The sequence below is a fragment of the Cibotium barometz genome, chromosome 22 (genome assembly GCF_041138505.1).
Source record: "Cibotium barometz isolate CiBa-2024 chromosome 22, ASM4113850v1, whole genome shotgun sequence".
NCBI classification, from domain to species: Eukaryota; Viridiplantae; Streptophyta; class Polypodiopsida; order Cyatheales; family Cibotiaceae; genus Cibotium; species Cibotium barometz.
In genome coordinates, this window is record NC_141067.1 from 1,645,001 (window position 1) to 1,763,916 (window position 118,916).

At 43.5% G+C, this 118,916-nt stretch overlaps 2 protein-coding genes and 1 pseudogene across 4 annotated transcripts in view; 1 reads left to right on the forward strand and 2 right to left on the reverse strand.

The window, feature by feature from the left end:
- The window catches only part of LOC147626153 (pyrophosphate-energized membrane proton pump 3-like), an 8,306-nt gene extending 1,774 nt beyond the window's left edge, over window positions 1–6,532 (reverse strand). Inside the window, exons 1-11 of one of the 2 annotated variants that reach the window (XM_086816261.1) lie at window positions 6,328–6,532; window positions 5,686–5,979; window positions 4,507–4,710; window positions 2,763–2,914; window positions 2,459–2,606; window positions 2,161–2,293; window positions 1,789–1,961; window positions 1,502–1,622; window positions 1,229–1,416; window positions 666–1,103; window positions 409–573 (exon numbers count right to left, since the gene is read on the reverse strand). In XM_086816261.1, coding sequence (XP_086672387.1) covers window positions 409–573; window positions 666–1,103; window positions 1,229–1,416; window positions 1,502–1,622; window positions 1,789–1,961; window positions 2,161–2,293; window positions 2,459–2,606; window positions 2,763–2,914; window positions 4,507–4,710; window positions 5,686–5,790 — 1,827 coding nt within the window. In that variant the 5' untranslated portion in view covers window positions 5,791–5,979; window positions 6,328–6,532. Of the gene's footprint in view, window positions 1–408; window positions 574–665; window positions 1,104–1,228; window positions 1,417–1,501; window positions 1,623–1,788; window positions 1,962–2,160; window positions 2,294–2,458; window positions 2,607–2,762; window positions 2,915–4,506; window positions 4,711–5,685; window positions 5,980–6,178 lie in introns of both variants that reach the window. The other variant, XM_086816260.1, reaches the window with a different exon arrangement.
- Window positions 6,533–31,678: 25,146 nt separating this feature from the next.
- LOC147626154 (DEA(D/H)-box RNA helicase family protein) lies at window positions 31,679–88,924 on the reverse strand. 2 transcript variants are annotated; one of them, XM_086816264.1, is made up of 9 exons: window positions 88,219–88,924; window positions 53,321–53,596; window positions 52,922–53,245; window positions 34,051–34,242; window positions 33,784–33,939; window positions 33,371–33,692; window positions 33,144–33,252; window positions 32,796–32,953; window positions 31,679–32,707 (listed from the first exon to the last, which is right to left on the reverse strand). In XM_086816264.1, exons 1-9 carry the CDS (start codon window positions 88,612–88,614, stop codon window positions 32,334–32,336), a joined length of 2,307 nt encoding a protein of 768 aa, XP_086672390.1. In that variant the 5' UTR covers window positions 88,615–88,924; the 3' UTR covers window positions 31,679–32,333. The 2 variants fall into 2 exon arrangements, with proteins under 2 accessions (XP_086672390.1, XP_086672389.1); XM_086816263.1 differs by having other exon boundaries at window positions 33,144–33,255.
- LOC147626155 (uncharacterized) lies at window positions 40,607–42,810 on the forward strand (annotated as a pseudogene).
- Window positions 88,925–118,916: the final 29,992 nt, after the last annotated feature.

Sequence of the window (118,916 nt, forward strand, 5' to 3'; positions counted from 1 at the left end):
ACTCAGGGTACAAGGGTTGACATGGACAATTGCAAATCCAACCTAGGATTAATCTTGAAATTCTAAACTTTAGCACTCAAGGATCATCACCTTCATTTGATTTTATTGTGTATCATGGCGAGGTGCATGTGATATATATAGTACTCTTTACTCTTCTGGTATTTAAAAAACTCTCCTGTACTCACACAAAAGATGGAAATGGACATTGGGAAGAAGAGGCTGGTGTTCCCTACAATGGCTCAGTGGGGAACTGCCAAGGGGTTCTCACACAAGACAGAGTGATCCCCCCTGGCATAAAAATAGAGATGTCTGTTTGACCAGATCCAACCATGCATTCTGCGGTGCTCCTCAACAAGGCCCTGCAGGTTCACAACGTAAGAGTAGCTTAATGTTGCACAAGGCAATTACCTGATTGAAGTTGACTCCAGCAAAGTGGGCCACCTCATCCATGTAAGCACTGAAGAGTAAAAATGACGCCAAAGCAGCAGAACCAATGGCGAAACCCTTGGTGGTAGCCTTTGTTGTGTTGCCCACTGCATCAAGAAGATCAGTGATCTCCCTCACATTGTCTGGCTGCATTGGCGTGCAAAAGGTTGGAGTTCAGCACAAACAAGAGCACTTCATGTATACAACTCATCATGCAAGCCTTGCAACTAAATACCTACCTGTTGGCTCATTTCTGCAATGCCACCTGCATTATCAGCTATAGGACCAAACATGTCCATAGTAAGAACATATGCTGCTGTACTCAGCATACCCATGGTGGCAACAGCAGTTCCAAAAAGGCCACCAGTTGATAATCCATCAGAGTCAACCAAACCAGAGGTTTTCCCTAACCAATATGTAGAAATTATTGCAACACTGATCACTAGAACGGGCATGGCTGTTGACTCAAGACCGAGGCCAACCCCTGCGATTACATTAGTTCCATGTCCAGTAGAGCTTGCCAATGCTATTGCACGAACAGGTTCATATTTGTAATCAGTGTAATATTGAGAAATCCAAACAAAGATGTAAGCCGTTATGATTCCAACCAGCCCACACAAGGCAAAGTGCAACCAAGCTGCTGGTGCCTGCTCTGTGTATAGTAGCCACCTTGTCGACTGTCAAATCAAGCAAAGTTTTCAAAGCTCTTGTCAGAAAAATCTGGAATTCCTACTACAATAAAATCTAGAAGATTGAAGTTTGTTTTTGATAGTTATACTAAGGTACATGTGAAACATCTTACTCCACAAAACGCAAGGACTGCCAGGACAAGAGTCACTGAATAACCCTTCTGCAAGATGGCCATTGGATCTTCAACCACTGCTTTAGAACTTGGATCACGGGTACCTCTGATTGAAAGAATTCCAATTGCAGAGACCACCAGATCAAAGGAATGTACCACCAGGGGGAAGAGGATAAAGCCCGAAGCATCTGCAAATGCATGCCAGTAACATCAGCATCCCTCCAACCAGGATAAATTGTCACTTTAATCTCTTGAAACTTTTCTTTTAGCTACCTTCAAGTCTACAACGCTTTGCCATACTTCCCCCCAGTATCATTGCACTTATGATTTCAGCAGCTATGCTTTCAAATAGATCCGCCCCACGAGCGGCACAATCACCAACATTATCACCAACCTAGAGAGAGAGAGAGAGAGAGCACCAACACAACCAGTAATCAGTTCATGTTTAAGTCCTTGTTTTTGCGAAGAAAAGAACCTTGTTATCTGTAAGTGGCAACAAACTCAACATGAAGCAAAGAATGAAATCTCTTCACATTGCTTGAACAAGACTTTAGACCCACCAGATCTGCAATAACTGCAGGATTCCTTGGATCATCTTCAGGGATTCCTTGCTCCACCTTCCCAACCAGATCCGCACCAACATCAGCTGCTTTTGTGTATATTCCACCACCAAGCTGAGCGAAAAGAGCCACAAATGATGCTCCGAAACCATAACCAACCAGAAGAAGAGGTACTGAATGGACATCAGAAAAACAGTTTATTAGATACTGTCTTTCACCTACTTAGAAAAACAGTTCATGATGCTATGATTCCATAACCAACCAGTACAGAAGGTACTGCATAGACATTGCCCACCCCCTTTTTGGACTAGAAATTTATGGGCTTCAAAGAATCCTATATTGCAAAGAGAGAGACTTCGTATTAAGACTTACATTCAGTCACATGCATTGAATTGTTGTCATCAACTCTCAAATAAACATATAACGAAGCATACAGTACAGCCACTCCCAGCACCGTCATGCCGACCACTATGAGAGCTGAAAGTCCACCAGCCCGTAGCGCAACCTACAAAATGGTTTAATGCCATGTAATCAGTATCATATCCCTAAGCTTGAGACTGGTTGAAGCAGTACAAGCAATGCGACAGCCTCAGATAAGATAGTTATCTTAAATATATTCACAAAAGCTAGTGCTGTTGATGCCAAAAAATGAACGAGATTAACAATTTACCTGCAAAGACTCACGTGCTGAGCGTCGAGCTGCACTTGTTACCCTAACATTTGCTCGAACTGAAACCCACATGCCAATATAACCAGCAATGCCTGAGCAGATGGCTCCAAACAAAAAGGCAAGTACAGTTACGTAGGCTGAAGTTGATCTGCAACAAAATTTTAGCTATGCAGTGAGGTTATACATAGCAAAGGTACCAAGACCCTACTAACTAGGTTATACATAGCAAAGGTACCAAGGCCCTGCTAACTAGGTAAGAAATGTCTGAGCTTTTGGAGTAGTTGATCAAAGAATAGCTCAGCACCTATCTAAGCCAGAAGCCTCCTGTTGAGGACTGGAGTTGCGAATAAGATAAATCCCAAGGATTGCAAAGGCTAACAGTACTGCCATTTTGGAGATTGTGCCATACTGTGTTCGAAAAAAACCCTCTGCACCATCTCGAATTGCATCTGAGATCTGAAACACCACAAACTTAAATTCAGGAGACTACACAGCAACACTATTTGATTTGAAACTGACTATGCAGCAGCTAGTGATAGCCATTAAAAGTAAATAATTAAATTCTGAAGTGGTCGTCTGCCTTAAGCAGCAGGCGACTGATCAGAGCTGTCAAAATCATGCTTAAATGAAGTAGGAAATGAAGAGGGTGCATGTAACAGAAATTGGAGCCGTAGTGGTTCAACACACTATAAAATTTCCAATCCCTGGAAAGAAGGAAGTAAAAGGCATCTCAATGGTGTCTTCCCATTGTGCAAGATCATGGTGGGTCAAACACTAAACACAACCCATTCGCAAATAATAAGAATTCAGCTTAATCGCAAATGGGCAAGAAGATAGACACAACACATCAAATCATATTGCTAATCATACACTCCTGAAAATGAGAGCTCCCAAATACATCCTTATATAGCTCAATGGGCTTAATTGCACTGATGTTCCTTCTTTGGATCTAGACACACTCCATACGACTAGCACAACCCATGTGACCCAAAGCACTATCCATGTGGAAGCTCACAAAGAGACACAACAAGGTCACAAACCTACTAATTCAAAAGTGAGAAATTAGTCAATCATACTTAATAAGTTAATCATACTTATTACTTAAGACAAGTCACATTGTCACAAGTGAGTCGTCCATAGATGGTGGGCTAAGGCTCTGAGAGAGAGAGAGAGAGAGAGAGAGAGAGAGTTATGTTGCTAGGGTGGGTGAGTTATATTGCCAGCCGTACTAGGCGCCAGTGGTGGCAAACAGAGAGGGCGGCTTCGCACAGAGGCGCGAAGCGAACAGGGGCGGTGAGGCCAGGCGAACTGAGGCAGCGGTGAGCAGGGAGCGGCTCAGGGAGAAGGCGGCGGTGACAGTAGCGAAGAGAGAGAGAGAGAGAGAGAGAGTGCAACTGTAGAGGAGAGAGAGCATGGCAGCTGGCCCTTACCAGAAGGTTGAGGTCGTACGGCCTCCAGAGTCCAGACGCAAGACGCAGGCGCGCCGCAGGGGGAGGGGGGGGACGTATGGATCGATCCGTACGTACGGAAAATCGTATGGTACGGATGTACGGTACGGAATGGATCCGTACGTATGTTTTGATCCTACCTTGGGTCTTTGTATGTACTATAGACTCATTCTAGCAAGGAGCATGTCAGGTTCAGCTCGGGTCCTATGGATGTAGAGCTCCCACAGATCATCTCTGATAACTCTGTTATGCTCCTGTTTGGTCCATCCACTTGCAAAGGCAGTGATACCTCCATAGAAAGCCCTTGAAATGTTATAGTTCATGCATTCCAACGTCAGTATCTACTATCACCATGAGCAGCTAAAGGAACATAGTAGGCAAACCATGGTAGTATCTGCCTTCCCTCAGCTGTCTCTCCCATGTGATGGACTCTCTGAATGTGTGTAATGCATTTCATGATCAGCAGCCTCTCTATCTGGCTCCCATTCTAGCCCTGTAGCCTACAACCGCACACCATACAATGCAGCTGGGCCTAGAAAGGATTCGAGATCCGTACTACATTAGCAACTTAGTGAACATTAAAAATAAACAGAAAAGTACCTGGCTCATTTCTGGAGGACCCTCATCCTTGGCAAGAACCCAACTTGTGAGATATGCTGCAAAGAGCATGCTGATTGTGCAGACTACTAGCACAAAGATGATGATCGGTGAGGTGCATAAGGCAACATAGAAAATTGCTCCAAATGTCAAGAGAGCAAGCAAGTAATAAACCCGCTTATTCAGACCACACAGCACTTTCACAAGCTGCATTTGATCAAACAAGAGCACTGCATTAGACCCCTCTGGTCTTTTGTAAGACATTAATAATCTCTCTCTCTCTCTCTCTCTCTCTCTCTCTCTCGTACATGAACTTTGAATCTTACAAGCACTTTGAGAAGAACACCTTTCATAAAGTTTGGTTCGAATTTACCCACCCATTAGAAGATGCATCCACTTTTGACATCACCAAAACAAAATAAGGTTAATACATGAAGGTACCCTGTATGAGATGTTGGTCCCTGAACAAACAACCAGGTCTTGCATCACAAAAGCATATGACTAAACTGTCAGAGCTACTGCATGCTGTGGTTCAAAAGCTATTCTGTACAGCATGCTATGGTTTGGCAAAGGACCAGTTTACCAGCAAAGTGCTTACATTCCTGTGCAGCAAAGTAGCTTGGGCAATCAAGTAAAGAAAATGCAAATGATTTCTAAAGCAAGGCTCTAAACTAGGCAAGTGGGATCAGGGCTGGATTGCAATCAGAGGCAAATAGAGATGCTGGAAAAGAGGCTGGGGCTGTATATCAGGAGCTTAGGGGAAACATTAGGCAGCAGAGAAAACATGGTAGGATGGTGGAATCTGCCTCGTAAGATCCCAAGGGTTCTAGCAGAGCTAGCCTTGTGCCTAACTTCTCGAGGTTGAAACAAAACTATATGCAGCACGGATGACTGCTGGCGGAATAGATCCCCCTTGCCCATCCTCTAAGGCTGAATGGACACTATTTACAAATTCTTTGCTTAAGAAGTTGGCAGTAAGAAAGTGGTCAGGTACCATGGAATTATTCTTGTTCCCCAACAAAACAAGGTGTTACAAACATAAGACATGAGCAGCATACTTGTTTGCAAAAAGAACCCCTATTTTCCATGCATGCATAAAGAAACTTTCAGGTAGTAAAGTGCATTCGGAAAGTTTAACAAATAAGGTTTTCAATGACTGACCAAAAAAAATGCGTTGCTTACCCAAGGTAGTTGAGATTTATTGCGCAAAGCTGGGAATGTCTTTGTCTTTTCCTGATAAGGACCCATGAGGGCTACCTCCACATCCACACGGCTGGGATCCATCATATTTGATGTTGTTCTACGGGCAACAATAGGGTTCAGGGTATGATCCAAGTCCGTCCCAGATCCAAGCCGCTGAATTTTGACAGATTGGAAGTTGAGAAGAATGCGGCACGATGGGTGCCACACTCCTCTCTGCCTATCTCTCTTCTGTCGGCTCGGCTCTGCCACAAAAAGGGGTGGACAAGACTATGCCTGCAGTGGGAGGGATGGAAAAAATCATAGAGTTTGGCATGTCAGAACATGAAGATGAATGCAGGCCATGTGATTGAAAAAGACAATGGATGTCACAGAAAAAGAATAACATGTGATGGACTGAGATCACAACGGGATGCAGGGCAACATCAAAAACAAGGAATTGAAGTGAATAGAAGCAAGGGATCCATCCTCAGACCTTGGAAGACTTCAGACGACAAGCAAGAGGCAAGCAGATGCAGCACAGATTTCGTCTCTCTTTCTGTGAAATGATGCGGCCTTCCAGCAAAGCGACCCTTGCAAGCGTGATAGCAAAACCCTTCGAGAAAATGCACAGATCTTAAGTACCTGATCGGCGATCTCACTGCTCGAGGTCGGCGGGGCTCTTCAGCCTACGACTCCAAGAATTTCTTCATTGCTTTGATCCCGATAAAGTCTGCTGACAATTACGAATATATTTTCTATTATTCCACATATATATATATGTCTTTTTTTTCCTTGTTGTATATACTAGGATTAGCCTGCCATTCCTTTTCCTCGTGTTATTTCCAATAGAAAATGTTCAATATCAAATATATATATATATGGTGCCAAATTCTTTTGGCCAATTAATTAATTAGTGAGGGGCTCGAACCTTTGATTAAGGTTTTTTTTACGCTCTCGATTAAGGTTGCATAAGCGACAGTTGGAGGGCGGTGAGTCGACGATTTGTCTAGCGCATTCTGGAGACTTCCAATGCAGGCTATAAAAGCTTGGTGTGTCTCATTCTCTGGCTGGGCACTAGCCCCATGTGCACAAGAGACAGAGAAGGATAGATTGCGCACAGAGAGAGAGAGAGAGAGAGAGAGAGAGAGAGAGAGAGAGAGAGAGAATGTGATGTGGTTACGTTTGAAAGAGAGAGAGAGAGAGAGAGAGAGAATGTGATGTGGTTACGTATGAAAGAGAGAGAGAGAGAGAGAGGAAGGAAGACGTATCGTGCGATCTTTGATCTAAAAGCAGAGAGAGAGGATGTTTGTGTTACGTTTTGAGAGAGGAGGGCAACACGCTATGCACAAGAGAGAGGAAGACGTATCGTGCTGAGGATTGGGAAAAAAATATGTATTTTTTTAAACCTTAGCACTATTTTAAACCTTAGTCCTTGATTAATATATTAATGCCCGCAGGGCACTAATATATTAATAGTCTCGACCTGAATATGTGACTCTTGATAAAACTAACAGCTCTATAAGCTTTGAGCTTTATATGTATTGAAAGCTTTAAACCTTATAAAAAGGTGTTTTTCTCAAAATACAACTGCTTGCTTGGCCCCCTAGCCTTGCACCACTGAGCGAGAGAGAGAGAGAGAGAGAGAGAGAGAGAGAGAGAGAGAGAGAGAGAGAGAGAGCATGTCACACCTGTTTAAGCCAAAAATTAAATAAGGCTATTTTCACAATTTCTTTAGAATTTCTCAACATACTTATAGCTTACACAAATTACTTACTTACAGCTTACACAAATTATGTAAGTTTAGATTAAGAATACTCACACTTGCAATGTAAAAATTAAATAAGGCTATTTTCACAATTTCTTTAGAATTTCTCAACATACTTACAGCTTACACAAATTATGTAAGTGCATATAAAGAATCCTCACACTTGTTAGTAAAATATGAGAATTGTCTAGTCCACTTTTCTATTAAATAAAATAAATATACCCCCCAACCACATCATAATGAACTTTTTTAATGTCAAGTTGTTTCAAATCATTGTCTCCATAACTCCCTACTCAATGTCTAGTTAATGCCCATGGAATATAGTGTGGTATTTAGACATTCATTCATCTTATAACATGCTCCATTCTTCTTTTTTTTGTTTTACACAAGTGGTTGTCTACACCATTGATTACTTTTGGCATGAATGTTAGGGCACACTCTAAACATTCACACCTATCAATAGATGCTTTACATATTATTAATATATGTAACAGTAGAATGTGCTATCTATCAAGTAGCTTTAGCAATCCCATGAACTTGTTTCTCTCTGACCAACCAAAATAAAACTTCATGATAAAATTTGCACCTATCTTGTCAAGTCAAATATCATCATCATTTGTTTAACTACATTGTGTGTCATATTCATGCCATGACTTACTCTTCATAATGATTTATATCTTAGATAATACATGTACTTTACTTTACCACAAAGCAAGGGAAAAGAATTTTAAAAAGAATTAGGTATCGATGGAAGTCTTCTTCAAAATTATGGATCACAATAATAACTCCCATTGCTTTAGAAATAAGCAGAGTAATGGACGTACTATCAATTATACAAAATCAAAAAAAAAAGATTAAGCACTTTCACATTGAGAGTGTGCAAATGACTAAAGCATTCACATCAAAAGTGTGCAACATCCACATTCTATGTTATAGTCATTGAGATGTGTGTAGATGACAAAAGTGTTCACATCGAAAGTATGCAACATCCACATTCTATATTGTAGACATTGTTACATTCAAAAGGATTGATAATACCTTGTTAAATGAGGTAGTTTAAAGGCAGCTTCACATCCTTCTCACACCTCCTTATACCACATGGGTTAATACTAACCATAAGATCAAATTGATAATGGTGAGAAGCATATTCCCTTGATAAAGTTCTATCCACCATCACAATTTTTTGTTTCTCCTTTATTGAAATATGATTTTTATGGTTTTAAAAAAGTCCTGAATTAGCAAGACTTGCCATACCTTTCCATCTTGGGTTTGCATTTTGATCAAATACTCTTAGTTGTGCTCGATTTACACTTGCTTTGCTTTTGCAAATCATTTCTATGGGGCAATTTATACAAGGATCCCCTCACAGAAGATAATTTCTCAAGCAAAATAATTATTTGGCCATTTAACTTCAGCTATACAAATTTCTTAAGCAAAATAATTATTTAGCCATTTAACTTAAGCTATACAAATTTAACATAAACCAAGCTTTCAAAATTAATACATGAAAACACTTAGCTCTTGTATGACATAAACATTGGGTGCAATCTTTCCCCCTTACATGTGTGGCCTATTCCCCATTTGTAAGCATTTAATTACCAAAATAAGCCATAGCCTCCAAAAATACAAAGATGTGCTTTTTCTTGCATGGTGCTCTCTTTACCCAAAATAGAGAGCTCTTAAATATTAAATTCCTTGGGGCTAGGGGAAAGCTTTTATATTTTACAAAATAACTATTTGCAAGTCTTTGCTTCAAGTCTAAGCTTATAAAAATAAATAAATGGATGTGCGCACAAGCTAGCACATATATACAAATCTTGTCCAAAATAATGAATGCCTTCCATAAATAATAACTTGTGTGCTAAGCTGGTAAACAATTATTCCATAGGCATACAAACCATCACCACACACATGTTCTTCAAGCGTAAGTACTCTAGAAATCACCCTTCTATACAAACCAATTGCAACAATCAAAGGAATCCACAAGCATCCATCAATATATTAATATTTGAAATGGCATATTAACATAATTTGGCATGATGCAAAAATAATCTAGACGTCCACGAATTATCTAAGAGGGTAGAATAATATCTTTAAGAGGGCTTAAAATACATTCTCATAATTGCAGTTCTATTCTTTACATTGTAAATTACAACAAATAAACAACTTTGGTTGGCACACATGGTATATAGGTTACTAGTGTTATAAATTCTCAAGAACTCGACAAACTCACACCATCCATTACAAATAGGACTTGTCCCTTTTTTACACAATACTTTAAAAGACTTATGTATCACAAGGGATCAATGATGCAACTACCACTATCCCATTTAGTGAAGGTGTTTCCTAAAAAGAGGCCACTCATTTCAACTCTCTTGTGGCATCTTATAATGGTGGTGGTGGTGTGTGTGTGTGTGTGTGTGTGTGTGTGTGTGTGTGTGTGTGTGTGTGTGTGTGTGTGTGTTTTGAAGTGCACTTAAACTTCAAATTTCCCTATTTTTATTATAAAAATAAGGGTGGTGATTTATGTTTCTACCCTCTCACAAATGAACCAACTTGCCATTCTAATTATATAACATAAGGTGGGCTATAAGGAAGTTTATGTAAACCTCACAAGGTTAACACAATGAGACAAAAATGCATGTAACACAAGGAAATCATCACTTGGCACCCTAATTTCTTGACAAAAAAAAAGCTTTTTTCATCCAACTAATCCTCTCAAACACAACCCCGAATTCCAACCACTATTAAGCTACCCAAGTAGACGAATAAAGAAATAGCCAAGTTTTGAGCAGTTTGTAAAGAAGATAAGAATGCAATTACCATGAGGGTAGAGCCCTCATTGAGGATTTTCCCAATCCCAGAATCAAATCACAACTATATACCTTTGAATGTATTTCTTGATTGCCTTGCATCAAATATTTTAGATTGATAGTCATGCAAGAACGAACACATGCATGAAGTGCATCAAATATTTTAGATTGATAGTCATGCAAGAACGAACACATGCATGAAGTGCATCAAATATTTTAGATTGATAGTCATGCAAGAACGAACACATGCATGAAGTGCAATCATCAACCATCCGATCGTGGAACAATTCGCCATCGTATGACCGATCTCGGTTGTATGAGCAAGTACATAATTCCAATCATCAACTAGGCCAATCCTATAATCATGGTGGGCACATACTAGTCATTAGTATGACCGATCGTGTATGAGTAGTCACTATATACGACCAATCGCTAAGAGGTCTAATCACTAGTTGTCTAATGTGCGATCATCGAGACGACGATTGGTGAGTTCAATCATTGTCCAATCCAATCATCAAAAATTGTAATCATCACAAGGAGTTCAAATGCATGATTGAACTAGTCTAATCATCTAATTGGAGATTCCATGGAGAAGAGAGTTTCCAGAGACTGATATTCATAGTTTCCCAGACCGATGCAAAAATTGTTGTCAAATTCGATCATTAGAAAGTGTAATCACAAGGAGTTCAATCACCCGATCGAACTAGTCCAATAGTCCGATTGGAGATTCCATGGATAAGATTTCTAGATTTTCCAGAGACTGATATTCACAGTTTCCAAGATCAGTATGCAACCCAAGGACCTCCGAAAGACCAATCATTTCTTAAAACGCAAGGACCTCTAGAGGAGCAGTCTACCCACGAAAATCGTTATACTTCTTCTTCTTTTTCTTTTGAAGCAACAGAAACCGCCCTCTCTAAGAAGACCTCTAGTATAACATCCAAAGAGGTGGATTAGGCCTATCATCATCCCAAATGAGGAAAATCTCCCAAAAGGGGAAAAATCCCTGGTCAGCTTAGAGGAAAGGCAAATATAGCCTTGTCATCATTCCTTAAAACACATAAAAACTTGAAAAACTTGGAAAAATCCCTGGTCAACTTAGAGGAAAAGCAAATACAGCCCTCTCGTCATTCCTTAAAACACATAAAAATTTGAAAAACACCAAAAAATCCAAGGACCTCTGAAAGACCAGTCATTCCTTAAAATGCATAAAAACTTGAAAAACCCCCAAAAAACCATAAAAAGTATAAAATTTCAAAAACTTAAAAATATCAAAAACCCAAGAAAAAGTGTAAAAAGATTCCCCGTAAGTGATCCTGGCCTTGGACCAAGTGCTTATGTATTTGCGTTTGGCCAAATCATTGCAATCTCATTCTCAAACCCAACATTTGAGCACAAAATGTTATTATACGTGCCAATACTAGGGAGTGGGATAGGACCAAGAGTCGATCTAACCACCCTCGTAGAGAATCCTTCACAATGGAGGAACCCAAACCAGGAGTGTGCGGCTTATGCCCAATAGAGCTTCCATCTGTAGGAATGGCCAAACAAGAGCGTTGAGTGTTCATAGGAGAGTTGTCAAAAGGAGTCGAAAGGCCCCATGCCATAAGACCCAATGGGGGAGAGAAGTGACATAAGGGGACTTATATGGACAAGATATTGACATAGTGTGGCTAGGGGAACCTATGTGTCACAACGCTACGGTTATCATGAAAGTGCTAATTTTCTAGTATACATTGATGCAAATGGGACACTCTTAGAGCGATGTATATTAACAACATTGCGCATAAATGAATTAGCAATCTTAGACAACTCGATAGTTAGTGATGTTCCAAAATGACCAGGAATTCTATATAGATGTCCAAGGAGCTATGTATATTCCTTTTAGGTACCTTGAGAGCTTGCTAGCAATGGTGGCTGAAGTTGAAAGACCCCTAATGGTGCAAGAGGCTATAAGAACTCAAATTGAGCTGATTAAAAATCAACCCCCTAGCGACATGGGTAGCTTCTTTTTGAGGAGAGTCACAAATAACATGAGAGAAACAACGCAATATGAGAACGCCCCGAGTAACCTCTATAGCATGATAAGTACACATAGGGATTTGGACAGTTCCATAAGGTCCCCCAGTTTTGCATTACCATCAAGCCACGACCAAACCATATACTTTGACGAAGATGGTAACACTTATCACCAAAAAACTATCAAGGAGGCAAGTGATACATAAAGGTCTAGGTAGGGAGAGTCTTCTCGCCCACCGCCGACCAAGAAGCTATGAGAGCTAATGAAGGAAGGATCTCCCATGCAAAGAGACCTTCAAAACCTGGTAGTCTAGAGACTATGTTCCAATCCAATTAAGATCCAATCCAGTGGCTATATGTGACTCCACATTCCAGTCCAAAGAAGAACCAATATAAAAACAAGAAGATGAGGTATGACTTCCTTCCATTGTAGACCCAATTGAAGTGGAGCATCAAGTTTCATTAGAGGCCAAATCCACACAAGGGGAATCAATGCCTCGTAAGAGAACCATAAGTGCTACACTTGTAGAATCCATTATATGTATTCACCCAAAATAAGGAGCAAATAGATCAGTATTCACCCAAAATAAGGAGCAAATAGACTAGTGGGATACTATTCTATGGATACTCTTGACTAGCAGGAAGATTAAAAACATTGCAAATTTGAAGGCTGGGACTGGTGGATGCAAGCGAAGAATTCAGGAAGCAAGGCTAGTTTATAATTTTTCATTTTTTATACTAAAAAATGCTCTCAAATTACTATATCTATTTTGTCCATTAACGCAAAACAGGATTGGAAGTGTTGAATAATATAGGCATATTGTGTTGTTACTATAGGAAACTATTGGAGCCTGCAAAAGAAAATATGGATCCCAACCTTCTTCCAGTTAAACAAATGAAAGGATTGCTTTCTTGTGGTGTAGCAAAAGGTTTGATTGAAGAAAAAAAATACAAAACAATCAAACGCAATGTTGTAGAGGACTTTATATCCAATAATCAAGTTGATGGTACTACAATCCAAGAGGCTCTTGATGTTAGTGGAGTTAGCAGGAAGGGATATAGTTCGATTTTCCATGCGATATCCTCAACTTTGAGAGATCAAAGGATTAAACGAGTTTTACTGCCAAATCCAGCAACCGTGTGGAAGATAAGAGGTCATTTGAATGAAAGTATAGATGAGTTTATTGGACAATATATCCATATTGAAGAAATATTTCATGGTGGTAAAGGAACCACTGTGTATGATCCTTGGAACAATATATTTGTAGATCTACAACAACTTCAAAGAAGAATGGTCGAGTTTTATGGAATAACATTTGAAGAGTGCAAAGGCATTTTGAAATTTGCTATCAAACTGGATGAGTGTGAGGTTGTAAAGGAAAAGAAAATGGAAAGGATTACTATTACATTGATGAATGGAGCACTTGATACATCATTGACTGAAGCGAGTTTGAAGTATTTTAGTGTGCAGTCGGAAAAACACATATGGTGGTTAGGCTCGTTCCAGGTATGATCATTTTTTGTTTCGTACTTGATTTTAGTCAATGTTTTCAAATCTTTTATAGTAAGACTTTTGTTTTGTATAATCACAGGTGAAGACAAAAGACCATGAAACACTAGATTGGGTGTTTCACCACACGGAAATACCAAGAATAATTAAAAGACAAGTGCAAGGAGAGAATCTCCATGTTACAGGAAAAGGTGATTTTCAAGTAGAGTGGCACATGGCAGGGGATCTTAAAACACTTAAGTGCATGTATAACGTTAGTAAAGGAGGTAACTCAAAGTCTCCTTGTCTTTACTGCAAAGAATCATCTCAAGTAATGGATTCCAAATGGTGGAAGAGAGCACCTAATAGAGATAAAGTTGACCCTGACTTCAAGGCCATTCTTGACATTCCACTATGTAATGTTTAGAAAGGATGCTCTTCATGCATTGGAAAAAGTGTTATCCGATATAGGTATGCATGGAGGTGATGTTCATATCACAAAGGATTTTAAAAAGTCTACCAATGGCAAGGAGGTACCAATCAAGCCCTCTATTGGTGGTGTTAAGGCAAGAAGATTCTTGTCTCGACCCAAACACAGTAGTAAGCAAGTAAGGCAAGGTAGAACAGTTTCAAGGATTAGTTATGGATTGTGGAAGCAAGTCCATAATGCCATGAAAGATCATGAGGCAGATGGGGAAGCACGAAATGTGAAGGCAGAGGTGTGGAGGTCTCTTGATCAACTCTTCATGTTCTGTGACAATGTAACATGGACAAAGAGTGATTACAAGAACTTTGAAGAGGCAATTAAACATTTTGGGAAGTCAATGAAAGACGCGTGGACAGCCTGCAATATAACTCACTACATGGTAAAGTGATGTCTTCTTCTTTTACTTAAGTGTGATCCTCTTTTCTTTTATAACTTACTATGCATTCTTATGTCTCTGTGAAAACAGCATATCATCTACAACCACCTTCCCTATTTTGTCAAAAAGTATGGATGCCCAGCAATTTGGTCTACCCAAGGCATGGAGAAGTCTCACTACATGGCACGTAATGCATTTTTCAGACACACACAACACTATGGAGGGAGTCAAAAGGCAAATAGTCTGAAGGAAGTCTTCCAATGGTTTTACCGAGGCATTCTACAAAGGCTGCATGCTAAAAGAAAAGTTGCTAGTTCCAAAGTCAACCTTGCTTTTATTCTAGCCCAAAAGCAAAGACGAAGACAAACTTTGGACAATTCAATGGCAGCAGAGAGACATAGACAATGGAGGGATTCGAAGATATTTAGAAACCATAAATGGACAAGTAAACATGAATAGCAGTTTGTAACTTATTGGTGTTATGTCCAAATGTTTTCAAACTCAATCAATAGATTTTTATTATGTGGAACAAGTGACTCTTGGTGTTATGCCTATATGTTTTGAGACTCCATCAAAAGTATTTCTTTTGTGAAACATGTGATCTATATTAACAAGCATCAATACATCCATGAGCTACACACACAAAATTCAATCAATACTACTTAATTATGCTAGACACACTATTGATCCTTACCAATAAGGTACTGAGTGTCAAACGCTTTTAGAAGCTACTGAGTGTGGGAAGAGTACTGAAGTGTCGTACGGTGATGGGATAAATGCAAAAGGGTACTGATCGTCCGTACGGACAAGGAACTGATGAGGATCAAAGACTTTGTACAAATCAGTTCAACTTCAACATAATGTTTGTGCTATATTTGATGACTAAATCCTATTACTCCCAAGGCCTGCCAGTCGGAACTCTCTTTTTGAACTTGATTGGACTCTTTTTCTTCCTTGTTGGCTTGATGTCGACTGTCTGTTTATCAATGCTTGCCTCTATTGCTTGTCTGAGAGGGGTATCCTTGTCTTCAGCTATCTCCACGTGTTCTTCTTCTTGGATTGTGTGGCCTAATGCAATCATGGGTGGCTCTCGAAACCTTATGAGCTTGTGTTTTCCATAGCCCTCTAGACATTTGGGCTCCTTAACACCACATGCTAATGCATAAGAAGTGTAAGACAAAAAGTAAGAGGCCCTAGAGGCCTGCTTATTCACATAATCCCCAAATATATCTATGGCGGACAACCTCTCTATTAAAATGATCTTTTCCTTTTGCCATGGAAGATCATGTCCACCTAAAACCCTAGACAAACATTTAAAGAAGTAAACAATGGCTTCTCCATTGTTGCTCAACTGCCTATGGTAAATCAAGATCTTAGCTGCCTAGATCATGAATATAATGAGCTAGGCTTGACATTTTGCCAAACCCAGCCGGCCTGCTTCCACTTGTTCTCTGGAGGAATGTGTCATCCTCAATTTGTAGTGCCACGTATCAAAAGATTGGAGTGAGACAATAATACATAACTACAAAACATTTAAACACAAGATAAAGTATTTGATTTGAAGTAATAAGATCATACCTTCTCATTTTCATCAGCAACAAGAAGTTCATCTTTCCAAAGATTTATTCCTCTCCCCTCCAGTCCAGCCTCTTCTTTAAGCTTTTCCTTATGAAGTGCTGAGAGATTCATAGCTTCCTGGGTGAGTTGGAAGGCAGCTTCATCTGGCTCTTGAAAATTTTCAGCCTCTTTGAAACAAATAGTAAGGGCCTCTGCAGGATCAAAAGTTGTTTCCAAAGCCAGTAGTAGTGAATGGTCATCCTCTATGCCAACCTCCTTGTCAAGCCTTGACGCCTGGGCAATAAGAGAAACGGCATAGTCCTCCCTCAAATTGAACATACACTCTATATCATGGAGGAAAACATAATCTTTACCACCAATCAAGACACCTGGAAGCATGGGCACTGCATAGTTGCTGCTATGAACATCAAAATCTTCAACTGGCTGTGCTGCCCTAAGAGTTTCAGTCCTCAGTTGAACAAGGTCAAGAGCAGCCACTTGCAGCCCCTCATCCTCGAGGTTGATATCTTCTTCTTGCTCTGCCATATCTGTTGCCACAGGAATATCCTCTTTTACCTCCGCTACAGATATATCTTCTTCTTCAGCCTCCTGCCCCCTTGCTCTTCTAGAGATTGCTGATGGAAAATAATGTACATAAGGAATGCCATGGTTTCCTTAAGCACTCTACACTTTTTGGTGTGCAAGCTACAGCTGAATTTATATTCCTCATGCAGGCTGTCAAATCTTCTATTCACATGGTACCTCAGCCTGTCAATGGAGACAATATGATTTATATGCACAAAAACCTTTTCACCTTCCACGATTCTTCCTGCCTCTGTCAGTTGTTTGAAGGTATCCCAATGGTCTGAAAGAAAATCTCTGTGATGCTCCAAACAGAGCTCATAGTGAACTCCCTGTTGAAAATACTGTGGTATATGTGGAAGTTCCTCTGAGCCTTGCACTTGTGAAGAAAGTCAAATAGGAGCAAATCTGGAGATTTGTCCTCTTTTGATTCCCTTTGTTTTGAAAGGGAAGACTCACCTTTCTGCTCCAGTCTCTTGCTTTTTCCTGAACAAAAATTTATATATCATGAATTCTATATGCTGACATATGCAATCAGGGAATGTATAGGATATCACCAAACAACTCTCTTCATGAGCACACATGAATCACCTGGTGATTGATGTGGTCTGAGTATAGCAGCAGAAAAGTCCAGCTTCCTCTTGAAAGGAGGGGCTTGAGAATTAACTGTTCCAAAGCAAAAACTTTTCTCATCATCAAGAAAGAAATCCCCAGGGACATAGAAAGCAAAACAATGAGGAAGAAGTGAAAACCAAAAGGGACACAAGAATTTGCAAGAAAACGTGATGCAGGGCCATTTGGAAAATGTCAAGTACTCTCCTCGCATTTTGTTGCAAATTCTCCATTTCTATTGACATCTATCTCCAATCAAATGCTAGGAACATCTTACAATGTTCTGGACAGTAAATGATACTAGGTGGATTCCCCAGGGCAAAAGAGAGCAAAACAAAGAGGAAGAAATGAAAACTAAAACTAATATAAGAATTTGTAGGAAAACGCGATTTGGACCATTTGGAAAATGTAAAGCACTCTCCTCGCATTTTGTTGCAAACTTCTAAGTCCTATTCATATCCATCTCTAATCAAATCCTAGGGTGATGTACCAGATTCCTAGGCAGTAAGATTCAAGAATTCTATAGATGGAAGAAATATATATCAGAAAACATTGAAAAGAATATAGATCTCTGACCTTTCTCCTCCTCTTCCATACTGTTGGAGTTGCCCTGGTGATTCTCTTGCTCTCTTCCAAACTTGAGCTACAGCCTAGGTAACCTAGAGATCTGGCAGTGGTAATAGTCTTCAGACAGGTTGCAGAGTGGATGGAGTGTGCTGGGTAGGAAGTGATCAGAGGGAGAAGGAAAAGGATGATGGGAGGGTGCTTGCAGGGATGGAAGACGGGGAGGGAAGAGTGTTAATGGATCCAATTATGAAATCATGATTGGCACAATTTTCAAGGCAAAAAGTGACTTTCACACGTGTCAAATTTTAAATTCCAAAAGATCTAGGTGGGACCCACACGTGTGAAAAAACGACTACATTCCACACGTGTGGTATTTATTAGCTACTTTATTTGTATTTTGCAATAATCTATTCACTCCTGTTTAATCTCTCCTAACTCAGCTCTCTTGCCTCTCTACCTCCCTACTCTACACCATCAGCATCCTGACCAGCAGCACAGGTTCATCCCCAGCACAGCACACCTACAGATAGCTTCCAGGTCAGTAAGACACTCTATTTCCTTTTCTTCTTGTTTAATAGTATATTAGGGTAAGGTACTGATTGATGTGATGTAGCTTAGATATTATGATAAATTTTATATGCATTCCTTAGCTTTTTCCACTGTAAGGAGAAGCAAGAAGACTTTTGAATTGCGCTTGTTGAGTGAGAGCTTAATCACTTCTTGCCTTCTATAGACTCAATCCATCTTGCACTAAGTTGTAAACACACTGAAATGACTGAAGGCATGCTCCAGCATGCTGCCTCAAGAATTTGCAGTAAAACGCGAGGAGGGGGCTTTAGGAATCTCAAACAGTCCAAATCGCATTTTGTTGCAAATTTGAAACTGCTGCTTCATCCACACCTATCATTGTGATTTTGTGTCTTTCTAGGCTATTCAAAGCTGTATACTCCTTACATAAACTCAATTCATATTGTTTGTAGTTGTAAAGACAGAGAATTCACTGTAGGAATGTAATAGCATGTTGTTTCAAGTATTTGCAGGAAAACGCGATGGTGAGCTGTTAGGAATTTCAAATTATCAAAATCGCGTTTTGTTACAAATTATTAAATGTTGCTTTATCCACCTTGTCATTGTCTTCTTGTATTATTCCATGTTCTCCATGGTTGTAATCTTTTTCCATTGCTTTGTATGCAGCTTTTCAGAGTGATGGCAAGAACCAAGGCAACTGCAAGGAGGGCTGGCAGGGCCAGGGCTTGCAGTAGCAGTAGCTGGGCAGATATCAAGGAACCTAGTGTGCCTCCACCAAAGGGAAGAGTTGCACATGGCAGGAAGGGGAAGCCAATGAGCATGCTCCAGCAAAAGTCCAAAGGGAAGAGTTGCACATGGCAGGAAGGGGAAGCCAATGAGCATGCTCCAGCAAAAGTCCAAGAGATTAAAACATTCTGTAGGTGTGCTAAAGGAGATCAGGAAGCAATAAAAAGCTATAGGCTTTGCAATCCCCAAGGCACCTTTTCAGAGACTAGTGAGAGAAATATGTGATAGTTGGCACCTTGGTTTCAGGTGGAATAGGACTGCCATTCTTTCCTTACAGGAAATGGTAGAGGATTACTTGGAGAAATACTTTGAAGATGCAATGCTTGTATAGCAGCCCATGCTCACAGGGTAACTCTGATGGCCAAAGACTTCAACACTTTGTTGTCCAGAGTGAGATGGAGGTATGACAAGCTGGTCCATCCTGTGGAATGGCAGGACATAAAAATGAGAGACATATTATTAATTCCACCTACAAGGAAATTGAAGGTAGATAAGGTGAAGGTTGTTGAAGTAACCCACTCACAAAGAGCACCAGAGGGAAAGCTGCTTATGAGGAGTCACTGAAACAGCAAATAGAAGAATCCAAATCTGCTACTATAGATGTGGAGACTGTACAGATGGAGCTGCAGATACAGAGAAGGTTGCAGGAGCTGGGCCCTAACATAGTTGTCCATATTGAAGATGAAACTTCAGAGAATAATTTTGACTTGACAAAACCATGCTTGGCAGCATTGGCTCATAAGAATGAGTATTGCTCAGATACTATCATTCTTGCAATTCTCTAGTAAGTGTCTTTTATTTTACATTTGTTTGCAAAATAATCCTTATTGTACCTCCTCCTTTACACCTTACCCTAATTATTGTTTTGTCCAATGTAGCATGATGAGAAGCTAGCTGAACCATGCTGTACAGCATACAGTTCATATTATTGATCTTGCAATTTCCTTCAAGTTAAGAGATCCAAAGGAAACTCCCATGGATATTTCCAATTGGTTCAGACACTGTGATTTTGATCATGTCGATATTTTGCTACTTCCATACCATAACAAGTATGTGGGTGACTGCTTCTTTTGGGATTTTTCTTCAAGATTGAGAACTCTTGTAGCCTTTGATTTCTTAATGCTTTTTTCCTTATTGCTTTGCTTCTATTGACATCCAGTAGAAGCAATGCTTTTTATTCAACTCTCTTAGAAACACACACAGAGAGGTGAAATTGTAAGTGGTTTGTGTGCTATTTTTAACTTTAAACTTCATTATTTGGATTTAATGCACACTAACTCAATTATATGTATTGCAGTTGTATTAGAAGGCTTCTAGATGCATTGGATCACTGTCCTCCTAATGTCAATCTTTTGGATTCAATAGAGCCAATAGATTTAGAGGTAGAAAGTCGTTCCCTCTAACTGATGTCTATTTCATGCTATGCCTTTGAACTTATTGAATAATTTTATTTTGTTCAGATATTAACAGTTTCTAACATATCTTTCCAACTATCCAGACACCACAACAAGATGATTCAAGTAGCTGCGGGGTTGGAGAGTGCTGATTAGTGCCAAATATATACTTTCAAGCTATTTTGAGATAGGACAGCCAGAGCTTGTAAGAAAAAATAATTTTCATTTAGCTTCAAAAAATTTGATATTGGTACAAAGTGTTCTAAATCATCATATCTCATGGCAGATGAGAGAAGATAGCTTTAGCTCAAACTATGTATATAGTTTCAGAGCTGATATAATTTGAAAGTTTTTGAAGTATGTCTCCCCCAAACCTATTGTACCAGCTACTGTTGAGTTGGGTGAGAGCTCTAAAGTCCGAGAAGGTGTCATACACCTATGATGCGGATGTGGTGTCACAGGAACAAGGACCTAGTGCTGATGAGGAGAAGCCACAAGAACAAGGACCTGTGCTGCTGCTGATGTTATTGAGGAGATGATGGAGCAGCAGCAAACAGATGCTCCAGGGGCAGTAGAGGAGACAATGGAGCAGCACCAAGAGACTGTACACGACAGGATGGAGCAGTAGAAAATAGATTCTCCAAATAAAGATGATACGGTGAGCTTGGACCATGTAGAGCAGCCTCTAGATCAGCCTGTAGATAAATAGAAAATTGTTGTCAAGAATATGTTCTACATATATAATTAAACACTTCTGTACAGAATTTTACTTTATTGAATATAATACCTTTGTTTATGGAGTCTGTGTTATCTCAATTTTCAAATTTTCAATGTCTTTGCATTTTATTGAACTCTCTCTTCTTTTGAGCACCTGCAAAAAAGCAATATGAAACAATAGGGTAAAGTAAACTAATAGCAGTGCTTAATGAGACTAGGATAAGTCACATGGTATACCTTCTTATTGTTGTAGATAAATAAAAAGTCCTTTGAAATAGAACCTTCTGTCTCAAATAGAATGTCATTGCGCAATTGAGCTAGGGAGCAACATTGTCTTAATGAGATATTGACTAGCACATCACCATTCTCAACAACATCAATATCAAGAAGCTTATTTTCTGCACCAAAAGAATCTTCATCTTGATCCATTGGGACTAGTTTTGTACCTAGCATTCGACTGCGCTTATAATAAAAAGAAAAAATGAAATTTTGTGATGCAACCATGTACTTCAGTTGCATAGAAGGTTGGACAACCTCACAAAACAATGAACTACATGTCTTCTTATCCCAACCTTTATCCAAAAATTGTGGCATGCATGCCAGACTTGTTGCTTTAACTGTGAACATTGTTTTTGAAACCTTCACTGGAAAGGTATTAAACAAGTCTACAAAAACTGTGAGAGGCATGCATAAAGAAATTTTTATTATCCTTGTGGCAAGATTGGGCCTCAGAGCTTTCTGTACTTCTTTGAAAAGCTTGGCCCTATATGCCTCTGTGTAACACTAAAATGTGGGAGAGGCCAATCCACTGAATTCCATGCCGGAAGTCTTGTTTTCTTAACACACCATGTGTATTTTGCATTGTCCAGCAGCAACTGATAAAAATGATCAGTAAAAAATATACCGGATTGAGCTAGCTCTGTTGCACATCGACCTTGGTATTGTTGTTCTCCTATCGATCCATGCAAAACATCTATAAATCCCAGAATACAATCGATGTTTTGCCATGTCTCATACGATGAAGGGTATAAATCTGAAATAAAATAACACAAGAATGTCAATAAGCAAAGAAAGAAAGCTTTATCTTAAAAATCCATACACCTCATAAAGAACAAAACCACAATAGAAAAATATACAATTAGGCCTGTATTGCGGAAGATCATTTGGATAGTCTCGCAAGACAAGTTCTTTATGCATGTACACATGCTGAATCAAAACTTCTTTCACCGATATCTTCCCTCTGGTGATTTTAAAATCTCGTACTCTTCCCTTCCATGATGCCAAGAAAATGTTTTTTGTCTAGGGTCTCTTTCTTTTGCTAGGTTGCATGAGCACCCATGCTCCTTTTTTCGAAACACTAAACCTTTCCCAAGTTCCTTCCGTTTTGACTGTACTTGAATTCTCTACTGAAGAAATAGAAGAAGCAGGTCGACGGGGTAAGGATGTGTGGTATAATTCTGCCTTCATAGCATTATCATCCACCACAAAGTGTCTTCCACAAGAATGGCCATAGTTTTTATTCACCATGGAGACCTTGTGAATCTGTAACCACAGCAAAGTAATGTAAACAAGATAACAAAGTGAAGTTTCAAGAAAGAGAAAGTGGGCAGACAGACAGTTGACAAGAAACATCTTACTCTAAGCCAAACAGGATCAAGGGAGCAGTATTGGAAAAGAAGAGGCTGCTGCACAATGAGGCAGTGGTGTAGAATGATAGACCTTTCGAAGGAAAGGCAGCACAACATTTCAAAGTTCAAAGGAAGGTGGAAGCGGGAAGGCCCTTGTCAGAGAAAATGTCAGACTAGATTCTATCTTCATGTCCAAAGATCTTGTGAGAATAAAAAACCAATCTCCATATTAATGTAGCACGCTTGTACCTACATAAAATATTGTTTCTTTTATCTATTTTCTCTTATTTTTGTGAATTTCCAACGTTACGTTGGCCCTCTGTTCATTGGTTGAGAGCTTATTTTTCCAAACCGTAAAAGGCCCCAAAATGAGCTCCCTTTTTTCCTAATGTCTATTCGATTCTATTCTATGAGTACGACTATGGACTATTGGGGATAATCATCCTATGGGAATAATCATTCTATGGGGATAATCATTCTTAGAGTATGACTAGTCTATTGTCAGTCTATTCTATTCTATGAGTACGACTATGGGGATAATCATTCTAGTGGGATAATCATCCTATGGGGATAATTATTCTTAGAGTACGACTAGTCTATTGTCAGTCTATTCTATTCTATGAGTACGACTATGGGATATAGAATCATCCTGTGCACTATTACCGCCTAGAATCGAACCATGGCTATTAACTACTATGACTCTTGAACCTATCATTGTACCAATAAAAGAGAGTGCTCAAGCTCATATTCTTGATGAGGAAGCAAGAAGAGTTACAGACACCATTCTAATGGGGGTTGAACCACCAAGAGTAATGAGATTGGAATATGAACATGACCATTCAAGGATAAGAGCCTCAAAGAAAAATCTCAAGGGAGACAAAGCTGGCATCAACCATGGGAATGGAGGTTCGAGAAGAGAATGGAAATAACATGAATCTAGGAAAAGTCTTCAAATGAAGCCAATAGCACCAATCCAAGGCTTCAGTGCAGGCCTAGAGCCTGTAGCACTTTTGAAAGTGAGGAAAATGAGGAGGAAGAGGTCAAACTTATTTAATCAGTGTACGTTGTTTCTCTTTAAGGATTAAACCACAATCTCATAAGAAGATCTTCCCAAGTTAATATTTCACCCTCATTGCACCTTTCTGTTTAAGGATTAAACCACAAGATCATGATAAGATCTTCCCAAAAGTTAATATGCACCCTCATTATACTTTCCTCATATAGGGTTGTATTAAATAGAAACTAAAGTATGGAAACTAAATGACTTGTAGGTGGTCTAGGAGTTGGGACTGGGAAGCCAAAGTGAAGGACTTCAAAAAATCCACAAAACATCAATATAACTTTTTCTTTCATGCCCTTGCCTCCTCAATCATGGCTTGAAGAGTAAATATATGATCTAGAGTACACTAATTCCTCTTGAAGGATGCCTAGCTAATGACTAAGATGTAGTTCCATTTATAAATCATAAGAAGTATTATAAGAGATTTATAACTACTACCAAAGGTGCCTTGGAAAAAAGCACAAGGCTTGACATCATTGTAGTTTATGGACATCGATGTGTCTATGAGGTGGGTTATAAGTAATAATGGCAAGAGTCCCCTCACTAAGGAGCTTTCCTCAATATCATGGGTAAATTCATGTGGTTTTACTTACACTTTATTTACAGAGAGCACCAATACATCTAAAAACATTTGACCAATTCACAAAAACACAAGCCAACCATCACCATGGTAACCTAATCATGTCAAACACTCATTGATGCCTAACATGGTAGGTGGAAATATATTAGCTTTTAAAATTGTATCAAGTTCCAGTAGCCTTCATTTACTCCCATAAGCCGGATAAATGAAAAGGCAAGCATATGGCGAGCTTGCCATTTCTTCTTATTATTGTGATGACACAGAACATTAATTTAGCTTATTGATTTTTTTAAATTATGTATTACACATTGTATCAAAGAATATAGTAGAAAAAAATGTTAATAGTAGTTAAATAAAGCATTAAAATATTATAGAAGAAACTTCATTACTAACTTTGATGTATATCAAATGAGTAGTCAAATTGGTTTCACATTCATCCAACAGTATTTATAACTTTGTTCATAAGAAATGGTCCAGTAGGGCCAAATACTCACAAACCTAGGCACCTATAGTGGGAAGTGAGCACTAGCATCAAAATCTCCATCAAAATCTCTAAGGGTGGACACATCACTTTTACTTTAGGAAGAGGAAAGACATGTCTAAATAGGTAGGAACAACATTAACAAGAATCATGGTGTTGATAGTGTGCACACAATAATTTGCATAAGGTCATCTAGGTGACACTTAAAAGAAGGAGGAACGAGTCAATCTAGCACTCGATAGAACACATTATGCATTATTAAGTCTCGCCTTAGCACTGTAGATGCATGGCCATGTGGCTATCGACCACATGGGTAGTGACTGCAAACCATGGGAAAGATATTTGTGTGCCCATAATGACCATGCTAACAGATTTATTGTTGTTTCTAGTGAATTGCATGCCATCCTATGTCAGAGGTCACTCAAGTACCATATTACATCTCTAGAAGGAGCAAAATAACCTAATAAGAGGAAAGAATCCACACATGAAACAAAAAACTAGACAAAAGTGAAAAAACATGATAAGTGAGCAATTAGCCTATTTTTTGCTACAATATGCATGAAGTTGAGATCTACTAGTGCTACTTAGCTCCACAAAATACCCAAAGAAAACTCGGAGCTGTTAAGTATAACAAAAGTAAAATAAGAAAAAGTGGGCCCACCAAGACCACGTTTAGAAAGTCCACTAAATAAATCACTAAGTGATGTATCACTTAGAGATAACCCCACATTGGATGGTTGTTTCTAATGGGCACTTGTGGATCCATACTATTGGAGTACACAAGTAGAATCTATAAGTACAAAGTCAACTCAAGAATGTGAATGAATTTTACTCAACTTGTACAGTTTTAATCTTAATCCCTTTGATTAGGGATAGGTGTGTGACATAGTTAACAAGATCTAGGTAAAAATAAGGCATGTTTAATGTAAAGATTTTAAAAGAAGAGTTGACGAAAGAATAATCAACTTGGAAATGTTAAATCCCTTCACTTTTGTAACTCCTGATATGAGAGTGCTTACTCAAAGTTGCATCAAACTCAAGTTCAAAAAGAAATAAGAGCAGATATAAGTACATTCATATCACTTTATGAAACCAAATATTGGTGGATTATTGCAACTAGAAAAAATAGTCACTTGTGTATTTTAATGAAAACATCATAGCAAACTAGAAGACACAAACCTACATAGAACAAATGCCAAAATGGAGGTATGATTGTGAAGAATTGGTAAATGAGGTCGAAGTTTAAAAAAAAAACAATAAGCAAGAATAGATGAAGGGTTACCATGTAATCTTGCCATCAAAGAATAGATGAAGGGTTACCATGTAATATTGCCATCAAAGAATAAATTGTAACAAACTTAGAGGCAAATTTATATAATGAAGTTCCAAAACTTTGGAGCCAGCATATGAGTGATGCTACATGCAAATAAGATTGAGTACATGAAATGAGAAACATATTTCAAAATTAGAAATAAATATATGTGAATTGTAGAATGATTTACTTAGAATGTAGTTGAGTGGCTTCTATACTCTTCCTACAAATATTGTGCTTCCTTCAATCTTTAGGAATCAATAAGAGATGTCTGATTGTGGAATGATATCAATCTTGAAGTTAATATCTCTAAACCACTAATTGGAGTATGAAACATTCTCTCATGATTCATTTTGACGTAACTATATTTTGATGCAACTATTTAGAGGATAATAACATTGGAACACCAATATGATGTAAGTATGAAACATTCTCTCATGATACATTTTTATGTAACTATATTTTTTTGCAATTATTTAGAGGATAATAACATTAGAACACCAACATGATGTAAGTTTGAAGAATTCTCTCATGATACATTTTGATGTAACTATATTTTGATGTATGCAACTAAGATGACACATTTTGATGTTTGTGATTGTGCCTGCGATAGTATCTATCTCTGTCAACAAGAAGCATGGAATGAACTCTTATATGATGAGGATGAATTATTATAGTGTCCTTGTTTGCCTTTTGCAGCTCGCATGCAAGTGATGAACCTTGTGTGTATGACTTTACTATGCACTTTAGCATATGTACTTGGTGTGTGGAGCTAGAAGGGGAGGTGTCATTATAGCATCTTGCCACCTCTTTAACTCTTCCTTTTAATAACAACCCGATTGTGCTCGCCGATGTTCCAATTATAATCATGCTCCTTGCATTGCTTGTAACTCTTCTTTCTTGATTGTGAGTGTGGAAGTGCCAAGCAATTGTATATCCATGTTTTGTCAATTTTGGGGATATTTGGATAAGAAGTTCTATTTTCAATCCATAACAACATGGCATATAACATTTGTAAAGTGGAGAGGGTAATTATGCAAAGTGGAGAGGGTAATTATGCACTCTAGCTCTCATGTAACTCTTCATTATTGATTGACTGTGGAAGTGTCAAGCATTTGTATATTCATGTTTTGTCAAATTTGGGGATCTTTGGATGAAAAGTTATATTTTTCAATCCATAAAAACATAGCATATAACATTTGCAAAGTGGAGAGGGTAATTAAGCAAAGTGGAGAGAGTAATTATAACATTTACAAAGTGGAGAGGGTAATTATGCACTCTAGCTCTTGTTGTGTGTACTTGGCATGGAGGTAGAAGAGGAGGTGTCATTACAACCTCTTGCCACCTCTTTACCTCTTCCTTTTAACAACCTGATTGTGCTATCATCCAATTGTAATCATGCATTGCTTGTAACTCTTCTTTGTTAATTGCAAAAGTGGCAAGAAGTGGTATATCAGTGTTATGTCAAATTTGGGGATCTTTCGATGAGAAGTTCTATTTTCAATACATAACAACATGGGCATATAACATTTGAGAACATTTGCAAAGTGGAGAGGGTAATTATGGTGATAGAAAGATTAAGCATAGATTACCTCTCCATTATCTCATATATTCTCATTTGTATAATCATGGATGTCCCATTTTCCATAATTACACTCGATCACGTCATAAGTGACCTTTCTTTGAGTCCTCTTCCATAACAAGAATTTTCACTTTGCTTTCAAGTGTAACGACCAAGCAACAAGCAAAAGCTCAAAGCCTTCTCAATGACTCGATGGAAAAAACAAAAGACCATGGCAAACAAATTGAGCATCATATATCATTGAAGGCAAAAACATAATCCTCAAATCCTTCTTAGTGACTCAATGACAATACCAAATGTATAAAAGTAAATTATATACACAAAATGATATTGTCAAGTACCATCCAAGGAAGAAAGTACTTAAATGCCTCATTTAGCGACTCAATGACAAAATTGTTTAACTATTTATACCAACTTACTAACTTTATGGTAGCGCCATATATTATGGAGGACAAGATAGAGAGCATAAACTCTAACCAAATTACAAAACCGACATAAATGAGGGGATGATGAGTAGTTGTGGAAACCACCCATTTAGTTTTTCAAGAAAACATACTTGCATAAGTTTTTGACCAACAACAAAGTATTTAGCTAATCTCTCAAAGTGATACATACCTCTAAATACAGGATCATCAAAATTGGGACCCCTCACCTCCCCCGAGATATTCATGTAGAGCTAATAGCAACACCAAGCTAAAGTGGTTTCTAGTCATTGATGTGGGTTAGAGACTTAGGATGGTACAAGGGTTTGAAGATGAGCCTCAGCTAAGGCCTTCAAAAAGTATTGGAATATTAATTGATATGCATAAATTATGTGGAAAAATCACGTTTAGTGGATTTTTGGGGTGAACTATATTTAATATGAGGCTACGAGGACCACCCAAGACTTTGCATTAGGGAGTGGATGGAATTTCATTGGACTAGATCTACCTTAGAAGAGTTAGACAAGAAGCTAGCTCCATAGGAGATGCAACTTTATTAAAAAGTTGGGAACTTGGAAAGCTAAAGTCCATCCAACTGGGTAAGTGGTGGAGGGACAATGGCAAAATAGAAGTAAAGATTTCTTCATGTGTTGTAAAGCATCATCTCCAATACCATAATCAATCTTGGCTCAAGATGGGGGTGGGGGGGGAGGATGCGTGTTAAATACACCCCCCCCGGCCCCCCTCCCCCCAAAAAAAGAAGAATGCTTGTTGATAGGCCTCAAACAAAGCTTGAAGGCGTCCCCAATGATTTGACTTTGAGATTGAATGAAAGATGGGGTACCATTTGGCAAAGTTGAAAATGGGAAAAAAAACACAGAATTTTAGTTTTCTTCGTTGACTCCCAAGATTTTTTTCAAATGTCTTGTAGTGCATTAAGGTCTTTGGTTCAAAACTAGAGCTAAGAAATGGACTATTGATTCCCTAGTTTGCATCTTTTCCAAACTTAATATATTCTTAGTCCATTTAAAAATGCAGGGAAATTGAAAATTTTATTAGTTGGTTGATCAAAGCGTGCAAAGGCATCTAAGAATTTTTGGATCCTCTTGGGAATTCCTAATTCATTCCCAAGGAGACTCTCTAACAAATCAAACTTGGGTCTTGCAAGGTTTAGTGTTTCATAATTTAAGGTATTTATTGGATGTTACTTCTTTTTTTATTCAGGAAATCAAAAGTCTATTGTATTTAACATCTTTGCTATAATTATAATACAAAAAGTTGGTCTCTTCCATTTCTAATTTAATTGGGTACTCTTTAGGTTTCCCCAATGGTCGTTGGCCTTCTATCAACATCATATACCACCTCCGTGATTTCTACAAGAGAATTAACCAGGGTCGAGTTTGCTAAACATGCTTAGGAGTTCAAATTTATCATAATTCTCAAAGGCTGCTGTGCATGCTGTGATAATTCTCAAAGGCTGCTGTGCATGATGACATGGGGGATGATTGGGATTAGCATGCTAGAGAACCTTACTCTTGCATTCAAGTTATGGTGGTGGACGAGTTTATTGGAGAAAGAACTTCTTTTGTTCATTTTTTACCTGTGAACGGCTTCTTACATTGGAGAAGATAAGAGTCTATAAATGAGGATTGTATTTCAAGGCCCTTTAATCAATTTTTGAAGGGTTGGTACACATTGACTTATTTGTTGTTGTCTAGAATTTTATCCATTAGTTTTCATTTCTAAACAATGTAGCTTGTACTCTACCAAGTGTTCACAACTAGATGAAATTCATAGCATCCCATTCTAACTGTGGGCTTTACCAAACACCTATGAAATCGTGTATATCTATTAAACTTTTTCATCTAGGATTACTATTTCATTGTCGAGTTAAAAAAGCTAGATTTACACATTTTTATATGCAAGCTAACCACATTATTCACTTCACAAGCTAACCATATACTCATTTTCTCATTTCAAGCAATAGGTTATGTCTCTAGGTAGTTCAAGGCATTAAGTACTCACCATAGAGGCCTAACCACCGTATGCGTAAAGTAGCAAAATGAAAACACAAGGGAAATTCAATCACGAGAGACTAAGAAATCTCTAGTATTGGCTATAAAAACGAGAAGAGTTTGCTTTACACAATCTTGTAAATAGGTGGTCCTCCTTTTTTTAAAGCATATATTCAAACTGAAAGCACCATACAAAAGTCAAAGCCTTAGTATCTGGCGATAAGGTATAGTTGGGCCCAAATTATAAGAAATACATATGACAACCAACCAAAAAGTACAAGACCTAAACAAAAAAAGGGTGCAATACTTAAAGGCCGAATTTAGAACCTCCCAATATTTCTTGGGTAAGTCTAGCTTGAAATGCCCTAAATGGCCATCAAAGCCTGAAAGACTTGCTTCACAATGTCATCTAATGCTGCCAATTTAGTTTCCCAATCTTCAAGGTTTGCCAACTCCTATAGGAAGTTCCTAGCCCCATGGGGTGATCATCAAAAATCACACCTTGAAAAGACATCATGGTTAATGCCTTATCCAACCAGTCCTGCATAGTATCTGAAAGATCATATGCACATTGTAGCTATCATCCATGTTCTGATAAGTATACAAAATATATACTCCACCCAAACTTCAATCTTCCTATCCACCTATTTTAGGATGACATTCCTTTGTATATAACAGCTTGGAACCAAAGCTTTTAGAAAAGGTTAATATTAGATCTACTTGGCAATCCACATTTCAAACTATTTTCTATGAATTGGAGGCACCATTGTACATGCATATTTGATAGTAAAAAATCTAATTTACTTGTTGGATAAGTTCTAAAGTTGAGGTCTTTTTGTCCGGTCTTCTACCCATAGGACAGTATCTGATCTCACGACCAAACCTCCCGAGGGGAGCCCATTAGGTTTACCTTGTCGACATGTTGACTTTATTACAAGGAAAAGTGATCATGTGCTATACTCCGATGATCATTTGCCGATCAAGGCATGCAAAGGCCCATCATGTCCCAAATCACATTCCGGTTCATTCTTCGCCAACAGAGCGCTAACACGTGGTTAAACACAACGCTTTTAAACAATATTTGGAGCCATATGCAAGGCACTACACCAAATTTGTTTGAGGTAAGGGCTGTACTTATTGAAGGTCATGTAATTATTTACAACATAAACAAGGGTTCACCAAAGATGATTCAACATAGCATGAAAGTTGAACAAAACAGGGTTTTCTAAGTGCAAAAAATTTGCATATAAGTGAAAATATCTTTAAGTTTGGTCAAGAAGAGTAAGACAACAGAAAGAGGTCAGAGTTGTCACTCGAGGTGATATGTTCCCTTAGTAATATCAGTCATCACTCATATCCAGCGAGTAAGACAACAAAAAGAGGTCAACCAAAATAAATGTGAATTCACGTGAGCCTACCCCTTGATGATGCGTGAGCATTCATTACTTGTGTCTCAGCACCTTGCTTGCAACCCTTTCATGTCTTAATTAAGGAAAAAGGGTCGGCTGCTCGACTTCCAAGCCTTAAAGAGTCTTCTCCATTAACGCTACAAAAATTCCTTTTCTTGCACTTGCTGCCAAAGTTCTCGTGACCACAATCCCACAATCTTGCTACAAAACTTTTCTAAGTTGATATCCATATAACATGGCTAGGTTATTGGAACAAGGGATTTCAGGTGAAAAGCATAATACTATAAAACTCTTCAGATTCCTTTCTTTGGCCCTGCTCATGAAAACCTTCCATTCAGGCTGGTACAACCCTCACTGCGAAACACTTCTTAGTACAAAAGCCCTCAGAATCAAAAGCTTCAATTCCGGTAACTAACTCAAGAAAATATTACTATTTTCTAGATCAAACACTGTTTTTGGGAAAAAGCTTAGTCTCTTGACTTCAACATACTGAGGGCAACTGACTCTTGCATAGACAAAGATAGGTTGCCTAGCTCTGAATAAGCCCCTCTTTCTTCTTCCCATTTGTTTCCGCCTTCAGATTCATCTGAGCTATCATTGCTGAAATATTTCTTTAATGGTAAAATCTTGACTTTCTGAGTCTCACCCTCAGGATCATCATCCTCAGCTGACAATCCATTCCCCTCATTATCAGTCTGCCTCCCTCTTTGTTTCTTCTTGTTTCTTTTATCGCGAAGCCTTTGCTTCTCAAGCAGCTTGTCCTCCTTGTCCCTTTTCTGCATTTCCTGTTTCACCTTCTTATAGCGCTCTTGAGCAGCATCCTTGAGTAACTTTTGTGGATCTAGATAAAACAAAGAAATTGATTTTAGCCAGAAAACAATGCATACAGTAGACATGAGAGAGAGACAGAGAGAGTCCATATAACCTACCGCCTGTAGTGTTCTCATCTTGATCTGGACTCCCTTCTTTAGCAAAAGCTGCTAAAGGCGGTACCGCATTTCCCTCCTCATCAAAGACAAATCTCTTTCCTGCTGGTCTGTTTGGATTTATTTTCAACTTCTTCTTCTTGTTCAACCGTGTTCCAAGACTGCAAAAGTAACACCAACGGCATCAGAACCAACATGACTAGAACATGTTGAAAGAGAGCAGACCAGTGATTCCAAGAACTCACATAAGGCCACTAAGCAAATCACCACAGCTACAGGTAGGAAAAGCAGAACTGGGTCTGTGCAATGTGAAAGAATAACATCAATCCCTAAGAAAAGAAATATACAAACCTGTCTTCGCCCTTTGTTGCTGACACATCCTGCTCATCCCTTGCTCTCTTCCTAGTTAGAAGCTTGTCACCAGGTAAATCTACAATGGCCTTCATATCACCAGCCTGTTCTGCTACATCATAGCAGCACAAATCCTCATCAGAAAAAGCAAGCGCATAAGCATCCTTATTGACAAATTGATCAATTTTCCTTTTTCTTTAAACAAAAGTCTGGAGTAAAAACTGTACCCTGGACCTCAGAGACAATCACTCTCTCAAGCCCTTCAATATCATCACTGCCTGCTCTTTCATTATGAGCAACATCTTCAATACTTGTCTTCTTTGTGCCTTTTTTCAAAAAACGAATCCGGGGTGTGGTTGGTAGACCTAACGACACAGCATACTCTTCCAGAGGAAGCTTTGTTACATCAAATATCTCCTTGTCCCCACGGATATGAATCGACCTTACATAGGTGACAAAAGCACGCTGAGCCATGTACTTTAGGTCTGGATCCTTTGATAGAAGGCCAGCCAATGGCCCCGACACTCCTTGAACTTTGGCATGATTCGCCTAGCAATTGACCCAGTTACTCTTTACTCTGACACCAAACAAAAGCATGACTCATGAACAATACATATCACAATTCATTAAGATTACTCACCTTTATAACTTTAATTGGTATCTTAGCGGCCTGTAATTTTGCTATCATTTTTGACTCAGATGGGGAGAGAAAGATCACAGAGCGACCTCCTGATGTATATCGTGCAGTCCGTCCAACCCGATGAATATACGAAGGCACATCTTCTGGACAGTCCACCTGTGCAAACAAATAATGACAAGGAAGCCATCTCAAAAACTGAGGTTTGTTGCATCCTAGAAAAATATCAGACATGAATGCAAAAATCCCTTCGACAAACAGACCTGCTACCTGAACAACCCAGTCTACTGCTGGAAAGTCAAGACCTCTCGCTGCAATATCAGTGGCAAAAAGGATAGAGTGCTTTTCTTCACAAAACTTGAAAAAGACCACCATTCTTTGAGTTTGTTTCATGCGCCCATGCAAGCACTTCAATGGCACACCTGGGCGAAGCCTTTTGAAGCTCTCATACACAAACTTGACCTGTAATTCATAAAGCACACACTTTTACCAGCGTTTTCTGATTACCTCCACTCTGTGCAGTTCAATGACAAGGTCACACATGAGGACACTATAGTATTCAAGGCAGACAAGTTGAGCTGAACAACTACAGTAATATGCAATACTCTGGAGGAAATGAGGAGCCGGAACCTGTACAGTGTACATACTCTTTACAACTACTCTCCCCCCCCACCCCCCAAAAGCCTTTCTCCCTTTTCCCCAGGCATTTAATACGAATAAGGAGACTAACACTGACAATGCTTGGAGACAAGCCGCAACAAATAAAAAAATAGTTGAGCTCTCGCTGGAGTCCCCCGACCCCCCACCCCCACCCCCACCCCCACTCCCCCTCTCCAACTTCCCCTTTCCGTCGTGCTGCTGCTCACCTGCGCTTGCCTCGCGCTCACCCTCTGCTTCCCCTCCCTCCTCGCCTCAGCTCCCGCCTCTGCCTCCGCCTCTTCCTCTGCCTCCGCCTCCCTCCTCAGCCTCAGCCCCCCTGCCTCTCTTCGCCCCTTTTGCCCCCCTGTGCAGCTCCTAGCCTTGGGGCCGCCACCTGTCCTTTCCTTCGCGCTCCTGCTGCCTCTTCTTTCCTTTTGGATTTTCGCCCTCCCCATCCCTTGCACTGCCCGCCAGTGCCTCTTTCACCATCCATCCCTTTTCAGTTTCCCCCTTTATCCTTGGCTTTGGTGCTTCTGGGTTGTTCTTCATCAGCAAGAGTAAGCACCTCCAGGTCTTCACCTTCTAGGGGGACTCCATGGCAGCCCCCTCCGTCATCCCCGACCGTGGCCGCCATCCCATGCCTTTTTCAGAGGCGCACCTCCAGCTTTTAGCTATGAAAGTTTCCTTCCTCGCAGCCTCTTCTTTGGTTTGCAAGATCGTAGGGAGCCATCCTGCGCACAGACATATCTGGAACTTGCTCCATTATCGACGAACCTGGAAAAATCACCGGCATTCATTTTCTCGGGTTTGGCTACTCTCAGGTGGAGTTTGATTCACCCACAGCGGCTGACAGGGTGATGTAGCAGAGCCCCGTCACGATACGTGGCTCTCAGGCGTTCTTCATGAGATAGGTGCCTCAGGTCTTCGCCTTCTAGGAGAACTCCATGGCAGCCCCCTCCATCATCCCCGACTGAGGCCATCGTCCCATGCCTTTTTCAGAGGCGGACCTCCAGCTTTTAGCTACAAAAGTTTCCTTCCTCACGGCCTTTTCTTTGGTTGGCAAGATCATAGGGAGCCATCTTACATGCAGACATATTTGGAACTTGCTCCACGCAGCCCTTATTGACGAGCCCGGAAAAATCACCGGCATTCATTTTCTCAGGTTTGGCTACTCTCAGGTGAAGTTTGATTCACCCACATTGGCTGACAGGGTGATGCAGCAGAGTCCCGTCGCGATATGTATAGCTCACGCGTTCTTCGCGAGACGGCACCATGGCTTCGACCCTGCATTCGACCCCTTGGCTAGTGTGTCTGGCTTCCCTGATGGTTTGCTTCCCCAACATCCGAAAGCAATACCACCCTCTGATTCGATTGATGAACGGTCGACAGAGCAGGTCTTGGAGGCCCCGCAGACGGCCGCTTCAGTGGTGGCCAGGGCAGCGGGCATCTCATTCATCAGAGTTTGCATTGCCCCCCTGCGTAGGTCATCACGCTCCCCCGTCTCTAGGGTGATCCAATTCTTCGGCGGATAGAGTACGCCGGTCTCCCCAGCTAGTGCTTCAATTGCAAGCAGAGGGGCCAGATGATGTGGCAACCCCTCATGTTGTCCAGGAGATCCCTGCTGATTTTGGCTCGTCTTCCGAGATCCCATAGCCGGTGCCCCCCCTCGCCAGGCCTGCGTTTCTTTCTCCCTTCTTCAGCCTCCTCGGATTATTACCGGCACCCCCTCGCTACTCCCGGCCCCCTTTAGAGCCCAGCCAAGCAACGGATTCATCAGTTTTCAGATCCTGTGGAGATGACCATTGCAACAACACTAAAGTAGTAAGAAGCTAAAACTTGTCATTGTCACTTAGTGGATGGAGTTGCTCAAATTTAGGGCAATTTTGAGAAATGGCTTAAAATTGGGGCTAATTCCATAATTGGGAAAACTTAGGGTTTGCAAACTAGGAGAAATTGGAGATTTCAATTTTCAGCTGAGAATGATATGGGGATGAAGAGGAAGAATAGTAGAGAAGGAGAAGAAGATGAAGAAAGAAAGGAGAAGAAAAAGGGGAAGAAAAAGGGGAAGAGAAAGAAGAAGAAGAGGAAGAAGAAGAAAAAGAAGGAAGAAGAGGGAGGAAAGGAGAAGAAGGAAGAAGAAAGAAGAAGAAGAAGAAGAAGAAGTGTGCACGCACGCTAGAGAGAGAGAGAGAGAGAGAGAGAGAGAGAGAACGCGGCACACAGAGAGAGTGAGCAGGGGATTGAAAATGTCAAAACGTTAAAACTTTTTCTAAGGCTAAAGTCAAAAAAAAAAAACCTTACCTCACGTTTTTTATGAAAGAAACATTTCTTATTGTAAGAAACGTCCCGTGCATTTCTTTTCGAAAGAAACACGTTTCTTTGCTGCTATGGCTGCTATGTCATGGATACCTACATGCTGAAAATGCTTTTGGGCATTTGTCACCGACAATTCCACCTAAAGCTAATTTGTACTTGCAAATTACGATAAATTCATTGGTAAGAGCTTTTATGAGTTCTTTCAAGCTACTCTACATCTGCATGCTCAATCATTAAGGTCTCCTATGTGTAGACCTGCCACACACATGTATGGATGCCAATGAAGCATAGTTGCTTGTGGTAAGTCATTGGGGATTGGGGAGTGAGGTTCTAAGCAACAAAAGCTTTGGAATTGACTCTGGCTTCGATGAAACATGTTGCCAATGTGTTTTCATTGAATGCATGTCATTGGAAATCAGGCATGTGATGCCCATGAAGCTTGTATATCTTGAGGAATCCTTGATAATGCACAAGGAGTGGTACTAGAAGAATATGTATCACTGTCATGTGTCGTGTCTTTGCTCTTTTTTGAGATGAAGACTTGCCCTTGGTCTTGTCCTTCTTCTTGGACAAACAATCCTTGGACAGATGTCCTCTCTTCCCACAAGAGAAGCAACGACTCCGACCTTTCTTCTGAACTGTGGAAAGTGCCTAGTCAGAACTGTTGAGTGACACCTTCAACTTCCCTGTGAAACGAGGACAGACTCTTCCTCCAAGAGTAGGGAGCTAAGATCATCAAAATCCAACTGAGTGGATGTGACCTGGCATCGCAAAGATCGAGAAGCCACATCATAGTTCAGGGGAAGCTTGGTGAGGATAAGTGCAGCCGGCTGAGCAGAGGACGCCATTGCCAGTAATAACTGATCATGGATAACCTTGGTCTTCATGAGAAAAGAGTGCATGGAACTGCTTGCAGGAAATAACAAACCGTAGAGTTGCCCTTGCAAGGTAACTGTCCTCATCGAAGAATCTCGAGCAAAGAGATCCTCCAATTTAGACCATACCTGATGAGCACTGGTGAGAGTTTGCACGGCCAATAAGACCACCTCTGTGATGGTCCGCACAAGCACTGAATGTGCCTTCGAATCCCGATTCTCCCAGTCTTGTAATTCTGCAACGAATTCATCCTCTTGATCTTGAGTCCACCTCCTAGAGTTCTGAGGACGCCCGGGCTTCTTCTCAGTGACTAAACTATATCCCACAAACCCTTGTGGATGAACCACATCCGCATTTGAAGCTTCCAATGGGCATAGTTGGGTCCTTTCAACTTGTCATCCTTGTTCGTACAAGAGGAAGCCATATCCACAGCAACAAAGAACACAAATCTCAACTCCCCTCAAGTGCTTTCCAACGAAGCGAGACTCCAGAACCAATCAGCCCCCTCTCAAACCTGAGAGAGACGGAGGCTGGCAAGCAGCAAAACAATCCAAGAACCACTGGGAACCTCCTACTGGAAGGGCAGGGACTCGTGGAGGAAGAAGAAAAAATAGTGCCACTTGCCTAGCAACACCATATGCCAGAGAACTCACCAACAACCGTCCCCGGAGCAAAAAACACAACCAAAACTCCAACGCTTGCCTCTATAGAAGAAAACGCAGCCAAGATCCTTCACAGCATGCCTCTGGAGAAGAAAACGCAGCCAAGAAGACTGGCCGACAGCAAACAGAGGGCTGGCTGGACCAAAAAACACAGCAAAGTAGTGAAACGCAGCTACTATTAGGGACTGATCTGCAGCCAGGAGTTGTTATGGAAGAAAACACAAGGCACCAGAAAGAGATGGCGGGCAGATTTGCAGAATAGTGGAGCAGCCTGAACCTAAGAGAGTGAAACCATGTTAGAGAATCACAGGGGGAAACGGGTACGGCAGGGCGGACGAAGTGGAGGCGGAAAAGAAGGTGAGGGGGGGAGCAGATAAGCACAAAGGGGAGCGGAGAAAAAAGTAGGGGGGGCGCAAACAAGTGTGGAGGGGGAGGGCGCATGACGCAGGCAAAAACGGGGAAAGAAGCTCAGAGATCGCCAAACTTGAATCCATACGCACATTTTTCTATGGCCAAGCATCAAGCAAAACAACCAAAAGCACGAAAAACAGTTATCAAAGGAATATTCCCGTCTTCCAAAGCTTTGTACCACTTTCAAATGAGAAAGTCCATCTTATGACTCAGTTACAGTGAATGGCAAAGCTGAAGTCAAATCAAAATCTTGGTCTAGCCGCACACTATGAGCTATGACCAAGCCATCTCCTAGCCTAGGTGCCCATGGCACATGTTGGTTGAGGAGAAAGATTTAGCCCATCTACGTCACGTGCAATGACATCAACTCCAGGGATGTGTTCTGACATAGATGGTGACAACAACCGGCAAAGTGATGGGAGATTCTCATAGAAACCGATCGAGAACAACAAGGTTTAAAGCCAAGTATGAGGAAAACCTTCAATGCCTTTGGAGGTGTTTGGTGGAGAGTCTTCAAGAAAATTGGCACGTTCTTCAACACTCGTGTTAGCCAATGTGTGTTCACCACAATCAGAAGAAGATTATATTGCACAAGCTAGTAGAAGAATGCCTGCAATTTTAACTTCTTTTCATCAAGCTTTATTTTACTTATGTATGTTCCACAAGTGAGTCAATAGGATATCTGTGCATCACCGACGTGCTCACCCATCTCTGGCCCTTGGCTCGGATGGAATTGGGACTCAGGCCATAGAGATCATGACAAGGAGGTGGTGTCCTCTAGCTTGGAGGTGCTTCATATCTCAATTGCAATACCCCTCCCCCCCTCTTATAGATACTTTCATTGTGATTGATCGAGTTCAGAGTCTGCCTACTCTCGCGCTCAAACAGAGTGGCGACACATGGAGGACAGAATCCATGCCCACCTGGCGCGCCTTCACCCCTAGATTGATTGTGATTACTACCCGTTGAAACCCACGCAAAAGACTCTTCGAGTGGAGGGCAGTTCCAATAGTTCTGCCTCCCACAGATATTGATATGCGGATAGCCTCATGGAACATTCATGATTTGGGAGGGCCTCAATGCTTGCAAAGGCTACAGTCATAGTTTTTTTCCCACGCGTCCACCTCGAATTCTGGACATCCGCCCACACCCCCGTCTGCCAACGTATGGAATGGTGAACCGTACGGTGCCCTAAAAATTGGGGGTTTCGAAAAAACCTTTGGTGCCGTGCCGATTTGATGTGCCGCATGCATGGCTTTCCGTGCTGTTGCTGTGCAACTGTACGCGACTGTGATGAGGCCCCCAAGCAAAGAAAACTTGACAATCGAAGCTGACTCGTGAGCTGGGTAAGTACTACTAACTTTTAGCCTTTTTTCCCCACGGGCCACGAGTCACGACTGTGCACTGGTGTAGTGTGTACAGTGTCACGACTCACTGGCCGTCGGCTAGCCTAGGCCCGCCACCTTGCAGCCACCAACGTGCCTTTTTCTGCCTCCGCCCCCCTTAGGCTTTCTGCTTGCGCCCCCCTTTACAACGACCAGCCTGCGTCCCTTGCATTTTCTGCCTGTGCCCCCCCCCCCCCCCCCCCCCAAGTTCCCCCTCTCGGGAGACTCGAGAATCTTGATGAGTCTTTTGGGCAATGGGCATCTTCAAGTTTTCAACAGTGTCTTAAGAGCTACATCATTCATGTATAAAAGCAAGCAGATTGGTGTGCACTGTGTTTCAATACAGTTCTTGTATACGCTCTTTGGCATTGCGTGTGCCCACTGCCCACTGCCTTCCCCTTGAGCCCTCGTCATAGTACATACTATCATAGTACATACTATCATAGTACATACTTCAAGAGTCAACACTCATCACTGAAGTTTGTTGAACGTTCAATTTTCTGTCCAATGTCAGCCTCTTCAACCTCTAACAAAGTTATGTCTAAATCGCCCCTTTTACAGGTGGGCCAATCCAAGCGTCCGGAGTGGCAATATGTGACCTCAGTGAAGGCCCTTGGGAAAGGGCAATTCACCTGTAAATGCAATTATTGCCCTCATCAATCGGATGGAGACCCGCTACGCATTCGGGCACACATGTTGGGCTTGGTTGGCCATGGTGTGGGGCCTTGCACAAATGTATCAGAAGAAGTTAAAGATGTTTGCAAGAGATTGCATGCAGACAGTCGTAGCAGTGTTCATGATCGAGAGGCTTTTGTGGATGCTTTGGTGGACGATTTGGGTGGAGATGTATCTCAGGGTGCAGGGTCCGCATCAATGGGCACACAGGGGAAGTACACAAGTCAGCGGTAGTGCAAATGTTGGGTCATCATGCAAGAAGAGAAAGATGTCTAAAGGGAAGGGAGTTTTGGCCAAATCCATGGAATGTACAAGCACGAAAGCAAGCAACCATTGCAATGCGCATATTTTTTTATGCAGAGGACATTCCCCATTGGAAAGTGAGGTGTGCTTACTTTTTGGAGATGGTGAAGGCAATTGGACATGCCGGTCCTTCTTATGTGCCTCCATCTTACCATTGCTTGCGCACCACTGAGTTAGTGGATAAGGTCAAATGCATTGATCATGAGATCATGGGTGTGCGCGAGAAATGGAAAAAATATGGACGCACAATTGTTTCTAATGGATGGTCAGACACTAGGCGCACGCCTATCACAAATTTTCTTGCATGCTCCATTCATGGCACTGTATTCTTGAAATCTGTGGACACATCTGGGAGTTCAAGTCTAGGGAGTTTATTTTCCAGCATTTAGAGCAAATTATCATTGAGGTTGGCCTAGCAAATGTTATGCAAGTATGCATGGATAACGCATCGAATTGCGTTCGAGCTGGGCAATTGGTTGAACAAGAGTGGCCGACCATTTTCTACACTAGATGTGCATGCCATTGCTTGGACCTCTTGTTTGAGGACATTGGCAAAATTTCTTGGGTTGCAAAAGTGCTAAACCAAGCAACTCAAGCTGTCACATTTGTCACAAGGAAGTCCACAGTGTTGGCATTGTTTAGAAAACTCAGCAAGAAGGACTTGGTGAAGCCTTCTGCAACTCAGTTTGCATACATTTTTATTATGTTGGTTCCTCTCTTGGATGAGAGATGTATGCAGGGTGTGCGCAAGCTAATGATTGATGATAAATTTGTAAAAATGAAGGCATCAAAGACCCCTCAGGCAATTGAGGTGTCAAACATTGCGGTCTTTGCATCTTTTTGGCAAGAGGCAAGAACCATTGTCAAGATATGTGCTCCCATTTTGAAGATTCTCCGCTTGGCTAACAGGGAAGGAGCCACCATGGGCCTCATGTATGAGCTTACAAATCGTATGGTAGAGCAAGTGCAAAACATGCAAGGCATTAAGGCCAATTAGATGAAAGAGATCAAAGATCTATGCATTGGTAGATGGGGAATGATGCACACACCATTGCATGTTGTGGGCTATATCTTGCACCCTATATGGAAAGGAAAAGAGCAAGATAGTGACTGAGAGATGCATGATGGATGGATGACATTGTTGGAAAAATACACTAAGGGTGATTTGGCCTTGCAAGGAGATCTCATTGATGAGCTGGACAAGTATAAGCGAGAAAGCGGCACATTTACTTCCAATTGCAAAAGATGAAAAAAGAATGCAAGAGGGTGTGAAATGGTGGGAGACATTTGGGACTTGCACACCCAAATTACAAGCTCTTGCACTTAGGGTGCTTTCACAAGGCACATGTGCCTCCCCATGTGAAAGAAATTGGAGCACATTTTTCCTCATTCATACTAAGAGAAGAAAAAGGCTTCTTCCTTCTCATGTAGAGAAGCTTGTTTTCATACACACAAATTTGAGGCTCATCTCCAAGATCAAAGAAAGAGGCTATGAGAGAATGGAGATCGCACTGGATATGCTTAACAAAGAAAAAGATGAGGAGCGCTTGATTGCCTTACAAGATTTGCAAGAGGCTATTGCAGAGGCAGATAAGGCTTTGGAGCCTCTTTCGATTGCTCCACCCTCTACAGATGGCCAACCATCCTCAAGCCATGTTGGGACATCATGCTCAGTTGCTTCCGAGGCTTATGAGTTTGATGATGAGGAGGAGGAAGAGGAGGAGTTTGCAGATGAGGATGAGGGGAGCTTTGATGAGGCTTAGGGTTACTTAGTATTCTTCCACTCTCTACTTATGTTTTGTCCACTTCCTACTTATGTCTTTCCTCACTGCTCAGGAGTCAATCTATAGGTTTTGTGGCTTGCCCACTGAGCAGTGAGCACTCCATCATCCATGTTTTTGCTCACTTCCACTCATGTTTTATTTAGTTTCTTGAGGCTTGGACCTCCTCGTGTTTGTCCCCCCACGCTCCCTACTTATGTAACATGTTACATGATACATCATTGATCATACATGTATGATGTAAACAGTAATATAAAGTCCCGAGTTTGGATTTTGGCTCTACATCATTTATGTTTTTTCTAATCCCAAAATCTTTGTAGTTTCAAGTTTCTTTGGTTTTCTGTGTCATATATAGCATGTTTTTCCTTAAATTTAGGGTGTTGTATGGTATCCAACATATGGAATTTCTTGGGGGTGTGAACCGTACTTTTTCCGTACTTCCATACCCGTATGCGTTTGCCGTATGGAAAAACTATGGCTACAGTTGGGCGACCCATCGACATTCTCTTTCTCCAAGAGCACATCTTTCCGAGGGACGTACCCATCCCTTTGGGAAGATTTTATCAAGCAGGAGTCACACCTTTTGGTCTCCCTCTTTCAGCCCCTCCGGAACGCAGGGAGGAGTTTGTATTTCGATCAATGAGCAGTTCTTGCCGGCAGTGGTTGGCTCAGGTGTCAATAGTCACTAGGTGAGCGCAATGGATTACCATTAGGATTCGAGAGGACTATGTGGGCTTCCTCAATGTTTATGCCCCGAACGTCGCAACAGGTAGAGCCACCTTCTGGAGTACAGTCCGTCAAGCCCTTCCTGAGACTGACTTTTGGTGCATGGGTAGGAGATATACCTAGATGAATCCAGAAACATGCCCAAATTGACCTTATAAGAAAGTGCAATTTATAACCTCATGGTAATCATCCTTTGGGTCAGCAGAGGACAGACTCGAAGGAGGAATGGCTACAGTCTCAAGTGCAGAGTACTCTGCATGGGAGGAGTTGCTCCTGGCACTCAAGGGAGAGGACCTTTGACATCTGCCAGAGTTTGGGAGCAACCCCGGAAGCCTGTGCTTTTTGTGGTCCGATAGGAGGAGCACCCGCCCCAACCTCTCTCGACTTGATAGATTCTATGTGGATGAGTGGGCTTACAGTCGTGGGGGCATGATTGGCCTCTTGGTGAGCACCACTTTCACTCATCATGCTCCAGTTATCCTATCCTTGGAGGACCCCGGGAGGCAAGACAAGCATGCAAGCACTAGCATTCCGGACAGCCTCATATAGGATCCTAAGATCTGCATCACAAAAGGCATGTGAGCACTAGGATTCCGGATAGCCTCGTACCATGGTCACATGGGACGCATTGGAGATCCGACAGTGGAGACCCATCACCCTCCTTGGGACCGCCTACAAGATTTTGGCCAAGGCCATCAGCCGGAGACTTCAGCCTTTCCTCCCTAACTTGATCCATGACACTCAGACAGGTTTTGTTCACAATCGGAGCATTTTAGACAACATCTTCACTTTCTGGGAGAAGTGAAACTCACCACGGTTGCGTAACAAACTATTAACTACTAATCACACTTAGCCAGCTTTAATCAATGCTGAATTACCACTCCGAATTTTCAGCAATCACTTGAGAAAGAAAGAAAGAAAGAAAGAAAGAAAGATAGATAGATTTTATTAACGTCTTCCAAAAGACCGAACTCGGCCTATGAGACAAATCAGTGTACTTGTATGGAGTATCCTCTGTCATCCCAACAAAATGAAAAAGTACTGAACTAAAAAGCTGAATCTAAGTGTGCAATAAGTACAATGAGTGGTGGAGGGGATGGAGCTCTACTACTAGGAGAATGCAGATATGCAACCTAGCTAGCTCCATCCTGTCTAGGAGGTATAAAATGGTATACATCAATGAAGGGGGTGTCCACAGCTCCCTGAAGAACATGCCTGGGTGTGCTCTGAAGCGAGCCAGTCGCTCCGCACCCTCTCTGTGAAACTGAGCTCTGATCTCTGTCATCTCTCTCTCGTATAGGCGTGGTGTCTGAAAGCCAGGTGTCCTCTGTCTCTTGCGGGCTCTGAGTGTCTCTGCTCTCTGGAGAGTAATTCCCTGCCATGTAGGGGCTGGGAGTGGGATGGATCTCTGAAAAAATGTAGTAATCTGTGTCTGTTGTCCCCCCTCTAGAGCTGTCTAAGCCTGTAATGATGTCTCTCTGTGGCGATGTATGTCTAGAATGAATCTCCCCAGTATGCGCCGGTCTGCTGCCTCAAAGATCTGGCGTAGGGAATGTGGCTCTCCGAATAAAATGGGATATCTCTCTCTGATGGCTGTATATGCTCTGCATCTGCATACATAATGCTCCTCACTCTCCACCTCCTCTCTGCACAATCTGCATACCCTCTCCTCTCGGGGGATCCGTGTTGCTCTGCCGGTCTCAATCTCCAATCGGTGTGATGAAACTCTAAGCTGACCAATAGCCACTCGAGAGCCGTGTGGTAAAAAGCCCTCCATGTATCTAGGCCTCTCTATAAATCCATCATCAGTGATACTCATGAAGTGAGCTCTGTAGTATAGCATCTTCGGTGGAAGAGGCTGTGTAGGCGATATCCATGTCTCTCGTGTATAGAGCTGCCATAGATCCTGTCTCAATATTCTGTTCCTCTCACTATGAGAGAGACGGATATGTGGTGCATCCCTGTCATACTGGAATGGTGGTAGATGATCCATGTCTAGGCCATGCTGGGAGAACCAATGTGTGACCTGTGCATACCATGATCCTCTGTCTCCTGCCTCAGCCAGCTGTCTAGATGCCTCAAAAGCTCTGTATGACAATCTGTCCTGTGGCATCTCTTTGAATCAATCTAGCAGGCATATAGTCTGAAATATGGCCTCTACCATTATAGGAGGCGCAACAAACTCTGCTCGGATAATGTCATGAGGTACTGACGGTTTGTTGCGTATCATGCGTGCCATCATGAGGGCCTGTGGTCTCTCTATCTGTGTCCACCAATGGGTAGCAAGGCCTGGCGCCCATACCGCTGCTCCATACATCAATGCCGGTGTGACTAATGTGTCAAATAGCCACCCCTTCGTCCGGGGCTCCTGAAAATGCGCTTGGTGGCACTGTCTCTCTAGCATAGCCAATGCTGCATATCCCCGTGTCAATCTAGCTCTGGCTGATGAACCCATGGTGAAGCGTGTGGCTGCTGCAGAGAAGGTAACCCCTAGGTACACGTATGATGTCACCACCTCCACCTGGCGTCCTGCGAGAGTGAATGTCAGCTGACTCTTGCCCTGTCTCGATGTATGAAAGACCATAACCTTGGTTTTCCCAAGGTTCACAGTAAGACCCCTCTGTGTGCAAAAATCATCGAGTGCATGTAGATGCTGCTGTAGACCACCTGGAGACTCAGACACTAATACAATATCATCAGCATAAAGCATAATATGTACTGAGGTACCTGCTAAATCAACTCCATCTCCGCCTCCCCGTGTAATGAAGTCAGCCACCTCATCAATGTATAACCTAAATAGCGTGGGGGAAAGTGGGCATCCTTGCTTCACACCAATGGTGCTAGCAATAGTCTCGGACATACCTCTTGGACATCTGACTCGCCCAAAAACCTGCTCATATAATGCATAGATGCCCCATGTCATATCTGCTGGTATGCCAAGAGACTGCAGGCGCTGAAAGAGCCTCTCTCGTGGTACTGTGTCAAATGCCTTGCGGAAATCCACAAAGCAGCAATAGAGCTTTCTCTTCCTCACTCTAGCCTGATCAATCATACATCTCAAAGTGAATACATGGTCAATGGTGGTCTTTTTAGCTTGAATATGGGATCCTTTTACATATCTCTATGTCATAGTGGTGTTTGTTGAAATTTTAGCAATACAAACTTAGTATAGCTTGAATTCGGAACTCCCATAGTTGTGTTGTAATGAAAAGTTGTAGTATCGCTAGCTTTTGATGCATATTTGTCCAATGTAGACCATTTATATTTTGGTTTAGCACAACGTGATATCAAGATTCACCATAGAGTTTGGCCACCACGTGGCCAACAATAACCGTCCTGTAGTTGCTCGGATCGAGCATATCCCCTGTTTTGTGAATCAGCACAATGGTGTGCATCGTCCACTCCGCAGGTAAACCCTCTGCTAGTGCCCTGTTAAACAGGTGTGCAAGAAAAGGAGCCAAAGAATCTACTGCATATATGAGATGCTCACCCTGCAGGCCCATATGGTCGGTGGCCCGTCCATGCTGTAGGCGGCGGATAGCTTCATGTACCATCGAGTGGGTAAAGAAGCTAGCTGTGGTAGGTCGAGGCTCCTGTGGGCTGAGGTATAGGTGGCTGCTGTGGGGCGTGGTATAGGCCCTCTGCATATGTGTGCCATGTCTGTGGGTCTGCAATAGGTGTCAGTGTCCGGGGCTCTCTGAAGTGCCGCCATGAGACAGGGCTATCTCTACTCATGAAGAAATGAAAGATCTCTAGCTCCTGTATCTCTACGAAGGCCCGCCTTTTGCGGCGAGTAAGTCTCCTCATCTCTCTCCTCGACTCCTGCTCTGTGATGGCTCCCAAGGCTCTCTGTATGCGGAGCCGTGAGTATAGGGCTCTGCACTCGTCATCATACCATCTGTTCTGGGGCATAGTCCCAAATCTCGCAGGCTCTCCTAAGTGGACACGATGTGGGAAGCTCTGTAATGCAGCCGTGTGTAGGAGTGATGCCAGCTGGGCTGTAATGGTATCCATAGGTGCCAGGGGATCCATGAGTAGGAGCCCATCCTCTACTCTGCCATGTCATGTGTGAAGTAGATGGTAGTGTGTGGCGTCGGTATGTGAGGGGCTGGTGATACTGGTGATCCGGCTAGTGAAAATGCCAAGTATGTATGATCTGCCCCAATAGGACGAGGTGGAATGGAGAATGAGGTGACAAGCTGTGATGCCTCCAAAGATCCCATAATGTAGTCTACCACCGCGCCTCCGGTCCGTGTATGACCCCCATGTGGGAAGCATGTCAGCCCTCTGATCCCGGCCACTCTAGCATCCCGTTATAAATAACAAGATGATGCCTGGCTCCCAACTCTAGTAAGTGGTCCCCATATGTCCAGTGTCCTCTGATGCCCGACTAGCCCCTATCTCCTCTGGATCCACAGGGTGGAGGATCTCCATGTCATCATAGTCATACACCTCACACTGTCTGCTCTGTGTGTGGGCATTGAAGTCGCCCGTAAGAAATACTTCCTCTAGTGTAGAATAATGCATAATCTCCTCTGACAGACAAGTGTATGGCGAGGCTCCTGTCTCCTCCTCCTGTGGCATGTCCTCTGTAATGACATAGGAGGATCCTGATGGAGAAAAGTAACATAGAGCTATGTATATAACCCTGTCCTGTGAAAGCTGTAAGCTGATCCACATGTATCTGGCCTCTGGATCCTGTGCTACCACTCTTAGTCTCCCCTGTAGCTCTCGTCTGAATGTATAGAGAGAAAGCTGACACAGCATAGACCTGGAACGGCCAGGCCCCTTCACAAGAATATAGATTATTCCTCCAAAAATTTTACAAAGGGTATTGGCTGATTAAATTCAGCATGGTATCACCATCAAACAAGATTGAAAAACAAATGTTTTGGAATCTCTTAATTTGTACGTGGTGGCTTACCATACAACAACAAGAGTTGGAGAAACTCCCCCGTCTGTGTGCCACCCCAATGGCCTTCCAATGGGTCACACAACCGATTGTCTTCTCTTGTGTTTTAGATGCTCACAAGAGTGCAGTACTTCGAAGAAGAATTCAGCTAGCTTTTCTTCAAGGGCTTTGAAACACTTTCCCGCGTACACTTGGGTAGCACCTCCGCCACAAAGTGATGGTCTTCTCTTTTGCAAAAGAATCTCCACACTTGATAGGGTAGCTTTAGCCTCCTTGTCTTCTTGCTCTCAAGCTCTAAGTGTTGTCTCTATCTCACACAAAATGATTATGAAGTTCTTGCCTCTCCTCTCACGTGTATAATGAGGATAGCTAGCCTCTTTTTATAGTGAAGTTCTTTCCCCTTTTCAAAAATAGAAAGAGATAGTTAAACAGTGCATCTCCCTCTTGAAAACAAGAAGAGATGGTTTCTAAAAGTGCAAAAATAGAAAGAGATAGTCTAAAAGTGCATCTCCCTCTTGAAAATAGAAACAGTTGGTTTCTAAGAGTGCATCTCCTTTTTGAAAATAGAATGAGTGTGCGTGAGAAACTTTCTTAATAATTCTCTCCTCAAAATAGAAAGAGATAGTTTACTCTTCTTTTTTAAAATAGAAAGTCATGATTCTTCACAAGTAACTTTCCCCCTTCAAGAAATAGAAAGAGATGTTGATAACTAAACTTCTAAAACGAGTTTGCATGTTCAGCTAAAGGAAAAGTTGCTGAGCTGGCTCGGGCGAGTAGATGCCATGTCATCAATATTTTATTTTTTTGCCTTGGGGGTTTTCAACCATTTTGAGTCTAATTCCACCCTCTGTTTTTCCAAAAGATGAAGGGAAATCCCTTAAATCAGATTTCAATCCTAAAAAGTTCATATATCTTTAAAATTTGTTGAAATTCAGGTGATAAGAATGCTTAACCTCTTGCAAAATACAAGCAACTAGATCAACAACCAGTAACATGCAAGCATTTGATGCTTAAGGATGAATGCCTACGTGTTCACGCATTCCCAAAACAATACTCAATGCAAGTTCATCAAGCAACTTAATGTGCATGTGCCTAAGGTGAATACCATCCATTCAATACACTTTGTATCCATCTATACTCTCCCCCTTAAAGGTAAGAGTGCATAATCCATCATGCTATATAAAGCATGTCTAATCACACTTCCCCACTTAGGGATGGAAGTATGTCCATGGCCAATCATACTTCCCCTCTCATGGATGGAAGCATGTCCAATCATTACTTCCCAACTTATGGATGGAAGCATGTCCATTCATGGGTTCCTCCCAAATAAGAACTCATGTCTAATCATGAAGCCTGCCGTACTAAGTCAAACAACATGTCCAAGTTATATTTTTCTTCAAGATTCTTGATGCAAGACTTCACGTACATGGTTAGACCTCATTGTGCTCCTCCTGGACTTTGAGAAAGCTTATGATAGAGTTGACTAGAGCTTTTCTGGAGGGCACGATGTACCGGATGGGGTTCCCAATGGAGTGGATCCGTGGTGTTTCTTCAGGACTCTACTTAGCCTCTCACAGTTAGGTTCTTATTCAAGGAGCCCGAGGTGACACATTCCCCCTTTCTTGCTCGGTCTGACAAGGCTGTCCACTCGCACCTAGCTTGCATCTCCCCATCCATACTCAGGAGGAGCTCCTGGACTCAAAATTTACAGATGACACGGCAACATACCTGTTCGGAGATGTGGGGAATCTCCAGAGATTCGCAGAGGCGATTGAGATCTTTTGTCATGCATCGGGAGCACAGATCAAATGGAACAAATCGTGTGGTTTTTGGGTAGGCTCTACACCCGCCCTGACTTGGTATCCAGCCAATGGATCCCAAGGGGCACTCCAGTCCACTATCTGGGATGCTAGGTGGGCATCGATATCTCCCTGGAGCAACAACTCGCCCCTCTTCTTCTAAGCATTCGGAAGAAGCTTTTGTATTGGAGTTCTGCGAGGCCCTCCTTAGTGGTGGTGGCCAACTAGGTCGTCCTTGCCACCATGTGGTACATTACTTCTTGTTGGGCCTTCTCCCAAGCATGCATTGGTAAGGTACAACATTTGATCCGGAACTTCTTGCGGGCCAGCAATGATGGGGGACCTGCCCAAACCAAGGTGACCTAAAGAGTGATCATTCAGTCGCGACACAGAGGGGGCCTAGGCATCATTGACCCCGCCATTCAAAGCTGCACCCTGCTAGGCAAGCTGATTGTTAGAGGACTCCTTCTAGATGATGAGCCTTGGAAGGACTTCCTCTTTACCAAGATTTCAGCCCGTACTCCGAGCCTGGGACCCCCCTGGCCGCAAAGCACCAAATGAATATTCACTAAGATGCGGGGTAGGGGATTTAGCCCAACTTTTGAAGACAGATTTGCAGCCAGCCTACTCCAAGCTTGGGATCACCTCAGGCCGGCCCTTTAGCAGTTAGCTCCGATAGCCTCGGAGGAGTGTCTTCAACAGCCCCTGATCTGAAACCCATTGATCCGTTTACCCAATGGCCATATGTTGGGGACCTGACCTCGTGCATCTTGGGGAGTGTTGAGCATAGGACCTGCCAAGTCCCTTGGAGATTGGCTTGCATTCAGACAACTTCCCCAGAGGCTCAACGGAGAGGCCTGGCTGGGATCTGGGGTAGAGACAGGCTCAACCTCAACATCGACTCTACTATTCCCCAGGAGTGGCTATCCCCTATCCTAGACCCGACCCCCCTGCAGTGGGGGCACATGTTTACTAGGCACGATATTCTCTTGGCAATCCATGGCACGGATGAGAGTTGTGCTTTGCTCACTTTTTCTATTGGACCCCATGGCAAATTAGAGAGATCAAAGCCCCCTCTGGATGATTTCACTGGTTGCACCTAGCAAATGGTGAGGGTGATTTCAGGCACATGAGTGGCACATTGACCTCCCGCTGACCAAGGTGGCCAGGGAGACTCTAGCGGTTATGGATTTGCGAGAGCCGTCCCCACGCGCCTCTAGTGGGACCCGGGGGAGTGGACTTGGCTTGATCCTGCTGACCAAGAGGAGACTTTGGATACCCCATTCTTTGCATACACTGCGCGGCTAGGCCGCAAGATTCAGATGCCCAAGGTTGAGGACACCCGGGCAACAGTAGTACACTGGTGGTCATAGGGCCTCTCACAGCGGTTTCTCTCAAATTTTTGGAAGAGGCTTTGGGATAGTTTTCGGCCTCGAAAGATCACCCTCTTTTTTTGGTTGCTTGCACATAGGAGGAGCTTGGCGGTTGGCACGTGGTTGGCCATTAGCGGCGGTCGACCAGCAACTTGTCCGAGGTGTGGCCACCCTCAAGAGTATCAGCAACATGGCCTTTGGGATTGCCTGAAGGCTGAGCAGGTGTGGCAGCAGATTCTTCGCATTTTCACGATGGACAGGACCTCGACCCGTATCATTTAATGAGGCACTGTCGCTTGGGCCACAGAGACTGAGGTTGTCATGGCTTCTGAGGAGGAAAGTGGGAGGCTGGCCCTTCAGGCCTCTCACCTTCGCATTTCGGCAGCCCCAGTCCCTGATCATTGGATTCCGGGCTCGTGCCAGAGATGGGAGATTTGTAGCAGCATTGCAGCCTGACACATATGGAGAGCTCATTGCAGCGAAGCCATCGACGGCACCCACACTCCGCTTGCGGAGTCCATCAGGAGCATTTGGCTCGACATCATTTATACCCTCCGCGGTCAGTGGGGGAAGCTACAGGGTGGCTTTGACCGTATGCGAAAGCAGCAGGAAGCTTTCTTGAGGCTCCAGCAGCCTAGCCCTTTCCTGACAAATAGAGGTGGTGATCCCACTTGGCATTACAAACGACCTGTGTGGCTATTCCCTCCCCCTCCCCCTGTATGAGATAGCCTGCTCCTCATAGGGCAGCCAGCCTGAGGAGAAGTGCATCTTTCTCCACCTTTTGATTCTTTGATCCCCACCCTATACATAGTTTGTATCTAGCCCTTTGTGGTTGTATTTAACCCTTGGAGGCTGGTTTTTTTGTTAACTAATACAAGGATCTTTTTCCTGGGGAAAAAAAAAGTGAGTCAGTAGGGTGAACCGACCATCTGAGGTCAACATGAACTTGGTGGATGTTGGTGATCTAGGATCCATAGCCAACGGAATGCAGGTTCCAGACAGGTGTTCAGCAATGCAGCCTCTCCATTTATGGCATTTTCCAGACCATCAGGAAGCTATACAGCTGAGGACAACTGTGGTCTTAGCAAGGGAGAACGTGTCAAAGGGATATAATTCTCCAGCCCTACCTTTTCATGTACCATACGGACAGATTGAGCAAGCTACTCCATCTCAAAAACTGGTCTTCTCTAAGTAATACATTCTTTATGGTTCAGCCACGCAAATTTGGTGATGAGCATTTCTGCACGATTTTGTGCCAAAAGAAATGGAAATGGCAGCAATACCTGCTTGCAGCTGGACAGAAAGATGAGTGTCTTGGATTGAAGATGAGTTTTGATAAAACTCCAAAGCATGTCAATCTTTTTGTCAAGAGGAACAACCATGGCTGTTTGCTGCAACCGAGCAGGAGTTGCCGCAGCAGACTCGGCATGCACCGCAAGGTACTCTGGATCCTTTAAGCTAAGCCTTGCAAGATCATTCACTGACCTAGTCTGTGTCGCAGAAAATAATAAAGTTTGCCTCTGTTTTGGTAGCTGAGCAACTATTGCATTCAAAGTGTTTGCAAAGCCCATGTCCAAGATCCGGTCAGCTTCATCAAGAACCAACACCTAACACAGTAATTTTTGTTAGTTTGAAACTGCGAAGCCAAGCGCAATCAAATTTTTCATTGCTTGAGTTCTCACCTGAAGTTGAGAACAGTCAAAATTGGGAGTCTCATCCATGTGCTGCAGAAGGCGGCCTGGTGTACACACCAGTATATTTAGTCTATTGACGCGTTCCTTTTCTGAATCCACATCTTTGCGGCCCCCTATAAGCAGCCCACCGCTAAGACCATGGTGTTTTCCAACTTTGCGAAGCTCATCAAAAATCTGAACAGCCAGCTCTCGGGTTGGGGAGATAATTATGGCTCCAACACCATCCATAGCACCCCATTGCATACGAAACAACTTTTCCACAACCTGCACAAACAAGCTATTCAGCCCTTGCTCACACAAAAACATAAATCCTTATTCTAAATTCTCTCATAGATGAAAAAAAGAAATCAACCATAAAACTAATTCAACAAAAGTTTCTACTAATCAAGTATAAGCATGCCACAACATGCTTGGCAATAAATCAGCAGTGTAAGACTCTTAGGCTATGCCAAAACTTGAAGCCAATGGACTCTCTAAGCTGAAGAAAAATTGTTTGACAGCTTTGATCTTCTCACTAAATTTAACTTAGGATAACGTGATGTGCCTTCGGCTTGGAAGCAACAAGATTTAAACTAAAAATGCCTTTTGATCTTGTCCCTTGTGAAGTTTGAAAGATAAACTTGCATGATGGCGCAGTAGTAAACAGTATGAATGCATTGAGGTTCCCCAATAGCCATGCATCTCCCACCAACACACTACATCACATCTTTGAGATGCCCCCCCCCCCCCCCCCAAAATCGCGAGTGCTGTTTCTATCTCACCCATGTCTAATTTCATCATGACTTGGATCCCATATTCACTAGTCATATAGACAGCCATATAGCCGACCTAGACCTCTCATTGCCTCTACCAACTCTCACCTAATTGGAAATGGGCCTCGAAACATTCTCTCCAAGCAAGCAAGGGTGGCATATCCCTGTGCCCACTGCCAACCGTGCCTAGGCAGCTGGATTCCTTCTAAAAGTGATCCTCGGGTATATATATACCTAGATGAATCCAAGAACATGCCCAAATTCACCTTTGAGGAACGTGCATGTTATATACTCATGGTAGTCAACCCACAAGACTATATAACTATCATCTCCATTATGCATAGTATGGACTAGATACTACAACATCCCCACTAACGTCATCAGTGCCCAATAGTGTGTGTAGAACACTGTATCAAGATATGCTCTCACACATGCTGTCATGACCCTGTGAAATTGGTACAGCATAAGTGTGAGCATGGTGGTCGGTGAGCAGGATAAATATTTAAAGGTTCATATTTGGGGCTAAGGTTTATTGACCCATGTGTGGACAACCCCAAGTGTGAAAGGGGACCAAGGAATTAAAGTTCATAAGGTTTTATAACCTTGGGTGGCCCCTAGGAAAGTTTTAAAACTTTAAGTGGCCCCTAGGATATTTATGGGGGGGGGCTACTCTACTTTTGGAGTACACGCCTCCCTCTCTCTCTCTCTATCTCATGCTTTTTGGAAAAGAGTGCTGAGGCACAACGTGGAGTTGGGATTTTCTGAGAAAAACACATACAGGCAGGCTGCAGGCTGCACTTCACTTACTCTTGCCTTTGGAGGGACTGTAGCACTGATTGCAGGCGTGGAAAAACAGCTACTGGAAATTCTGCATTGCTGGTCATAGGTGGCTTTTTGGAAGGGCTGCAGGCGGGCTGTACTGCTGAGGCTACAGGGGCAGCCTAACACTCCTCTACGCATGCTGTTAAGAGATTGAAGCTGGCTGCTGTGCTGCGCTACAGGGCAGAGACACATGCCATATTATCTCTCTCTTTCTTTGGTCTTTGGAGGATAACCGGCTGTTGTGCTGTAGAGAAAAACAGACACCTACAGAAGCTTCTTCTCTCTCCTTTGCTTTTGGCAAGAAGCTGTTTGTTAGCTGAGAAGCATGGACTGTAAGAGGGGAACACAAGGCTGGACAGCAGGTTCTCTCACTAGTTTTCTCTCTCTCGGCTGCAAGACAAGAGGGCAGGACAGAACCGGGCTTTTTTTCCTCGCGTCTTTTCTCTCTGGTGAAAAGCGACATAAAGACTGTAAGTTTCTCTCTCTCTTTGTGAGCAAGTGGGACTGCAGGTGGTGTCTTATGGAGTCTCTCTTTTCACTGGCTCGTGACTCTTCTGCAGTTGTTCTCTCTGGCTCTTTGTGAGAGGAAGGGTTTGGCAGTTCAGAGGGTAGATAAGAGCAAGTAGACTGCAGAAAATAAACAGCACAAGAAACACAGAGAGATAGGTGTGTAAACTCTTCTCTATACACAAGATCCCAAGAAAACTGAATGAGGAAGTGGTGGGGGCAAGGGGCCTATATATACAACTCTGGAAAAGCAGTCGGCCAGCATCTGAAGTGCCCACGACTGCTGAAAATGGTCCCACGACTGCATAATTGCAGTCGGCCAGCAGATGAATACCCACGACTGATAAACATGCAGTCGGCCAGCAGCCCAGTAGCCCACGACTGATAAACATGCAGTCGGCCAGCACTGGAGTGCTCCTGGCATCCTCTAGCAACCCTCCCACCACTAGAAAAAATGGGAAAAAATGGGAAAAAATAGGGAAAAATACGGGGAGTGTGGAAAAATGATAAAACACCTTATACAAGGCGGGCACACCCACAACAGAGGCCCTGGTGTATGAATATAGACAAGAGATGACTTCTAACACCCCCTCTCAGCTCCTGGCTGTGAAACCAACCCAAGGGAGCTGGAGTGCCGCCTGAGCGTAGCCTGAGGTAGAGACTTCGTGAAGAGGTCCGCCGCATTGTCCTCCGTCGAACAATAAAGTAGCAAGATGTCACCAGCCAAGATCTTTTCACGTACAAAGTGATACTGTATCTCTATATGCTTGGTCCGGGCATGGAAAACCGGGTTCCGAGCAATAGCTATACAACTCTGGTTATCGCACTGGATGACTGTGGGCTCCCTCTGTGGAAACCCAATCTCGCCTAGTAGCCTCCGCAGCCATACAACCTCACAAGCAGCACCACAAGCAGCCCGATACTCTGCCTCTGTCGAAGAAAGGGCAGTTCTCCATCCCAAAGGCCTCAAGCAACTCATGAACATACCGCTGCTGAGAGACGAAAAACCCCCTCTGGGTCTGCCAGATCTCCAATCCCAAGAAGAAATGGAGTAAGCCTAAGTCGATCATCTCAAACTCCTTTGACAAGGCAGCCTTCGTCACTCCAATGTGCTCCACATGACCGCCGGTGAGAATGAGATCATCCACATAAAGGATGATAAGCGTGACCATGCCGCGTTCCCGAAAGAGATTCAGGTTAGGATCTGCAACCGATCTCTGAAATCCAGTCCGAATAAAGAAGGAATCAATCTTCTGATTCCAAGCCCTGGGAGCCTGCTTAAGACCATACAAGGCCTTATGTAACCTATAAACCATCCCTTCCGATCCTGGAACAATAAAGCCTGGAGGCTGCTCAACGTACACCTCCTCCTGCAGGTCACCATTTAGGAACGCAGATTTTACATCCATCTCATACACGGGCCACCTCTGAGAAGAAGCAAGGGCAAGAACAGTCCGAATCGTGGACATCCGCGCTGTCGGTGCAAAGGTATCCTCGTAGTCGATGCCTGGCCGCTGAGCATAACCTTTAGCCACAAGCCTGGCTTTGTGTTTGTCCACCGACCCATCAGACGCGTATTTGGTCTTAAAGACCCATTTGACACCAATGACTGACCGCTTCGACGGCCTCGGAACCAACTCCGAAGTGTTGTTCTTCTCGATGGCATCAAGTTCCACCTGCATGGCTTTCCTCCAAGTATCCTGTGAAAGGGCTTCCTTTACGAAAGTGGGCTCTTTATCCCGCATGATACGAGACATCAAAGCATAATTCACCTGAAGAAGCTCCGTCGTGTTGCTTTTATCTTGGACTCGATGTGATCCTCGAGGGCCGTCCTCTGTGGTCCACTCGGAGGGTAGCTCCATGACACCTGACTCTCGAAGGGTGTCTAACAACCACCTAGGTACTCGAACAGATCGTGGAGCCTCCTGTGATGACTGAGGTGGATCAACTGGAATAAAAGACTGGGAATCATCATCAGACTCCTCTGGATCTCCAAGAAGTGGCGGCTTCTCGACAGTGGATGCTGGAACATGCTCGTCAAAGACCACATCCCGGCTGACAACAATCTCATTCCTCTCTGGATCATACAACCTGTATCCCTTGGAAAGAGAGTTATACCCCACAAATACCAGCTTGCGGGACTTGGAGTCAAGCTTCCCCCTCTGCTTCTTCGGAATATGTACATACGCGTCACTCCCAAAGACACGGAAGTGCGAGACATCGGGTTTCCTGCCAAAATATGCCTCAAATGGAGTCATATGGGGTACAGAAGTCGTCGGAGAGCGGTTAATGGTATGGACAGCCGTTGCCACAGCCTCACCCCAAAGCGGACGAGGAAGATCACGATAAGATCACGATGCTCCAGCATGGTCCTCGCCATCTCCACCACAGTCCTGTTCTTTTGTTCAACAACTCCATTCTCCGAAGGCGATCCGGTATTGGCCAATTCCCTTTTGATGCCATGATCTGCACAAAACCTGAAAAATACAGTGGAGGAGAATTCACCTCCTTTATCAGCCCTGAGAGTCTTCACCTGATATCCAGACTCTTTCTCCACCATCACATGCCAATCCTTGAACCGAGCAAAAGCCTGGTCCTTCTGGGAAAGAAAGTAGACCCACGTGAATCTGGTACAATCATCAACAAGCAGCATGAAGTAGAGAGATCCTCCCAAGGATGGTATCTGTTGTGGTCCACACAAGTCAGTGTGAATCAACTCCAATGGTTTCGAAGCCCGCCTGGAAGCCTGCTTCAGAAAGGATTCCCTGTGCTGCTTACCACGTATGCAAGAACTGCAGCGTCCTTGCCTACTACCAACATCTGGCAAGCCAACCACCATCTGGTCCCGGAAGGCACGCCGCAAAGCATCCACATTTAAGTGGCCAAAACGAAAGTGCCACAAATCTCCGACCTAAGAGCCTGTCAATGAGGAGAGTGCAGAGAGCTTGTAGATGCCATTCTCCACACCGCCTTCCCAAACAACTTTGCCTGTCTCACGGTCCCTTAGAGCAACTGAATGCTCCTCAAATTCCACCCGAAAGCCAATCTTGCATACCTCATGCACTGACAGAAGATGAAAACCCAGAGCAGGGACATAAAGAACACGGGAAGCATGGTTGCCCCCCTTGCCATCGGGAATAATCTCCATCCGGCCCTCACTATGTATCGGAATAGTGGAGTTATCGCCAATAAAGATACGACCTGACTGCCGTTTCAGATCTAGAAAGAAGTCACGGGATGGAGTCATGTGCCTCGAAGCACCACTGTCGAGAATCCATTCCCGGGTATCCTTCGCGGTGAAGCCAACTGCCTCCTCGCTCGAAGATGATGAAGCATCGGAGTTCACCATCTCTAAGTGCACAAATGCCGGAGTCTTTGCAGCTGAGGCTGAGGAATCAGCACTCTTCCCTGTCCGCTTAGGGCACTTCCTCCAGTAGTGGCCTTTCTCGCCACAATCATTACAAGATCTTTCGGCCTTCAGCTTCTCTCGTTCTGGATCAGGCTTCTTCTCAGAAGACTTCTCCGATGAAGCCTTCCCTTTGCCCTTGTTGGTATTCCGACCTTTCGACCGTTGGCCAGTTAAGGCCTCCGAACCTCCGCCGTGAGGAGGGTTCGTGAAACGTTCCTCCTGGTCCAAGACCATTGGCACAAGCTCCTCCCAAGTAATGGTGCTGAGCCTGCCACTCGTGATCAACGAGGAATAGAAAGCAGAATACTGACCAGGTAAGTGGGAAAGCAAAGTGATAGCCATATCTTCACATGATATCTCTTTCCCAGCTTGTAGGACTTCCTGCTGAAGGGCCTGCAGCTTGTTAATGTGTTCCCGCATCGTCGAAGACTTTGCAGGGTTCATAACCCACATCTGCACTTCCAAGGAGATCCGTTTCATGGGTGACACCCTGTTATACAAAGAAGCCAAGTGCTCCCATATGCCTCTCGCCAGCGTCATGTGCTTCACATGATTGATCACTTGTGGTGTGCAATTGAGGAAAATAAACGACCGGACCCTGGCGTTGACACGATCCCACATGTGTGCCTGTGCCTCTCGGTCCTTCCTCGTCGATAATAACTCCCCTTCCTCAGCTTCCGGCCGTGGCACCCCGATGATAATAAAATCAGCAAGGTCATATGACTCCAGAACCGACTCCATCATGACCTTCCAGATGCCGTAATTGGACCCGTCCAACTGACGATCCACTGGGAACGTGGGGAGAGTCGGAATCTTCACGTGCTTCTCAGCCATCTCTAGTAAATCTGCCATCGCAAAGAGTAACCTGAAAGGGTGGGTTGGTGGGGAAAAAAATCTGAAAACCTGCAAGTGGCTGTCCAGCATCTTCGCCCGCCTTCCTCTTGCACCTTCTCTTCCCGTTCAGCCCAAAACAGTCCACCAATCAGCAGCCTAACGCTCCCCCTCTTGCTCAGAAAAACGCCCAAGATCTGTCTAGAGCCTAGGGCTCTGATACCATGTCAGAATATGCAGCGGAAATGATAACCAAACTTGGGTAGACAAGAGCAAGTAGACTGCAGAAAATAAACAGCACAAGAAACACAGAGAGATAGGTGTGTAGACTCTTCTCTATACACAAGATTCCAAGAAAACTGAATGACGAAGTGGTGGGGGCAAGGGGCCTATATATACAACTCTGGAAGAGCAGTCGGCCAGCAGATGAATACCCACGACTGATAAACATGCAGTCGGCCAGCAGCCCAGTAGCCCACGACTGATAAACATGCAGTCGGCCAACACTGGAGTGCTCCTGGCATCCTCTGGCAACCCTCCCACCACTAGAAAAAATGGGAAAAAATAGGGAAAAATACGGGGAGTGTGGAAAAATGATAAAAACACCTTATACAGGGCGGGCACACCCACAACAGAGGCCCTGGTGTATGAATATAGACAGGAGATGACTTCTAACAAAAACAGGACAAGATTGTGCACCAATTTGGAAGAGTTTTGTGGACTGTTTTCAAGGCTGAGTTTGTGGCTATGTGCATGGTTCAGTCAGATGCATATTCAAGACCTCATGGATGTAGATTAGAGGAGATAACAGTGTGGTGTTCTTGGGACACAAAGCTGTGTAACTTCTATGCTAAGAGGTCCTGAGGATTGGTAGATTGGACTTGCAGACATACAAGCCATGAATGGCCATGTTGTAATCATTTAAAACTTTTCCATTGAAATTGAATAAAGAAATACCAAAAGGGGCACCAAGCTTCGGGGCCAACAGGTGTCGTTCTCTTTCTTGTGTTGGAGCACTCTAGCTCCTGTTTATTTGTTTATTGGCTGGACTACAATTGGATTGGGTGACTGCTACTCTACCACACTTTGGTTCCTACCAAAGGCCGGTTTCACAAGCACTCCACACCAGGTGCTGTAGATACATCTACAGTAGAATCTGATTCAAATGTGGCTCCTCCACATGCACCACCAATACCTCCCACTGCTGCTCAAACGAGATGCTCAAACGAGATAGGATGGAAGAGATGCACAAGCACATGCATTGCTTGCACTTTCTGTGAAGCGAAACATTATTCCTCATATTCGGTCATGTAAGACTTCAAAACAGGCATGGGATACACTTGTTGCATTTTACCAGGTGCGCAATGAAGCACGTGTTGCATATATGCACAAACAGTTGGAGTCTGAGCACATGAATGAGGGAGACTCAATGGACAGCTTCTCGACCAAGATCAAAGATTTTAAGAAGCAGCTTGCTAGTATGGATGAGATATATCCTGATAGTACATTGGTACCCACAGTTCTCAATGCATTGCCGGATTCTTATCCGAGTTTTATCTCTACCCTTAGACTCATGATGAAGGGAAATCCAAATGCCCTTACATTTGATGAGTTGGTTTCAGTACTCTTGCAAGAAGAGCAGTCTAGGCAAAACAAATATGTTATGCGAGTTGGTGACCAAGCTTTTGTTACCAATCAAAAAGGCAAAGGTAAAGTTTCTTTGCATGGTGGCTATAAGCCAAAATCAAAATCCTCAAGTAAGGATGCAAAGAAAGAAGGTGATAAGCCTAAAAGGAAAGACAAGTGTCACTATTGCAGGAAACCAAGGCACTACATAAATGAATGCAAAAGGCTAGAGAAGGAGAAAAAGAAAGAATCGGGCATGGCTGTGGCTGATGCATTTGCACCAAGTGCAGAGAATAAGGAATCTGCAAGTTTTGCTCAAGATGATTGGGCATGGACAATACATTGCAGTTATGACCCTTCTGTTCATGATATATGCATGTCAGTGGCAGAATCAAATACTTGGTACTTTGACATTGGTGCTAGTAAGCACATTACTTCACAAAAAAATTTGTTCTCATCTCTGGAATCTATCCTAAGTGCAGGAACCGTCACATGTGCAAATGGTTCCTCGTATCCTATTAAAGGAGTTGGTAGAGTTGTGCTCACTACTCCAAATGGGGGCGCATTTACACTTTCTAAAGTTTTATATGTGCCAGACATTAAGAAGAACTTGTTGTCAGTTTCAGACTTAGCCTTGTCAGGCTTGATGGTGAAATTTGTGGATGACAGATGTCACCATTTGGCCACCCAATTGGTCCACCCGTGCTTTCTTATCATGTATGTACATTGGACTCGTGTCCATGGCAATTGTATTTGCCGGGGATTGATGCCACTCATGTGATACTATGGACTTGGCTTTCCGTTGGGACTTGTGCCTCCGTGTACATGCCCGGAAATGCTTGGTGGATTGGTGTTCCATTGGGTCTGGTACCTCGTGTACTTGCTTGGAGCACGTCTATTTTGGTATAGTCTCATGAACGGGGATTGTCCATACCAATGCTGCATTGCATAGCATCTTTATGTGCTTGCTTGCTTGCAATTCAAATTGCATGCTGTTTTCATGGTTGCACCAATGTGTAGTTCCGGGTAAGGGGACGCCCGCCCACAAACCGTGTGTGTGAAACTGTCTGCTGACATGGTTATGTGGCATGTGACAAGTGGTAAGTATTGGTCATAAACCTAGCCTTAGGAGTTAGCACTAATTTATAAGTGAGTGTGTACACACTTCATTAAGTTTTGGGCGACCAAAACTCACTTATAAATTATGACCAGCCCAGTGTTCACACACTCTGATATCCCAAGGTGGACATAACCCAATGTCCACCGCCCAAACCTTATCCCCTTTGTACAAAGGGTTTGTACAAAGGGAGTAACCAGCCATGTGTCCACTCTAGCTTGCTCCACAAAGCACCTGCCTGCTACCTACACTGGACAACTCACCACCTCACTCTTCCTCCTCTCTCTAGAGATGGGGCCTCCTTCATGAGAACTGTCGGGCTGCACTTTCTGCACTTTCTCCTTCCTAACTCCATTTCCAAGCTTGCTAAGGTGTTTCTCAAGCTTCAAGAGTGATTCGGGATGCTAATCACTCTCCTACATACTCCCAATGACTGAAATTCAGCAAAACAGCTCTCTTTATTGCTGTAATTTCTGGTCTTTTTGCTGAAAACCCTAATTTCAGCCCTCCTTTCTCAAGTTGAACCATAGGGGAAGCTTTCCCAAGGTTCCCTTCATCCTCTTGAAGACTTTTGTCGTCGCGAAGAAATGCGACAAATCGAAGATCTCAACACTCCAAGGACTTCCATCGCAAAGACTTCCGCTGTCATCGACTCTACTTACTATTGGTAAGCTTTTATGCTTAAATATAGGAGCAAGTAGCAGGAGGGAGGAAAGGGATTACAAGATCACATACCCTGTGTAGTGTTCTCTTGTCCTACGTGCTCTCTTGCAGATTGTTGCTACTATGTGTTGGTGGAACAATAGAGAGCAGATGGTAGGGAACATGGGCACTTGAGAGGGTAGCGTGGATTGCAAGTCTACATCGGCAATCACTTGTTTGCAATACTGTATTCATATGCATCCATATGGAAATCTGGTCAAAAATGCCCATGACACTATGTACTTGATTCTCCCAAGATCAATATACTTTATTTGAGGGAGGGGTCGACAGTTCCGGCTCATTGTGTATCCCTTGTCAATTCAGCAAATTACTTCTTGTATTTGAGCAAGTGTCCATCAAATCTTAGTGTATTTAAGTATATTGATTAGCATTGTGTTCAACCAAGTTACAACAGATGTATAGTTCAGGATAGAAATGATGGTTATTCTATCATTGCCTCAGATTCCTTGTTTCATAGCCTATACAAGATGGATGTATTTGAGAAGTTGCAGCATGATGCTTGCTATATCTCTTTGACTCGTGCTATGAGTGATGCAAAATTATGGCATGCACGATTTGGCCATCTGAATTATGGCAATCTCTTACGCCTTCAAAGGCATGATATGGTGTCTGAGTTGCCAACTCTTGAGACCCCTACTAGACATGTATGTGAGGGGTGTATTCTTGGTAAAATGCATCAGGCATCATTTCCAAAGGATGGATCTGTGAGAGCTGTTAAGAAATTACAACATATACATAGTGATGTATGTGGTCCTATGAGGACACCATCTATTGGGAGATATCTCTACTTCATCACTTTTATTGATGATTACTCTAGATATAGCTGTTAGAAGTCATCTCCTGTCTAGTTTTATACACCAGGGCCTTTGTTGTGGGTGTGCCCGCCCTTATGAGGTGTTTTCCCATTTTTCCCCACACTCCGTATTTTTCCCCTATTTTTTTCCATTTTTCTGAGGCTTGGGAGGGCTGCCAGGTGATGCCAGGAGCACTCTGAAGCTGGCCGACTGGATCTACATCAGTCGTGGGCTATCAGAATGCTGGCCGACTTGTTCTGTCTAGGCGGAGGCATCTGTAGCTGGCCGACTGCTATTTTCAGCAGTCGTGGACATTTTTCTCAGTCGTGGGCTTTCCTAATGCTGGCCGACTGCCCTCTAGGGGAGTATATATAGGTCCTCAGCCCCCATACCTCATTTGTATCATTATTCGGGATCTTCTTGTGTATATAGAGCAGAGTTACACGCCTACATCTCTCTCTCTCTTGTGCTGTTTTTCTGCCTGCGTTTTTGCTCTCGTGTTCCCAGATTTGGTCATCATCTACGCTGCATATACTGACATGGTAACAGAGCCCTAGGCTCTAGATAGGTCTTGGGATTTGTGTGAGCAAGAGGGGACTGTTTTGTGGCTGATCGGTGGACTGTTTTGGACTGTTCGGGAAGAGGAGAAGCAAGAGGAAGGCGGGCTGATTTGCTGGACAGCCACTTGCAGGTTTTAGTTCTTCTTTGTTCCCACCCACCCACCCTTTTCAGAGGACATCCCCGCTATGGCAGATCTGTATGAGATGGCCGAGAGGCATGTGAAGAGGTGGACCGTCAGTTGGACGGGAGCAACTACGGCATATGGAAGGTGATGATGGAATCCGTTTTGGAGTCTTACGACCTCGCCGATTTCGTCGTTGTTGGTGTTCCACGGCCGGAAGTAGAGGAAGGGGAGTTACCGTCAACCCGAAAGGACCGGGAGGCCCAGACGCAGATGTGGGATCGCATCAACGCCAGGGTCCGTTCGTTTATTTTCCTCAACTGCACACCGCAGGTAATCAATCATGTAAAGCACATGACGTTGGCCAGAGGTATATGGCAGCATTTGGCCTCACTTTACAACAGGGTATCGCCCATGAAGAGGATTTCCTTGGAAGTACAGATGCGGGTTATGAGCCCTGCAAAGTTGTCGACGATGCGGGAGCATATTAACAAGCTGCAGGCTCTTCAGCAGGAAGTTCTCCAGGCTGGGAAGGAGATATCATCAGAGGACATGGCCATAACGTTGCTGTCACATTTGCCCTCTTCGTACTCAGCATTCTACTCGTCGTTGATTACCAGTGGCAGGCTCAGCACCATCACGTGGGAGGAGCTTGTGCCCATGGTCTTGGACTAGGAGGAACGATTCACGAACCCTCCTCAGGGTGGAGGTTCGGAGGCCTTTACTGGCCAACGGTCGAAAGGCCGTAACTCGGGCAAGGGGAAGGCTTCATCGGAGAAGTCTTCTGAGAAGATGTCCGACGCTGACCGCGAGAAACTTAAGGCAGAGAGGACCTGTAATGATTGTGGCGAGAAAGGCCACTACTGGAGGCAGTGTCCCAAGCGGAAGACCGAGAAGGGTGAAGACTCCTCAGCAATCATGAAGACTCCGGCTTTTGTGCACCTGGAGGTGATGGACACCAATGCTTCATTTTCTTCAGGCAGGGAGGAGATTGGAGGACTCTCCGCAACGGATACTCGGGAGTGGATTCTCGATAGTGGTGCTTCCAGGCACATGACTCCTTCCCGTTCCGGTTTACAGGATCTCTGCAGGGTTTCTGGTCATATTCTTACTGGGGATACGTCCACTATCCCAGTTTACAGTGAGGGCAGGATGGAGATAGTTCCCGATGGCAGAGGGGAGAAGCATTCCTCCCAGGTGTTGTATGTTCCGGCACTTGGTTTTCATCTGTTGTCAGTGCATCAGGTTTGCAAGACTGGCGTACGGGTGGAGTTTGATGAGCACTTTGTTGCTCTCCGGGACAAAGCAACAGGCCAAGTGGTTTGGGAAGGTGGAGTGGAGAATGGAGTCTACAGGCTTTCAGGATGTTCTTTCCACGGGGACCTTTCGGAAAGCCAGGCAGGTGACAGGTGATTACTTGCAGAAGGAGGTGGTTACTCCAGGCTTTGTGGTTCCGGATTCAGAGGGGGTGGTTGACAGGTTTCATCAGGTTTCCAGGACTTGTTTGTGCACCGTAACAGGTGTTGATCCTTGTGAGCAGTGTGATGTCTCTGTGACTCAGAAGCTGTATGGTTCATTGATCTGGTTGATGGACACCAGATTGGACGGGAGCTTCCTGATGAGGCGGTTGAGCTCTTGGTTGCAGATATCTCTTTGTGAGGCAGGATTGCGTTTCCTGTGGTTTCTGCAGCATGCGAAGGATCATGGACTCTTGTACACAGGAGGGGGATTGTTGGATGGAGTCTGACTCCGCGGTTGGAGTGACTCGGTTTGGGGAAGAGATTCGGACACGAGGGGATCTACTTATGGCCCAGGAGCAGTTTTACGGAGCAGGAGGAGGTTACATTGCAGGTTTGGGCTTCCACTGGAGGAACCCATGGTCATCCAGAGGCACTTTGTTCGTGAACAGATCGTTGCTGATGACATCTTGCTGGAGTTCTGTTCGACGGAGGACAGTACGGTGGACCTCTTCACGAAGTCGCTCTCAGGATTTGCTCAGGCAGCACCCCAGCTCCCAGTGGTTGGTCACACAGCCAGGAGCTGAGAAGGGGTGTTAGAAGTCATCTCCTGTCTAGTTTTATACACCAGGGCCTTTGTTGTGGGTGTGCCCGCCCTTATGAGGTGTTTTCCCATTTTTCCCCACACTCCGTATTTTTCCCCTATTTTTTTCCATTTTTCTGAGGCTTGGGAGGGCTGCCAGGTGATGCCAGGAGCACTCTGAAGCTGGCCGACTGGATCTACATCAGTCGTGGGCTGTCAGAGTGCTGGCCGACTTGTTCTGTCTAGGCGGAGGCATCTGTAGCTGGCCGATTGCTATTTTCAGCAGTGATGGACATTTTTCTCAGTCGTGGGCTTTCCTGATGCTGGCCGACTGCCCTCTAGGGGAGTATATATAGGTCCTCAGCCCCCATACCTCATTTGTATCATTATTCGGGATCTTCTTGTGTATATAGAGCAGAGTTACACGCCTACATCTCTCTCTCTCTTGTGCTGTTTTTCTGCCTGCGTTTTTGCTCTTGTGTTCCCAGATTTGGTCATCATCTCCGCTGCATATTCTGACAATAGCTGGGTGTATCCATTAAAGAAGAAGTTAGAGGTTTTTATGTGCTTTAGGCACTTCGTATCCATGGTTGAAAATGTATGTGAATGTAAAGTTGGCACCCTTCGTTCAGATCGGGGGGAGGGGGGGGGAGTATATGTCCAAGGAATTTCATGCATGTATGGTTGAAAAAGGCATAAGGCATCAATGTACAGTGCCATACACACCTCAGAAAAATGGTGTGGCTGAGAGGAAGAACATGTCTCTCATGGAGATGGCACGATGTATGGTGAAAGCCCAAGATTTACCTCATGGTTTTTGGTTAGAGGAAACTATGTGCGCAAACTATGTGTTGAACAAATGTCCTACCAAGGCCTTGCAGTCTAAAACTCCTAATGACACTTAGCATGGCAGGAAGCCTTCTGTGGCTCATTTGCGTGTTTTTGGTTGTCTTGCTTATGCTCTTGTGCCTGAGCAACAACGCAATAAGCTTGATAATAAGGCAATTAAATGCATATTTGTGGAATACAGTTCAGAAAGCAAGGGATATAGACTCTACCATCCGGCCTCAAAGCGGATCTTGGTAAGTAGAGATGATGTTTTTGTCAAAAACTCAGTTCAGCCCATGCTTTCATGCAAAAAATAGCAGAATATATACGCACAGGACATGTTTGATTCGCTCCTACCTTTGTTTAATGGAGGGCAGCCATATGTAGAGCAATTGAATGCTCAACCAAGTGCTGAAATTCAACCTTTGCAGGTGCAAAATCAGCCTGCAATTCAACCTTTTGATGAGGCAATTATTGAGAATGTAGTGGATGAGGAGAGAGCAGCCATAGAAGAATCTAGGCGTATGCCAAAATGGCTTGTGCAGACGTTGAGGGATAGCAAGTTAGCAACTCCTTTACATAGCAGAACTCGTGCAGGTTCTCATCATGCAGATTATTCTCATGTGGATCATGTTCTTTATGTAATGAGGAGGAACCTGTTTCCTTTGAGGAAGCACAGGATGATGATCATTGGATGCATGCTATGCAGGATGAGTATAACTCTATACTCAAGAATGACACTTGGTATTTGATAGATCTACCTCATGGCAAGAAGGATATTGGTACTAAGTGGGTTTACAAGTTAAAACGCAAAGCAAATGATAGCATTGATCGCTACAAGACCAGACTTGTTGCAAAGGAAAATGCCCAACAAAAGGACATTGATTATGATGAGACCTTTGCACCCACATCTCGTATGACTACCATTAGGTGTCTCATTGCTTTGGCAGCACATCATGGGTGGAAGTACATCAGTTAGACATTAAGACTGCATTCTTGAATGGTGATTTACATGAGGAGGTGTATGTATCGTAGCCTCCTGGTTTTGTTGTGAAAGGAGAAGAGTCTAAAGTATGCAGGTTGAAAAAGGCTCTTTATGGCCTTTTGCAGGCTTCTAGAGCATGGTATGAGAAGATTCATACATACTTGGTTGCAAATGATTTTTGCAACAGTCCAACAGAGAGTACCCTCTATGTGAAGAGGAGTAAGGACACATTTTTGGTCATCGTTCTATACGTTGATGACATGCTGCTCATGGGACCCGATATAGATCAGATTTCAGCCTTTAAGGCTGATTTGCAGTCATCGTTTGAGATGTCAGATTTGGGGCCGTTGCATTACTATTTGGAGATTCAGTTTATGCAATGCAATGATGGCATTGTTATGCTACAGTCTAAATATATACAGAGGCTATTGAAGAGGTTTAATCTTGAAGACTGTAAACCTGTGGTACACCTATGGAGACAGATACTCGACTTAGTCTTCAAGATGCAGGAGACTCTTTTGATGCTAGTTTGTATCAACAGGCTATTGGATCCCTTCTTTATGTATGCAACACGAGACCAGATATACAGTATGTGGTCTCACAATTGAGCAGATTTATGCATAGTCCAGGTGCGAAGCATTGTGTCACGATTGTGACGTATGTATGTATCAGATCCTCTCTTCATTGCCGATTCCTGTTGCAGATGCAAAGAGTAACCAGCCAAGGGAACCCCTACCCTCGACTGGTTGCGACTCTTCGCCAAAGGATGTACCTCTTCATCGAATAGCCACATCCCTTCGACGAATGGTTGTATCCCTTGATGAATGGTTGTGCCTCTACATCGAATAGACACATCCCTTAGCCTAAAGTTGTATCTTTTCGTCTATGGTCATGTCCTTTCATCAAAGGACATGCCTCTTCAAATGTCTCTTCATCTCCTATATAAGAGACCTATTGTACTCAGTTTAATCAATTCAATTCAATCTTCTCTCAAGTGTTCTCCTAAAGTCTCTTGTTCTCTAAGTTAAGTACTTAAGTAGTAATTAGTACACAATATGAGGGATTAACAACATAATCCTCACAGTGGTATCAGAGCTAAAACCTTTCCTACTCGTGGGTTGTGAAGCCCTCACCCTCTCCGCGGCACTCCCTCGTCCACCCCTCTTCTCAGTGTTGTATGGAAGCAGCGGAGCGATGGTGGACTTGGCGTAAAGCTTTGCCCATGGTGATGTATAAAAAATAAAAAAAATCCACACCCATACACACGTACCTTGTGTGTCTGAGAGAGGGAACCCTTTCTGCATACCTGGATTACCCCCTCCTTGCTACCGGTGGTGGTAGCCGTTCTCTGCATGTCTGGAAACCCCCCCCCCCTCTCTGCTGAGTATGGAGCACCCCCCCCCTCCTCGCTTCGTTCGCTGCAGGCCATGAGCCCCTCTTCGCATCGTGCAGATGCAGCTGGCGGCGCCTTTTCGAAGAGGCGCACCCCCTCTTCTGGTCGGGTACGTGACGATTCCAGGCCACCGTCACCCTTAAGCCATAAACAAAAAAATAATAATAATAATAATTGGGCACGCTACGTGGCATTTGGGCCTCTAATCAATTTATAAAAAAAAGGTGTGCACGAGTGTGAAGCCCCCGCCCGGCAGCGGCTATCAGGATGCCGCCAACTGCACTTTCGCCTTCATCCTCTCTCCCGGCTCTGCCCACGTCACACTGTGTATGCGCTCTTGCCATCCACGTGCATGCTTCATGGACAATTTTCCGAAGGAGCACCTGAGTTACATCGACGAGATCCCCGAGGCTCTCCTTCCCGAACACAGTCCTCTTCGTGCCCCCACTCCGGAACCGGTGCCACTTTCCGCCGATGCTGGGTGGATTCCAAGTCTCCCAGACTCTCCTATCCCAGTAGCCCCGGCCTCACAGGTGTACCGCATACATGTCAGCAGCCCGCATGTAACCGAACCCGACACTTGGGCGATCTGGACTATTTTCCTCACCTACGAGCCACTACACCTTGCTCATTTCGAGTACTTCCTGTCACGGTACCCTCAGTTGGCACACTTTCTTCCAGAGTCCAGTGTGGATGGCCTCCGCAATATCTCCTCCACGCGCCCTCCTGTGACATTCTACTACGAGATCTTCGTCCCTGATTATACTCCATTATCTCTGAATGGGAGAATTAGGGTTTCATGTGGGAGACATACACACAGAGAAGAAGGGAGAGAGAGAGTTGTGGGGATAAGTCAACTCATTGGAATGAGAGTGTGACTCCCCTATCACACATGTATATTGCACTAGTACACATAGTGCACTTAGTACATTAAAAGTACTAAGTGTACTATGTACCAAGTGTATATTGCACTAGTACACATAGTACACTTAGTACATTAAAAGTACTAAGTGTACTATGTACTATAACTTATGGACTTGTACACACTATAAGGGTGGGCATAATGCCTTTACCCCAACAACCTCCCACTTAAAGCCAAAGTGCCCTTAAATGAAGGAAAAGAAAAAATCAGCATGTACATGATAATATACAAGGCCATATCAAAGCTGAAACTGGCCTCATCCAATGCCCATCAAGTGTCTGCAATGAGCAAACCGCTCCGGAGGCAAACTCTTTGTCAACAGATCAGCCGGGTTGTCATCCGTATGAATCTTAACAAGCTGAATTTGCTTGTTCTCTATCACCTCTCTAATGAAGTGATACTTCACATCCACATGCTTCGTCTTTGCATGAAAGACAGGGTTCTTTGCCAACTGGATGGCACTCTGACTGTCACAATGCAACAATGGAATATCCCCTGTATAACCCAAATCAACCACTAACCGAGATAGCCATAATGCCTCCTTGCAAGCCTCTGTGGCTGCAATATACTCGGCCTCTGTAGTAGATAAGGCAGTGCACTTCTGCATCCTGGATATCCATGACACAGCACCTCCTGTGAATGTAAACACATAACCGGTAGTAGACTTCCGGTTATCTGGATGACCGGCATAATCCGAATCCGTGTAACCATGCACTAATGCATCCTGGTTGCCAAAGCAAATGCACATATCCTGTGTGCCCTTCAGGTATCTCATGACACCTTTCACTGCTTCCCAATGCTTCTTGCTAGGTTTGGCCATGTATCTAGAAACCACTCCCACTGCAAATGCAATGTCCGGCCTAGTAGCAACCATGGCATACATGAGACTGCCACAAGCTGAAGCATACGGAATCTTGGCCATATCAGCCCTGTCTCTATCTGACTGTGGGCTGTCCATAGCACTGAGTTTCACATATGGAGGCAAAGGAGTACTAGTCTTCTTCCCCCCGTCCATATTGAACCTCTACAAAACTTTGCCAATGTATTCCTTCTGAGACAAATACAACACATGCTGATTTCTGTCCCGAAGTATCCGCATACCCAAAATGTGATTTGCATCACCCAAATCCTTCATATCAAAGGTGTGATGCAGCCTCTTCTTCAAGGCATCCATCTCTTTACGAGATTTCCCGGCAATCAACATATCATCAACATACAAGATGAGGATCAATAGACTGCCATCCAAAGCTTTCTTGGTGTATAAGCAATGATCTATGTCACTTCTCCTGAAATTCTGGGATTTCATGAATGTATCAAATTTATGATACCATTCCCTTGGTGCCTGTTTGAGCCCATAAAGACTCTTTTTCAGCTTGCATACAAGCTTCTCCTTTCCATTTACTGCATAACCCTCTGGCTGTTGCATATATATCTCCTCATGGAGGTCACCGTGAAGAAAAGCAGTCTTCACATCCATCTGAATCAAGTCCAGATCATCATGAGCAACCAAAGCTAATACAGCTCTAAGTGTGGTCATTTTGACCAATGGAGAGAAGATCTCATCAAAGTCCACACCATATTCCTGCTTGAAGCCCTTAGCCACTAACCTGGCTTTGTATCTTGGCTTTGCATCTGGTGCAACTTTGAGCCTGTAAACCCACTTGCAAGGCAAAACCTTCTTGCCTATAGGCAAATGCACCAACTTCCATGTTCCATTTTTGTGCAGAGAATCCATCTCTGACTTCATGGCACACTCCCAAAGAGCCTTGTCTGCCCTCTGTAAAGCCTCCTTATAACATGAGGGCTCCCCACAGTCAGTGAGCATCAAGTAGTCAACCCCTGGAACAAACCTGTCAGGGGCTCTGGAGGGTCTTGTGGACCTCCGTACCCAATGACCATCATTTGCAGGTTGCTGTCCAGCCTGCATATCACCTATTGGTGGCTCCTGTTCCATGCCATAAGGCTGAAATATCATGCCCGGTATTTCCTCTAACTGTGGGATATCCATAGGGATATCTTCTGCCGTCTCTGGCTGTCCATTTGGACCATTTTCAGCACCATTTAAGGGCTGGTTTTGCTGCTGTAATGGCTGATTTACAGCCCTTGGTTGTTGTCCATGATGTCCATCATCATCAAAGATGACTCTGCCAGGCTCCTGTTGCCTTGCAGGCTCCTTATACATGCATGTTTCATCAAAAATGACATCATTGCTGCGTATAATCTTTCTATTCACTGGATCCCAAAGTCTATACCCCATTTCACCTCTGTCACCATATCCTAGGAATATGCATTTGTGAGACTTAGGATCAAGTTTGGTGCGCATTTCCCTACGTATGTGCACGTACGCAACGCAACCAAACACTCTCAAGTGCTTGTAGGACGGAGGCTTCCCTGTCCATACTTCTTCTGGCACTTTCCCACCAAGCCTCATGTTAGGTGACCTGTTTATAAGATGAACGGCTGTCATAACAGCTTCAACCCAAAAACCATGAGGTAATGCAGCATGTGACAACATAGAACGGACCTTCTCCTGAATGGTCCTGTTCATCCTCTCTGTTGTCCCGTTTTGTGGAGGATCATAAGGAGTAGAGGGCTCCCTCTTGATGCCTTTAGCATCACAAAAGTCCTGAAACTGCTTGGACATATACTCTCCACCATTGTCGGAACGCAAAGCTTTCAGTGTTTTGCCAGTTTGATTCTCAACAAGAGCAACAAACTTCTGAAACACTGAGAATGTATCACTCTTCAAACGAAGAGAATAAACCCACACCTTGCGTGTGGCATCATCAATAAAGGACACAAAATATTTTGCCCCTCCCAAAGAAAGCTGAGGCATCTCACATACATCTGTATGCACAAGCTCTAACTGAGCATCTTTCTGTCCAAGAGCTTTCTTGTGGGGGCACTGGAGTTGCCTGCCATATATACAATGCTCACAAAACTGAAAACTTGAAAACTTTAGGGAAGGCAAGTAACCCAAACGAGACAATTGCTCCATTCCTTTGACACTCGTGTGTCCCAACCGGCTATGCCACATAGAGATTTCCGGCAGCTCGGTTGCATTTACATTAGCATGGTGACAAACACCTACATGCATGAAGTAAAGAGTGTCCACCTTAGAGCCTCTGGCAACAACCAGTGAGCCCTTACTAATCTTCCACTTTCCACTACCAAATGTGGTAACATAATCAGCATCATCAAGCTGTCCAGTAGAAAGCAGGTTCTTCTTGATCTCAGGCACATGCCTGACATCATGGAGCATAAGCTGTGAGCCATCTGAAAACACAAGCCTCACATCACCTCTGCCAAGAATCTTGCATGGATGGTTGTCACCCAAATAAACTACTCCTTCATTGCCAGCAGTATACCTGACAAACAAGTCTCTGCAACCTGTGACATGAAAGGAGGCACCTGAATCAATGATCCATGAGTGCATACCATGACCATCTCCTGTAAGAAGTGAATGGACATCAAGTGAAGACGTGAATAGGACCTCATCCTCACTGTCACCTGCATGTGACACGTTGATTTCTTCAATCTTGACTCCACTTTTGCCCTTTGGCTTTGCATCTTTGGCTTCATCTTTGTCTCTATCTTTTCCTTTGCCCTTTTCCTTTTGATCATTCTTCCATTTGTAGCATTGCTTTTTGATGTGTCCCTTCTTGCCACAATAATGGCATTCCAAGTCCTTTTTGGAGCGGGACTTGCTCCTTCCCCGTTCTTGGCTTTTACCCCTTTGCTGGGATCTCCCACGTGCATTCATTGCAATGGACTTTCCAACAGAGTTGTTTTTCCTGTTCATCTCCTCTTGAAGAAGAGCACCCTCAACATCTGCATATGACAGCATAGCATTCGAATTGCTAGTGGCTGTCCTGAATGTGTCCCAACTCTCTGGCAAAGTGCATAAGAGAAAAGTGGCTTTGAACTCATCGTCCATTGCCAACTTTTGATTAATGACCTGGTTGACAATACCATTAAACTCATTTAGATGGGCTGTCATAGACGCCCCTTCCTTCATCTGAAGACCTATGAGTTTCTTAAACCAATACACTTTGCTTGAGGCACTTTGCTGGGCATACAAGTCCTGCAATCTTTGCCACATTCCCCAAGCTGTCTTCTCTTCACGAATGCTGAAAAGTAAAGAGTCTGACACAGACAACATGACAATAGATCTTGCCAGCTCATCCATATCTTCCCACTCTTCAGCAGTAAGAGAAGCGGGCTTTACACCCCTTTCTTTGATGGGCTTGTGCTGCTTCTTCTGGAGCAACACATTACAGCACTGGGTTTGCCAAATGTCATAGTTATGTGAGCCTTCAAGCTTCTTGATGTGAAGCAATGAAGAGCTCTCACCTGTGGTTGCCATAGCAATATGCAACCTGTCAATGCCTGACTCCCTCCAAAATGTGCAAACACTGCACCAAAAGCACACAAAGTGCTCACAGTTGTTCTCCCAAAGTTTATCTCCCACTGCGGAAGCACAAATGCAACTCTACTCCCACCGTATGTGATGAAATCACCAAAATCTGGTTGCTGCAGATTTAGGACAGCACCTTAAATGTGCTCTGTTGCCCTTCCAAAGTACTGTACAACAGTACCAAGTGCTCACCAATGATGTACCAAATCTGTACCGGCAAGTACAGCAGCTGAAAATGAACCTTTTCCTCACTCAAATCAATGTGCAGCCATGCCAAAACTTGCACAATCTGTACCGGCAAGTACAATAGCAATAAATGCTCTCCTGGCTGTCCAAATGAGTGAAAATCAGACTTTTACAGTACCGACCACTGCATACAACAGTCCCGAACAGAAATTGGGCAAAAGCCCCTTGACTGCAAGCTGATTTCTGAGGATTCAAGGCATAAAAGTCTTGCCTGTTGCTTTGCCAAGCTCAACAAGCATAAAATCTTGAAAAGCCCCTTGATTTAAGATCAATTTTTGATCATACATGGTACATTAATGCACATGAAGGCATCCAGAGTCTTCACAGTGCTTCCCCCTGGCCACATATACATCCAGTACATAAAAGCCCCTTGATTTATAGGCACATTGAGTGCTTGACAGGCATCAACACATTGCCCAAAGCATCAAATGCGAGTGCCTACATGCAAATCAACCCAATCAGCACAAAAGCCCTTTATGCACTCCAATTTACTGCAATTTTGCCCGAATGTGAAATTTCTCACATCATACAGCATGTATGAATGCTTAATTGCACAATTACATCAAAAGCCCCAAATTTCGACATCCAATTTCCTGCAAATTGATCCTGATTGTGACCAATGTCACCCGATTTTGCCAATTTTGCTCAAAATTTGAGCAATTTGGCACCTGTACCTGCTCAATTGATGATTGTATCTGCTCAATTGCAAATCCCAAAAAAAAAATTTGAAGCATGTACCTCTGAATTTTTGATTTCTATTGCAAGAAAAAAAGGGGGGTGTCAAATTTGATGCTGCTGTGCAGACCCGTGCTGAAGCTGTATTCGTGCTGCTGCCTGTGGCTCTTGTAGCAAACCTTTGTAGTCGGGCAGGTGCAGGCGTACTTCGACTTTCTTGAATCGCTAGTCGGGCAGGTGCAGGCGTGTAGGCGGCCAGGTAAAGTTGCCTCAGCAAGCAGCGATGGCCGATAAACAGTGCAGATCAAAACGCGTAGCTCTCCTCGTGTAGCGATGGCCACTAGGCGCACAGACAGCGCCCAGCACACGAGGACCAGCACACAAACCAGCTCGCGGGTGAATTTGCCCGTCACTTCAATCCAGCGCGCAGTCCGGCAAATTGTCTACGCGCAGCTCCGCTGATAACTGCTGCGTTTGCCTCACAGAAGGGCGACGATGGAACGGAGCCTCTGCCGACTCCTCCAGCTGCGCGTAAAACTCCTCGCTCGCCTGCCCTCCCCTTCACGCTACGAGTGCTCTCCACGTTCTTGTTGCCGCCGACTTCGCCTAGTAGCCAGCCGTCTAGCGTCCAACGCTTGAAAGCTGCAAGCGCACGAGCGGTGAATTCCAGCCTCGCTTCTTTGTTACGCCTTGTGGCCACCAGCGCCTTGCTTTGCTCGCACTGCCTACGATTGGTTCAACACACGCAGCAAACAAGTCCGTACAGCACACGCAGGGAGCACAAACAGGCGGCACCACACGCAGCTCTTCTACAGTTGATTTCCAACGATGCAGCACTTGAGAACAAAACCCTAAAACCAGGGCTCTAATACCAGTTGAATGGAAGAACTAGGGTTTCATGTGGGAGACATACACACAGAGAAGAAGGGAGAGAGAGAGAGTTGTGGGGATAAGTCAACTCATTGGAATGAGTGTGTGACTCCCCTATCACACATGTATATTGCACTAGTACACATAGTGCACTTAGTACATTAAAAGTACTAAGTGTACTATGTACTATAACTTATGGGCTTGTACACACTATAAGGGTGGGCATAATGCCTTTACCCCAACAATCTCCGGTGCCAAAAATGAGTATTTGACTGATAGAGATTTTGGAGATGCGTTCCATGCTCTCAAATCCTCTAATCCCAGTCTTGCAGAAATGAACATGTTTGTAGCCTACACCATCATAGATGAATTGCTGTTCTTTTCTCATCGCATTTGTGTGCCTCACAATACTTCATTGCGGAAGATTCTCATTCAAGAGAATCATGAAGTTCCTTATGCTGCTTATCCTGGTATCAACAAGACATATCGGCTTTTGTCTGCTACATACTTCTGGCCTCAGATGCAGCAAGATGTTATCAAATTTGTCAAAGCTTGTCATTCGTGTCAGATAATGAAAGCCTCTCAACAACTTCCTCAAGGGTTACTTCAACCGTTGCCAGTTCCCAATGAGAGATGGAAAAGTATCAGTATGGATTTTATTACCACTTTGCCTCGCTCATCCCAAGGCAATGCTCAGATTCTTGTGGTGGTTGATCGATTTTCCAAAATGGCGCATTTCATTCCTTGCAAGAAAGCTGCTTCAGCCCCAGATGTGGCGTCATTGTTCGTACAACATGTCTTCAAATTGCATGGTTTGCCGCGAAGACCATCATCTCTGACAGAGATCCAAAGTTCACTGGACATTTTTGGACGTCTTTGTTCAAACCTCTTGGCACGAATTTGTTGTTCAGTTCAGCCTATCATCCTCAAAACAGATGGACAGACTGAAAGAGTCAATCGGATTTTGGAAGAAATGATTCGACATTACATTCAATCCCGTTTGGCATCATGGGAAGATTATTTGCCACTCGTGGAATTTGCTTATAATAATTCCCATCATTCAGCAATTGGATTAACTCCATTTCAAGCAGCATATGGACATACTCCTCTTGTGCCTACAAACTTTGTTTTACAACACAAAGTGGCGTTGGCATATCAGTTGGCTCAGGAGATGCAAGATGTGCTTGTGCAAGTTCGAGATAAATTGGTCCATGTGCAACAAAAATATCAAAAACAGGCCAACAAGCATCGTCGACATGCAAATTTTCAAGGAGGAGATTTGGTCTTGTTGTATGTGGCACCTCACCGCTACAAAACAGTGAAGTCAGTTTTTCCAAAGTTGCGAAAGATTCTTGTGAAAAATTTAGTTGTTATCCGACTTTTAACATTTCTTGGCTCAAACAATATGTTCAAGGAGATTTGCCTGTTCTTCCAAACTTATCTTCATATGTACTAGAAATTGAAGATGACCATATTATCCTTGTTCCAGAAGTAATTCTTGACGTGCGACAGAAGGAAACAAGAAGAAAGTTGACTACCAAATTTCTTGTGAAATGGATGGATTTGGATGAGTCTGATTCCACTTGGCAAACAAATGAAGACATGCAGCAATACCCTAATCTTCTTCAGGAATTCTTTGACAAACGGATGTCTATCATTTGACAGATGGGTTTTATTTTAAATGGGAGGGAATGTCACGATTGTGACGTATGTATGTCTCAGATCCTCTCTTCATTGCCGATTTCTGTTGCAAATGCAAAGAGTAACCAGCCAAGGGAACCCCTACCCTCGACTGGTTGCGACTCTTCGCCAAAGGATGTACCTCTTCATCGAATAGCCACATCCCTTCAACGAATGGTTGTATCCCTTGATGAATGGTTGTGCCTCTACATCGAATAGACACATCCCTTAGCCTAAAGTTGTATCCTTTCGTCTATGGTCACGTCCTTTCGTCAAAGGACATGCCTCTTCAAATGTGTCTCTTCATCTCCTATATAAGAGACCTATTGTACTCAGTTTAATCAATTCAACTCAATCTTCTCTCAAGTGTTCTCCTGAAGTCTCTTGTTCTCTAAGTTAAGTACTTAAGTAGTAATTAGTACACAATATGAGGAATTAACAACATAATCCTCACACATTGGCAAGCTGTCAAGCAGGTTTTCCGCTATTTACAGGGCACTCAGTATTTTGGATTGTTTTATCCAAAAGGAGATGAGTCACAGTTGCATGCTTTTAGTGATTCAGATTGGGCTGGATGTCATGACACACGAGTTTTGCTTTCGCCTTGGTGATTCATGTATATCATGGCTCAGCAAGAAGCAGCCTACAGTGGCCACTTCCAGCTGTGAAGCTGAGCACAGGGTAGCTTTACAGTTGAGTGTGTGTGGCTTAGATGCCTTATGGCTAATGTCACCAATTGGCCGACCATTTGGTCCATCTCCAGTTTTGTGTCTCGTTCACTTGAGTCCAGGCCGGTGTCTCATGTGAAGAGGCCAGTATTTTTGCTTAACATGGACGGGAGCCAGACTGGTGCCACCCGTGTGTTAGCGGATGGTGTCATATGGACGGGAGCCAGACTGGTGCCACCCGTGTATGACCTGGACTGTGTTCTATCCATGGGATTGTCACGCCATGGAAGAATCAGTATTTGTGCCGCCTATGGGACTGTCACTCCATAGGGAGGCTCGTGCCTGGAACTGTGTTTTACCTATGGGACTGTCACTCCATAGGAAGACCAAGATTTATGTTTTATGTCGTGCCATTTTTATGCTCGACAGATGTTTTGTACTTGTTCCATGAACGGGAGATATGTCCATGATACTATTTGCACATGCACTCATGTTTTGCATGTTTGAAACTGTTTTCACATGACTTGTACTCTTGTGTTTGCCTGCTTGACGTGCCACTTACGGAGCGGGGACGCCTGCCAGTGAGTCGTGAAGTTTGCTCTGTCTTCTGACGAGTTTTGTTGCGTGTGAACAGGTGGTAAGTGTATTGCACTTGTTGGTTTAATAGTTTTATTTCTAACCTTTAATGTTATAAGGTTGTAAGTTCACATTCATTTAAAAGTGGGCACCCATTATGGGCACCACTTGTGGGCCAAGGTGGGGAGGAAAACCCCACACTTAACCCCTTAAGTGTGTGGGGGTGGGTGCATGGCCACCTACCCACACCACACCATGAAGCTGGCCGCCCCCATGCAAACGTGGGGAGCCGGCCAGCTGTGATCGTTTAACTCCCCTCCAACATCTACAAAAAAAGCGACCACCCTTCTGCTCACACACACATGATCGTGCGCCTCCATCTCCTCAAGCTGCTCCTCCACCCATACATGCGATTGTGCGCCTCCTCACCCTCCACGCCTCTTCCTCTTCAGGCTGCGCCACCTCCTTCTCTCCAGCAGGCGGCTGTACCTATTTTCCATCAGCGGCTCCTCCTCCACGCCTCTTCCTCTACAGGCTGCAACCAGGCGGTTTCAGCATCACAGCAGGCGGCTGTGGCTTCTGTATGTGGCTGCGTTTGTTCTCCAGCAGGTTGACCTCTACACTACAGGTGGCGCAAGCTGCAACCAGGTGTTTCCTTTCCAAAGGCGGCTGCTCCTTCTGCCATCTTCTCTGCAGGCGGCTCTAGCAAGCGGCTGCAGCTAGGTGGCCTCTCTCTGCAGGCGGTTACACCTTCCCTCCATAGGCGGTTACAGGTGGCTTTGCACCTCCTAGGTGGCTACACCTTCTACACAGGCGGCAGCTCCTCTTCCTCGACAGGCTGCTGTGCCCTGGTGTCCCTCTCAAGTAGCTGCACACAGACACCTCGGGTATTTGTAGCTAACACCCGTTCGGTGCCGGGTAGTCCAAGCTTTTGGAGAGCCACGGTCCAAAGGTGCCGAGATCGGGAGAGCCAGGCGTTAGTACGGGAGCGCCTGTTTGTGCGTGGTCCTGGAACACCAGTGGGGCGCTCCCCGCAGAGTCCAGTGAAGGCACAGGACCGTAGAGATTGGACCACTCAAGTGGTCGCTCTCCTTCGAACATCTACTTCGAGCCTCTTGTTTGGTACTGTATTCATTTGTACATGGACATCATCTGGTTCATTGAACCCATGGAGCATTGTATTTGTTAAATACTCCCAATAATATATCATATATTGAGGGGGGAGTCGGCCCGTTCCAACCCCAGTGCTGGTGTCCATCTATCAACAATTCATTTCATTTCAATTTTCAGTTGTTATTAAGTTGTTCATTTCAAATTGTGATATTAAGTTGTGCTATTACGCGTGTGGGTGTCCAACGGAGTCTATTTCCACTTGACGGGATCGGTTTCAGTTGATTTGGGTGTTGGACAGTCGTCTAGCACTACGATTTTCATTGACAGACAGAGCGCATTAGCAGTTGCGAGGAACCCAATGTTTCATGCTCGCACTAAGCACATTGAGGTGCATTACCACTTTGTCAGGGAAAGACTCTCTGGAGGAGAGATCAGCTTGGTCTATGTGCCTACACATGACAACATGGTAGATTTATTCACGAAGGCTCTTCCTCGTGTGAAAAGTTCAAAGCTTTTCGTAAAGCTTTGGACTTACTGCCTTTTCAGGATTGATCGGCCATACCCTTTACATGTTTACATCATCACTCCAGGGGAAATTTGTAGCATTATATGGTAATGATGTGTGAACACACTTAGGACAGTCGGGACACCTTTTTCCTCACTAGGAGGTTTTTTCCCCTATGCGTATGTACACCCTCTTATCTACTCATTTTGGGGTGTGTACTTATCTTTTGTATCTGGCACACATTTGTTGATTCTAATCTAGTGAGTTTGTGTGCTCTCAAGCTTCTCTATCTTGTGTGTGTGCATTGTTGCAACCCTAACCCTAATTCCAACGGAGGTGATCACTACTTGGACACCGTCTCATAGATAATTAACAAACACTTGTGAAATGGAAACACCACAAGACAAAGACAATGCTGAAAATGAACACCACATTGGGGCCGAAACCAGGCCAACCCACCCCCACCCCTTCAATACCAAGTATACTATTGGAGTATTTTATTTTGTACAATGTTCCACAGGCTCTTTACAACACATTTGCCATGAACAAAAAAAATGAATGCATGTACCAAACAAGATTGTTTATCGGGGAAGAATTCTGTCACCTCTCACTAGCGCGCGAAGCAACCATGAAAGTGGTGTCATGGGTGCACACACGACACTAGTGTGCCCATACTAGCACCTACGTTGCAATCTCACGATGGAGAATATGCTGAAAATGGAAAACTAGCATCGGAGGACACTCCCAAGCACAAATCCAAGCAACAACAAAGTATATCACTGAAGTTGAGACGCAACCGGTCCGTCATAGGCACCGCCCGCGAGCACAAACAAGCTCGTAGAAGGCCCGAAACAGCTCCAAACAAAAAAACGCAGCCACGGGTGCTCTCCAAGAACAACTGCCTATCAACAGGGGTTTGTGGGAGTTGGCCGTGCAACGTAAGGCTGGCGGCTTGATGATGTGGCACCCGTACATGTAAGGTCCCAATGCTTTTATAAGATATTAACCCTATAATTACTTATAACTATGCCTCCACTTATAAGCCTCTTCCCACATTAGGGATATCTCCCCACTAAGCACCCCCCATGTCTAGCCTCCAGCCTCACCACGCGCTAGTGTGCACCTATCTTGGACATAACAATATAGGTGGTTCAGGAGGGCAACGAAATGGAAAGCAACCAACACATGGAGAGGACGCTCTTGAGATGAGATCACAGATATGCATACGGAATTGCAATCGAGTGAGAGAAGCACCTGTTATGAAGCAAAACAATGGAGAGCAGTGTGTTGAAGAGATGGTGACCAAGCTTGCAGGGAGAGGAGGAGTCATGCATGGGAATTTAGGTGCCCACACCGCATGGGATTTCAAGTGCCCACACCTACCCTTTGCCACATGGGTGGTCACCCCTCGCTTATGGGGTGTCCAGCCCACACAGCATGGCCAATAGGGTGCCCAAACAAGGTGCCCACATGGTTTCGACCTCCCACACTTAAACAAAATGTCTACCCATGTTTTAAAAGAGTACACACAATGTGTAACTATTTGGCCTTCCTAGCTCTATTTCACATGATGAAATCCATGCCCGGACACCAGACAGATGGAAGAAGACACGGGGACAGGGTCCATAAAGTTTGATTAAGAAAAAAGCACCATTCTTGATCAAAAAGCAAGAAAAATCAAAAAGTCAAACAGGGTTGACCGCGAGCCGAGGGCACCATTGGAAAGAGGAGACTGAGTCGGACCAAAAAGCTAAAAGGCGCTTTCTCAAAAAGCAGCTCTCCAAGGCCGAAAAGCAAGGCCTTAGAGCCAGAAAAGCAAAGCACCAAAAGTTGAGTAATATTTTACTAATAAAAAAAGCAAAGTGTAAAAAGGCAAAGTAAAAGCATGAAGGCTTTTTGGCAAAAAGTAGGTCTCTTACAAGTATAAAAAGGATTGGACTTCTCTTGTAGTACCATGAACAAGATCATTGAAGATTGAAGGAGATCGTGGAGTATGTGGGGACATCATAATGATCATGAAGAGCTTCTTCTTCGCCATCAACACCTTCTCCAACATGCTTTTCAGCTGTACGGTCAGCCCTAGACTTGTATGGGCATATGCATGGGCTATTACGGACGCATGTACGGACAGAAATTTCAAAAACCCTAAAAATTTTCAGAAACCCTAAAATTGCTCCAAAAACCCTAAAAATTGCTTTTTGGATGTTTTTATCGCCCAAAAACCATTAAAACAAGTTTTATATCAATTTTCTTGCGAGAAAGAGCTTTTCCATGGTTTTCTTCATGGACAAGGCTATAGGAGTTGTGGATATTACTCGTGGGATGAGCGAGTGTTTCTTGGACTTGAACATGGAGAACTTGGACATAGAGCTTGGACATGGAACATGAAGCTTGGACATAAACATGGAACTTAGACATATAGGTTGGGCATGAAGCTTGGACATGAACATGGAACTTGGTTATGGAACTTAGACTTGGATTTGGACTTGGACTTGGATCTGGACTTGCACTTGGACTTGGACTTCGAGTTTGACTTGGATTTGGATTTGGATTTCGATTTGGATTCATTGGACTTAGATTCATTGGATTTAGATTTGGATATTTGGATTTGGTACTAGCCCGGTGAGAGATACTTGTGGGTCATCCCCGTGGTGTGCTCGACATCAGAGATCTTGTACGTCGACATCGACATCGACATCAACTTGGATATCCTACATCGGCATATTTGTTTGTTTTGTATTCATTGATGGTATTGATCGTGGCCAGCGTGCCCGTGGATTGTTCTTGAATAAATTCCTGAAAGGGGGCGGAGCTTGTTCCCCGCTCAATGTGGTGTACTGTGCAAGATCCCCATTCCCTTTTCTCTCATTTTCAACTTGTTTGAATTGTGTCAATTGTTTAAGTGTAAGGCAAGATTGTGCTCAACCCCAAATAGGGGAGTCTCATGATGTACACAATCAACATGCAATCCATGATACTCATGCCTTAGAGTATTCTCATGAGCAAGGAGATATGAACCCATGTATGCAGGAAGGCAACGGTTTTACCAAGGCCACCTACTCGGAGTGCACATGCATCATATCACACCGATGATGAGCTCAATGTCCTAAGGGTTGCTTCATTGAAAAGGGGAAAGGAAAAACATGAAGGGAAAAGCATCATGCCAAAAAGTAACATGAATTCAAGGCCGGTGACAAGTTAGTCAAATTTGAAACACACCATGGTGAGAACGATGCAAGCAAGGCATTGGCTTTAATTGCTCAATTTGATATTACCTTTAGTGATGAAAACTTCACAGAGAAGTCTAAGATCCACCATGCAAGTATGTAGAATTCTACACATTGGTGGATTTGGAGAAGCTCTCCTCTTATCCAATCAGCACTTGGAAGAGTTTAAAGAGAGGTTCTATGTGCAATTCTTGCCCCCAAGTGGGAAAGAATAATAGATCAAAAGGACAATGAACCAGTACATGCCTATGCTACAAAGTTTTGGAAGATCAGGTTGAAGCTCTCACCATTTATGCACATTAGTAAGCCCGAAGAAAGGAGAAAATTAGAATCCGGACTGTAACCCATCTACCAAACATGCATAGATATGCAAAAAAACCAAACTTTGCAAGAGCTTATTGCTTCAGTCCTTGCCACTGAGCTTTGGTGCTTTTTCTGGTATTAGTGATTCTCTCTCTCTCTCTCTCTCTCTCTCTCTCTCTCTCTCTCTCTCTCTCTCTCTCTCTCTCTCTCTCACACACACACACACACATCTTCACACCATTTCACTTATGGAGTCCGGCAAGGATGCATATGCTAAAAAAGGGCAAAAAAAAGGTATGTCCAAAACTTGCAAAAAGGTGGACAGCCACCAAGAGGACACTTAAAAGATGTTAAAGGAGGTTGGAAAGCTGAAATTACTTCATCTAAAGACAACTCCAAGAAGAGGCACAAGTTTGGTCTCACCCTGGAGCAAAGAGGGAAAGTGTTGTGCATGTGGAAGCAAAGATCACATGTTTAGGGGATGCCCCCAATGTAGAAAGAATGAGAATGACAAGCAGCCTAGAGTGAATGTACATGTTGTTCCAATGTACCAAGGGGATTCAAGTCATGAGGGTAATGAGAGAGTGGTATGCAAAGCTTGGGGGCAAATTAAAGATCGACCCGCTCTCTTCATGTTTGATGATTGTGCAACGGATAATTTCTTCTTTGTGCGAATGACCACCGCTTTGGGCATTGAGGTAGGCGACTTGGGACGCCAAATTGAAGAAGAAGCCTCTTTTGTGGGTAAAGCGGTGCAAGTTACACCTATCATAGGCAAGTTGCATGTGCACATTCAAGGCTTTTTGGATCATCAAAACTTTTTGGTTGCCCCTCTCGATGGCTTTGATGTATTGCTAGGCAAGCTTTGGCACAATCATCTTAGGAGGCGACGATGCACCAACAAGATCTCATTATGCTCCTACTAGATTTTGAGAGAGCCTACGATCAAGTTGATTGGGACTTTCTAGACGGGAAGATGTGCTGGATGGGATTTCCGGAGGAGTGGATCCATGGTGTTTCCGGACTTTACTCGGCCTCTCACAATCAGGTTCTCATTCACGGAGCCAGAGGTGAGAGATTTCCTCTTTCTCGCTCGGTTCGGCAAGGCTGCCCCCTTGCACCATATCTCTTTCTTTTTGTTGCCAAGGCCATGAGCATTTTTCTCTCAGCTCAGGAGATTGGGCTTTAGGGATTGCGTCTCCCCATCCGTGTGCACAGGAGGAGCTGCAAGACTCACAGTTCGCAGATGACACAGCAGCATGCCTATCAAGAGACGTGGGGAATCTTAAGAGATTTGATGAGGCGAGATCTTTTCTAACACATTAGGAGTGCAGATCAACTTGCACAAGTCACGTGGATTTTGGGTTGGCTCTCCGCCCACCCAGACTTGGCGTCCAATTGAGGCTTTCCAATGGATCTTGAGGGGCACTCCAATTTATTATCTTGGATGCAAGGTGGGCATCGATATCTCCCCAGTGCAGTAGTTAGGCCCTCTTCTTCTGAGCATTCGCAAGAAGCTTCTATATTGGAGTTCAACGAGGCTTTCCTTAGCCGGCCGGTGGCCAACCGTGTTCTTCTTGGCACCGTGTGGTATATTACTTCTCGCTGGGCCTTCTGACGGGCCTGCATTGGTTAGGTTCAACGGTTGATCCGCAACTTTCTGTGGGCTGGCAACAACAGGAGGCCTGCCCAGGCCAAGGTGGCCTAGAGAGCGATCATTCAGCCATCTTATGTTTAGCAAACCCTCCATCCCACATCACATCATTCTAGAGAAGTTTGCAACCCAATTTCTGCACGTAGATGCATCATTTCAGCATGTCAAGTACATGAACATGGTACAGCGAATTGGGCACACGACAAAAGGCAAGCCTTGTCTTCATCCATGCTCCTAGCATCAAAGGGGGTAGATAGCTGCTGGCATGCCAAGACAACAAGAGACAACAAGATGGATGACGATGCACAGCCTCCCCATGGATGCATTGCCACCTTTACAATACCCTGGTCAACCCCATGCAATACCAAGGCAAGAACTAAATGAACTTATTAGAGAATATTTGGCAAATCTATATTCACAGGACATGGATAAGGTCAGACCACTCCCCTCTATAATCTCACAATAACTGCACATTGAATAATCTAGACACCAAGATATTTGGGAATTCATGTCACATGCACTCAAGATTTTCATGGGCCAAATCATGATGTCGTCACACAAACTTCAAATTGAGACAAAGAGAGGGGTAGGTGGCACCCAACAAATACGTAGGGAGTGTGTCATGCATGAGAATGAGATTGAGAAGCACGCTATGCTTCAATGGCCAACACACTACGAAACAGAGGAAGGCTTTCCAGTGTTTATTCAGAGAGGGTTTAGCCCTCTTCACAGTCATGTAATATATGGATCCAAAGATGTGTGGCACTTTTCTTGCGAGGGACACACAAACTCACAACCAAACTCATGAGGGAGCAAAAAAGGCTTAAGTATCATGGCAATGCCAAGATAATGAGGAGGCGCAAGTGCACACAACTAGCACACGCATTGAGAGACTTCCACCCTAGGGAATCCTCATCACAACCTCAAGACAGTTAACTACTTCTAGATGCCCTTGGGACATCTCAGAGAACCACAGCATTCAAAGACCTGCATCCACTACCCATAGAAGATCACTCACAGTCTAGATGCCCTTAGGACATCTCAGAGAACCACAGCATTTAAAGACCTGCATCCACTACCCATAGAAGAGTGCAGAGATTTTGGGCTTGATCCACAGCATTCAAAGACCTGCATCCACTACGCATAGAAGATCACTCACAGAGCAGAGGGGGATTTGGGCTTGATCCACGGAAACATGGAGGGCTCACCATCTCATCCCTCCAGAAGATGGAGTTCTCAATTACCTTTGTAAACCCATTGCCTTGACAGAGAGTAAGCTGGCAGCACTAGCAGAGGCACACGTGGGCAGAGCCCACTAGTGCTTTCGTTGTTGTTGTTCTTGGAGATGCTCTCAACGTTAATAATCTCTCTCTCTCTCTCTCTCTCTCTCTCTCTCTCAGATTCACAAGACAAATCCTCAGCTCTAAACTATATTCTGTCCATTAAAAATCTAATCAGCCAATCAGTACAAATAATACAATCACCACAAATGAGAGATAAGAGATAAATATAGAGAGATACTGGAATAAGGAAAGCGAGCGTCTTTCCAGATCCTGTTTTCGCTGCGCCAAGGACGTCCCGGCAACAGAGCGCATGAGGCAGGGCTGCTCGCTGGATGGCAGTCATCTGCGTGAACTTAGCGTCGGCGAGGCCACGCTTAGTTCGGTCGGAGATGGGGAGGTGCTGGAATAGCTTGGCCCCGGCGTAAGGAACAGCGTCTTTCTCCTGCTGCTGCTGCTCGGAAGGGAGAGAAGAGGCGAGGGGGTTGGAGCCCGCACGCGGAGCCCCGGCCTGGATGCGGGCTTCCAAAGCGGCGATTTCGTCAGCCTCCGCCATCCTGGCATCCTTTCTCTTGCGGAAGGGGAGCCTCCGCACCTGCTTCCGCTTCGCATCCGTGCCCATCTTCTCTACCACCATCTCACTCTCACGTATACGCCTTGAGATGACTGGAAGCAGAATTTCAAATGCTGCGCGTGTCTTTAGGGTTTGTCATGTAAAGGTTGCAGCAGCTTATGAGGCCTGTTACTTGGTCGATAACCCTTCACTGTTTTTGGTATAGTGGACTTCTTTCATGTAGAAGAAATAGGTGACCTAAGTTTTTGCTTGTATGCATATGTGCATACATATGTATGTGTGCATGTATGCATCTATGCATGTGCATGTGTATGTGTGTGCAGGTGTGTATGAGTGAGTGTGTGTTTTTATATATGCTTGTATGTATTTGTACGTGTATGCATGTGTCTATGGGCGACTCTCTCACATAGACACATATATGCGTCTCTCTCTCTGTCTGTGTCACATGCACACACACAACCCTATCTCTCTCAAACACACACAGACACATGCACATGCACACTTTCTCTTCTCACAATTGTATCGCATATACACTCTCACATACATAGAATCTCTCTCTCTCTCTCTCTCTCTCTCTCTCTCTCACACACACACACACTTCACATGCACATGTGACTATACGCGTATGTATGTGTGAATGTGTTTTTATATAATAGTAGTACTATAATATTATTATATATTTACCGTATGTATATTGATTTATATATCATTATTATATCACATGCGAGCGAGAGAGACACATATATGTGTCTCTCTCTTGTATGCATTCTCTCTATGTCTGTGTCACATGCACACACACAACCTTATCTCTCTCATACACATGCACACTCTCTCTTCTCAACCGTATCCCATATACACTCTCACACACATAGAAACTCTCTCTCTCTCTCTCTCTCTCTCTCTCACACACACACACACTTCACATGCACGTGTGACTGTGTACGCGTATGTATGTGTGTGAATGTGTTTATATATAATAGTAGTACTATAATATTATTATATATTTACCATATATATATATATATATATTGATTTATATATCATTATTATATATTTATACATTATTACATATTTACTATGCATATTTTTAAATTTTTTAGATTTTTTTATTTATTTATTAATGAAATATTTATATTATATTATTATGTATATTTATATTAAATTATCATATATATATATAACATTATACTATAATATATTAGTATAGATTTAATAAATATATTTATTTAATATCCCTACTTATTGTATGTTTACATATTGTTATTATATATATTTGTATTCTATATATTTTATACTTATTTTTTATATATCTTTATATTTTATATTATATAATTTATTTAGTTTTTTTCTCTCAATAAACCCCTACACTCCTCTCTCTCTCACCCTATTCCTCTTCTCTCTCTTCCCCTATTTTTCTCTCTCTTCCCTTCCCCAATATGTGGCCTCCACTCCTCCACTCTCTCTCTCTCTCTCTCTCTCTCTCTCTCTCTCTCTCTCTCTCTCTCTCTCTCTCTCTCTCTCTCTCTCTCTCTCTCTCTCTCTCTCGCGTGCACTACCCTTCTGCACCCCAATGTGGGGCAGAAGTGGCTAGTGCAAGGGCCCTTAAGTTGGCATGGATCCACCTGGGTTCGAGTCCAACTTCGTCGGATAGTCCTTCTAGGGCTCTTGGCATAGTTGCTACAAATAGTTGCTACAACGTAAAAAACCTCTCTTGGGCAGTGCAAGGGCTCTTAAGTTGGCATGGATCCACCTGGGTTTGAGTCCAACCTTGTCGGATAGTCCTTCTAGGGCTCTTGGCATAGTTGCTATAACGTAAAAAAACCTCTCTCTCTTGGGTAGGTGTGTATGTAATAAAAAGGGACCCTCGCACTACCCTTTTGCACCCCGACGTGGGGCAGAATTGGCTAGTGCAAGGGCCCTTAAGTTGGCATGGATCCACCTGGGTTCAAGTCCAACTTCGTTGGATAGTCCTTCTAGGGCTCTTGGCATAGTTGCTACGACGTAAAAACCTCTCTCTCTCTCTCTCTCTCTCTCTCTCTCTCTCTCTCTCTCTCTCTCTCTCTCTCTCTCTCAGCCACGACTATATTGTACCTAAGCCACGGCCATACCGTACCAACCTAAGTGTACGGATGTACCATTCTTTTTATAAAAAATTTTAAAAATTTTTAAATTTCCAAATCTATAGTGGTGCTTATGGTCTACCTCCTTGACTCACTAGGGTCATTTTTAAATGCATAAAACGCCTCAAAAGACCACTTTTAACCTTAAGGGTGAGTTCACGCACAAGGCAAAAGTAAGCTGAAACTTCTATTTCGGGCCCGCGCACGCATCGTTCGCACGCATCGTTAAAGTTTTTCTAAGCTTCCTTGCACACCATGGACACCTTTCGGTTATGGTTGCATGCCCTCAATGCCTCCATTCCATTCGGTGGTGGTACAATGGCCTTAGTTGCACATTTACATGTGGTCGCCAAGCCACACATGTTTGGCCGTGATGAAACAAATTTTGAAGAGCCTTCATCTAGTGGGGCCCCATACATGCACCCTAGCGTGGATAGAAGCCCCGTGCACACTCACGTACCTTCTTCTCTATCCACCACCACGGATCTATTCCCAACCCCCCACCCTTGCACCACCTCCCCTTGCACCACAACTTCACATTCCGAGCTTAGCAGCACAAGCTCTAGGAAGGGGAGTGTCACAACACTTGTACCCACAAAATCTTACATACAAAAACTATGTGGGCGAAAATTTTCAAACTTTTACTGAAATTCCATGGAGTTGAAGACCCCATATACCACATCGAGGTCTTTGACCAAATCTGTCAGGCAGTTGAAATTTTTGATGATGCAACCAAAGTCCATCTCCTTAGACTCAGCCTTAAAGGCAAGGTGGTGCAATGGTTCCAATCCTTAGATCCTTGCACAAAGGCATTTTCAAAGCAATGAGAGAGGCCTTCATTCTTGTCTTTGCACCCTACGGGCCCAAATGGAGCCCCATCATCCAATTGTTCCACTTGGAACAAAAACCCGAGTAAACATTACCAGACTACATCGCACACATCAAGTACCTTGATTCGCGTTGTGAAGAGAGGGAAAAATTGAGTGACAAGAACTTAATGGATCATTTCTTCTTGGGGTTGCACAATCCAAGACTACACGACCATATGTTGGTCAAGGACCCCTCCACCTTTGATCAGGCCTGCAAATGGACGATCTTTCTCAATGACAACATACAAGAAAGCTATTCCACGCAATTGGCCACCATGCTAATGACAACCTAAAGCTCATTTGTAACATTACCTTCCTCTCCTCCCAGGCCCCAAGCCTTATTGGTGGCACCACCCCTCACTAACCACTCACACACAGTGCCCCATGACCTTCTTTGGTACCAATCTTTCCATTCCAACTGTTGCCTCTCTCTCCACGCAAATCCTATTGCTCATGGAAAGATTCAAACCAAGTCCATTGCTAAACCTCTAGAGTCCATGCGCTCTGTCATCCCTGAGGCACCCCTAACACCTCATCTCCCTTTGCTTTGCCAGTGCCTCACATGGACCCTAAACCAATTGTGCACACTATAGGTGCACCCACAAGGAAACCACCTATTATGTGTTTCCTCGGACCCCATGGAGTGGCTGAATGCCCTCAAAAGAAATGCCTGCCAAAGTGACACCACAATGTCACCGTGGCTATGGAATTGACCATTACTATAAGGATTTCCCTTTGCAATCAATTTCTCACTCCACAGTTGAAGGCATGCCATCCCTCAACGTGTTGAGCGTTTAACATGGGAAGATTTCAACTGTCCCACATTAAATGTCGTCACACGATTACAGGCCAAGCTAAAGAAGGCCACATCCCAAAAGAAACAACGCTCTAAGCATGTTGGCCATGGAGAAGATCGAGTTAGCATCCACACCTGGCTCAACAAAGACCACGTCATCCTCCTTCGGGAATGATAATCATGCCAAACTGCCACTTCCCCATGCAGCCCACCAAAAACTCACCAAACAAGAAAATGCTCAAGGCCGAGGACGATCCGTTTGCCAACATGATGTTGACAAATGACGATTTTTCCCCTCATGCGTCTCCTCATTCTCTAGTGCCTATTCCACAAATGGCCAAGCCCAAATCCCACGTTCACATTGAACAACTCAATGAGAACAGTGACTCACGAGGTCCACACACCAAATTTGTTGAGGTATTTTACCCTTGTACAGCAACCAAATCTCGACCTCCACACTTGTCAAATAAGGACCAAATTGAACTTCCATATACTATTGTTGATCCACCCTATGATCAAGGCCCCACCCCTTAAGAAGCTCCTACTCATCAACGCGACCTGCCGGCCGACGGCCACTCTGCCTTCCTTTCCTCCCAAATCCAAATGCTTTCCTTTCCTCCCGAATGCCCATTGGCACCATGTTAAAAGGTAGCCCAATTTATGGAATAACCTTCGGGATTGGATGGAAAGAAAACTACAAGCTTCTATGGAGGAGGTAGCTAACTCAGATTCCTCGGATGAATCTGAGCCCCATTATCTAGTCTTACTCCATCACCACAACCCACAACCCATCACCACAACCCACAACCCAAAGGCACACCCACAATTCGAGTAAATGCGCGATGGGCCACTACTTTGAAGGTGATGACACAAACGCAGCCCTCCCCATTCCCTATAACGGACATGTGGTCAAAGGCATCTTAGATGGAGGTGCTGGCATAAGCATCCTCACACAAACCTGCTAGGAAAATTGGGGCCAACCTTGATCCCACCACATTGGTGATCAAGGTTGCAAATGGGAAATCTTCAAAACCCTTGGGGCATAGCTCGTAACCTCAAGGTAAAAATCTGTGACATGACATTCCATCTCACATTTGTGGTCATGGACTTCGTAATGCCACCTATAACAACATTTTGGGTAGACCCTTCATGCGCCAAACAGAACTGATTCATGTTTATGTCTACCTCCGCAAAGGGTCTCAACGATGAAGGTCAGTTTATATACCTTGGCACTCACATCCCATGGCCAAAGTTCCCTTTGTTGAAGACTCCCTAACCACCACCAGGAGCAATGATCTCTTGGTTTGTGATGCATGTGCGTCATCAAGCCCTTGATGACGCACGGGTGCCATGCACAGTCGCTTCTGTCAATAGTGTGACGACGTGAACCCACGATTGGCTTAAAATGCTTGCTACACTTGACACCCACACAATTCGTGCTCCCAAATTACCAGACCCTTCATGAACCCTACATAGCCATTGTCTCGCTTAACACCCTCACTGTAAGTGTACCGTCCCCAACTTGAAACAACCACCCTTAGGGTTTGGATAGATTTTCCCTTTGGCAAAAACATGCAACAAAAGTGTGCCTTGATGTCACCCACAGCTATCCACGATCTTTTGCCATGGGAAACATGGGTCTCTTTAGGCAAACCATCTCTTAAAACTAACCATGCCAAAATTCAGTTGCCTAGTGGAAACCGTATACAAAGCCTTCGGTTCTTTACATAAACTATACATACTGTATCTAACCCATTGGCTTGTAAGTTCTATGTGGTTCCCACATGTGAGATACAAGAAGCAGTCATCCTCGAAGGAAGTTGGGCCCAGAACGATACAAGTACAATCAACCCAACTGACAACATAGCTTCCCCAATGCAAGGTAACAATGATCCTCTGGGACGGGGTGTGCCTCGAATTTGATTCTCTGCCCCACCAACTTTTTCCACAAAGGGTATTCTCACATCCCCCACAATGCTTGGTAAGTCTTCCACTGCCATTGAACTACCACCAGAACTCAACCCACCAAGAATATGGATTGGAATCCGACCAAAAATGGTCTACAATGGTGGCAAGCCCATATATATCCTATGGTCCACACCAATCTCATATTGGAAAGCTCTTGGAAAAGCCACACTAACAAAAGAACACATTTATATTCAAATTTCACATGAAATACGTTTAATGAGTGTTGGGTATTTCATTCCTAAAATTTCTATTGGAAATAACCAGTTGGAGTGCAGATTTCATGTTATAGATGTAGGAGTACTTCAAGGCTGGATTATCATTAGAAAATAGTGGATTGATGCCACTCACTACCAAATCAGTTTGTTGGCGCGACAAAACGGTCACCATAGAAATCAACGGCAAAAAGGCCACAGTCCTCTTGTGTCCCTAAGAGAATATCATACACACACTCTCGCCCCCAACTGTCCTTCCCCCTCACATCCCATTCTCATCACCGGTAGTCTCCCCTGTGCCCACACCCCATGCCTCACCAAAGCCGACTAATCGGGCACAATCGACATCATTCGCCAATGACAATCAAGCCTCGTCATCCACATTGCCTCAACTCTACAACCTCGACCACCCACACGGCAAGCACCCCGACCGCATATCTTTATCATGACAATCAATGGTGGGTGCCCAAGAATCTTCTTGCCGCTTCAGGGATTCTACGATGTCTATATAGAACAATGGATCCCGAGACGGCCATCTCTAAAACCCAACTGCAAAATGCAAACTAAGCCAACAAAAACCAACCCTAAGCCAAAGCTTCAAAGTTGGCTTGTCCCCAACTGCTTGCTCTACGAGCACTACTATAAAGGTAACACTCGCCTCTAGCTACCCAAACATGCCGCCTGTATCATTCCCCACCGCAACTCCCCAAGAAGCCGTGATAAAAGGCCCCATGGCCGCCGATTAGGCAACCCCAAGCATAGCAAAGCCAACAACGTTGGGTGCCTACCAATGTGCTTAAATCTCAAGGCTTCCATGAAGGCAACATGCACACACCTCTAGCTCCCAAAGCCAAGATAAAAAGCCTATCCTCTACGTCGACAACCAAATCATAGCTCAAAGCCTCGTTGACAAAATAGCCGGAAGCCTCGGCAATCGGGGACCATCACGGTAACGTTGGGCGCCCAAATGTCTCCTAGAAGCCCAATGCTTCCATGATGGCAATTCTATCATTTGGCCCCCAAGGCATACCCCTTAGTAGTTCGCCCAAACCCCATCCACCATGCCAGTACTTGTCCAATCAACAAAGATGGTTTGGCAACCAACAGGCAGGCAAGTCCCCTCCTCCTCTCGACAAAGTCCTGTGGAGTTGCCCACACCCAACCCATGGGCACTCAAAAGCTTGATTTGCCCAACCCTTTCAACCCACAAAGCCTTGTTCATAAACCTCCACCTGCCCCTCAACTTCACCACCGACCCAAGGGGAAGTGCTACAAATGGTTATGCTTATCCAACCACTCAAAGATAAACTAAAGGTAAGCTCACACATCTCACAAGATGGGCCACTCAGTACAAAACCCTCTTTAGGGGTGCTGATTTTTATTTATTTTTTGAAGTCTCTAGGTGATTAGGACCACAAGCACACCTTTTGCCCTCGCCCATGCACAACACCTGCAAATCGCACATTGGGCGCTCTGTCCTATGTGCACACACCACACAAAGCTTCATTCTCGATAGCCATTCACGTACATCTCTGGATGGGGGGGGACCATGGTGGGTGTAAGCTTGGTCAATGGTACGACCCATCGCCTGGATCTTCTTAATCACCCTCGCTTCACCCGAATAACTATGCTTTATGCCTAGTCAGTCCTACCCTTAACTTCTTCTTTGGCTCCTCATGTATGGATCCTTTCCATCAACTAACACTCCTATCAACAGAGCATCCCAAAGCTTCAATGACAAAAGAAGACAACGGACCAAAAGAAAAAGGGAACACCGTAACCTGCTGACTCAACATCCATGGGAGTTAAGATATACCCATCATGGTGTCTTGACAAAGGCGCTAGAGCTTCATATACATTGCCATTGATATACATCATCTCGGAGTGCAAGAAGTCTTCATGCGTGTTGCCTCCTTGTCCCTCCGGAATTTCCCCTTGCCACTTGCTTACTAACACCATTGTTTTACTAACCCCTCCTTAATAATACCACCTCCCACTTGGATACTAGTATGTCATTAAGTATTCAATGCTAGTCTACTCATTCAAGTACTTAGACTCCTCTTATGAGGATGTACCACTGCAAAGGCAAAGGCGACGAAAAATGAAAAAAATACCAAAAACAAAATAAAGAGTACTATTGGGGACTATAAGAAAGCATACTCACATAAAGTGCCCATAAGACTAGTTGGATACTTAATACTCCACTAACTCTTTTCCATTATACTAACTCCCCCACCCCCTCTCATTTCCAGAGAGAGACAGGAGACCCAACCAAGTGTGACACTTCCCCGCATGCCTCGACAACCTCTCACCGATCACGAGAGGACGCAATCGACTTTAGGAAGGGGAGTATGTTTAACACATTCCTACGACAACTATGTCCACACACTTATGTGCTAGCACTATATATTATAAATCCCGTAATTTAATGAGGGAAATTCCTTAAAGATACTCCCAAGTATTGAGCTTCAAATGATAGACAAGAGGATCTTGGTCAATTGGCCAATCCAAGAGAAAAGCCTTGTAACTATGTTTTGGATGCCCCGGGTCACTTATTCCTAGGTGGCCTAGTGGGAAAAGGCTTGGAACTATAAAATCCAATTTCTCTTGTTTGTACCTCATTTTCCCATTTGTTCAATAGAAGTGGAGTGTTCTCTCTCTCTCTCTCTCCCTCTCTCTTGCAACTCTAATCTAGCATATGTGCTATGCTTAGGGTTTGAGAAAGATTAGTGTTAATTATTTGTTCCTCTCTCTCTCTCTCTCTCTCTCTCTCTCTCTCTCTCTCTCTCTCTCTCTCTCTCTCTCTCTCTCTCTCTCTCTCTCTCTCTCTCTAACGAACGCGATCCTCTTCTATGGAGATTCCACATGATCTTCGCAAGAGAGCTTGCATCACCCATAGGATTAGAGCAATTGCCTCGGTGTGACAACGAGTGCGGGAGGATGGCGGTGACAAGCAGCTACAGTGGAGCTCTTGAGCCATGCTCGAGCCCGACAAATAGGCAACTTCCCACCACGACACATTAGGGTAGGGTTTCCTTAACAGCTACATCACTCTCTCACTCTTTTACGTGCACAACATGTTTATTAAAACACAAACACCACTTTTATTCAACACATAGCAGAGAGTACATAGAGATATAATGAATGGAAACATTGATCTTTGTTTGATGTATTACTTCTAGAATCAGTATATTGGTCACTACAGACTGCTTGACACAAGGCTACGACTTCCTAAGAACTTTGACTATGTTAGGCTTCACATCACTGGTTGTCAACTACTATTTATGAGCTAATTGCAGCATGCAACCTTCAAACTCGTACAACCTGCTGCTAACCTTGTAGTAGTGACCAGCCATCCTTTTAAGCTTAGACTTCTTGATCTTAGAAACGGCTACTCTTGTGGTTATAGCTTGCCACCTTCATACATGCAATACCGAGGTGGTGCTCATGACGTGGAAGATGGTCCAACTAAGTGCTCTGTCACCATAGAGCCGCTGGGTGTAACACCTGGCACGCCCGATGCTGGAGCTTCTTCTCCGGTACCCGTTTCTTTAAACTTTATGAACATCTCTGGAGGAGTGTAGTATGGAATGTACACATTATCTGAGTACATGGCATACTTCTGCATCCTCTTCAGTTTTGTTGCCTGTTCTTCTGAGCACCCAAGATCCCTGTCGGTCTACGGAGTCTAAATGTCAAAAACTGTTACCACTGGTTTGCCTTAGGATTTCCTTTTTTGCCGTTGGGATAGGCCTCCACTCGACTTATGCGACTTCTTCATATTTTGTCGGATATTCTGGAAGTGGGCTTTGTGTCTTTTCTGCTTCTGGATCTCTGGTACTCCACTTCTAGACATCGACGCTGGTTGGTGGTGGCATCCTCTCGATGGGACCATCTTCCTTCCCTCCAAAGTCTGAGATAAACAAGTATTGAGAGCATGGATGTTCCAGAGAGGGAGGGGTTTCGTGGTCAGTACGGACCTTATTTTATCTCCATTCTGAAAGTATGGTGGTAGCTCCTTATTGGCCTTCAACAGTTATGAGAACATTACATGTGAGGCTTCAAAGAATGGATTATCCATGCTGGCCCCCACGGTGCTAATGAGTTATGGCTAGTCTATCTTGAAGGTGCTCATTTTCTTTGTTTAGAGCTTTACCTTTGCGAGTTTTGCTTGTAGCATAGTGGGCTCTTCTTTAACTTCATGCAGCTCCAGTTTCTATGCAGTCTTGTTTTCTGGGTCTGTTGTACCCTTTTCACTAATGGACGTGCCTCTTTTATCTGCTTCTAGAGTGATCTCTTCTTGTACTCTTCCTAGTCTCTAGACCTTTCTCTTCTGAGTTAATCTCATTTTTTAGACAATGCTGCATCTCTATTTCTAGCGCATTCAACTCATTTGTGATTTTGTCCATTTCAAACTTTGTACTCCTCTCAAGCTTTTCCTTGTATTCTTTTGCCTGTGTATTGGCCTTATCTCTGTCTTCAAAGGCCTCTCTCAAAAATTTTACATATTCCTAGGAGGATGTAGTGTCCTACAATTCCTTATTACTTTTTGTTAGCTTCTTAGAATCCTTCTCACAGTGAATTGCCTTCCAACAAGCAGTGGCCTTCAGGGCTTGTACTAGACTCTAGTCTTATTTTCTGCTTGTTTCTCCTTTCTGGAAGTACTTGGCTTGGGGACCCCTGGCCTACAAGCTGCTATTGCTGCTGCTGTTGTTTGATGATGTTGCTAAATAGCTGCTGCTGCTGGTGCTCCTTGTTTGCATCATCATCTTCATCTAGGTCATCGATGACCTTTTGAGCCTTACAAGCCATTTGTTCGTGAATTTCAAGCAGGGCTTCTAAGGCTTGGTCCAAGACCTTGCTGAGTCAAGACTTCGTTGTTTTAATGATTCCTGCTTTAGCATCAAGCGGAAGGCACATAATCTCTTCTTCTTCTTGGGTCTTTAAAGCTTGGACCTTCGTCTGGGCAATCGCCAACGCTGTTGTGCTCTCTATCACTTCTTCTTTTAGCCCTTGGATGGTGTCACCCCATACTTTGGCTAGCTTTTGAGCTTCCGTTAACTCTTCTCTGAGCCTTTCCACTTGAGCTTGGAGCATGTTTTTCTCGCTAGTGGGGGTTTTGATCTTCCCTTCACTCAGCTCCTTCTATTGGTGTTAACCCATTCCTAGGGTTAACAAGAGCTACCGCCATTATCTTACATCAAGGAGTCACAATAGATACACCAAAGGTTCATACATTTAAGATATGAAGCAATGGTGCCCAAAGCTACAACTTGGACGGGTGCCTATAATGGTGTGACGGAGTATTTATGGGGCGATTCCCACTTCAAGAGCATGTGGTAGCATGTAGGATGAAGTCCCAAGTGATGTACGTCATGGATATATTATGAAAGTAGTCATTGTAATAGCATTAGGCCTCTTATGAGCCTAAAGTGCTCGGCCGGCCATACAGTTTAAGTGAGTGTGAACGTATATAAGTGAATTTCTCTCATAATACAATATACTCTCCCATTGTACAATTGAGTCATGTTCTTGCTAATCCTTCCACGATACCCTTGAATGTGCTTACACACTTACAAGCCAAGGCACGAGAAACGATAAAAAAGAATACAAAAGACAATACCTCGACATGGGTAGAAGAACATGCTTTAAAGTAAAACCCAAAAGAGAAAACAAAACCTTCTAAACCTAAGAAAAATAAGGGGCAACAAACTATCGAAACCAAGGTTGAATTAAAGGACAGGGAAAAGGAGCCTGTGGAGGACATAAACCCAAAAGGGCACATAAACACAAAAGAGCCAAAAGCTACACATGATGCAGAAGTATCCACCTCATAGGCGACCACTCAAACCACAAAAGCCATATGTGCGACACACGATACAAAAGGCTAAAAGAAGATTTGATCTTGTCGCATGGGCAAACATAATGAAAAACCAACGATCCAAAGGAAATTAAAAAATGAAACAAGTTCTAGTGTGTCACTAAGTGAGAATAAAACAAGTTCTAATTCGTCACTATTTGCACTTAATAGACCAATCAAGGTACTAGAACCCGCCCAACCACCCCAAATTGAAAATCATGATCACATGACATATGCGGAATACAAAAAGCAATCTCATGAAAGCATGCTGTTGAGTGTCTTACAAGATCACTGGTTGTGATTGAACCTCATAATGCCAATCCTAAAAAGCAACCAAAATACAAAACCCAGAGGAGTACCGCTTCCCCTTTCAAGAGGAAGACATACTCTCTATAGAAGAGTCATTAGAGAGAGATTACACGAATTATGCAGTTGAGAAAGCACGTGAGGAATTTGATAATTCCCTTACAAAATTAAAGTAGTCTCTCAAAACCTCATTTGGAGGAATGCTCTTCTCTCATGGTGAAGCCAACATAACATCAGCACTTGCACCTTTAAGGGCTCAACATGAGTTATAACAAGACATAAGAGCTCCATAGAACAGGACTGTAAGGATTCACAAGTTTCCAAACAGACCTCATTTAAAATTGTCAGAGGACCAAGTGTGCCAGTGTACACATTGGGTACTCTTGAAAAAGCTGAGAGCCAAAAGAGGACGAAAGTGAATGGGAATATGAAACAGAAACGAGATCTAAAGCTGAAACAAAAACTAAAACATCCATGGTTTCTCTAGAAGATTCTATCATGGTATGGTTAGATTTCCCTACAAGCAATGATGTTAAGCGTGCAAACACGCATTGATTAGCCCTTGAGCTAGTCATAACATCACGACAATAGACACTTGGGTGTCATTGGGACAACCTAAACTCATCCCTATAGACAATGGTCTTGCAAGAGGAGCCAATGGCCAAAACATGGAAGTTCTCGGTTACTTTAGCTATGCTACTCAAACAATCGATGGAGATGTGGAATTTACGTTCCATGTTACCCTAGATTCCCTTGAGTATGATGTCCTTTAGTGGAACTTGGATACATGACTCATTGTATTCAATTGATGAATCCATATAAACAGTCACCTTGAACACTCCTACATGCATTGTACAATTGCTATTACGGGAGGAAGAGACCTTGGAGGAGCTGGAACTTCCAACATATCTTACTGAAAAGGTCCCTAGGATTCTAGTTGGATTGGAACTTTCCAATAAAATCACCATAGCTCAAGCACAACTTTATCCAACACGAGAACACAATCTTATGACCCTCGATTTATGGGATTTGTTAGGTCAACCAACACTCACGACTCATCCTGGAAGAATTCCCTTTACATAAGACTTGAACATGCCATGTTTTTGGGGTACGTTGAACATACAATGTATATCGAAACGAACCCCCTTACTTGCAAGTTTTTTGTGGTTATGTGTTGGAAGCAGATTTAATCTTGGGGCATAAATGGACTGTTGCTGCCCAAGCACCACTGTGCTTTGTTAGCGATAGAGTCATCATGGTGGTCAACGACAAAAAGTTGACAATACCATACTACAAGGAAGAGGATCCAACTTTAATAGATTTCTATGATGCTAGGTTACAAGCCTCTTCCACAAAACCCCCTCTACATAGTGAGCTACCATCTATGTCAACGACCAATTCTGATAAAGCATCTACTCCTTCAACCCCATCCTCACAAATAAACTTCGATGCCAAAACTTCGCAAACAGTCAACATCTATTCCTATAGAAGTTCCCCTGGCGCAACCATCTATCTTTGATAAAGAACTCAAAGGAAAATCCCTGGAGCCTATGCCTCTGCATTGACAAACCCCACCAAAGGAGACAACCGTAAGCTTGAAAGCCTCATCATCGAAGGTCACTCCACAAGAGACTCTAGCCTCATCATTATCAAAGATACCCATGAATCTCAAACCTACAGCCTCAGCGCCAACCAATGTGAAGGAGGGCCCAAAACCTTCCACTTCCACCAAAAAGAAAAATCCACCAAGACAACACAAATCAAGGTATCTTAATGGTATCAAGATGTGGGTGGAGAAGCACCTACTTGTAGCTCAAGGCGACTACGAAGGTGCCAATCAAATTTGGGTGCCATGACAGTGAAAGCCTCTTCCTCAATGTAGCACTCAGAGGCCAAGGAAAAATAAAAGTACTCCACAAAAGCCTATGATGCGAGTTCCTCAAAAAACTCTACCAAGTCAACAAGTGTGGGGGACTTTGTGATGCGTTTGGAGATCTAAGAGTTTGAATTTCCTTGGCAGTATCCTTGTGCTTGCATTAATCTTTTGGGTGCCTGTGCATGTGCTTCAACAACAAGTATACTATGATTGTAATCCCATCATATGGTTGCCAAAATCAGACAACGTGAAGAAAGCCTTACCACTGACTTTAACCCCAACAACTTCACCTAAAGTTTGACAAGAATGGAAACCCAAGCAACACCAAGCAAGTCACCCAACCACTCTTATGCATTCAGTACCTACACAAGTGCTTTTGTGTTCAAGCAACCCCATTGGTAACCAACCAGTAATCTTACCTACCGCCTCGATAATATTTGAGCCAAAAATTCAAGAATCAATTCCCACGTCTACATGGAGACTTATGAGCACATCAAAGACAAACTCATAATGCTCTTTTCACCCCTCTAGATGTAAAGTGCAAGTACAGAAGCTACGCATTAGACATATGATCCTATTCTCTCAAAAAGGGGAGTAGCCATAATAACTTGTTGCTCGCAAGGTGGTAAGCAAAAACACACACACACACACACACAAACACAAGGGAGTCACACATCTGGCCTATCAAATAACTCCCAATGATCTTAAATAGCCATTCCATTTTTGTTAAGATTATAGCTTACTATTCTTTTGGAAAGAACATTGGCACCAAAGCCTCACCATCGATAACTTCTAGGTACATCTTTGGATGGGGGGTCATGGTGGGCGAAAGCCTGGTCTCAACGGTATAACCCATCGCCTGGAATTTTCCTTCAAATTACAAACCTCTCCAAACGACGCTACCATCTTTACAAATCAATGATCTCCAATCCTTAGTGAAGATATTTATTAGCCTTGCAAGTCGACGTAATTCTTTCAATTCTCGCCAAAAACTAGTGGCGACTTCAACACAGAGCAGTTCAATAAGAGTCTATATGACTCGATTCTTGTACTTCATGTATATCTGCTTCATAAGAGCACTTAAATATATATATAAACATAAAAAGCACATGGGAAGAAGCATGTAGGAAAAGGTTCTACTCAACAACATTTCACAAGAATCTTGCCACACAAAGGGACTTCATCGAAGGCCAATTTCTTCAAAGGATGAATGTTGCTTCAATGAATCAAATGAGGAACTGAGAATCACCATATCGTTCTAATGATTATGTCTACGTTCCTCCAGATCCTTCCCTCTCTTCTCTCCTATTATTAATATCTCTTACTTTCCCCACTAGCACAAATCACATGTAACCTTGCTAATGATTGCCAAAAACAAGTGAGCAAAAAACCCCCCAAAAAAAATGCTCACACAAATATAAAAATACAATCACTCGTAAAAACCCCACCCCCCCATCTCGTTAGGAATTCCCAGTAAACCACTAATCTTTTCATTCACTAACTAGCTTTTCTTATTCCTTCCGGAGGAACAAAGACCATTGAATGTCACTCCACATCAAAGCCATCAACAAAGCTTGTCCATTCTCCCCACACAAAGGTCTTCAACGTGATCACACGAGGACGTGATTGCCATTAGCCAGGAAGGGAGAAAATGTTAACCCATTCCTAGGGTTAACAAGAGCTACTGCCATTATCTTACATCAAGGAGTCACGGTAGATACACCAAAGGGTCATACATTCAAGATATGAAGCAATGGTGTCCAAAGCTACAACTTGCACGGGCGCCCGTAATGGTGTGACGGAGTATTTATGGTGATTCCCACTTTAAGAGCATGTGGTAGCATGTAGGATGAAGTCCCAAGTGATGTACTTCATAGATATATTATGAGAGTAGTTATTGTAATAGCATTAGGCCTCTTATGAGCCTAAAGTGTTCGACCGCGCACAGTTTAAGTGAGTGCGAACACTTATGGCCATGTATATAAGTGAATTTCTCTCATAATACAATATACTCTCCCATTGTGCGATTGAGTCTTGCTCTTGCTAATCCTCTTGATAATCTCTCTCCCTAATGCATGCTAGTGAGTGTGTGTGAGTGAAGTGAGGTGAGAGGAGAGACGAGTACCCGTAGTGCAATGCGGCAGTGTGATAACGCTTGTAGGCAGGAGGAGCGGTGGAATTGCTTCTCAAGGAGTTGTAGAGCTTGGAGACCTCAAGGGTTACGAGCTCGGCTATTGGAAAGATCCTCACGATAGTTGCGGTTCACTAAGTAATCTCTTGTTGTGGATGTGTTTCAAGGGGGGTTAGGGTGAACCATAACAATTGGACTAAGGTCTTTTCCACCATAGCGAGCTTATTCTACATCTCCACATTATGTTGAGCCATTATATGTGCTTTGTTTTCCAAGTCCCTGGCTTTAGCTGTAACTTTTTTGAGGAGCCCATGTGTTAGCTGATTCAGGGCGCACATCTGATTGATGGTGCTTCGGGCCTTTGACACATATTCCTCCACTGAAGCGAGGGTGTGAGAGAGAATGTTGTGGGCCACGGTCATTAGCCCTTTGTTCAGGTGCAACTGGTGGGTGGGGAGTTGAGTCTCCAGTTCTCCAGGTAGCTTGGGGCTGTGGCTTGGTCCTTCCTGCATTTTTTGTGCCGAAGCTGCCACCCAAGGTTGAAGTTCCGGTGGTATGGACATCTTTGCCCCTTGCTGAGGACAGTTTCCCCTTTTGGAGTTCTTCTTCTCTCTTTTTCCGTTGTTCCCCTTCTTTCCTTTTTCTCTCTTCCTCGTCCTTCCTTCTCTTTTCTTCTTCCTCCTTTTTCCCTTTCTCTTCCTTTTCTTCTTTTCTACTTCTGTAGCAGTGGCTTCCTACTTCTATCTCTCTTTCAATAGTTTTTCCCTTTCTTCTTCTACTTTCAGCTTCTTTACCTCATTCGGGTCGGGGGCAACAACTTTGAGCTTTCTCTTTTTGCTATAGTGCCTTCTAGGGGGCGATTTTTTGCCACTCTTCCTCATCATCTACATCATCTTTGCAAGAACTGAAGTTCACTCTGGTGGGCTTCGAGGATCCTCCAACTTCACGGTGTTGTTGTTCTGCGTAGAAGTATCTGGACCTGAGATCCACAGACCTGGTGGCCTATGCAATGGCTCTTAGGTGTGCATGCACCTCCATCAGTTGTTTTTCCTTGGCCCTTGTGGTGGCTGCTCTCTTTGCCAAATTCTCCTTGTAGTAGATGGCAGCCCAATTGATCTTTTCTCCTGCTTATGCTGCTTTGAGTAGCTTGTAGTTTTTGTTCGACATATCTTCCAGTTCCCCCCATGAACATTACATTCTGTAAGAAGAAGATAAATTGTTCTCACTGGGTCTCATCTGCCACATTCTTTATTTGGTGCATGTTGCCTGTTTTCGGAATCTCCTCCTCCACGCTAGGCTTCATGTTTGTATCTAATGCTCCATCCATCGGCAACCTTATTGCATGGTGCACTACGAGCTCCGAGATCTTTATGGGTTCCTTCCTCTCCACATGCACAATATTTGTTTCAAGGAATTGATTAATGAGCTTGCCCCCATCCTCGAGGTCCTGCAGGTCCTCCCACTAGTAATCCAACAACTTTCTAAAGCCGCACTTCCTCGCCCATTCCTGCTATTCTTTCTTCCTCATATCAGGGACAATCATAAGCATGCAAAGGCTTTTCTCTGGCCTTAGAGTCTTGCTGATCTTTGGCATGGCTTTGTCTTCTGAGAGAGTGCTACAAATCGGTGAGAAAGCTATGAGCAAGAAGGTAGGTTGAGAGTGTGCGCCTTTCAGCTCCTTGTGCTCTTTTTTGCAATGATTTTTTCTTTTTCCTTCCTTTCTTGGGGTATTGTCATTTTTGACTTCCTAATTCTCGATGTGATTTGACCCCCCTAATTTGTATCATCCTCGCCGTCTTGGCATAAAGACATTGAAGTTTGCTTGCTGCATCCCCATCTTACTGTTGTATGTGGAGTTCTAATGATGTTACAGCTATCCTCCATGTAGTGACTTATGCCAACATCGTGGCATTTTGCATTGCTGACATGGATCTAGCTAGCGTACACTTGGTCGCTTGCTTCTTTGCTAGCTTGGCCTTGTTTGGTTATAGAATTGTGATCTTTGCGGACTGGCCACCCTTTGGTTATAGAATTGTGATCTTTGCGGACTGGCCACCCTTGCGAAATTTTCGCGACCTTGTTGCTTCTTAGATTTTCGACGTCATTATTTGCTAGTGAGATCATGCCACAACAGATACTCCGAACCTTGTCCTTTGCTTACTCTTCTTCTGGTGTGACTATCACCGCGATTGGCCCATGTATTTTCTCATCCTAAAGCTCTTCACTGTTTTGGAAAAAGGTATACCATCCAAGCTTTCTAATGTAAAGGCATTCTCTGACCGGGTTTTTTAAACCATGAATGGTCTTATACACTGGATCTCAAATTTTTTGGGGTGAGATTTCAACTTAGAGTTGTAGACCAATACCAGGTCTCCTTGCTTAAAATAATTATTCTTGAGATGCATGTCAATCCAAGCTTTTCTTCTCCTCTGCACTATTTCTGCCTGTAGAGAGCTCAGTTGTCTTTCTTCCTCTAAGGCTAGGAGCTCCTGTATTCTATGCTCTCAAGATTCTTCCATTAGTAGCTTTTCTTGGATTGCCACTCTTAAGTTGGGTACCACGAATTCCATGGGCATTACTACCTCCAACCCATAGACTAGTTTGAATGGTATTTGCCCCATTGAGACTTTGTATGATGTGCGAGATGCCCATAGGGTTGCATCTAGCTTCTGGTCCCAATCCATTTTGTTGGCATTTATAATCTTCTTTGGAATTTTTGTCAAAACCTTGTTGGTAGATTTCGCCTGGTCGTTGCACTGTGGGTAGAGGTTGAGGACTGCTTCTGATTAATTAGATACTTTTCCATTAACCCTTTCATCACCTTATTCTCATGAAATGGGTACCCTAGTCAGTGACTATTTCCATTGGCAACCCATGCCTAGAAATAATGTCCTTGAAGAGGAACTTCACCACCTCTTCTGCGGAATTACTTTTTACAGCTTTAGCTTATGGCCATTTAGTGAAGTAATCAGTTTACCATAATGATGAATTCACACCTACTGCCTTTTGCGGGCAACTTGATTGGTTCAACAAAATCCAATCCCACTTCATGAATGGAAACAATGGCAGTATGGGTGAGATGGGCAATCTATCAGAATCACCGGGTTGACACATCCGCTGATTGACATCACATTGCTTTGCTCTATTGGCATCCCTCATGTGACCATTGGCCGCCATAGGCCTGCTTGTAGAATTTTTTGGGTTGTGATTTTTCCACCCACGTGTCCTCCGGTAATGCCACATTATGCTTGATGTTCATGGTCTGGGGACGCACCTGCGTAGGATCTGGTCTATGCCTCTTTTGTAAAGCTACCTAAAAATCATAGTGAAATTTTGGCTTAATACTGCTTGATGTTCATGGTCTGGGGACGCACCTGCGTAGGATCTGGTCTATGCCTCTTTTGTAAAGCTACCTAAAAATCATAGTGAAATTTTGGCTCCTTAAGGCAATCCTTTGCTTTCTATCAGTAGTTTAACCTTCGAGGAATGTTCCATCCTCTAGAAACTGCATCATATCATAATACCAATTTTATCACACTTCTGCTACTATGAATAGGTTGGTATCTAGGAGTTAGTCATCCACTCCATCTAGGGTAGGTTCTCTGGAATCCAGTTTGGACAGAAAGTTTGCCACCGCAATCTCTTTTCTAGGCATGTGCTGGATGGTGAACTTAAACTCTTGTAGTAGAAGCATCTACCTTGCCATCTTTCCCATCAAAAAGGCTTTGTTCAATCACTAGATAAATGAGGGCTTTGTTCCCAAGAGGTAGTGTCAAAACTTGTTCACAACATAAATCATTGAGAGAGCTTCCCACTCTGTTGTGTTGTAGTTCCTTTATGCCCTTGTGAGGGCTTTGCTAACATAATGAATGGGTTGCATATACCCCTTTTGCTTCTCCTGCATCAGTGCACTGCCCACTGCTTTGTCTGAAGCATCTACATATACATGGAATATTTCATTTGAGTCTGGGGTGGTTACCAGTGGTGCAGTTGACACCATTCCCTTTAGCCATTGGAATGCTTTTTGACACTCTGAATTCCATTCATACTTTGCATCTTTCTTGGTAAGTGCATAGAATGGGTTAGCCACATGTGCTAAATATTTTAAAAATCTAGCATGCCACTTAACCTTACCAAGGAACCTCTCTAGTGCTTAATAATCTAAGGAGCCAACATTTTGGATATGGCCTCCGCTTTAGTAGGATTTACAGCCAATCCTTGAGCTGACACTATGTGTCGCGAGACAGTGTTCCTGATCTTAATACAAATGCACACTTGGCTAGATTAAACTTAAGCCTTGTATCTCTGCATCTCTGCACAGACAGCCTTAAATGATAAATGTGCTTTTTTGCCTTATCACCAGACACACTGAAGTCATCTACAAAAGCTTTCATCAAGTCTGTTAGGTAATCATAGAAAATCTCTTGCACCATTCTCTGAAAAGTAGTCAATGCATTTTTCAAGACGAACATCATGATAGTCGCCACCACGAAGACACCCCATTCACTGATGAAGGCTGTTTTCTCCTTGTCTTCTAGCACCATTTTTACCTGGTTGTACCCACCGAATCCATCGAGAGATGAGTATATTTCCATCCCAGCTACCTCATCCAGCAAACTGAAGTGGAAAGGGATCCGAGATAGTTGTGGCATTTAGTTTACAGTAGTCCACACAAATTCTGATCTTCATGTTCTTTTTGGGCCCTACCACAATTAGGGATATCCAAGCAGCTTTCTCTATTGGTACAATGAAACCTACTCTTAGTAATGTGTCAATTTCTTCATTGACATGTTTGGCATAGTTAGGGTTCATTATGTACCTCTACTGTGTGATTGGTATGGCTCCTTCTCTTAAATTAATGCTATGCTAGAAGAATTCAAGGTCAATGCCCTCCATGTCCTCATACGACGAAGCAAAGACATCTTGGTATTCTGAAATGGATCTAGAGCAAAATATAGAATCAAACACATCAAAGCAAGAATCTAGCATCCATTAATCATGAGATTAGTGATCAAATGGTTCATCACATGAATATACAAAGAGAGAGAGAATCTATAAGTGCATGTAGCAAGAGAAGATGCACAAATAGCCTAAGTGTGTTTAACCTCTCACTAAGAGGATGACCATGGAAGGCCAAATCTCCATAGATGGAGCCCAAAGGTACAAGATGACCAAAATTAGTAAAAGTGTCAAAAGGCCCTACCAAAGTACCCCAAGCCCTATTTATAGTCACTATCTCCTTTTGCCCATGGGCCCCTATGTACATGTGGAAATCAAGCTCTATGGTTCATGACAAACCATCCCTTCCCAAAGATTTTGTCCTCAAAATCATACAAGATATTTACAATTGAATTGCTATCTTAATGTAAACCCATGGGAAGTAGAGAGGTCTTCAAAAATGCGCCTCGAATACATTTGGAATAGGGAAACCAAATGTAGTGAAGCCGACAAACTCCTTCTCCAAAAAATAGCATGTAGGACTGTTATGGTAGCCATGTTATCGATGAAGCTTCCCTTGAAATCCTTCATGAAACCTCCATAAAAATGAGCTGCAAATGATGCGTAGCCGCACCCAAAAGGGTCCCACATATTTGTCATTGAACCAAATGATCTTTCAAGTGTGTTGGAGTAGATTGGTAACCCCAACAATAGATCCAACCAAAGCTATCCAGAAATTACAGCACATATAAAACCTCATGATATGCCCATTCTTCACATAATAATCTTGCCACTTGATTAAGGAATACTTCCATCAAGTAACCCATGTTGTTGAACATACTCCATTGATTGCCAAGTAGCCTCATCTATGGGCAAACGCTTCCATTTCACAAGGAATTCATCAATGTTTCGGTTCTTATGGGGCAATAAAGACTACTCATTTTATTGCTTCCAAGACTACTTATGGGGCAAACCCTTGTCCTCTTGTCCACAATCCTCTCATCCGCATTTGCCTTCATGACTTCTTGTGCCTTCTTCATATTATCCTTGCATAATTGAAGAAGCTGTCTCATCCTTTCCAACTCTTCCTTGGCTAAAGGATTAACCATTTTATCCTCATGGAAGGCAATAGATGGCACATGCACTTGATACCCATAAAGAGCCTCGAAAGGTGACATCCCAATACTCAAATACGTGCTGGAATTATGACAAAATTCAGCAAGGTAAAGCCATTCATCCCATGATGCTTGCATGTCATGACAATAGTGCCTCAAGTACACTTCGAGCCATTTGTTTGTGCACTCCGTTTGCCCATCCGTTTGAGGGTGATAGGCTGTAGAAGGAGTGATTTGAGTCCCCAAGTTCTCATACAATGTTCTCCAAAAAGTGCCCATGAACTTGGTATCTCTATCACAAACTATGTTGAGTGGCAAACCATGTATCTTGAATACATGCTCCATAAATTGCTTGGCAATGTGAGAAGCCCCATAAGTAGTCTTGGAAGTAATAAAATGAGCTGATTTGGTGAGTCTATCCACCACCACAAATACTTGATCCCATCCATGCTTCGTCTTTGGCAAGCTCGTGAGATGAAGTCCATGGAAATGTAAGTCCATTTTCCATCCGGAATAGGCAAAGGATGAAGTAAACCACTTGGCAATTGGTGACTATCCTTATTCCTTTGGCATGACACACATTCCAAAACAAACTTCTTGACATCCCTCCACATGCCTTTCCAATAGAAGCTTTTGATCACTTTGTCAAATGTCTTGAGAACACCAAGATGACCCGAAAGCGGTGAAGAATGCATCTCATGAAGCACCTTGGGAATGTAGGATGAGGTTGGAACCAAACACACCTTATCCTTGTGCCATAGTAGGCCATTCCGAAGCTTATAATGAGGAAACTCTTCACCATCTCCTTGCTATAATTTTCTGTAAATATGGGCAGCACTCTCATTGACAAGATACTCCTCTTGTATCCCTTTTATCCATTCATTATACACTTCCATAATTGATGTCAAGGTGCAAGCCCACATTCTAGACAATGCGTCCGCTACTACATTGTCCTTTCCCGGAGTATAGGATATCTCAAAGTCATATCCTTGAAGCATAGCCAACCATCTCTTTTGCTTGGGAGAAAGATTGGGTTGAGAGAGGAAAAATTTCAGCACCCTATGATCACTTCTCACCTTAAAATGAGCACCATAAAGATAGTGATGCCATTTCTTGATTGCATGAAGTATAGCCAACATCTCTTGTTCATACACATGCAATTCCATCTCCTTCTCGAAAAGCTTCCTACTCTCAAATGCAATGACACCATGCTCTTGATACAAAACTGTCCCAAGTCCTCTTCCACTTGCATCCGCTCTCACATAGAATGTCTTTGAGAAATCCGGACAAACAAGAATAGGAGCTGATGTAAGTAAAGCCTTGAGCTCATTAAAACTCTTGTCAGCAATGGCATCCCAAAAGAAAGTTCCCTCTTAAGTAGATCGGTAAGAGGTGCCACAATTAATGCATAGTGCTCCATAAATCTTCTATAGAAAGAAAATAAACCCAAAAATCCTCTCAATTGAGTTGTATTAGTAGGGATTGGCCACTCTTTGACACATGCCACCTTCTTTGGATTAGCCCTAATGCCATTTTCTCCCACCAAGTGTCCAAGGTATTCAACCTCATTCATCATGAAAGTGCACTTGTCCTTTGCAAACAATCTAAGCTCCCTCACGACCTCAAAAACTTGCTTCACATGTACCAAATGCTCTTCTTTGCTCTTGCTATAGACCAATAGAACACAAGTACAAATTTGAACAAGAAAGGAGCCAACACCCTATTCATGAGTGCTTGGAAGGTGGCCGGGGCATTCGTAAGACCAAAAGGCATCACCATGAAATGAAACAATCCTCTTTCGGTCCTAAATGTCGTCTTCTCTTCATCACCCTCCTTCATCCTTATTTGATGGTATCCCGATCTCAAGTCAATCTTGGTGAATAACTTTGCCCCTTTTAGCTCATCAAGAAGATCATCGATGCGAGGTATGGGGTATCTATTCTTGATGGTTACCTTATTCAAATCACGGTAATCTATGCACATACGAAAGGAACCATCCTTCTTCTTCACCAATAGAACAGGAGCCATCCTTCTTCTTCACCAATAGAACGAGAGATGCAAACGGCAATTGTGAGGGTTGAATAAGACCCATGGAAAGCAATTCTTGCACTTGCTTTGCCACTTCTTCCCTTTCCACCTTTGACAACCGGTAAGGAGGTTTGTTCACAACCTTTGCATTCACTCGGCTCAAGTACAATGGCATGGTCGACTTCCCTCTTTGGTGGCAAACTCTTTGGCACTTGGAAAATGTCCTCATAATCCTTGAGAAGAACTGCCATATCCTTGTCTATGTGTTGTCCATTGCTATCCATCCCTTCTTGAGTGACATGCAACACATAGATTGTACCAAGAGTTTTGAATTCCTTCTTGAGTCTCTTTGGAGTGATCAAAGAAAGCTCTTTTGGTGTATTTCCAGCCAATACCACAAGCTGTCCATCATGTGAAAAGCTCATAACACCTTGTAGAAGGTTCATGTGAAAATCACCAAGAGAAGCCAACCAATCACATCAATGGGCCCCATGTCCAATACTACCAAGTCACCTTCCCAAGCATATGAAGAGGATAAACTCACTCTTGTTGAAGGGCAAAACAAATTGGCTTTTTCATTCTCTCCATTTGCCACTTGTACTTGGAAGGTTATGGGTAGCTCCGTCAGAGATAGTTTGAGAGAGTTAAGGGATCTGGAGTTAACAAAACTATGAGTACTCCCTGAATCCACCAAGATGTGTGCAACTCTCCCATTAATGGTGCCCACCAACCTCAAGGTGTTCGGACTCTTGCAACCCGCCAAAAGCTCTTGTGAAATGGAACATACATGGGCTGCATTTCCTGCATCTTTTAGCATATTGTCCCTCAAAATGCATGCATGATCCCTTCTACTGGGGTCGAAAGGAAACTCATCCTCTTCTTTGACAAAAGAATGACCCTCCAAGTCTTCTTCATGTGTCGCCTAGCTGCTGCAATCTTCAAACTCTTCCACATCATGAGATGACTTGGAATCATCATTTTCATCCATGATGATCATAGTAGCCACCACTTTCTTTGATTTGCAAATGTGCCCAGGTGACCACTTCTCTTTGCATTTAAAACATAGGCCTTTACTCCTCAATTCCTCAATCTTAGGATCATCCATCCGTTGAGTCTTCTTGAATGGTTGAGGAGGCTTCTTGACAAACCCATTGCTCTTCACTTGTGGACTGTCCACTTCCAAAAGATGTATGGAATTTGGAAGTGTAAGTGGATGTAGAAGAAGGTAGACTTTTCCCCACATTTGAAGAAGTGTGAAAAGGCTTATGAAAAGGTACATTGGGCTGAACCCTCTTATACTTTGGCTCATATAACTCCGCCAACCTCATAGCCTCTTTGATAGTGCTTGGTCTTTGTGCTGAGACATCCGCTTTGATGTATGAATCTAGACCATGCACAAATTTCTTTAATCGCATGCCTTCATTGAGTCCATCCACGAACATAGAGAGCTTCATGAACCTCTTGATGTACTCCCTATAACTGACATGCCCTTTTGTGTGAGTTCATACCATTCTTCATGGTATCGATCAAGAACCAAAGGCGACACAAATGTCATATTCATTTCATGCTTGAGTTCCTCCCAAGTATGTGGCATAACTCCTTCCTTGAGCATACGTCTCCACCATTGATGTGCATAGTCTTCCAAATGCAAGGATGCAAAATGCACTTTGTCCCTTTCACTCTTCGGATAGAGCTGAAAGTATGTATCCAACTTATTCATCCATTCTTCCAACTCATGTGGGGCTGAACCATCACCCTTGAACTTAGAGAGTGAAATCTTATCCTTTATATCCTTTGACACGGTTGACAATGCATTCTCATGATGGTGCGAAGGCTTGTGCTTTTGCATTTGCACAAAAGATCCAAGGAATTGTGCAAAATCCTTGTACTTCTTCTTGAGGAAATTTGGCATTTCCATCCACCTATCATGAGCTTCTCTTTGTCTCTCAATGAATGACATATGTTCCCAATCAAGCTCAACCACATCATCCATATCATACACCTCCTCTTCAAGCATGGAGAACTGATTTGCTTTGGGTTTCAAAAAGGTACTCTCCTCGGATCCCCAAAATTTGACTCCTCATGTCTGAATGTAGGTGCATGTTGCTTTCTATCCAATTGAGAAGAACCCGCTTGGAATGTAGTAGGCTTCATCTCCCGCATAGAAGGCCTCCTAGCATCCGCCATGAATCCAAAAGTGACATTATTGGTGGAATGCTCATGTGTTACCTTGGGAGAAACCTCTTGTACCATAGGTAGCTTGCCTTCCCTACGGCCTTCAAAAGCTGTCCCAAATTGCTTGCCTTCATGTAAAGCATCGTGACCACTATCATAGGAAGGTTGGCTCATTGGCCGAGCGACCCTCTCTTCCAAAACTTCCATCCTTGTAGCCATAGTGTCAATTACCAAGGAGGTATTTCCCGTATGGTCGCTCTTTTTAACTCAGTTGTCCAGTTCTTTGGCTTGCTCGGTGTCTTCAAGTATATTATGGACCAGGCATCCGTTCAACGCGGTTCACCAAATGCTTGCTGTCCTTCATGAGCTTAGCCAGAACGGGGGGCCCGCCTTACGGGGACGCGGATCGCCAGAAGCTCATAACAGATGTTGGAAACAAGGTGTGGAACCGTGTTGTGGGCCAACCCGAATCCAAGCCCTCTCCCCCGCTATGGCTCATAAGAAAGGCGGTCCCAGAAGGTGTTCGCGATCTTCTGGGTTACGCGTCATACCCGCTCGTGCTTGCCTATAACAAGGTCTCAGGGAAAGGAAGAGCCCAGGAGTGTTCTGCCCGGGAGAGGACCCGTCAGATTGCGGTCCAGGGTATGTGGAGCTTCCTTCTCCCCGCATGCCTGGCCATGATAGCAGCGTGCATTCAGCCTACCATTGACTTCCACCCTTATAGCCATCGTATCCATCTTAGCATTCATTTCCATCAGCATTTGCATGATCGAATCGATGGGTATGGCATGCGAAGATTGTGGGGTGTGCTTATGTGCACTTTCGACATTCAACTCCTCATTCCCTTCTCTTGAAGTATGCCCCCCAAAAGTATCCCCTTCTCTTGAAGTGTGCCCAAGAGTATCCTCCGGCGCATCCAAAATTCCTTGTTCCATCATTGCCTCTTCATCCTCTACCTCGTCGGAAGCAAAAGTGTTGCGGCTCAGTCACCCTTTTGGCTTCGGCCCCATGGAAACATTCGGTTTTAGAAATTTGGCTCTAAATTGAGGTAGGGATGTCCGATTGAAGTGATCTAAAGCTTGTTGGAGAGCTAATGAAGTGTACTAGACCACTATGCAAAGACTTGTAAGAGATGAGGTGTGCTACTATTCTCTGTTTTAGGGTTTACAAGGTTATAGGTTGAAACGGTATTTTGGGTATAACTTGAGCTAGAAATATCCAAATGCAAAACTTTTTAGCTCAAATCGAAGCCCTTGATGAGTACTACAAGCCTATGTAATTGGATCTAGAAGATCTTCAAACCCCTGTGTGACTGAATTAGGGTTTACTGTTTCTATAAAAACCCTAAATTCTACCCTAAAGAGATATCGAAATGCGGAGGTTAAGGGTTCGTTGTGTAGCTCTAAGGAAGCACTAAGAGCTCACATGGTCCCTTTTAATTTAGTCCAAAAGGGTTGGGACTGAATTAGGGTTTTTGTGAATCTACAGATTTTTGCCAAAGTGACCCTTTTTGTGCCCAATTGATCCTTGTTTGCTCCCAAACCAATGTCAACACCTTCCGCACCTCATTGGCATCCCAAGGTCTGCAAATTATGCTCCACAAGCTTCAATTGTCCATGTATGACTAGAAATTTGAATTTTTTTTGACATAGTCTCCCTTGTTTTAGGAACTAAATCTCAATTTTTCTCAAATAACAATGCAAAAATCCATGATCCTCTTATCAATTCTTGTCCATTACATAGCATGTGCCTCAACTTGCATCACCAGAAGGCATACAAATTCCTTGCAATTCCAAGCATTCACCATATGTTTTCCATGGCACAATGCAAGATCAAATCCCATGAGATGTCCATATTAAGGCGCCATTGCCATGTACATAAACCAAGAGGATCGTCGGTGTAGCGCGTTGAAGCTTGCCGATCTCCCGGCCAAGCTCTTCTCACCCTCGTACCTAGTTCGAACCAAGGCACGGGTTGAGGCCAAGTCTTCACCTCCACACCTAATCCTCCATCGTACCGCTTTACCGCACGGTGGATTCAAGCCATGCTCCTCCCCCGGGCACCCAGGGTACCCTCACCAACATATCTAGTTTCTGGAAATTGAAGTGAGTGCAAACAATTGTGAGGTGCATATAGCTTGAATCTGAAAATGAGATGGATCACTTACAAGGATGTGGCATGACTCATGACCATTACAATATACTCATAAACCATTATGAATGAACTCATGCTTATCCACATAGCTCCAAATATCCACTATTCATCCAAAGATCCAACATCAAGCAATAAGCACAAGTGAGGTAATACCATATACCAATGATATCAATATCCAATTGGTATCACTCCCAAAAGCATTGCTTATGAGTAATTGGCATCAAATGGCATTCAAGGGCATCAACTTGCATTTGAATGTAGCATTACCAATTGATTCCAATCACATATCAAGCTCTTCCAATGCTCAATAGCATCATACCAATGCATAAAAGCATCATGTCCATAGCAAAAACCTTCTCATTAAATATTACCCAACATCCACTCCATGCATGTGGCTCAATCAATGCATCTAAGCATATGCATTCCTTCATCCATATATGCATGGATTCATCAAAGAATCTTGCATTTGTCTCACAAATGGCCACATGACATCCAAATGGGTGTGATTAAAGAAAGATGTGAGCAATAAGAGCATGTAATCACTTTCCAATGGATCATGAGTTATGTAGGAATGTTAAAATGCTGTAAATTAGGGTTTCCATTCATGAATAACCCCAATTTGTCCATAGCATGAAGATTCACCAATGCTTGAGAAAATAGCCATAGCAACTCACCAATGGTATTCCGAAAGCTTCAATGGTTGGATTGTTGCTTGATAGAGCTTCCAATGGAACCAAATCTTGAAGATTTTTGCAATTTCTATGGGCTGCTCATACCTCCTCTTCTCCCTCTCTAATAGCCACCATGAAGAACTCCCCAAAATCCACCAAAAAGAGGCCAAACAGCATAGCTAACAACCACATATTATGGGAGACAATGAAATGAAGCTTACTCTTGTGAAAAATGGCCGTGAGGATGCGTTGAAAATGGCGCTCAATGCCTAGCTCATGAGTAAAAGAAAAAACACAAAATCATCTCCAAGATAGCCCTCCTTAGCAATAGAATGCATTTGCAGCCATTTAGAGTGAGTGGAGATGGACAATGGTGAGCTATGTGAGAGAGATTAGGGTTTGGAGCAAAGGAAAGGAAAAGGGAATTTTTTTTTAGAAATTTTCAAAAAATTGCATGTAAATTGGTACTCTATGTGTTCCTCTCCTTAAGATCAACAAAAGCCCTAGCAAATGGAAGCAAAACGGGGCAAAGATGAGAAGTAATGGCTATGGAAAGCTTGGAAAAGAAGTACAAAAGATAAACATGATTAACAGAGAGATTAAAAGGTGATTAATTTAAAATTTTCCTGATTTTTATATCCCGCCCCAAATATTTGGTCCAGAGTATCCAAATTAGGTCTAATTGAGCTAAATCTCCATGAAATCACATGAAATCACGCCTCTCCTCCACTAATCTCCAAAGATTAAGTAGAAATTAAGCAAGATTAAGCCAAAACTCCAAGAAATCAAGAGAAAATTCAGAAAATTATCAAGAAAATGACTAATCTCATGCCCAAAACCTTGATAATGGATCAAAATCAAGGCTCTGATACCAAATGAAATGGATCTAGAGCAAAATATAGAATCAAACACATCAAAGCAAGAATCTAGCATCCATTAATCATGAGATTAGTGATCAAATGGTTCATCACATGAATATACAAAGAGAGAGAGAATCTATAAGTGCATGTAGCAAGAGAAGATGCACAAATAGCCTAAGTGTGTTTAACCTCTCACCAAGAGGATGACCATGGAAGGCCAAATCTCCATAGATGGAGCCCAAAGGTACAAGATGGCCAAAATTAGTAAAAGTGTCAAAAGGCCCTA

Bases quoted from the DNA above. Each gene is read 5' to 3' on its own strand.
- LOC147626154 (XM_086816263.1), bottom strand. From the start codon at position 88,614: ATGGTGGTAGAGAAGATGGGCACGGATGCGAAGCGGAAGCAGGTGCGG. The intron at 33,940-34,050 runs GTAGCAGGTCTG...TTGTTTGCACAG, and splicing joins CAGTAGACTGGGTTGTTCAG to GTGGACTGTCCAGAAGATGT. The intron at 32,708-32,795 runs GTAGGTTATATG...TGTTTTATCTAG, and splicing joins AGATGAGAACACTACAGGCG to ATCCACAAAAGTTACTCAAG.